Source organism: Atractosteus spatula, chromosome 7 (assembly GCF_055471065.1).
Source record: "Atractosteus spatula isolate fAtrSpa1 chromosome 7, fAtrSpa1.hap1, whole genome shotgun sequence".
Taxonomy (NCBI): domain Eukaryota; kingdom Metazoa; phylum Chordata; class Actinopteri; order Semionotiformes; family Lepisosteidae; genus Atractosteus; species Atractosteus spatula.
In genome coordinates, this window is record NC_142712.1 from 51,071,025 (window position 1) to 51,215,203 (window position 144,179).

Here is a 144,179-nt window from a genome sequence, read left to right on the forward strand (position 1 = left end):
AGTGTATCTGCTCTCCCATAATTAGACATGTAGGCACCAAGGATTCTGAATTCCGTTTTTTTTTTTACTTTGCCATTTTTTCATTATGATCGCTCTGATAGCATTACAGGAATTTGTGGGGCAGGAAAGACTCTGGCATCAGACACTGCAGCAGACTGGAGAGCTGATCTATAGACTTGTGTGATCTGATTACCTCCTGCGTGTGCTCTACACCATTGAACTGGACTCTTCTTGTGAAAAGACTGCAGGAACATGGGCGAAGAATCAATACAGCGGCCTCTTTTCCCAGGATGTCAGGATGTAAGAAATGGTACAAAGGTGAGAAGGCCGATCAGCCCCCCTTGCTTTAGTTGCCAAGGCCTTATTGATCCCTGTATCATTCAGCTGCTTCTGGAAGGATCGCGGGGGATCGGGTTCGGCAACATAGCAGCACAGTTTGTCGTAAATCAACACGTGAGACACCAGGGTTTTAAGAAAACAGCCCAAGACCTCGCTCATTTTAGAAGTGAACACCAAAAAACCCATCAGCTGCACACAAAACGCAAGTGTATCTGTGGAAAAGAGTTTCAAAATGAATAAATGATCAAATAGAAGCGGCTTTATTTGAAGCCATTTGTGTAAAACAGCTCCTCTCTAGTCATCTGTCAGCAGGAGGTCTGGGTTTATGGAAGCAGCCCAGTTACATTCTCTGTCCATCATTACAGCACCCCCGCCGCCTGCCCTTATACAGACCAGACGCTGGCCTTGCACCTTTAATTTCTCTGCCTACATCAGGGAGGAATGTTTGCTCTGACACTATTGTCTTTTCTGTGTATGCCTCTTACTTACTTTCTTCATGGTTGTGGTAAGTGTAAATAATCCACATACTGCTGGCACACTGTTTGCGGGGAAGATGACACCATTCATAAAACCAGAGGAGAAAGGTGTTTTTTTTCCCCCCTTCAAAGACTGTCTTCCATGGTTTGCTCAGATCTGTTTCAAGAGAGCCGCCTGGGTGAGGAAAGCACAGCAAACCAGATGCACCCGCACTGGTCAACGTGCCTGTGAATGAACCTGGCAAAGACGTGCAGTTGACAAGCTATGCGTCGGGGGGAAGGATTTCCTCCAGAGACGCCCCAGTCAGGCACAGGTGGGAGCTGCAGGCTGTTTGCACAGCTCAGTTGTGCCAGGCTTTATGTCAAAGAGAGGCAAGAGCCTCACTGTATGGCATAATACTTGGATTTATCCTTACCTCAATCTCTCCTCACTGCATAGTCCTTCATTGCAATTTCAGAAAATGTTTTCCTATAAGTCAGTCCGAGTTGCCATGTTTGGTGTTGTCACATGCATATGATCCCTGTGTGTGACAGAGCAGACTCCCATGTACAGTCGCCACTCATGCCTGGGCAGGGCAGCTTAAGAGTCTGTCCGGCAGGTGCTGAACCTGTGCTTTGTAGTTGTTGCTTCCTCTGATCAGAGCCGCTGGGAGGGCTACATTTAGTATTGCGGTTCATCCTGTGACAATTATTAACAATTTATGTTTTGTCGCGAGGGGATGAGGCTGAAAACTGTGCCAGTTCCAGTCAACACGATTAAAATTTGATGACTGTTGGCCGTGTTTACAGCCGCTGGATCTGAGCGAGTGCTGTGACAGGGTTCCCAGTGGCAGACAGGCGTTTTCCAGCTGCCAGGGGTGTGACCTGTGCCCACCCCGAGCAGGCGTGAGCTGCCGAAATGCCCGGTAACAACGGGTCAGAGTGCGTTCGCTCAAGCGCTGTGTAGCCCGTGCCAGTCTTTCACACACCAAGATCCTGCCACACCCTGCAAAGCAAAACAAAGCCAACGAGGCCATGAGAATTTGATCTGATTTGTACTACAGCCTGTTCATCCTCCTCAATTATCCATCTATCCATTTCCTAACCCCTTCTGTCTATCCAGGGTCGGATCGGTTTCAGCAGGAAAGTTAGAGTCTATCCCAGCAAGCAACAAAGAAAAGGTACAGTACACCATGGGCAGCATGCCAGTCCATCACAGGGCACACAGCACACAGACACCAATTAACCTACCACTTTGTGTTTGTATTTTAGAACTGTGGGAGGATACAGGAGCACCTGGAGGAAACCCATGCAAACACAGGGAGAACAAACAAACTCCATGTAGATGGCACCCCAGGTCTGAGGCTGAACCCAGGGCCTCACCTCTGCATGATGCCTACTCTTGATCATTGTGAAAGCAGATATACAGTATAACGATGTGCATCAACCAGGTCTTCAACCTTCCCATTTTCTGGTCCCTGTAGAAAGATGGAGAAAAAGAATTCTGTCAGTATGTGAAACTTAATTAGCCTATGACCCTACAACTAGCCTCAGTAATGGCGCTGAGATACAGTGTATGTACAGTATAAGGTTTTATTCATCACTCAGGAAGTTATGGCCATACTGTCCTTGTGTAGCAATGGCAAAACCCAAGGAATTGTGAAAAGTCTGGAGGACAGTGCAGAGAAAGACTAGTGATTTGTAGCAGAAAGTCTCACCTGTGTGAGGTCAGAATATCCCCAAGGCTGCAGAAAGCTACACTGAGCTCAGCACAGAGCTGTCAAAGTCACCTGAAGGACAAATCCCTTTTTAAAATCTGATTCATACATTACTGAGAGAAGAGCACTAGAAGCCCTAATGAGCAATAGATTTTAAAGTTACCTTCCAGTTAAAAACAAAAATTAATACATTTTAATGTTTTGCATCTCAATCAAAAAACTACATATGAGATCACAGAAAGGGAATTTTGAGGAATTCTGCTTAGTTTATGCCACATGTGTGTAAATCTGCAGTTATTAATAAGACATACATTAATTTTAAGCTTTCTTTTTTAACTTTCAGAACATGAGATATGTTAACTTTCTCAGTTTCAGGTGTGCTGTTTTTAAACCGTCTCTGTAATACCTCTCTCTCCATTATCTGCGAGTTGATAGCAGATAGGCTTTTAAAGAATATACAGCCTTACTGTGTAGATATGTCCTAGAACAGCTGGAAGATCAGGATGACACCTATCCCTAATGCCCTTGCTCCCCTGCCGTCTCATTATTCTCTTGGGAAAACTGGAGTGGTCTATGTCAATGAGTACTGTGGTCTCTTACATGACACTGCCATCTAGTGGCTGTCACTTGCAATGATATCTTTGTGTCTTTCTACTCAGATGAAGCATGATTTCTTGTTTGAATCACCCTGAGACAAACTCCCTGACACTCCTTCTACATGATGCGTGGCACCTCCAGCCTGTTGCTCTAGTACAATCATAGCCCCCTCTGTGCGTTGTGTCAATGCTGCTCGTTTCATTGCTTGTATTACTAGCAGGGGACAGATGATTGCCATAGCAGGACAGTGTCTGTGCTCTTCTTGCAAGGATGTCTCAAGGGACATCGGCCCAATGTGCATTGTTGCTGCAGAGGGACGGGACCGGATCAGGATTTGAAATGGGTTGTCTCAGCTAGTCCCTGAGATGTTCAATTGAAGCGTGCCATTTCTTACCATGTGTTCCATGTTTCTAACAGTTCTGTCTTTTCTCTAGTGCACCCACTGGATGTACACTAACTCAGCTTTGCCTTCCCACCTACAGACTCAGCCAATGGGCTGTGAGTGATCCTTCTTCTACATGCAGGTAAAGGAAGTATAATCCCCCAGAAGACGATGGTCCGAAATACCATTTTCATCCTCAAAGCGTCTTTGTGCTATAGAAAAACACTACTTCCCCAGCAAACACCACATGCAGCCTCCCCTCTCTTCAGACAAGCATGGACTGCTGTCTCTGCAGTTCGATTCTGGAAGTTCCTGTCATCTTCTGTGGTTTTTAAAATAATTCATGGTCGCAGTTCAGTGATGCAGTGTCACAGCTGTTTCATCATCAGGTAGTCAACATAAACTAGACCAAATTGCAGTACTCCCTGAAATGTCAAGGTGCTCTTACTGGGTCCAAAGGCTCAGGCTGCGGATCCAGCCAGCCCGTGACAATTTACTTGATACTCTTTGCACTGACTTTGAATTTAACTATAAAAAACTTGGATACATCCTGGTGAGCTGTAACAATTACTCATTTCATGGTCAGACAATTTCTGTTGAACCTCTTATGTGCAGGTCCTTGGAAAATTCTTCACCCCAATACTGTCCCATTCTGTTGAATTACAAACGCATACACACATTTGTCTTTCAAACTCAATATGATTGAAAACTTATTGCTGTGGCAGAGGCCTGGCGTTCGCGGCTGCTGTCCGTGAGGTGATGTGATGTGATTCGGCTCGGCTCACAGAGAGGGCTGGCGACCTGAGGGCAGTAATGCGTGCGGTTCAGGCAGCCGGCCAGGAGTGCCTCCAGACGGTTTCGACACCAAAGGCCCCGCAGAAGGCAGCGCGGTGGCCGAGCCCCTCCCTTCCGAACGATTACTATGGTGACTCTGTGAGGAGAGGCTGCCCCCGGGCACAGACGTTTAGATAAATGTTATTGCTCTTCTCTGTTGTCCTGAGGAGCAGTACCTGTGGAACCGCCTCCTCTCCTTGCAGCATGCCCAGCTCATTGTTCCGTTCAGACTGTATGAGGAACCTGCCCAGTGTGTGCCGTCTGGACGTGTCTCCATTCCCTATTAGCTGAGAGAATGTGTGTGGAAGCTGACTTGAAGACTCTTGCATTGTTCCCTGGTATGCAGCGTTAGGAGGGCAGGTGCTTTGTGCGGGTGTGTTTCTCAGCGTACATCAGGGCTGCGGAGGGCAGGGAGTGGCCGATGAGAGGCGAGGAATTATCTTAGCAACATATTACACAACTCAGGGCTGATAAAATTACAAAACCTGTTTTTTCTGTACAGTTCGTATTCAGCTTTGTTCTGCAGTTGCAGATGAAGAGATATGAAGGTTTTATTTATGTCAAAGCATTAGCTGCCAGCCCATTTATCCTGCCTTTTTGCAAATTTTATAAGGCTGTGCAAGAGTCACAGGTGAAATTAGAATCGTTATTTTTCTGACACAACGAAATGCAAATCTTTTCAAGTCCTTAATTAAAGGTTGCTCTAGTTAAAACGTGTTAAACTGGTTAACTGTAACAACCCAACAGTAATACATGTCAAATGCATAATTTAATATTAACGTTTGTTCTGAAATGAGAATTTGTTTTCTGTTTTCTGAGAGAATGTGCAAAACACCTACAACCAGCTTCGTGCGAACTTGGGAAGAGACGAGGACAAAGACTATGAACCTGAAGCTTGTAGTCTTTTTAAAACCGCTTGTGCAATTGTGCTGGTAAGGAGGTTTCCAATGATTTTATCCCCTCAAAGCTATACATTGAAACTGCACCTACCCCGGGGGCACTCCGCCCCCTCCCCCATGTAAGAGCATATGGGCCTGTTGTCGGGGACACTGTCACAAACACAAACAAGGTCGCCTCACGTTCCTCTGTTACCCTTGCACGTCCACTTCTCCGAGATTCGGACTTGGCACAAAATGTATTACTGGCATACAGGCAATATCGTGGCTAAAGTAACATCCATCGTTAGGTACAGGGGCAAAGTCCATGTGGAAAAGAGAGATTTTCATTCTTCGTGTACAGAACAATTCAGACACGCTCACTCAACCGCTTTTTAAGTAGATCAATAACTTGAGGCTTAACTTTCAAGTAAACTAAACGACATCAGGCTTGATTTCTGGTCCGCCAGCCCGCTGCTGTCTGGTTTCGAGTAGGCGGAGAGCTGCTGGCACAATTGCCAAAGGGTACTGACCGCCTCCGTCCGGCACAGGCCGTTTCTAGAGGGTGCAGTACCGAGTCTGCTGTAGCGCGGACACTTGTCTGTCTATACATCGCTGTCTCTCAAGAACATAGCATACACAGAGGCACAGGGACGGTTCTACACCGAAAAATAGGACCTTTCCCGTGCTGAGCACAACAGTAAATGCTCAACAGCGGACATAGTAGGTGATTTTCACAACTTTGTGCTCCAGAATCAAATGTTCTCTCGGCTTCGTGGAAGTTTCCCCCCATTTATTAGCAAGCATTAAAATATATGTTTTATGTCTGTCTTACTCGGAGGAATAAATAGGTTTTACCGGTAAAATGCTGCACCATACAGTATGTCACCTAAAAAAGCTTTATCTGGGGGCGGCAAGCGTTCCTTCCACCTGAGCTCGAGACAAGGTGTGCGATGCCCAGACACACCCCCCGGCTTCAAGTTGACACTTCGCGTCTCCAGGTAACCGGCGCCGCGTTCTTGTCCAATCGCAGCGTCGCTAGAGCCCGCAGGTAAACAAGGGCTGGCCCGTGCCGACTGTCAATCACCCGGCAGCGCAGGGCACAGGGATCCCAGTACAAATACGGCTACACCGCCGGGACACGCGTGATTAATACGACGGGGCTCGGACACTGATAAAGGCTGCTTTGCCCGTTACGGCGCGGAGCTCAGGCGGGTGAGCAGACTGCTTGTTTCTTTCTCTTTCATCTTCTGCTCTCCGAAACTAAATTTAACAGCGAAGGAAATGAGGTGGATTAGACATATAAATATCTTTACTTATAATTCCAGTTAAGCCCTAGCTTCTGCGCGGCGTGGAGCGCGGAGCGAAGTAGTCATCTAAACTGTTCACACACACAGTTATGTAATCTTAGGTTCGTACAGGTATGAGGTACAGCGCGTACTTGAGTTTTAATGTTTCGTTTTAATTAAGCTTATATAGAAGTTAACCAAATTAAAGATGCAAATAAATATTTTTTTTTCTCGAAGCTGCCCGTGCGCTGGAAGGTGTCTCATCCAGCCTACAGCAGGGGTATCTACATCTCAACTCCAGAGAACCTCGATCGAGCAGGGCTTATACCATTAAATCGCCTATTTCTATAGGCTCAGAAGAATGTAATTAAGATCTATTAAGCAGGTGATTTATTAATTAATTCAACGGTCATTTAAGGTTCAAGTCTAAGCATCTTTGAGCTGTTAATCACCAGGGCTCTATCAATTTAATAAATCACTTGATTGATATTTTAAAAGTATTTCCAAATTTCAGAAATAGATTTCTATAAAACTAACAGGTTTGGAGACCCCCTGATTAACATCCTCTAATTAACACACTTAAACACTTAATTAACCTCTATGCACAGGACGGCCTGAAGATCACTGTGACATTCTCAAATGTAAACTAACAACGTTTTTGATCTCATTTGATTTATGTATGGATTTAATCTTTTAATTTGTATTGCCAACATAAAATACAAATCCTTCAATAAATATAACAGTTTTAAACGTTTTGGAAAACTTTAAGAAACAAAGGTTGCCAGGCTTTGAAATATTAAGAACATTTCAGACTTCGTAAGAATCCACAGAACCCTGAGACAAACTCTTCAGGAAGACATTGAAGCTTGTTGGCCAGAAGAGAAGGCTTTAATACTGTGCTGAAAGAGAGTCATACAGAGGGGAGTGCAATGGTAAAACTGAAGTCATGCAGAGATCCTACAGACAGGTGTCACCCACACCGGCAGGATTTCGTGTTTAAACTGTGCGGGCAGGCTTGCGCTCTAACACAGAGGCGAAGGAAATAGTGGGACAGGTGAAGTTGAACACTCAGTCAAGCTTCACGGTGCTGAAACAGGGAAGAGAAGATACAGGACACTGTGGCTGCACAGTTTGGAAGCCAGAGCCTTTTAAACGATATGGGTTTATAGAATTAGGACTTCTCAGGCTTGTAGATTTCAAGTTTGGACGGGCTGTGAGCTGTTTTGTTTTGTTTATTTTGTGCGTTAAGACATACTCTAGAACTTCGTACAGGAATGCCCAGTTTTTCAGATCTCTACTTTGTAAAAGACAATCGACACCTTTGCTTTCTTGTCTGATCCAGTCCCAGAGGTGACACTGACTTATTAGTGCAGTCGCTTCAGAAATCATGATTAAAAAAAAAAATTCTGTGATGTCTAATTTCTCTTTTTGACCGGGGTGCTGTTGGTGACCAAGGACTAAAAAAGGGGGGGAAAAATCGAAACCTCGACGAGTATTGACACTTCAAACATTGGGTGCATGGAAAAACACTCCGCTCTGCTTCCAGTAACGCGAGCCCATTTGCATTTCTCAAGAACAGCGCGTTTGGGAATTTCAGAAGGAGGGTGGGCTGGCGGTTCTCTAGCTGTAACACACCAGGGCTGCCTGGAGCCCGGCTCCTTTGCTACAGCTGGAAAAAGAACGTGTTAGTGAGGGCGGAAGCGCCGGGAATTCCAGTGTTCCGAGCAAGAGCTGCAAACGGAGGAAGAGCTGGCTGTGTGGATCACAGGGTGTGTGGTTCTAGAAACCCCCCACACCCTGCTGGCTCTGGCTCAGTTCCTGCCTGCACTTCCAGGAGAATTGTGCCGCGCCAGGTGCTCCTGGTGGGGCGGTGAGCGGGCGGATGGAGGGGTTGAGCCTGATTTTGTCATTCCCGTTCTTCTGGTTGCGCAGCACGGGTCACATGTTGAAGCGCCTGCTTCAGACTTCACACAGTGGGAGAAACTGGACTGGCCAGGTCAGCAGGTCAGGTGCCTTGGCGTGACAGAACACACAGCGGAATTGTGGGACAGGGACATCAGAACCCCCACCAGCTCAATAGCACGGGTTCTGCTCCTGGGGCAGGGGCAGGAGTCAGGGCGGGGTGAGTGGCTGTCGAGCACAGTCTCTGATCTTAATGCCTTCTGTGGCTGATGACACTGCACTTCCAGCTGCAGTAGGGAATTCCTCAGACTGAGGAACCCTCTGTGGACAGCCAGTACATGCAGATATAACATCCAGGCTTTATTCCTCATGTAGATTTATTATTATAGCATGTGGTGCTTCCATATAAATAACTCACTGAGCTGTGTTTAGAGCTCACCAGCCACTATTCTATGCGTTATCTCCTAATAGTAAGAAAACATCAAAGCTGCAAAATGTCATTAAATCGTGTTAGGATGGACTTTAAATACTTGTGTTTGGGAAAAGATATGCCTGTTGTCAAAAAACAGTTTTTATCCTTTTTCAAACTTATTCTGTAAATGTTCGGGTTACGAGAGTTTTTTAATTAAAATGATATTTTTGTTATCTCTCCGAGTGGTGGTTCGGAGACATTGAGGTTTAGGGCATTGATGTTTGCTGTCATTTTATAGTAGATGATCCAGAATTCTAAAAGCTGAATATTTTCACTCACTCAGGTAGAAACTGAAAGTGCCCCAAAACTTAACACAGGTTAAATTGAGCTGCCCTTAAACATAGGCCAGGCTCCTCTTAAAACCTCTGCCCGGATAAATGTCATCCTTGTGTTTGTTGAGCTTCTGTGTCAAGCTTTGTGTGATGTACAAAGTCAAGATCTTCAGGAAAATTTCAGAATTCATGGTTTTGGTTTGTGCTAAATAAAATAGCATTTGGTTCATGCTAGAATATTTGATAATATTCTAGGTAGGAGTGGGTTAAATCTCAGAGCTACGTTTTGAATACATTTTACGAGTCCAGTGACTTTCCACAACATTACTGTTTGTACATTTGACTGTCTTACGTAACTGTGATTTTTTTTCCTGTCAGTCATTCAGGTTGAACTGGTGTCAACAGGTGAAATTAAAGAAAGCTGTGTGTTCTAGGTGGATGGAAAAGATTTTGAAAGGCAGATTCTTTTTGCTGTGTGAGGTTTTTGTGTCTTAGACAGAGGAGAAAACGTGTACTTTCAAAGCCTTAGTACTGGGGCAGCCTTAAAGCCTAAATGTCTCATAGTGCGAGACACAATCTTAATTTTCTTCTCCTAGAGCAGCACCTGAGATACAGTGCTGATAATGTTGAGTTATTCAAGCTGTAATAAAAGAAAACTCTGATATCCCTGGTTCAGTGGGGGGTGTCTGGGGCTGACCTGCCTGATTCATTTAATTTCCAGGCAATAGCTAATGTAGCTCAAACACGTGCTTTCAGAATTTAAATAAAGCAGAAATAATCTGGAGCTCACGGTAAGATATGTGCACATGCTTCTGTTCAAGGTGGAATATTAATGTGGTTATTTACACATCCACAAACTATTAAGACTTAACTTGGCATTTATATGTATATTAAGGGTGAAAGCTGTTGATCTGAAAGTGGTTTTGTCTTGGCCCGCTCTGGTTTATATTACCTGGTTAATATTAGAACTATATTCCTCTTGTTTTCCTGCACTCGCCTGCATCCAAAGACAGCTGTACAGTAGCTCCCACCCTAACACCTTACATACATAAAATTCTTTCAGGCTGGGGGTGTTGTAGTAAGGAAACAAAGTGAAAAAAACAAAACATAATTTTAATAAATCAAACCTGTGCATTTATAGACTCTTTGAGGATTAAGGCATTGCAGTGGAAAAGACTAGAAGCCCAGGTAAAGTTCTAGACACTGCATGGTTGTGTCAAGGGTTAAAGGTCTCAGGAGTCTACAATTGCAATTGGAGTCTACAATTGCACAATCCTCTATTCACTTTTTGATTTCTGAGCATGCAAATGTGATCATATGAACACATTAACTGGTATATAAAACGACCCAACATTTAGTAGTAGTAGATTAGTAGTGAAGGTAGTTAGTAGTAGAGGAGTTAATTGCTATGTACACATACATTGGAATTCTTATTCTCTCAGGACATACACAGTACAACAGATAACACAACACATTGTAACACCACACGATTTCACAAGAGTCTTGTATTTTCTATTTATTAATGTTGATTAGCTTTATTTCGACTACTGTTTCTGGTCGTCCACAGCAGAATGTCTTCTGAGCTGTACAGTATGTCTTTCCTGCCTCTTCCTTCTGAGGGTCAAGGTGTCAGGGTGCAGGCTGTTGTTAGACTGGATCTCCTGGAGACAGGGACAGAGTCAGTGCAGTTCTGATACATGCAGAAGCTGGTCAGCATGTAGCCTGAAGATGATGTAAATAAGGCTCTCTGATTCTGGAAGTGCCTGGAAAACTGCTGTAAATGCCTAGTGTGAACATTTTGAAAATTCTTGTGATTTTTCACTCATTAAAGAACAAAAACATTTCTATTTTTAAATACTTTAAAAAATCAAAAAGAGAAAAATGCTTTATATTCTCTAACTTACAGTACTTAGTTGCTTTTCAAGGTTTTCTTTGTAATGTCTATAAATCTCCAACCTGGCTACTCTTTAATACCTGCTTGAAGGTGTAGTTAATTATACACTGAGTTAAGTGGAAGCAGACTGGCCCAGTGTTAAAGACAAGATTCAGAAATAACATGTTGGATTATTAACATACTAACACGGTGAGATGAGAGCCAGCCATTCGCAAGAAGGTGACATTGCTGCTCTAAACAGCAGAGTTATGCCAGGCCTTTAGGTCTGTGCCCAGGACAAAACCCAGCAAATTTCCTGAATACACTCCAACCATTCGGGCACTTTGCTATACAAGCACTCAGTGAGAGCGAGTGCGCAGGATACTGGACCATTGTTAGATCAGGTTCAATACCAGTGAAGGGGCAAGGAGAGCTGGGAAAATCGAAAGAGATACTGAGTTCTGTCTTCCCCGATTCAGCCTGTGTCAAAGCTGCAGCTACTGCTCCACATTGCAAACAGCTCAGGTTTAAAAGCATTGTGTGCAGGCTGTCCTCTTAATTTCATCAGCCTGCCTCATTATTGATCACAAGCCATGGTACCAAGGCTGTTTGTGTCTGCTCTGTTTTATGCTTGGTGTTATCTCTGTAGAAGGAGCTGCCCCGTTTTTCAGAACTGGGCTCTGTGTGTTGTTTCTAGTCATGTGCTGTGTTTAGTGGCTGCTCGAGCAGCACTTGTACTAGTTCTTCCCACAGTTGCTCTCAGAGCTGGGGCACGTTGATATTCAGGAGGAAGTTTGCTCTGTCCAAACAGTGTTTAATAAAAGCCATTTCAGGGAGTGGTGAAAAAATAGATTAGGTCCTCTATGAAGGATTGTCCAGAAATCTAGGTCTAGGTTGGTATCAAAAACAGTGCATAATTTAAAATAGCTATAATGTTTCAGTTACATTAAAACCTCACATATTTAAACCACATATGTTTAAGACATATGTCCTCTTATCTGCATTTATTTGGAATCTCACGAGATCTGTGACCTCTCTTCTCTCTCAGGCATCCAGTGAGGCTGTTGGGTATAGTCACAGAGTGCTCTCGGCTAACGGGGTGTGCAGTAGTAGACAATATGTAATGTTGTGTAGTTCTAAGCTTATAAAATGCACCCAGCTCTGCTCTCCAAGATTCCTGTCCTCTTCAAGTGCTCACGTCAGTCTGCCTGTTTCTCTAGGGGTCACTGTAGTTACAGTGCTGCTTTACAAAGGGTTCTTTTTTCCCTCCACCTAAACATTTTCCAGACTCCACACAAACTCCCAGCTTTTTTTTCCCCCAAAACTGTCTCATTTTGTTTCATTTTGCCATTAACCCACTTATTTTGGTAAAAAACAAAAAAAACTTACAACTCGCATTTTCCAAGCTTATCGGCTGCTTCCTCTGTCTTAGCAGCGCCCCTGAGTGAGTGAGCCGTGTGGGTGTTTGCCTTCACTGCCCCCCCCCCCATTCGAAACCATGACACACAGAGTTTACTCGGCCACTGGGAAACAGATTTATCACTCCGCGATAAGACTCCTGGGTGCCCAGCGACACGCTAAGTGTTGGCCTTGCTCTGGGTAAACTCTGCCTCTGTGATTACGTGCAGAGTGAGCGATAAGAACTCACGCCCTGCCTTTGCCTTTCCGTGTGTCCAAAGCGAGCGACAGCCACAGCAAAGTCGCCGATATCTCCAGAAAGGTCACACCCTGCCGGCTTAATCTCTCGGCTGCCCAACGCCTCTCCTTTTCATTACCCCCGGTCTGTGGCCGTGAGCTGTAGATGCTGCTGCCAGGCCACGTTCTTTCGAGAAGAAAGAACAGTGACAGTGCAAAATGAACTTTCATAGTGGCAGTATAAAGCCCTCATGGAGGAAGTTGCCTCTGCTCTCTTGTACATTTAAACCCAATTAAACCCTTGTCTGATGTTTCGGCCTGCATTGAGGCCTTTGTTGGATATGTTTTCCTGAAGGCTTTGGTTTGGGCAAGATTTTTCTGTGGAACGATAGCAGATTGTAATTTTTTCTAAATCAGAGAGACATCTCCTGTTTCTGTTGGTTCTTAGGCTGGACCCTTGTTCTATGAATCTTCTTCGAAGATCACTACTGTGTTTTAGAAAACAAACAGTATCGAAGATTAAAACAAGCATCTCCGGTGCTCCCTGACCCTCCACACCTCTGGCATGGAAGCCAGCCTTTCGTCCCGACCGTCTGTGTCAGACCCTGCATGGCGCACACAGCCAGACTGCCAGATTTAGCTGTCCTTGTGTCTGCTCTGTCTCGTGTCATGTACATATTGTCTCCGTGTCAAGACTGCTCATTTTGATAAGGCCTGACTGCACACTCAGTCCTCCCTAATAGAGAAAACACAGATTACAAAATGAGTTTTCCCTGCACTGCCGACAGGCAGACCAGCTTATTCAATTGTCCCATTAGCTATTTTTTCCCCCCTCGACAGGAGGTGAGAGGTCGAGGCCCACTGGTTGCCAAGGAAGTGGCGAGTTCTAAAAATACAGCAGCTCCCTGAGTGAACAGAGAATGGCCCAGAGAAAGGTGCCCCCACAGCTGGGGAGGGCTCCAGTGTGCGCGGCATCGCTCCATTAACCTGCTTGTGCAGCCTGCCAGCGAGGCCTCCATTTCTACTCCTCTGCTATCCTGCGCTGAGGGATCTGGAGCAATGGAAAAGGTGTCTGACAAAGTGATGGTGGCAAGCTGTAACGATCAGAAAACAGTGTCGTGTCGCAACTACTGTTTTGCAAGTGAACTCACAACTGGCAGCCCACTGAAGCTCAGCAGGTGTGAGCCTGGCCAATACCTGGATGAGAGACCTCCTGGGAGCTGAGGCTGCTAAGGAAGAGGTGTTAGTGGGGCCAGTAGGGGGCGCTCACCCTGCGGTCTGTGTGGGTCCTAATGCCCCAGTATAGTGACGGGGACACTATACTGTAAAAAAGATGCTGTCATTCAGATGAAAAACCAAGGTCCCAACTCTCTGTGGTCTTTAGAAATCCCAGGGAGTTTCTCGAAAAGAGTAGAGGTGTAACCCTGGTATCCTGGTTAAATTTCTCTACCTCACCTTTACCAATCATGCCCTCTTAATAATCCCCATCTCTGAACTGGCTTCATCACTCTGCTCTCCTCCCCACTGAGAGCTGGTGTGTGGGGAGCGTTCTGGCGCACTATGGCTGCCGTCGCATCATGCAGGTGGGGCTTCACATTGGTGGTGTTGGAGGAGAGTCCCCATTACCTGTAAAGCGCTTTGAGCGGAGTGTCCAGAAAAGGGCTATAGAAGTGTAAGGAATTGTTTCTTATTTTTATTTGTTTGAATGTGGCCTGTCATTCATCCATCCGTTATGGAAACGCTACACAGGCAACACAGAGGCCATCCTGGAAGCACAGAGAGCGAGGTGGGATGACAGCCTGGAAGGGATGCCAGTCTACTGCCACTGCAGGGCACACAAGGACAATTTAAAGATGCCAATTAAACCCAGACACAGTCTTTGGGAGGTGGTAGGAAACCAGGTTCCACAACAATCACACAATAGCAATTTAGATTAGAAGACGTAATTATCATTACGCAGTAGATACCTGGCTGTTGTTATTGCCATTAGAGAAGGTATCAAGTCTGTGAAATTCAAAACAGTAATATGTACACAATATTTTTCACCTATATGCAAAGCAACACCACACTAGCACAGCCTGAGTTTTGAAAAGCCGATTGAATTAAGTTCAGCAATTGTTCAAAAGTCATTTTCCCCCCTTTGGTGAAGAGCAATAATTTTCCATTAGTCAATCATGATTGAGTTTATTTCTGTTTATGCATACTCCTGACAACATGCACTGTTTCTATGGGCTGTGTGGTTGCAGTCTGAAGGCTATATCTCTCCACAGTGGAGCTTATTAACTCTGCTTCCTGTCTATTCCTGCAGTGGCTCTGAGATCCTTTTGGAGACTGGGACAGACTGGGAGCAACACTGGAGCGTGGGGAGGTCCTGGGAGTGGGATCGGAGTGTGATAACAGATCAGCTTCAAGGCTACAGTGTGAAGAGAGATTGGGAGCAGAATCTGGCAGTGGAGAGAGACCGGGACCAGGATCTGGCAGTGGAGAGAGACCGGGACCAGGATACAGCTGTGAAGAGAGACTGGGACCAGGATTTGGCAGTGGAGAGAGACTGGAAGCAGGATCCAGCTGTGGAGAGAGACTGGGAGCAGGATCCAGCTGCGCAGAGAGACTAGGAGTGGGATCCTGGAGTGCAGGGAGACAGGGAGCAGGATAACACTTTGTAAAGGGGCTGCTAGGAGGATTGCAGTGTGGAAGTGGGGCTGTGTTTGGGACACTGGTGGATAACGTTCACAGTGGACAGCAGAGCAGAAACCAGAGATTCCTTTTTTGCACAGTGCTGTCTTTCTTTTTCTGCGACTGGCTGTCCTGTCCACCATGTTGAGCTTGAAGCTGCCCCGTGTCTTCAGCATCAACCAGGTGCCCAAGGTAAGTCCATAGGCCCTAGGCTCACTGAGGGGATTTCCTTGTAACATACAGTAACTGTCCTTATAATTGAGTCACGGGCCATTCAGAATGGTGGAGAATCCCATCACCTTCTACTACACAATTATACTGTATATTCAAAATGTAACACAAAAGAGATTATTAAATAGTTCACGTTAACAGTGGTTAAATTATCATTGTTGACAGTTTTTTCCATACCATGACAGATTAAATTGTTTATGTTGATTTAAAAATGTATCAAAGGTATGTAGCACGGGCACATAGGAAACTGAGCGGCTAGTGGACATGCATTTACCTGTGAGTAAACTGTGAGTCTGATTAATGGGTAATATCGAATAGGGAGATTTTGATTATTTCAGGATTTTCTGTAGAAGCTGTCGATATCTTGGCAGTCCTGTTTTGAAAGGTATGTTGAAGCGACACAGTGAAGTCCCCAAGTCCATTTGTCCTTTCTGTGCAGGTGTTTCACGAGGACAGCATCATCTCGGGATACCGGCAGCCCTGCAGCTCCGCCACCGACTGTGTCCTGAGTGTCTTCCAGCTGACCAATGAAACGCTCAACATCTGGACGCATTTCCTGCCCACCTGGTACAGCTCATTCATTCGCTCCTCAGACAGGGTTGATTCTGTAGGCACTGCATGAACAAACATTCACCTGCAGTTCAGTATGGAAAACAAGGTCAAGCCTAGCCTCCCTAACTCTGAAGGATAGGTTTAGTTTAATAACGAGAGCAATGCATTCTTATTTTTATAGAACTTTTGTGTCTGGGATCTGTTTTGCTTTTCATGATAATATTACAATTGATGTTTTTGAACGCAACAGGAAGCTCCTTTGTCTAACTTGCATTCTTTCATTATCTATGCCATGGGGAAAAGTCCTTGTGATTTCCCTTTTGCATATTAATAGTCAGTTTCATTTCTTTTATTGCTTGAAACCTGCTTTCTAGCCAGTTTGTGCCTCACCAGGTGCAGGTTAAATGAGGCTTCAAAAAAATTGGCAGAAACAAAAGAATAAAAAAAAATTAACCTGGTTTTGAATTGCAAAACTGACCGATCTTGGCTCAGTTTGACTCCTTCAGTCTTTTTTTCCCACTATGTTTTATTTAAACATTCACTAAAACACTTTGTTTCCAATGCTTTAGTGCAGCTTAATGGGGGTTATTAATTATTCACTAGAACACATTCCAGATGGTCAGAAGATAATATTTTACTACCTTTTTGGCTGTGATGTTGTTTGGCAATGAACCCAGTTTAAGGGCAGAGTCTTCAGGTGTCTTTCAGGTGATTAGCTCCATCAGAAAGTGTTGTGTTGTTATGTGCTGTAGCAGATGCCTTATCCAGGGTGTTTTCCCCCCATGTCTGAAGAGCTCGTTAATCTAAACCCTGACTGTGCAGCTGTGCAGCCTTAAGGCCACTCTGTTAGAATTCTAATGGTCTAATTAGAAATAACTTTAATGAGTGATTGCACACATACTGCAGACCTAGCAGGTTTGATACAATTTTGCAGGCTTTACAGAATTTATACCAGGGAAGGAGAGAAACGAATAGTTAATAGTTTGATCTTCAAGCCATCAAACTGCGGTCACAAATTCGCACAAAAAATATAACAGTTAGTACTTTGAAAACCGTACCAAGCGTCCTGTGTCACAATCCAGGTTCTGCTCCTGCACAACATTTCGGAACCAGTAAAAAACTTTGGAAACATTCAAACTGTTGTGCGATGGGAGCCTTACTTCAACCCTTGCTCAGTCTGCAACTGTTGCTTTAAATCCCCATTGTCTGGATCCTTCTGTCCCTGAGGAAACACAGATACTGAAAAACACACAACCTGATGTTCGTTTGTTTATTAATTCAAAGAATAAACAATACTAACACATTTCATTTATATGGCACCTGTCATTAAAGTTAATCTCAATGTACTTCACATAAAAAAGGTAATGGAGAAGTCCAGGATCTTAAAAATGTCTCAGGCAGAAGTTGATGGGTTTCCTGGCAGAGAAGGGTTTTAAGATGTTTTAAAGGTCTCAGTCGAAGCTGGCTGTCTGAGATGATCAGGGAGACTATTCCACAAGCAAGGAGCACAGACAGGGAAGGCACAGTTGCCCATAGTGCATACTTTGGTTCTGGGGATCTGCAACAGTTTAAATCGACTTGATTTTAGAGATGGGGGTGAAATTTAAAAAAGGTCAGTGAGGTAATTCAGACACAGGGTCTCGGCAGATCTGCTCCATGCATATCCCCGTGAATCTGTGATTCATTTGAAAGGGTTCTATTTTTTTTGGCACCTCACAAAATTGCTGTCTCCTGGGGCATGCTGTCAGGTGTGCTCTTTCACGCTGACCGTCAGGAGATTATACCTGCACACAGCTCTCAGGGGTTAAGGTTTTTTAGAATTGTTGAAATTTGCAGATGGTACTGTTTGATGAGATGAGCTTTCTGAAGCCAGACATCTAGTAAAAATCAAACATAGGTTTCAGCTAAAATATACCTTATTACAAGTATACTGTACCAAACCATACATACCCCCCTCCCCCACAAATCCAGCCTCATAAAAGTATGAAGCAAAAGGAGTTTTCTTGTGAAATGGCTGAATAAAAATTCCTGAAAGCCATGAAGTCAAAACCCTGAGCTCCATGACGAACTCTGCCTTGACATTTCTGTACGCAGACGATACTGTAGGCCTTTTACTGCTGCTGTTCTCCGAGTGTTTACCACCACAGCGGTGGATAACGGTTTTTTGCCCTGGGGTACATCACCTCCCGGGAGAGACTGTTGGCCTGCCTGCGAGGGACTCAGCAGAGAAGAAAAGCTGTGTCTCTCGTCACTGGTAATGAGGAGAACTCGGCAGTGAGGATCGCTAATGAGTTCGCTCACCGAGTAAACATTTAATTGCAGTGGCAGGCAAATCCTTCCTTACCAGCTTTTCGATTTGCGATTTTCATTTTTCACGAAATGCTCCCACTTGTAAGGAAGTGGCTTCCTCTAGCTCAGCACTGTGCCTGCAGAAGTCCAGACTGCTTGAATTGTTGTCAGTCTGTGCTTTTTTCTTAAAGAGGCCCTTGCCCCAAAGCTCTCAGCACTTTCCTTGTCAGACTGCTGGAAGATGAGTGTGCTTGACTGGGACAAGAACTGACGCCTTCAGCAACTGACAAGAGCTGGACCTGAATCCAGGACTTTGATGCAGAAAGAATGGGGGAAAAATGCACTTCTATAAACACACTGAGGCAAGAGCAAACGGGTTCATTCAGGATCCACCCGGCATCCACTGCAGGATCAAGATCAATCTGTTCTTGATTTTACTATCAAGAATTTAGATAAACAGTAAAACATTTCACAACAACGGTATTTTGACATCAGTAGCATATCTCCTTTGATAGCAGCAAAGTCATTCTTCTCTTTTTGTGGTCACTGTACGTGTTAAACAAGCTATCTCAGCATGTTTTTAGTACAGGCCACCGCTTAATGTACAGTAATTGCATGTTTCACTCTGACGTGATTTCTGCTTCCCTGAGTTGAAATTTCTGTCTTGGCTCTCCTTGTTTTTCTGTGATGCCCATGAAATCCCATTAACTCAACTCATATCTGTGAAATCTGTCGCCTCGCAGATTTGAGTTTTCTCTGTTTTTTATAAGATGTTCAAATTCTTCATCTACTTGCTCACTCTTTTGATAATTAACAAGTCAGTTTCAAGGCCAACTATGTATTGTACCTACTATGTATGTTGCTTTTACAAAGTCCCTTTATACTAAAAAGGAAACTCTCAAACCTAGTGGAATTATCTCTGTGCTTTGTAATATAAGTGTAAGTATAAAATATGATATAGATCTCTTAGGTACCCCCAGGTCTCCACCAGACAGCAGTGACACGTGTTCCTCCCATACGCTGACCTCCTATTGTGGTAGAGTTCAATACTATTGAATTTCTAAGACCGCTGCTTCATCGCAGCAGGACTTGGAGCCGAATGATCCCTGTTACGTAAACGCCAGCCTTCTGGTCAAGCTTCTGCATCCAATCCTGCGTGAAGCACAGGGAGAAGATCCCACGTTGGTCACGTGTCCGCTGTGCTCTGCCCCGGCAGGTATTTCCTGTGGAAGCTGCTGACAGTGGTGTTTATGCAGGACGTGTGGCACGATGCTTTCGCGTGGCCATTGGTGGTGTTCCTGGCCTCCTGCTGCTTGTATCCACTGGCGTCCAGCTGTGCCCACACCTTCAGCACCATGTCGACTCGCGCACGCCACATCTGCTTCTTCTTCGACTACGGTGCCCTCAGCTTCTACAGCCTGGGTGAGTGACACTGAAGCACTGCCTCGTTTTCCAGAAAAAAAAACAAAAGAACAAACGATATGTCCTTGTAGACTCTTTGACGCCAGTAAAGATTTGCAGTTACTTTTCTGGAAATCAGCCTTTAAGTTGCGCTCTAGAGCGAAGAAGCTTGTGTCCATCTCTCTCCCACTCTCTGCCGGGAGCAGCGTTCGGATCCCGGGACAGTGAAGTGCTGGGATCGGGATGGCAGCTTGCCCTCTTGTCTCGCTGCTGATAAGAAGTGTGTGTGTGTCCCGCAGGCTCGGCCATCACTTACTCTGCGTACGTGATCCCAGACAGATGGATAGGCAGCACCTTCCACCGTTATTATGTGCCCATTGCTGTGTTCAACACGGTGCTGTGCACTTCTCTGGCCTGCTACTCACGGTAGGTTGATTTCCCATGGTTCCCAGCTCCGGTGATGCCTTCAGACAATTCTAGAGCGGCAGATGTAATTCTTGGCAGACTACACGCTAGTTCATTCACTAGAAACTCTTAATGACTACTCTCTGGGATGAACGCGTGATCAATAAATCCGGGAAGAAGAATCAAACAGTATTAGAGACCCTAATAAATCACTGATTAGCTTTATTTGTAATACACAGTATCCATATTTATTTCTGCAGCAAAACAGATGCATAAGCAAATACATCGCCAAAGTGTGTGTGTGTTGGCAGGGATAGATTCTTCTAAATTAAATATGGAAAGAATAAACCTTTCAAATTCCAAATTAACTATACCCATTTCAGCTCCTCTCTTGATCTAAGTTGCTTTTTCCTGAAAGCAAAGGAGTTTCCACCTCCTCTTACTGAATTCTATGACTTACTGAATGACTTTCCACTGAATTTAACTGAATTCCTCTACTTATCCCCCCCCCTCTGGAAATGCCAGAATTTCCTTTAAGAACAGTAACTGGCTGAACTGAACACATTTTTGGTCCTCTGTTATGGCTTCAAGCACTGGGTGAACGTCCCTTAGAATGACACACATTCTTACATTAGCGGTATGTTCAGAGAAACTGTCGAATGCAGGGGCTGTTCCTTGCTTGCTCCTAATTTCCACAGGCAAATAAAAAGGAGCTGCAAGCTCTCAGAGGGCTTTACATTGACTCCCAAGAGGGAAGAGAGGAGTCAGTCATCACCAGTCATTGTCACTTGCTGAGAGCTCTGTGCTCTTCCACGTCTAGTCCTTAAAACACGTCCTTGCAGGAAAATACTTATGTTTTCATATTGTGATGATTGATTGAGGAAGTGTTTCATTTTTTAGTATCATGCATAGATCATTGTTTAAACCTCAAATGGTAGTGTGGTGCCTCACAGCTCATGGGTCCTGGGTTTGATTCTGGTCTGAGGTACATTCTGTGTGGAGTTTGCATGTTCTCCCCAAGGATATGTGGATTTTCTCCAGGTGCTTGGCTTTTCTCCCGCAGCCAAAAAAGACATTTCATCTGGATTAACTGGTATGTGTATAATGGCACCCAAATGCATCTGTGTGTGCATACCCTGAGATGCACTGGGGTGTTGTCCAGGGTGACTCCTGCCTCGCGCCCACTGTTTGTCAGATTAATCTCTGACTCATTGTGACCCTGTATTGGATTCAGTACTTACTGAAAATGGATGGATGTTACAAGTCTTTGAAAGAGACATGCAGAGGTGAAGAAAGTTTGATGAACACAATACCTCATATCTTTTAAAGCTTTTACTGCCGGGCTTGACTGGACTTCTTTCTTAACTTTTTTTTTCCGTAGGAATTGCATAATTATTACAACATGCCAGTTTTTTTTTTAATGTGGCATTTATCCTCAGGAATATGACTTTGTACTCTGAGCTATGTTTCTGACAGTCCTGTCACTGAACTGTTTCATTATTAACTTCAGTCGTGACACTTAACACTGCTGGCTGTGTTTTTTTTTCTCGGTTTCTTTGTCTGTGTTTTGTGGGGGCTGTAATAATCTCCCAGCTTGACTGCAGTCTAACCATGCCTCTCCCACTCTCCTTATTGCCCACTAAGGCTTGGCTCACCGTTTCTCCATTATAACCATGACGTCACCAAGAGGTAACAGCTGTGCGCTCAGTATCTGCAATCTGTACCGCTGCTGGCTGAGGTTTTGGGGTTTTTCACTTTGTGCTTGGGTATGAGAGGCAACAGATATATCTTTAAAAAACAGTATATGAAATATAAACCTGCTTTATTAACATTTTCCAAAAAAACAATCTATGTAATTTTGAATTTCGTAGCAGTAAAGTGTAGTGGAGACTAGCTGTGTGTAAAAATACACTTGATCAGCTTTCCATTTTTAAGTTCATTATCAGGATCTGCCCCCCATCATATCATTCAATGATTTTTTTTCTTTGAGACCCTGTAAGCTTTGCCAGTCAGAAAAGAAACTGTTTCCAAAACTAAAGTGAGTGGTACAGTACCTGCAATGGGACAGACAGTCACCTGCATGTGCATTTCCAAATTACTACACTGTTCTGCAGAAATACAGTAAGAAGTAGACTGTTCCTTGAGTTACAAAATTATGCCAGGGCAGAGCATGCAGAGAGTTTTTTTTTTTAATGTTGGCCTGCATATCTTTTGTATTCCTCGAAAGAAATCATGAAGAACTCTGTGAAGCTATTTCTGCTATCTCTCATGGCCACACAACTGTTACAGCCTGTGATCGTGTCAAATGTGACTTCCTCTGTCTTTTATCTTCTTGATTTCTCTCCTTTATCTGTGAATGAGGCAGCAGGAGGTCTGTATAAGCCACAGTGAAACCCAGTGTGATACGAGCGGTGAATATCATTACAGGGCCCTTTCGCACGCGACGCTAGAGATTTAAAGAGAAAGACTGAGGTGACAGTTTATTTTGGTCATTTTCAACTGGTTTGCATCCCCCTGGCTGTTGTGTATAACTCTGATTTCAGAGTCTGTCACTACAACTCCTGCAGCTGTGAACAGCGAACTGGTTACTTAAGAAAAAAGAAAGCCCTTCCCAAAACCAGCAGATCATTTCAGACATGTGTTTTAATTTCCCCCTCTGCTGTGCTTTACCCAGGGGTGGTTCAAGGATACTGAAAGGGTGACCACTTCAGAAACTCCTGATCACTTTCAACTCCAAGATCCTGTCAGAAAGAGTTTTGAATAAGAGTCCATTTCATTCATGCATCTTAAAATGCTTTATGGCTTGTTGGTGAAGCAACAGCAATTACTTCAGACACAGGAATACACAGAGACAGAATGCACACCTGAACATGTTCATTTGGAAAGGCAGCAGTGAATACAGTGTGTTTTGTGATAAAGGCAGTAGTGGAGAAAGTATTGAAATACATGGGAAAAATTGAGTTGGATTGTAAATATTTAACTGTTTAAAGGCCGTTACTTAAACAGACTCTATTTGCAAAGTGCTATTGGATGTATTGTGTAGGATATCTAGGCAGAGCCACAGGGCTTGTTGCTAATTGCCTGACTTATGGGATTCAAAGAAACAAAGAAATTCTTGCAAAAAAACGAATGCAAGTGATCCTACTAATCTACTGTTGCTGCCTCTTGCTTTGCAAAGCAGATTCCCTGATGAAAAGAGAGATTATTTCAGGTCAGTTACTTCACTCATTGATTATTATAATCGCTGGCTATGTGATCCATAGCCTTAACACAAACAAATTGATTTATCGTCAGGCTGAATGCCTTCCTTCAAAGCCGACTTGTGCGGTGCCATGCTCCGACCATGATACAAAAGGCAATTTCATTTTCATTTCAGCTGTGCAAAGGCAATTTCATTCTCAATTCAATTTGCCGTGTGCACCCAAAGAAGCTGGTAAATGGCCATATGAAATTGAGAAGTCTCACAAGGCATATAGTAATTAATTTTCGCTCTGTTACAATGTACCTTTCAGCTCCAACGTCCTTTATCGAATCCAATCGTTCTGCTTCCAAACAATCCTCTCTTCCATTGCCATCGTGGTGACACGGTTCTTCTTTGATCCGGTGTCTCCTCGGTAGGAGAGCTTCCTTCCACCACAGATAAAGCAAGATGATTTCAGCTGTGCTTGTTTCCTGTTGCCCTCCTGCTTGGGCAAGCCCAGCCTTTTGTTTTTCACATGTCCGTTTTTCTCTTGACTCCAATTTCATTGAGTTGCATTCCTCCTCTGCTCTAGACTTCCAGAGTGTGAGCGACCAAAGCTGAGCAAAGCCCTTCGCATTGTGGCCTTTGCTTATCCCTACCTGTTTGACAACATCCCCGTCTTCTACAGGGTGAGTACGCTGAGCCTCCAAGGAAACCCTCTGCTCCCTGTGTGGACTTGTGCTTCCGGAGTCCAAGCGCGGTTCGGACAGCATCCCCGACTTTGAAGTTTCAAGTTTATTGTCATATGTACCTGAGTACAAGGAAATGCTTGTGTGTGTCCTCATATAACCAATACCATCACAAGTGACACCCCAAATTGTTTTAGACAGAAACAAAAAACAATAGCATGTGTGCCAACAACATAGTGGGAAGCAGCAGTATACCATACTGTATTAGCAAGAAGCAGCAGTACAGTATGGTATAACCATGAACTTATGGTTAGCAGCAGTATACATGAATTTAATGGGTTAATTAATCCCATTAACCTTTGCAACGTTTGGTGGATTTTAATGTCATCAGTTATCACTGCAGTTTCTAAAGCACATCCTTTAAGTTAGTTAAATGTGCTATCGTCATCCTCACAGCCCTAGGTCATTTCCAGAACTCAGCTGTTTTGGAATGAGAGTTTTAATATCATTGGAAAGAAAACCGAGACCTCTTGAATTCCCCGTTGGCGTCCTGCCCCTGTGATCGGGCCTGCCGCTAAACCGGTCTTGTCTCTGCTCTCAGATCTTCTTCTGTGTGGGAGAAGGCTGCACGGACAACGAGACCAATCTCCTGCACTACCGCCACATGGCGCTGGCCTTCTTAACTGGCTTCCTGTTCGCTACACACCTCCCCGAGCGACTGGCGCCCGGCTGCTTCGACTACATTGGTAGGTTGTACCGCTGTGGGGTCACAGTTCAGCTGGTCCACATAACTGCCCAACTAACACTGAAGCTCAGGCCATGGCTGAGCCCTAGCATGCCACCCTTCAGACTTATTGTCTGATCTACTGCTGCAAATTCCAGTCTGTCAACAAGACTGCACATTTCTAGATGTGGAATAGCATCTGTAATTATTATCGACTGTTTCCCACAGTACGTCCTGTTCTGTGTTTTGCTTCATTGTGTAATATATCACATTAAGTACATGCGGCATTCTGCAGTATAAGCTCTGCTCAGAAGTGCTTTCGTTTTCAGTCAGTGTACGATTCACTTATTACCTTAAAGTGAACTTCAGTAAAAGTGGCAAATTATTAAACAGTAGCGAGACACTAGCGTTCTCACCCTAGATCCTGATCTTGTCAGATCTCAGGAGCTGGGCGAGGCTGGAGCTGATCAGTACCGGGGTGGGGGAGCTCCAAGGAAATCTAGACTGGTACTCTTCCCCCTGCACTGAATTTCCAAAGCCAATGCTTCAATATAGGGAAAGGAGACACTATAGGAAGTAGAAGATCCCATTGCACTTTACGGAGAAAAGTAGGGGTGTTTCCCTTGGATTTTTAAATTCCTGTGCATTCTGGCATCTCTGGAGTTGCCCCTAATTTCATTTGTTAGTGCAGTTTCCCAGTTCTCTAGCTAATTCGGTGTGTAGGTGTGTTGCTGCCGCACATCACCCAGATAGGTGCTTTGCTTCCTTCAGTGGTGGGTGAAGTGGTGGAAAGCACTTTGGGCTTCATTGAGATTGAAAGGCGCCGTAACTGGTGCAAAGAACCGTGGCCAGTAACAGGAGTAACAGCCGAGCACACTTCTCCCTTGGCCGCCTCCCACAGGTCACAGCCACCAGCTGTTCCACGTCTGCGGAGTTCTCGGGACGCACTACCAGGTGGAGTCCATCGTCATGGACATGGCGCAGAGGCGGCAGTGGCTGCTGGCACACGCCCCCCCCGTCACCTTCGCCAGCAGCTTTGGGGCGGGGCTGCTGTGCGTGGTGCTCAGCCTCGGCATCATCTGCGCCTTCAGCCTGCCCCTGTTCTGGGCCCCCGCTGCCCCCAGGAAACAGAAGAGGAGCAGGAGGCCGAGGGCGGCTCCAAAGGTGTCGTCCGACTGACAGCAGCTCTCGGTGGCTGGGAGTCTGGTGCAGAGCGCGGGTCGGGGAGGAGCTGTTACAGGGGACACCGACTCTGTGAACACTAGTTTTAGGCCAAAGAAAATGGGTAAGATGTTTTTAGGGAGTGGAAGGTTGGGGTAAAAGACTTACTCTTGCACTGTTTTGAAAGATGGATCACTGTCTGTCTGCCAATTTGTCCATAATAGCCCAACCATCTGGAGAAAGGAGCCTCTGCCTGCTGCCCTCCGATTGGATAAATGGGATACATTTTTCTTCACACCGTCCAGTACAGAGAGCAACTTGTGATCCACAACAGCCTTCATTTCTAATGTTACGTTAGGTCCTGTCTATTAGTTTAAAACACACATGCTGTTTTGTTTGAAAGAAGGACCTCACCTTCTCAGGTAATATCTTGTGAATGTTATTTGCACACCTTGTGTGGTATTTGCACTTTTTTGCAAGAGGGAATGATCGATGTCTTCCCCTTTTCTGCACTATACATTTTATTTGTTTCGGTCAAGAATTTCTTGACGGAGTCAAGAGGTCACAAAACACTAGAAAGAAGTCTGATTGGCTTTTGTCAATGAGTTCCACGGTGGCTGGTGACCAGTGACCAGTGTGTATAGTTCAGCGCACAGAGATGTGGGCAGAGTTTTCTGCAGCTCTGTGTCTGCCGTGTGCACTGTCCTGTGGCCTACTGGCATGTCACTGGACCCTCTGTCATTGTCAGTGTCAGAGTGCCCCTTTCTGTTGTCTCCACACAGGTCACTGTGTGGCCTAGCCAAGAGCTCCCCCTCCTGGGGGAGCCGGAGGACCTTTCTTGCCAGATCCAAGATTGTGTTATGGCAGGGGCAGGGGTCATGGAAGCAACGTGCTTCAAACAGGGGACAAAACAGATGTCAACAGATTGTTTTGTTGTTGAATTTGAAGACAATTCTGGCTCAGTTGTTGTAGTAGGCCTTAGTTTCAGTGCTCTAGCCCTACAGAGCAGAGACAATCCCTGACACAGCTGGTAGCTCGGCCTTGTGCGCCTGCGCAGACACTCATGGAAAAGCTTGGTAATACGCTGTCTGTGGGATCTGTGGGAGTGGAAGTGCAGGAGCTGAGATGGACAGGTCTGCCATGCTTTAGGAAAGGAATATGGCTGGAACTCGCTTCTAAACCTGCAATACTCCCAAACAACCTGTGTCTAGACAGGTACCCTTTGTTTAAAGGGGACAAGAGAGTTTAGCAGACTCTCTTTATGGAGTTATGGCTAACAGGTTTTAGAAAATACAGCATTACTGCACGCGTTCAATTTACAGTAAATCCATTCTGTAATATCGAACAGTCTTCATTCTCAGCAGCCCCTTTTGTTTGTTTTAGACCATGGACAAAAGGTTTAAAGATTTCTGTTAAAAAATAACAAGTTAATCTTCAACTCACTTTAAAACGGTTAAGTTTAATGTAAGCATGCATATTTTTTTATAGAACATTTTTTGTCAGTGTCGGCATACAGTTCGGTGTCAGGCTGTCACCAGATGAATATGAAAATGTTGTCATATGTAAGACTGCTTTAGGGAAGTAAGTATTGCTTCCCAGTGGCACTATGAAGGATTTAGAACTCTAAAATAGTCAGGTAAGTCTTCTGTGGCCTTTAAGGGAGTCATAATGTTGACAGCAAGCATATTCAAAGCCTCAACTTGGGAGATAAAAAATGAACTATGTACTTTCTAGATACTGTACATGTTAAGGATGAAAAGGTATGGAAAACAGAGTTCAGAACCATGCTGGGTCATGGTTATCAGAGCTCAAACAGCTGAAACTGCTCTTGCTCTCCACTGTAAATACAAAATCACCTCTCTATCACAAACACTGGACTTCAAAGCCTTTATCTGAGATGGATTTAAAAAAAACTACAAATTAGGCTAATTTGACTTTGGTCATAAAAAGTGCCAATATCAGCCATTTCTTGTCATGGTTGCTTCAGTACAAGTTATTTATTCTGTGACTGAGATTAATCTCAATGGCGGAACTTCTCACTGGGTGCTGGGTTTATTGGTGAAAGGATCATGGTGAAAATCGGGCATCATTACAAGATCCTGTATGATCTAAGTATGTTACAAAACTTCTAATGTTGTGGGGAAGTACTAGTTTTAAGTCAAGCACTAATTCACAAGAATCAAGTTTGATGTCTGCATTTGCAGTTTTTGATCATAGGTTCCTGTTGATTATTATCTTGGTAAATCTTGTTGTGCTTCCAATCTAGTCTGTTACGTTTCCTGACTTTCTGGGACTGGGTACATAGTGCTCATGTTGGTCACTCAGAGGTCTGCCTGCTTACTGAAACTTATATGACCGTATTTACAGTAATTAGCTCATTTGCTGGGTTGCACTGAGTTCCCTAAATGGGAATTAATTATGCAGCATGTGAGCTCTTTTTTGTTAGTTGTTAAAATCACCAGACGTCTTGGATTGTAACTAGTTCATTACATCATTCAGATCTTTCACTTCTAATGGTGTCTTGGGGTTCAGTGTGGCTAAATCTGGAGCTTACATTCCAGGGGTCTTTTGCTTTGTCTTTTACTCCTTTTGGCTGTTTCTTTCCTGACGCCATGCCTGAGCCTCCTTTCTCTCTTCCTGTAATTATTCTGCTGTGCTGCAGGAGTCACTTACAGGGGGCTTCACTAATGATGTCTGCTCTGCATGCAGCACCCGGTGTCCCTATCCACAAACCGCAACAAGGAACGGCGTAGTTCCAGGTTTGCTCAGCTGCCTCCGAGCAGGGTGTCAGGCGTGACGAGAAGCACGCAGCTCGGTGACAATGTGGTGGCATCCACTCAGGAGATTGTCACAGTGTTGTGCACTGGGGTGGGACTGCTCTCGCAGTCATGCGACAGTTGCCAAAACAGCCACCTGCATCTTGCCATTAAAACCACGATCTCTGTGCCATTCGTTTTCAATGTACACAGCTCCGATCCTGAAAACAAGGTGTTCCTGTGCCTTATTAAGATCAAAGTGGGGACTAAAACTTTTGTTCTTCTCTTCCTGTGACTTTTCTTCGAAAGATCAATGTTTTGACTGTTAAACATGTTTTTATATATTTTAAACCTTGCGAACTGTACTACAGTATGTGCTCTATTTTTAACATAAATTATTTCTATATGAAAGAGTTGTTATGGGTTTGAACCTTTGTTGTCTGGTTTCGCTCCACATGCATCCTGGGAGGAAAAGCATGACTCCATGACACCACACACCAGAAACCTTCTCCTCACAGGTGGGATGTGGACAAGGCAGCACACAGTATGCATCGTGTACTCACTGTAAAACAGGTCATTGTGTGGCAGGCCCTGGTGCTAACCTTGATCTGAACACACCAACACCTAGCCCTCACAGAGCCAGCAGGGGGCACTACTGCAACCCTTTTCCACAGTTCAGGGTAGAGGCCAGGGGCAGGTAAAAGCGAAACAGAGCAGGGGGGGCGCAGCAGCAAAGTTCAGCTGCTTGAGAATGTGGGAGGGAGATGAAGACCAAACTGCTGGAGCTGCTGCTTCAGGTTCTGCTTGTAAGAGAAGGCATGTGCCTCAACAGCGAGGAGCAGGACGGTGATGCTAACAAGACATGACACTCCCAAGAGCTGGCGGGAAGCTCACTGTCACTACCTGTCAGCTGACAAGTCAATTGTGAGAGGAGTGTTTCTAATTAAGACAGCATAGCAACTGTAGGAACAATGTTACATTAATGTTGCAATGCTTATGTTGCATATTTTTTCAGTTTAAAAAATGTGTATTTGAATGGGATATGAAAATGCATGCAAATAGTTATTTTATTGATTACCAGAAAAAAGCCAAATATACAGTATAATTTTCTTAGATTGCTGTGTGTTCAGAAAGAGAACTTCCATAAGAAATTGTATACTGTCATTGGCAATATTTATTTTCCTATTTTGGTGTCTGCAAATATTTTTCTACTTTGTACCCTTATGATTTTGGAATTGCCGTATTTTAATCGACCTGACTGTCCGCTGATCCCTCCCCACGAAGTAACACCAGGTAACTCCACACCAGGGTCAGGGCAGACTGTGTAACAGCACACTCCTTTGACCTTTCGGCTGTTGAGCTGTTCATCTGACCTGCTGTGACCTGCACAGTGCCTACAGGACAGTGAGCATCAGCTGGAAAAAAAATGCATCTCTCCTCTGCATTAACTACTGTACACCTGCCCCCTTGCTCCCAGCTTTGGCTATATTTGCCCAGTCAAAGCTGACTAATGATTCCAGTCTAACAGTGAGCTCTCAGCCAGCCTGCCCACTACATAGATGATAATTATAATAATTCCTTACGCTTATATAGCACTTTTCTGGACACTCCACTCCATCACCACCAATGGTATAGCAACAGCAGCCATACTGCACACAATATGCTCACCACACAAAGCAGAACAGAGTGATGAAGCCGATTCATAGATGAGGATTATTAGGAGGTGGAGATTATTATGTGGCCAGTACACTGGGGTAACACCCCTCCTGTTTTCAAGAAATAACCTGGGATATTTTATGATCACAGAGAGTGAGGACCCTTGGTTTTATGTCTCATCCAAAGAACGGCACCTCTTCACAGTATAGTGTCCCCATCACTATACTGTGACCATAGGGTGAGTGCCCCCTACTGGCCCCACTCACACCTCTTCCAGCAGCAGCCTTAGTTTTTCCCAGGAGGTCTCCCATCCACATTCTGACCAAGCTCACACTTGCTGAGCTTCAGTGGGGTGTCAGTTGTGAATTGCAGGATGTTATGGCTCCTGGCATCCCAAGATGTCTGATGGGAAGGGAGTGTGTGCTCACACTGCCTGCAGCATGCAGACCAGAATTCATGTGAGTTGTAAAACGTGTCAATATACTGCTGTGAAAACAGTCGGGAATATGTTTTACTGTCAGTAGCCCCATAATCTCTTTATTAACCATAAAAAAATTGAACACCACAACAGTTACCTGCCCCACCAGGAATGATAACATAGATTAAAAAATCATCACGGCAGTCCAGCTCTCCCTCTGTAGCAGTAAGTGGAGCTCTGAGAGCAATTAATCCCTCCAAGAAAACATAGCAAGATTAATAAAATTGGCTAATAGCTGCACTGCCTTTGTTTTACTTTCTGGGTACTTCAGAAAGTAAGAGGAACTGAACAGGCAATCCACAGTTTAGGATGGCATCCTTCAATTAAAATCTGTGGGGCTGTTTTCTAGGACGGTGCAGGACATGTTCTTTTAAATATTTGCCTGGTGGCTGTGATGGGGACTGCTGGCGCCCCAGCTGGCTTCTCATTTCATCCCGGGAAGATAAAACACACCAGCGGTCTGGGGAGCCCTGGGCAAGGTGCAGAGACGAGAGCGCCCAGGGGCGCAGGGACCAGAGACAGGGGGTTGAGGGGTGGCTCAGGGGGAGCTCGGGCTCCGTCTTGGATATCCGTGTCACATCAGCATTTTCTCACAGTCCGGTCGTTTGTATTCATTGGTATTCTTTCATAACGGACTTGTTCTGTCTCGGCTTACAGAAGATCCGATTGAGACAGGATTCATCATGCAATGTTTTAAAATGGCATTTATGGTTAAATATTTACAATTAAATGTTTTATTTATTTTTACATTTTTCGTCCCCCTTATGAGTTTTAGGGTTATTGTATTATGTTTGTGGAAGTCGTATTGTGGTGAGGCTTAAGGCATGCATCAGGGTTTGAAAATGGGGTTTGGATCTTGGCTGAGGTTTAGGGCTAGACTCACCAACAGGTTTACAGCTCTCACTTTCCACCTGTTTAGTAGTAAAGGGAAGAGGCAGCTTCAAGTCTGATTTCTTCTCAACCGTGAGCAACACTTCATCAAAAACTATTTTCTTCTCGAAAAGAGTAGGGGTGTAACACCAGTGTCCTGGCCAAATTTCCCATTGGCCCTTACTAATCATGGCCTCCTTATAATCCCCATCTCTGAACTGGCTTCTATTACTCTGCTCTCCTCCCCACTGAGAGCTGGTGTGTGGTGAGTGTACTGGCGCACTATGGGTGCTGTCACATCATCCAGGTGGGGCTGCACATTGGTGGTGGTGGAGGGGAGTCCCCATTACCTGTAAAGTGCTTTGAGTGGAGTGTCCAGAAAAGCGCTATATAAGTGTAAGCAATCATTATTATTATCTTCAACGGTCTCGAACTTTATGATCTTTGTTGCCACCAAGTGGCGAATTTAAGCATTGCACAACCCCACTTGAGCGCCGTAGCGGGAACAGGGCATCATAGGATATTGCTCCCGCGCGCTGATCTGTGAACTCTTGTGTAGGTATAATTAGAAGAGAAAACGAGTAGATTAGGGTATAAATATTTTAGTCTTCCTCGTGAAAAAAGAAATTCATCAGTGTTGCTCCATTATCCTTAAAATTAAGAAATGCATTTCCTACACTTCTTTCCTTAAATAAAAATTGCCTACACTAATAAAGGGATTTAAAGGCAACGGGGACTCCCCTCCACCACCACCAGTGTCTCGCCCCACCTGGATGATGCGACGGCAGCTACAGTGCGCCAGAACGCTCCCCACACACCAGCTCTCAGTGGGGAGGAGAACAGAGAGATGAAGCCAGTGCAGAGAGAGGGATTATTACGACGCCATGATTGGTAAAGACCAGGGGGAAAACTGGCCAGGACACTGGGGTAACACCCCTACTCTTTTTGAGAAACGCCCTGGGATTTTTAAAGACCACAGAGAGTAAAAACTCAGTTTTACATCTCATCTGAAGGATGGCAGCTTTTATCAGTATAGTCTCCCCGTCACTATACTGGGGCAGTGGGAACCCACACAGGCTGCAGGGTGAGCACCTCTTCTGGCCCCAATAGCACCTCTTCCAGCAGCAACCTTAGTTTTTCCCAGGGGGTCTCCCATCCAGGTACTGGCCAAGCTCACACCTGCTGAGTTCCAGTGGGCTGGCAGTTGTGAGTTGTGAGTTGTAGGATGATACCTACATGCCGCTAGGCAGTTATTTGTCCTCCATTTTGTTTTTTATCCACTTGTGTCACTCGGAAGGAATGGCCTGGAATCTGAAATACGATGCACTCCGATGCGGTTAGAAATTGATTTTCAGTGTTGTGTGGCCCTTTCCTTCCACCCCTGAAACTGGCTGTCAAGTACAATGCATCAGGGCCGTAGCCAGGAATTGATTTTTGGGTGGGCCTGTGCAAAAGTGGGTGGCCCGGGCTCTAACTGACCGTGTTGCCAGCATAGGGGCACCCCTCCAATTTACAATGCAATCCTCGAGCAGTATAATCAAACAGCAGAATTACCGGAACCTTATATATACTATCTCTCTTTCTCTCTCTCTCATACACACAGGTTACGCAACAATCACCTAGCCTGCCGAACGCTACTGTGCCACGGCGGACACACACAAAAAAACAATCAGTGCCAACCTCTGTTGTGAGGTTTTGGCCTTCTAGACCAGACGTAGGCGTCAGGGCTGGGAATTGAATATGGCGATAATCTCGTCACTGTCTAGAGAGTCGGCAAATTCCCGTTCAAATGACAGCTAGTTTGCTGTCTTTCATATGAGGACTTTGTCTTTAGCTAAAGAAAAGCTGCAAGAGCTCATTTTCACTTGTTGCTTGTAACAGTTCTAAGTATTTCGCATGCCTGCTTTTAGATTTCGGTAAGTTTACAAGTTACTCTGGAGTTAATCTTTTATTGCAAAACACAATGAACACAACGCAAAACGCAAGATTCAGAATCCGTCCAAAATATTGTATTTAAAATACCATGGAGGGTTTACCCGGAGCTCCGTGAAGTTGCCCCCCTACCGACAGCACAAACGATTCGTTAGTGCTATGTTTGTGCCGTTGAAAGTAACTTCCCAGCTGCTTTCTTTAACGAGATATAGCGCCTTTTTTTTGGGAGGGGGGTTACGTCACTCAGCCCCCCTACAACATTGTAGGGGAACCGGACCGGTCTCATTCGTTTGTGCTGCTTTCGTTCCCGAGATATAGCGCCTTGTTGGTCCGGTGATCACGTGACCATGCACGGTGCCTTTGACCTCCAGTGACCCCGTCTGCCGAGTTCAAGCGTCTGTTACCGCTGCGAGAGTAACAGTTCTGCAATTTTGCATTTACTATCAGTGTCTTCTGTTTGTTTGTGTGAGCGGGAAAATTACATTTGTCACGAATATCACAAACCCTAATCAGAAGATTTGCGGGTGTAGTTTCAAAACGCGAATACCCAACAGCAAACAATTGCATGTTCTTACCGAGAGGTTTTAACGAGCACGTTTTAATACTTCATAGTGGTGGGCTTTTTTAAAAATTTGAAGAAGTGATCAGTATCTCACTGTCTCCTTCTTAAATAAACACGCGCACCAAGGGACGTGTAAAGATTCGATCCACGAGCCACGTGTTCAAAAAGGCTTGAATCTGCAACTTTACGAATAACAAGACCACTGTTGCACTTTTTATGCAAGGCACATTCGTTAACGTGAAAAAGAACCAGGGTGTTTTTAAGGGGCACTACGTACAAGGTTGTTGCGGGTAGTAAATAACACATCCGAGAAGTGTTAATAACCCGTCATTATCCGTGAGTTTGTATTTACAGGGGTCTTATGCGCAAACATGAAGCGATGAGCTCACAGTCCTTTTATCTTTGTGTTTCTGGCCAGTTCTTGGTGTAGAATACAGCGTGAGGGCACAACTGCCCTCTGAAGACACAGGTATGGGTGCCTGTGTTAGACCCTCAGGTGAAGTCGAGTCTTCTGCAGTCTAATGAAATAATAATAATAATATCACTTTATTAACCCTTTACAATTTCTTGCATTAGGAATGATCTTTTCGCATACCCCAGCTCGCTCTCCATGAGACACACAGACAGGGAGAGAGCCTGGGGTCAGAGAGCTACCGCTCCGCCACAAATGACCCAGACATGTTTGCTTGTCCTGTTCCATGAAGTTGCCAACCCGCCCGTCGAACAGCACAAACAACGAAACTCACCGCAATCGTTAGTGCTGCGTTTGTGCCGGTTTGTGTCGCTGTAAGTAGCGTTTGTGCTGCTTTCGTTTCCGAGATATAGCGCCTTGGGTTTTCGGGTAATCACGTGACTACAAGGAAGTTTACAGGTACCAACAAATTCGGTACTTGAACTCCTGATTGTGATTAAAACAATGGGGGCAATTTGCTTTCCGAGTCTGATCGGTTGGGGTGGATGTTTCAATATATTTCAATATAGCGCTTTCTTTTCCTGGCTGTGACGTCACTCGGTGACGTACAAAACAGCAAAGTCACGACCACCAGATCTTTCAATCGTGATCTTTTGATCAGTTGACCCCAGACTTTGCAGCCTTTACACGAATAAACATTTGGGGAGCAGGTACTATGTTAGTGCATAGGGTTAGTTTTAATTTTTAACCACGTTCTCGAAAATGTATTGCTTGTGTACTCCTTTAATTGGTGAAGGGACACCAGTTTCCAAATTACCTCTATTACAACACGAGAGATACTAGTTTCACGATCGATATAATTTAACAATAAAAAACAACATTGGAAGCACAAGCATAATAATATAAGGATCATAGACTTTACATTTATATTCATTTTGGAAGTACGAAGCAGGTCTTTCCCCTACCTTAAATATACGATTAAAATTGTTCAAATACCATGTATTCATTACAGAAAGCAGCGGAGACAGTTATATTGCAAATAAAAAATGTATTTATTTCGAAGAGTACGGGCAATTGTGAATCAATAAAGACGGTAAAAAAAAATTGCCGATGTAGTTATTTTGCAAATAAGTAAAGCAATTTAAAAATAGATTCTCATTGACAGTAAACAAGCCGATCCACCTGGCGCTGCTAGCTTGAACCGCTCTCAGACCCGTGATTGGCTAAAGCCCCGAACAGTTCGGACCGCGATTGGGTGAAAAGTGAGAATCGACACTCTGATTGGGTAAAGTCCCACAGCGGAAGTTCCGAGAACATGTAGATACACAGGTGATACGCATGTTCTTCTTGGTCCAAATACTGTAGCCCCGGTTAACCGTGTGTGCTGTATGAGCACGCTGGATATACAGTAACACATCCAATGGTTTCCAATTACTAATCAATCTAAGAGAAGTCGCACTGAGGTCAAAACTGAATAGCAGACAAAGAATGTCATGGCATCCACAGCACGTTCACGACTCCGATAGCATATCACGATAGGAGTGCGCTCATCACGATCACATCGCAATACCCATTGCGACTGGCGCATCACTGTCATGGTGCCACTGTTGCGACATTAAGTCCGTATATCGCGATATGACACACCCCGACAAAAACGCCCCGCCACATGTCGCGACATGGAGCCCGCATATTGCGATACAGGGACAAAACGCCCACCCCATGTCGCGACATGGAGTCCATATATCGCGATATGACATACCCCGGCAAAAAATGCCCCGCCCCATGTCGCGACATGGAGTCCATATATCGCGATATGACATACCCCGGTAAAAATGCCCCGCCCCATGTCGCGACATGGAATCTCTATATTGCGATAGGACATACCCTGTTAGGATATGCTGACCCTATGTCTCGACACAAAGTCCATATATCGTGACACATCCTATTTAGGTATATCGTTCTGATATGAGACCTTTGTTGCGACAACGGTGCCAGGGTGGCATGGAAGCAGGGCGCCAGTCGTGATGTACACTGCCGCGGTATACATGCGATATACATCATCATGACATGCTGCGGAGGTCTTGTCGCGATGGTATCATAGATCTTACAATCACGCTGATTTTATGTTCATTACAACCACAGGTTTATGTCAGATGGTTAACGTGTTGGCAGGCGTCATGTCTTAGTATTATTCACATCTAAGGAGGCTGATATGTTTATGGATATTGATTGTCTTTAAAAGGTTAAGGGTACGAGCTAAACTGTAACAGAGCGCTTGAACTCGACAGACGGGGTCACTGGAGGTCAAAGTCACCGTGTATGGTGACGTGATCACCGGAAAAACAAGGCGCTATATCTCGGGAACGAAAGCAGCACAAACGCTACTTTCAACGGCACAAAGCGACACAAACGTAGCACTAACGAATGAGGTTTAATCGTTTGTGCTGTCTGTAGGGGGGGCAACTTCACGGAGCTTTTACCTTGCCTAAATATTAAATACTCAGCGGACTTGAGCATAACATACCAGGGGAACGTGCACGCACGTATGGGTTTCAGGGGCTGGCGTAAATGCATCACCCCAAGGGTAATATCGAGTGAGGCTTTATGAGAATAAAAACTGCGAAGGTATTAAAATATTAAGTTCTGAAGATGTTGTTTGAATCTTCGTGATGCTTTTAAACTTGTATGAAACCCACGAAATTAGTATTCTATTTTCGATGCCAAGACACCTAATTTGGAAATTCTTGACTTCCCACAAGACTACAGTTCTAACCAATTCATCGTACCTTTACCTGCAAGAATGGTCTGCTAATAAAAGCGTCAAGTACATTGGACGTAAAAACAGAAACCTGTTGTGGAACTTGCTTAGATAGTCTACCTCTACCTACAGTATATTTAAGGCAGTCGCCAGTTCACCCAAGCGATTGGTAACTGCAATAGCCAATTACAATACAGTGTGGGCGGGACTTCCTCTGCTCGCGATACCCCAGCCGCTCTGGGATTGGTTCCTGGGGGCTCTAGCTCTCCGAGCTTTCTGTTTTCTGATTGGTGAGATTTAAAAAACCTGAGGCGGAGGGAAAGTTCAAATTGAGACAACGGGAAACGGTGAGAGAGACGGGGGCTGGAGCTGTTGAATCAAATAAAAACAAAAAAAAATAAACATGTTCAGCAGGCCAGTGTGAGTATAAAACCGAAATATATATATTATTTGAGCACAGAGGTATAAAGAAAGGTCTTTTGTCTTAGTAGTTTAACAGTCGGGCGGGTTTGTCGACGAGTCGTTTTTAAATAAAAACACTTGACGCTGGAGTTATGGAGCTGAGTTATGTGTGGGCCTCGCATTGTCTTAATGTTACATTTAGCTGAACAGACTGTTACTAAAGACAGTTCGTTTCTTGCGATTACGGAAATAAAGCTGTGCATATACCGAGAAGAAGCATATAATATTTGATTGTTTTGGTTACCGAGTAAAAGTCTGACCTCTTATGTGAACTATTTCGTACTTTTTTTTTCTACCGGGAGATAACTGCTCTAGAGGTTCTGTAAATGCTTTATACAGCTGCAAAGCAAATAGGTGCTTTTTATAGCTCGATGCTTCCTCTCCTGCAAGGAATAAAGATAATAAAAGGCTTGTGCTGCGTAAGTCAGATTGGAGAAGTACATTTTAAGAAGGCCGTATAATCCTAAGCATCGTGTTCTTATTTTTCCATTGAGTAAATATTGCGATGTCCAATATGTCCGTGACTCGGTATCCTGCCTAGAGAGGCGTTTAAAAACTGCATTATAGATGGGGCCAACTAAGCTCAAAAGATGAACTATATAAATCCGTTATTCCGCATTTCCCCTGGCTTCTACTACACCGAAGACTGCCCTGTGTTAGTTGTACTAGTCTCTTCTAAATGCCTGATTCCGTGCTTAATGTTTTATTGACATTGCATGTTCATGATTGGGCGTCTCGCATAGTAAATGTCAAATGCGGAGTGGGTAAATTATCACGACGTGACAGAATCAATACCTTTACTTGAAGTAGAGTGACATTCATTTCTTGTATGCAATGGGGGGGGGAATACGTTTCAATTGCGCAGGCGGTGCGGTGCTCTGTGAGTTACAATTCATTGGCAGAATGCTAAAACGAAGTGAAACCCGTTTTCTGCGGGGAGTAGAAGAGCGGTTTGCTTTATCGAGCACTGTCTGGTGTCTGGAATGGCTGTAGTTCTGTCATGAAAAATCCGAATATAACCCTGGGGTTGCACAAGGTTTCTGGACTTCCTCCCACCTCAGCCCTTCATTGCCTAATTGAGCTCAGTTTGCTTAATGAGAACCTGGGGGTGTGCAGAGACCTATAAAACCTGGGGGACAGCAGCCCATGAGGACCAGAGTTGGGTTCCCATGGACTAAGGCATTAGTGGCTTTGTTAGATATTCTTTTAACTTCTGTGTGATCTATCAAAATGTAACGGTAACAAATGTAGCCAATTGATCCAAGGATTTCAGCCAGCTGTTTCCTGAAGGCTGCCAGGGTCGTGTTTTCAACCACGCTGTTGGCCGGCTTGTTTCAGACTCCCACAGCTCTTTAGTACGACTTCAGCGAAACGGCTGGCGTGTCCTTGCGGTGGAAGCTGTATTTCGGTGGCGCTCATACTCATAGTTGCAGTATTTCGGTGTCTCTCTACGGTTGTGGCTTTCTGTGGGCCTTCGTGTGCTGGCGTGGTTCTCGTCCCTCAGTCTGACCACTTTCGTTTCCCCCCCCCTTCCCACAGCAAGGGCAAGACCCCCAGGAGGCCTGCCCCCAAGAAACCATCCAACAACACCCTGAAAGACCCAGTCGGTGTAAGTAAATCTCTTCTTCCTGCTGCTGAGGTACAGGAGCCTCTAATCCTCTCGGGGGTCAGAGGGATTAGGCTTGGTATGAAAGCTGCGATCGAGACTCGTGTTGTGATAACTGTTAGTACTTTACCGCCACACTCAAAGCACGTATAGAGGTGTTTTGAAGCGAAGGGGTTGCCTGCTCTCTGGCGCCAATCCCTCTGGTCTGGGCGAGCTGGTCCGACTGCGGCTCCTCTTGCCTCTCCGCAGGTGTACTGCCGCGTGCGCCCGCTGAGCTTGGATGACCAGGAGTGCTGCGTCGAGGTGATCAGCAGCACCACCATCCAGCTGCACCTGCCTGATGGCATCAAGGTCAACAGGAATGGAGAGTACAAAGAGGTAACGCAGAGCCGCAGGACTAGCGAGCGTCTGATGGGTGGCTCCAGTGACTCTTCCGAGCAGCAGTCTGCTGTGCATGTTCGCTGGCTCGTATAATCCAAAGCTCTTATTTAAGCAAACAAATTCTTGCTTTTCATTTCTGTTTAGACCCAGTATTCCTTCAAGAAGGTGTTTGGCATTAAGACATCCCAGATGGAGCTGTTTGAGGATGTGGCCAAACCGCTTGTAGATGATCTGATTCATGGCAAAAATGGTAAGTTGAGCTACCATTTAATTTAGTTTGTCACCTGGTTTATCCTAGTTATTGTCTGTGATTGTGGTATAAGGAATCTTTTTAAGTTTATCTGGGTTTAATCCCTGGTGCCCTTAAATGTGTTGATCCAGAGACATCAGATGGGTTGGAGAACGGTGTATTGCTGATGTTTCAAAGATAAATGACAGCCTTTCTTTGCGCTAGAGTTAAATGAGCTTTCCTTCTGTCCCCATAGGTTTGCTTTTCACCTACGGTGTCACAGGAAGTGGGAAAACGTTCACCATGACTGGCTCTCCTGGCCAGGGAGGACTCCTGCCTCGTTCTCTGGATATGATCTTCAATAGTATAGGCCCTTACCAGGCCAAGAGATATGTAAGAGTTGCCCCCCCCCCCTTCTGTCCTCGTTGCCTGAATTGGTCCTTCATTTAGTGTTGATGTTCTAAGCTTTTTTTTTTCCCCCTGCAACATCCATCTCCAGGTGTTCAAGACGGATGACAAGAATGGGATGGAGATACAGAATCAAGTAGATGCCCTGCTGGAAAGGCAAAAGAGAGAGACGCAGCAGTCTCTCAAGACGCCTTCCTCTAAGTAAGTCTGGTAGAAGGTGGCCGCAGTGGGCAGGGCCCTCTGACCATGTCGGCTGTATTTCAAACACCACTGGGGAAAAAATTTGCAGTGAACCCCCCTTCCCCAGAAAACCCCAAGAACAACTGCTGTAGAAATAATCCTCATTGATTGCTAAAATTGCCTTTCTCTGTTAAATATTTTCTGGAGCAGCCAGGGATTTGAACTTTTCATTATGCACTTGCTTGCCTGTTTAATCAAATTGATCTGTATTCCAGGCAAAAGCTGGACCCCGAGTTTGCAGATATGATCGCTCCCGAAGACGCCTGCAAGGCGGAGGCCGTCGACGACGACAGTAGCTACAGTGTTTTTGTTTCTTACATCGAAATCTATAACAACTACATCTACGACCTCTTGGAAGAAGCTCCATTTGATCCAATTAAGCCAAAGTAAGTTCAAAAGTGTACAGTACTTTAATGTAGCTGGCAGTTCTGGATTTTAAAAGAGGGGAAACGTAGTGCCACCCAAGAAATATGAAAGTGTTGTCTTCTGTGTGAGCAGATGTTCTATTTCTGTGAACTTCAGGATTCTTTCTGTGGCTGCCATTATGAGTTCCATCATTAACACAGATGAGTGAGCCAGTTTCACCGTCAGTCATGCCTGCCCAGGCCATGACATTACCTCCACCACACTTGCATCTGTAGCAAAGCAGTAGAAAGGTCTGGTCTCATCTGGCCATAAATCTGTTCTGGGTCATCTTTCCGCTGGCTTAAGAATGTCCTTAGTCTTGTCAAGGCCTGGTCATGCACGATTCACCTCTGGTGCCGACTCCTTCATCTTTAACGAAGGCAGCAGCACAAGGCATTTTGACATTCACAGACACATTGTCTGCTTGCGTTGGAGAAACTGCTTCCGTAGTGAGAGCAGTGTTTCCTAATGCATCAAGACCGTGACCTAAATCTTCCAAACAAGTCCATTTCCAGATTTAAATCTAAATGAGTATTGATTTTACATACTGAAAAGCAAAGTGTAGTCGCAGGCAAGAACGCTGGTGGTTTGCTGCAGCCAAAATGATTATATGTTTGGTGAGCTCAATAGGTTGCAGAATAGATGTAGTTAGTGGCCAAAGCATATTTGATTTATCCAAATTTTACACTCTGAAATGTTACTTGGAAATACTGTCCCAAGACTAATGTGTCCAATCACTGAGTTGATCACTGTTCTAATGTGTATGAGTGCATGGAATTAACTAAATAAAACCTCTACTGTAGCTTTCATCCAAGTTAATCTCATGATCTCAAATACACAATTTCATGAATGTAAAACAAATAAGTAATGAGTTTGTTGTCCAAATTACTTTGGATGGCACTGCATAGAGCCCAGTACACTGCAATATGAAAGTCCCTTTTATTGAAGAAAGAATAGAAATAGAAGTAGTCAGAGTACTCAAACTCTTTATGTATACCCCACTAATGTTACAAACTAACTGCTAATTAGTATTCTTTAAAATTATTTTTAATTGGTCACTTCAGCAATTGTAGCAATAAAAGTGCTTAATTTTCTACACCTGCACAGATTGTTCATAATGTAAAGTTTTTTTCCCAATGTTTATTTTTGTAATAGGAGGTTGATCTGATATTTTCATTGCTAAATGACTGATTAAATGAATTGTAGCCAATATATGTTTTGAGAATACCAATTAGAAGATAACGAGTACTGCATTTTAGTGGGGTTCAGTGTGCAGTTTGACCAGAATGTCAGATTTTTATTCTTGAAAGTATGCTGGATTTTTGTCTTTGACCAGTTTTCTGTCAGGTTCTCTACACTCCTAGAAAGAAACTTACTGATGCTTTTACTTTTTTAGAAAGAGGTGCTTTTGTCGTTTGTTGCGTTTTGTTTTGTATGCTTGAACCAGACGTGACCATTAAACAGTCCTGGTGGGTGTGGCACTGTGCAGTTCCTTGAAGTCCTCCTCCATCTGCATTGTTGAATTTAAACATTCAATTTCAAGAACCTGCTGAACAATCAAGCCCCCGAGTTCTGAACTGATTCCAGCCGGGGATAATGTTTGCCCTGTTCCTTTAATAGGTGGAATGGTGGAGGCACGCCTCTGCGGAGCACTGAGTTCATGTACGTGGCCAGTGTGAGCGTCTCTTGTGGCTGTAGATGGCAAGAGCTGTTTCTCCAATCTGTTAGTTTGTGCGCTCTGTGCTGTAATAATCTCCGCTGTGTGCTTCTGATTCTAGGTGCTTGAGCTTGGAAAGCTTAGAAAGACTTGAGCTTGCAAAGCTGACTTAGCTTTGTATAGTTGTGTAGTTGGAAGATGTCTGACAGTGACCCCCTCCCATGCGCTAATAAAATAACACTTCAGGCTGGAAATGAGTGCATGTTTGCTTGTGATCCATATAACTTGTAATATTGAAGGCTCATCTGTGCCCTTTCTTCACTTTTTAGTGTAAACTTTATTCCTAGTTAAGGATGACCCCAAATGTTAGCACAGACCTAATTTATGCTTTTTTTGCCTTTCATCAGACCACCGCAATCTAAAATCCTACGTGAAGATCAAAACCACAATATGTATGTGGCTGGGTGCACTGAATTGGAAGTTAAATCAACGGAGGAAGCGTTCGAGGTGTTCTGGCGAGGTGAGCCGATAGCTTATCCGCTTTGGAATTCTTTGTCCGCCTTTGCGACGTGTCCAGCGTGACGGAATTCCGCCCTTCCCTCTGCGCAGGTCAGAAGAAGCGGCGCATCGCCAACACGCAGCTGAACCGCGAGTCCAGCCGCTCGCACAGCGTGTTCATCATCAAGCTGGCCCAGGCGCCCCTGGATGCTGACGGCGACAACGTCCTGCAGGTAAACTCCTGGCCCGAGGCCACCTGTGCACAGATCTGCAGCTCCATTGCTTCCTCTTTTGCGGATGTGTAGGGGCGATCTCACTTTGATTTGAGTCGGTTAAATAATTTATTTTTGTGATGAAGTTGCTCATTGAAAGACAAATCCTTCAGGGCTGTAGCACAGCCAGGGTAATGAGCTCCAACTGCAGGCAGTGCTCAGTCTCTCCTGGTGAAGTCCCCCCAGTCTGCTGGCCCTGACCGTGTTCTCTTGTCCCAGGACAAGAGCCAGGTGTCGGTGAGCCAGCTCTGCCTGGTGGACCTTGCTGGGAGCGAGAGGACCAGCCGCACCAGGGCCGAGGGAAGCCGTCTGCGCGAAGCAGGTGAGCATGGGCTTCTGGGCCGGCCCTGGCAGAAGGGTGGGGTGAGGGGGATTGTCATCGCATTTCTGACAGCCCGGCTTTTCCCATTCGCAGCGTCCGATTCCTTCTTTTCAGGATAGCTAGGATGATCCTTTTTCTTGGTTACAGGGAACATCAACCAGTCCTTGATGACCCTTAGGACGTGCATAGAGGTTTTAAGAGAAAATCAGATGTGTGGAACAAATAAGGTTGGTGATCATTTTGTATTGGATTGTGGTCTCTTAAGTCTCCATTATAACTTCCTATAACCAGTGTTAACATGTTGGTAATTAATGAGGGTATAAATGGTTAACGTGCATGTGGTTTAGGCTCCACATAGCCCTACATGATCCTTATTGTCCAACAGACTGACTTGATGTTTTCCAAAACTCACTCATGGGCTCTTCTTTTGTCTGAACATCAAAAGAATCGTAGCATTATACAATTATCAGGCCAGTGACCATCTTTTGTTCTATCTTGTACAGTGACTTTGAATAGACACTATCTAGGTAGATTTCTTCTTGATTAAGGGTCTGGTGTGAAAGTTGCAGACGAGCAGAGTATGTGGTTAAATCGCCTCATCACCTGTGCCCAATCATCTCGCTAACATGTTTATCTGATGTAACAAAAATTTGAATGACTATCATAATCACGAATGATCGATTAAACATTTATTCAAACCACGAATGCTTAATATTTGAATGTCTTCAAAAGCCGTTAATGTCAGTACTGTACCAACATTTTATCTAATGAATGTACAGTAGAAGCTGGTTTTTGCATTTGTTTATCCTAACTCTTTATGAAGTACTTACAAATGCCAGCAGCAGGATTTTAACCAGAGAAAATCCATCTTTTTTTTTTCCTTAGATGGTGCCATACAGAGATTCCAAAGTAACTCATCTGTTTAAAAACTACTTTGATGGTGAAGGCAAAGTGAGAATGATTGTTTGCATCAATCCTAAAGCTGATGATTATGAAGAAACTATGGTAAGGTGCTTTATTTGTGTAGAAAATGTACTTTGATTTACAACATTTTCTAATTTTCCCCTTTCTCTGTACTGCTTGAGTGGATCAGTCTACACAACATGTTGGTATATTTCTTGAAGTGAAAGTATCCTGTATTATTTATATGAATATAGAGAAGGTCTGTGCTCAATTTGTAGGAGTGGGAATTTCAGTGCAGCTGCTTAATGTACAACTTAAAGCTGCAGATGAATCTGCGCTTGGGCACGGGCAGACCATGATCCACGATGGCTGCATCTCTTACAATCCATTCCCTCCTGGCTCCTCCCTCTGCGCAGCTGGTGATGCGGTTTGCGGAGATGACGCAGGAAGTGGAGGTGGCACGGCCAGTGGACCGGCCCATCTGCGGCTTCACCGCGGGGCGCCGGCAGAGGAACCAGGCCTTCAAGGAGGAGCTGACCCGCCGGCTGGAGGAGCGGGGTGGGCCGGTCAACGGAGGTAAACCGCCAACGAGCAGGGAGAGGGCAGCCGCAGCGCGTGCAGAATTCCTGCTGTGCCCACGCCGACGCTGGGGAACTGTCTGGTTTTAAAGGACGTTCCAGACTCTGCATGCAAGTGTGCAATCTGAGTGTAGGCAACTATTGTAAATGTGTTTTGTTCTTGCTGCAGATAACCCATCTGTCATAGAGCTGCTTCTGCAGAGCTTCCCTCCTCTGCCACCCAGCGAGCTTACTGATCCCAGCGATGACCAGACCCTGCCCAGGCTCATTGCGGTTCTGGAGAAGAGGCACCGGATAAGACAGATGATAACCGAGGAGTACAATAAAGCTGGTATGAATTATCCCCTTCACCCCTCATCTTGCGCATTTGTGTTCATGCATTTTTTTTTTTTTACGGAAAGGTTCATTTGCATTTTGCAGCCGACAGCCTCAAAGCCATGCTCCAAGAGTTTGACAGCACCCTTACGGCAAAGGAGAACTTCATCCACGAGCAGAGGGGGAAGCTGGGAGAGAAAGACAGGCTTCTCGTGACCCACAAGACGGAGATCGATCGTTTGGAGAAGAAATGCAAAACCCTGGAGTATAAGGTATCGTTTTTTGTTTATCCCTGAACTGGGAGAGCAGCTGGATTTCCCCTCTGTGCTCCATTCGCTGTCGTCTTGTGTGACTCGGCGGCATTATCCCTCATCCTGTGACTCCGCTAGTCCCCACTAGAGGGCCCACAAAGACAGGGAATGCGTCTCTCTCACTCTCTGCAGTTATTAGCTAAATTTGACCTGCTTTCCTAATTTAATGCCCTATATTAGATACTCACGCAGCTGCTATGTTGCTCAAAACTGAACCCACCAACAGCTCCTCAGCCCAGATGAGTTTTATTTTTCTCTTGATCTAGAGAAGGATTACTTTTTTCCGAGCCTCATCACTCACAATTACCAACTGGGAGGTTCCTCACCGGCAGTCTGCCTCTCCCAGGTGTATTCGATACAGAGCCGGTGGACAGCACACAAGACAATCCCCACATTATCCCACTGGTCACAAGGACCCTAAACACTGACTGCTTTGTTCGTGTGTGAAGATTGACATTTTGCAGAAAACTACCAATATCTACGAGGAAGACAAGCGTACCTTGCAGCAGGAGTTGGAAAACCGGGATCAGAAGCTACAGAGGGAGCTGTCGGATAAACGCCGCATGGAGGCTCGCATGCATGGCGTGGTGTCGGAGACGAAGATGAAGTGGGAGAAGGAGTGTGTAAGTGTCCCGTGGGCCGCAGGGCTCGGCGCTCGAGCGCCTACGCGGACCGCATGGCCGATCCTGCCTGACGTGAGTCAGTCGCACGGTGCTCTGAACAAAAGCAATACCGCTTCTGCTCCAGGCTGTCATTTCAAGAAAGATGTGTAATTTATGAGATGAGCCTTATTAATCTTTGAGATTGCAGTATACTTTATCTGGTTGAAATGTTTTTCTGGGGGGGGGGACCCGGTCACATTGATAGCTGTCACCCAGGGGCTCGTGGGGACATGACTGCCACTTACTGTCCATTGCCCTTGCTGTCCGTCTGTCCCAGGAACGACGCGTTGCTGCGAAACAGATGGAGATGCAGAACAAGCTGTGGGTGAAGGATGAGAAGCTGAAACAGCTGAAAGCCATCGTGACGGAGGGCAAGGGTGAGCGGCCAGAGAAGCCCGAGAGGCCGGAGAAGCCCGAGCGGCCGTCCCGCGAGAAGGACCGGGTGCCCCAGAGATCGGTGTCGCCCTCGCCTGTGCCTGTAGGTTACACCGACTTACTGTGCTCGAGCGCGGCCTTCGCCCAGAAGGGCCACTAATGGTTCTTGCATTGACTGACTCATGTTGTTAGTTGCAAAAGCTGTCACTTAGAGACTTATAACCAGTCATAGTAAGAGGCAGAAAGCGTTCTACTTGACTATAGTTTGTGGCACTTTCTTTAATATGCTGTATAACTATATGCATTTTTCCCCGTGGTGTAATTGTGTACTGTAAATGCAAGTGCAAGTTGTGATCTTTTTATTCAAACTTTTGCTCTCGGCGCTTAGTCTTCCTCTTTGTCCCGGCCTCGATACTGACAGCCTCGTGGAGGCCGTGTGCAGGTTTTCACGTTGCCTTGTGTACTAACTTGGTGTTTTCTGCAGTCTTCTCATTGCATTCCTCAGCTTCCCCTGTACAGCCAGGCGCCTGGGTCGTACGCTGACCTCATCAGGCAGGGCCCGTCGTCCTCCTCCTCCTCCTCCCCGTTCAGCAGTGTTTCTGTAGCCTCCTGCGTCTCCGAGTGGGAGCAGAGGGTTCCAGAGAGGTCCAGGCAGGATAGTCCCGCTCCAGCTACATATAGCGCTATACCGCAAAGACCGGAAGAGCGAAAGACCCCCCTCAGACAGGACAGGAGGCGAGGCAGATGCTGGACTGGAGACTGTGAGGTCCCTAACCAGCCAGCTGATCTAGACCTAGAGGAGTTTGGCCAAAGGGTTAGTGGTGTACTTCACTGTAGCTGCAGGTAGATCTTGCTGTTTTAGTAAAGTCCAAAATCGCCCTGCCACGTCTTTCCTGCTGCTAGGTAATTGGTCGGGCAGTACCTGGGTTCCCAGACCAAGCATCTAGCACAGCACCTCCTTTGCAGGGCCCAGTGCCCATGACATGAACGTTTGTAAAAGGGGGAAGGACTGAAACGTGACTCTCCAGGTGTTGTAGTTCTGCTGTCTGTTGAATAGAGAATTAAATGAATTAAACTGATCCGTTTCTCTCACGTGAGATTCTTTCTGGTTTAGCTGCTTCTAGTTGTCAGTGAGATGTGTTCTGTAAAGTTTAAACATCTAGTTTAAGTTCATGTCGTAACATTTCTCTTTTTTAAACCATCTTGGATAAACTGCCAAATTCAATTTCACTGTCAAAATTGATGAATGAATGGAAACGGTTTTAGCGATTGCAATTTTAAGACCCTTTCTTTGGTGTATCCAAGATTTTCTATTGGCCGATAACATTTTTGCGAGAGGAAGCGTGTACTAACGTGCTGTGTTAAGGCATTTAGTTGAGGTAGGAGTGGTGACTTGGGGCTAGCATTGAATACACTTACTTTTGGCTACAATATGTCCTTAGGCAATACTAATTCAACACAAATCTGTAGGGAAGGCTGTTAGGCTGTATTGATCTTTTGATTCCTAGAGGACTTTAAGAATTCAGACAAGTACTGAGTGTGACACTTGTGGTGGTTTGGCTATTTTAGTGAGCTCTTTCCCACGAAGAACAACCTGGAATGCTTACATCTAAGCAGTTACAAATGGTTTTGCAAAGTTTTCTAAAACTTACAAAGCTCACAAATGTATATGCAAAATAGTGAAAGGTGATTTAAATAGTAAATGTCTAATTCTTAAGGAAGGCTGCATTGGGAAACAAACTCATGATATACAAGCAGTAGGTTCTTGAAAAACAGATATAAAAAAACAGATAGGTTTCAGCTAGCCACAAGTCAGAGGATGTCCATATAGTACATAGTTCCTGAAAGATGTTTTTGTTACAACTTCCCATTTTTAACATTGTATCAGTGTTCTTTAAATAGTACTTCTGAATTAAGATTTTTAATCTTCCTTTGATATGCACGTGAAAACGAAGAATTAAGCATAAGTATTTTATTTCTAGATTATGTACTCAAATTAAAACCTTCAGTTTGAAAACTGGTGAATCCCGTTTTAAATAAAAAATTAACATGCGTCGCTTTGCTCAGTTTGATTTCTGCTGATTTGCAACTCTTGATTGTTTCTTTTGCATTGCAGAAATGCCTTGCTTTGCTTCTGCTTTTCCTTTTTACTGTAAAATAACCTTGAGAATGGAATCAGGGTTATTTTAATGCAGTCTGGGCAGGGTTTTGGACTTGGTCAATCGATAATTACATGCCATTTTCTAGGCCTTTACACGGTTGATGGAACAAACTGGGTGTTCAGAACTGTTTTTTCTTTTCAAACGTCTTGAATGCATCACGGGGAAACTAGTAGCTGGTTGTGGTTACCTTGTCCTCATCCAGGAAATTCTCAATTTTGCTTGGCCAAATGAGTCTGCTGTGAATGCTAAGATTTTTCAGGCTTTTACACTGAGGATTTGTGAAGCTAGATGAACCAGCTGGGACTTCTCTAAAGGAAACAGGGAGGAAGTGGTTGGCATTTTCTCCAGATTGAAACGTTCTGCAGGCTGAAACTGAGATGCCTGTGATGCCAACCCTTCCAAAAAGCTTAATCACCCAGGTCATTCCCTGCAGGCACTTGACCTCCAATTTGAGCCATGCAAAAATTCATCCAGGCCTAGAAAATGCTTCTTTTGGTTTGCGGCTCTTGTCATTGACTGATCTCTCTTGCTTTGCTGTTTTAATTGAAATAGACTGCGCCGCCGGTTCGGCCCCGGCACAGACGCTCGCGTTCAGCGGGTGGGGAGAGATGGGTAGATCACAAACCAGCCTCTAATTTGGAGCTGGATACAGTCATGCAGCCAAACATACCCAATGCAATCAAGGTGTCGGCTCCCAGCGAGAAAGCTTTGTCAAAGTGTGAAAAATACGTGCTGACGCACCAGGAGATTGCATCTGACGGGGAGATAGAAACCAAACTCATTAAGGTAAAGAGATCTCTTAAAACTCTCATAGTTTTGTGAATAATTCACATTCAAACTTTTCATTTTAGGTTGTGTTTCTTAATCTCCCGTGCAAAGTCTTTACATATTTTTCAAATGAAATGCTATTTCTTAAACACAGTTGACTAATGGCAGAATCATTTGTGCTGCAAATATCTGAGATCTGTTTGGGATTTTTCTTTGCAATCAAGGGGACTTTGCATTTATTTTTCTCTTTGTTCCTAGAAGTGCAGTTGAATCATGAATGTATTATAAGATGCATGTTAACCTTGTAGTCTGGTGGATTTTTTTGGGCAGGGTGAAGTGTTTAAAACGAGAGGTGGAGGCCAAGCTGTCCAGTTCACAGACATTGAAACGCTGAAACAGGAGTCCCCTACAGCTCAAAGGTTGGTGTCCTGAGTTTAATCCGACTAAATTCACCTAGCCCAAACAACGCCCTCACAGTGCAGAGGAACTTCCACCCTGTAAAAACGTGGCCTGGGAATGATTTTTCTGCTCCCATTGATGTTCCAGAGTCCAATGGTCTGTAAGTCAAAGGGCTGGGATAAGGCTTTCTCTATTCAAGAGCTCACTCGCCAACTGTGGGGTTTCACATGGATGGACAGGACCTGTGTAGTGTACTGTTTCGAGTCTTATGAACTTTATTTCCGACTACAAGATTAACTTTTAAAAGCACTGCAGTCTGGTGCAAATGTTTGCTCCTAATACGTCTGTGAAACTAGCTGGTGCTTTAAGCATAAGGAAAAAAATTCAAACCCACATCTCTAGGGTAGAAAGGGCACCATGCCCTTCACGCTTTCAGAAATGGGAAATCAATACTGGCAAAGAGCTTCTTATTAATAAGCAGTCACGCCGTTTTGTTGTAATAAGAGAAACGTGCTGAAGGAGACTGTTCTTGTTCCTCTCTCCGGGAAGCCGTAAAAGAAGGTCATCTGGCAATGGCCCGTCGCCGCAGGGAGAGCCCATGGAGGGAGACTGGACAGACGTGGAGACCAGGGTGAGTCCTGGGCTTGCACCCATCACCCTGACGGGAATGAACAAAGCCGGTTCATTCCATAAGCAGAATTGCTATAAATAAGGACACAAAAGCATACGTTTAAAATTTCGTACCTCTCCACTGAAGCCGTTTTGTTTTTGCAGTGTTCTGTGGCAGTTGAGATGAGGGCAGGCTCGAACCTGGGTCCCGGATACCAGCATCATGGGCTACAGAAGTAGGTTGCTTTGTGGACTTTTTTTTACTTCATTTTTAAAATATGTTTGAATACACTGAATCCTTACTATTGCAGTTACAATACTGCCAAGATGATAACTGAGATAATACTTTAAAAATGATGTGCAATGTAAATTGCTACAGCACCACATAATGTCTTTGAAAAGTAGTTAGCAATGATCTTTAATGAAATAGACGGATCGTTCAAAGAAACCTGCAATATTCTAAAGTGGTTAATTGCCATATTGTGCCTGAAAGATTGGATGAATTGATTTTTAGCTAAGCAGTTAGCTGACATCTTATGTCTATTTTCCTTTGGTTTGAAAGGCAAATGAATGACTATTCTGTTGCGTGTTATGTAATCCTTCAGCAGTGCCAGTGGTGCTTACCTTATGCTTTTTTTTTCTGCAGGCGCAGAAAGCCCTGATCTCAAACGGCCTCCTGCAGCCTCCAAAGGGACACAACTAAACCGAGTGACCTAACCCTGAGTAGGCTGTTGTGCAACAGCTCAAACCCAACAACCCCCCCTTCCACCTTAAAATGTAAACTACTTTATATCCAACTACTTTTTATATATCAGGATTTATATATTCAATATTTTTATTTAATTTTATGTAAAACTTTAGCATGGGTGATTTTTTTTTAACTGCTTAAAACAAGGCTGGAGATTTAACGCGAGAAATCATGAGTCCTGTGAAAGCAGATCACGCTGTATAGTTCTCAGCCTGCATGACATCTGTAGAAAAGGTGAAGCTCGTCTCTGTATATTTGTCTGATGTCAGATTAAATCCCTCCAATACCTTGTTGGAAAACTGTTACTTTGTTTTACTGCAGGCATAATTGCAAAAAAAAAATCGCTGTACTATATAGCGCTGGAAACGATTCATACTGGTTTGGGATTATTCAGGACCTCAGTTTTGGGGGACTTGAGTGATATCCAGTGTTCTTCATTTTCTGGTTGTTTTTCTTTTTTCTCTTTTTAGTCTAACTGTTTTCAGTACAGTATTTATCCTTTTTAACGATGCTGCTATTTATTATGCTTTTTGAAAAAGCACTTTAGGTTTGTCTGCATCAACACGTGTTTGATTTTCTTTGCCCTGCTCATCAATCATTAGTGGTGTGGAAATGAAGACGGTTTAGAATCTGACTAGCTGTGAACCCCAGATCTGTGCTCATTTTGACACTACAATGATTAAATATGTATTCCTTCCCCCAGTTTTCAAGCCCACCAATTGCTGCAAATAAACATCTTTTGAGCAAAAAAAAAAGCTGTGGTTATTAAATTCTTTTGGGGGGGGGGGTAACCATGTGGAGCAATACTAACCTTTGGCTGTACATTTTTGCAAATCTTTTTTTCAACCAGAGACTATTTGAATCAATATAAAAAAAACACGTACAACCTCTTTAATTCACTTTTTGTGGGAGTTTAAATCCTGTTATATTTAGCAATTTTATTGCTTAAGATGGCACTTTTGAAGGCCGGAGCATTTGTTCACAGGAAATGAGCTGCTTTATGTAAAAAGGCTTTGGCATTTTCCACTGTGTTAATATACCACTGTTAATTGCACTGCACTTGCCAGGGACTTGTTCTGCCAGAACAAGTAAATTAATTCTTTGCTGCGGAGTCTTTCCCGGCTCCTGGCACTGCGACAGACACGATCCACTTTCCTTCTCTTGTTTCCTGCAGTTCTTGACAGCTCCTGGTTTAGCTGTCACTCCAGTGGGATGTGGGGTCATGTCTGTCAATTCTTCTTCCCCTTATTTATTCAGCTACAGTAAGCCAGCGCTGTTTATGCTGGAAAGATTTCCTTTAAGACTTGCTAAAGCACACAGTTTGCTCAGCTAACAAACTGGCATTTTATGTGGGCCCTTGTGTTTGCTCTGCATTCTTTGGTCTCTGTTGACAGTCTGAGAAATGTGAACTCAAACTAAGCAGTCAAACAGAAGCGAGCACTAACAAAATTGTATGTTTTGTCACCCTGCTGAGGAAAACCTGTGAACTGAAGCTTTCTGCTTGCTCTTTGGTTTTGGTTAAATTCCACTGATGTGTTGTAAATGTGCATTAAAGATCTTTGAAAGTGAGAGACGCCTGAATGGTCACCTAGGCAGTGGTGCATCTCGATGTTCTGGGAAAACTCTGAAGAGTGTTTTTTTTTTCCAGAGCAGGAGTTCTTCTCTCCCTTCCCTAAATGTTGACCTTGAAAAATCAAGCCAGCTTGCTGAATTTCATTTATTTTTTTCCTGAAGAAATGTGTTAAAAGCAAGTTACTGTTTACCCTGTTGATGGGTGCCCAGGAGTTAGCGTGCTTTTAAGAAAGTTATTTACCATATTCCTGGCTTGGGAATCTATTGCACTTTGGCTTCACATTCAGTGCTGATGTTTGTCCCTTGGCCTTGAACTAAATATGCCAACTATCTTAATGAGCTGACTTTTTTTGATTCACACGAGAGCTTTTTCCTCGCCATGAGAGATGCATAACCACAACTAACAATTTGAATTTATGATCTTAGCTGCAGGTGTTGGAAAAAGCACTCAGAATGTAGCAGGGATGAGAACAGTGATTTTTGTAGAGACTAATACATAAACCAAACGTATTCTGAGTAGTAGGTTATTTGCAAATGAGTTTATAAAATTAAATGCCCCTGTTCAACTACACGTAGGTTAAATGAAGGGAAATGATTTGTAATTCCTACCCTTATTAGTAAATACATACCTTCTGCTTATAATGTGACTTTCAGGACTGTCAGGTCGTAGCCCTGAAAACAGCTTGCAGACCCTTCTGCTCTGAACCTGGTCAGGCCTCTGAGTTTGTGACTGGAATCTGTGGGTACAAATCGCAGGATGAACACTGACTGCAATGTGCTGTTGTACCCTTGAGCTTCTCTGAGTGCTGTAAAATGCTTAGCTGTATAGGTGTAAGGCTGTGTATCTAAATTGCTTTGGGTGAAAGTGTCAGCCGAATGAATAGAAATGTCTCCTTCGTGCAGAATATTGTAAAATACAATACAAAAAATGCAATTCTGCCAACTGAATAGAGTGCATTTTCTAATGAAGTAAATTATGGTGTCATGCCATATTTACTATCTTTAGTACTGTAGGTCCAGACGTAAATCTGTCACAAAGCATAGAGGTATTGAAATTGCGATTCTGTGGGTGACAGAGAAGTGAGGTCTATAAAACCGACGTCAAACTCAAGGCCCGCAAACGAATATATCCTCCATTGACTTTAATCCAACCTCCTGGGCATCATTTATAATAAATCGGTCCGCGGCAACAGGAAATTACGTATTAAGACTAAAAATCCCATCAGCCTGGTCGAACATAACGGAAAGAACCGCGAAGTATCACGGTCTTTTCGTCAAAAGTATGTTTCAGAAACTGAGAAGTGGTATTTATTTTTTCTGGGCAGAGAAAATGGCCTACATGCAACGTTTGTATTAAGTTCAGCAGTGATTAAATTACGAGACTACACACGAGTATAAATAAAGAAGAATAGGGCGCAAAACGTGGGGTTATTTAAAAATAGCCGAATTACAGCAAAACGTGTCAAAGGTGTAAAACTCGATAGAGATGCTACAGTAAGTTTAATTACACTGTGATTGAAGTGACTGCAAAACGTCAAGGCCTTTCTCCGAGGACGACGTTTGAAAAAGAACCGTTCGCTTTATTAAAGTAACGTGTCCAGACAAAACGCTAATGTGACCAAATGTGGTAGCCTTCCCGGGAAATAATGCGGCTGAGACAGTGGATCTCACAGACTGTCATTAATGCGTCAATAAAATGTGTTGTGACCAACAACGGACGTTTTCTTCGGGACCAGAATACGGCGGTTTGTCTTTAGTACTCGGGTTCGCTGGCCGCTGGGGGCGGTAGCAGTCGAAGCGCGTTACTTTAGCGAAGAGAAGGAACAGATCTCTTTAAATACAGACTTTTATTTGAAAGACATAAGCACCGGAGCCCTCTGGTGACAGCTGTGTGGGTTTGAAATTCTCCAGTTATAACTGAGTATCTCAACCCGTAAACGGGAAACTGCAAGGCCACTCACAAGTCCTAAGGGATGTATGACGAAGCGAAAGCGTTTCAACCTAAATTGTGTTTGTGGAAGAAGCTGTTCGATTTTCTCTGAATGCCAAACCATCCTCACCTCGCTCACACATAACCTTCCCACGTACAGGATTACCCGCAAACTGAAAGCGCTGCGTAAAATGCCTGCTTTTAAAAACAGCCACTGAGTTTCGGGGGGGAAATTCAAACTGACTTGATCGAGTTGCAGAGTAATAGCAACTAGGTACAATTGGTGGGTGCCGCCGAATTTTACCGCCTCCTACCAGTCGTGTTTCCACGGCTCTTACCTGTGCAAATCGCTCTTCTTATTGGTGAAAATCGATAACTGCCCCTCAGAGACCAGAACTACATAGACACCTGCCCGCCATACTGCCCAGATAGCAGATATCATACCTCCGGAAATGGACGTTTTGAGTTATTAAAGTACATATACAATGCATCTAGATTTATTGCATTAAAAAACAACTCTAATAGTACCATGACTTTTATTCACAGATTGGTGAAATACATATAAAGAAAAACGCTCAATTTAAATAATGAAAAGTGTGGCCCGCGAATGACGCGATACGTCTCCTCTCAATGTACTTACGACATACGGACAGCAGGTGGCGACAGTGCACTACATAAAAGGATGAAAGGTCAACACTGAACGGAAATCACGCTCACGAAACAAAGGGGCTGTTTTTTTTTCGTACAAATGTGCTCTACAGCTATTGGTAAGACAATCCTATTGATATAAACCTGTTTTAGCAGAAGTTACTGATTCGTGGTTTCACACAGAGGTAGTTGGTTTGGTTACCTTAAACTCGATCGTGTTAGACAAAAATAGGAATACTTTTATTTTTTCCCATTCCAAAGGCCACACGTACTTTTAAACATTAGTATGTGAATTGGCTTCATTACTCTGCTCTCCTCCCCACTGATAGCTGGTGTGTGGTGAGCGTTCTGGTGCACTATGGCTGCCGTCGCATCATCCAGGTGGGGCTGCACATTGGTGGTGGTGGAGGGGAGTCCCCATTACCTGTAAAGCGCTTTGAGTGGAGTGTCCAGAAAAGCGCTATTTAAGTGTAAGCAATTATTATTATTATTATTATTATGTGAAAATACTGTTTATTATACGAAGACCTGAGCTCTTATTCAGCTAATTCAGCTTATCCTTGCTGAATGCCTTGACTTTTTCTGCAGGACACTTACTATTATAACTGGAAGAGGACAGATGGATTGTGCCCAGCCTCAATTCTTTCAGTGAGAGGTTTTAGAAAGGGCCCCCGGCTTCAGTGAATATTCCTCACCAAACTCCCATGAGTAAACAGTCCATCAGCTCTCTCTCCACCTGTTCAGGACAGACTCAAGAAGATCATGATAATAAGACTGAAAGAGTAGCCGATTCGGGTGAAACCCGACTGCTCCTCAGTGGAAGCCCCTATTGTTAAGATGTGGGCGGCAGGCGTCCCGTATACTGTCTGAACCAGCCTTCCTGGGTAAATAGACATTTAGTGACTGTTCTTCTGTAAATAGCAGCATAGCTGAATCACCGGAACTGTGGCCATCGCTCCTGATCTTCTGTGGTTGGGAATATTGCTGCGTATCAATGTAGTCGGCCACGCTGAGCGATTTAGGAGAAAACACTTGAATGAGATCGTAATATTTTGTGAAAATGGCTCTTCCACTTGGATAAGGAAAGGCTGCCTTTTTAACCAGGGCATTATCAGTGTGTCGTAAATGGAGCACGAGTAAATAAGTTAATAGGCGATGTGCGCTTACCAGTTCAGTCTCCTGTGAAAATGACTTCCAGTTGGATCAGTAATTAATTTTTATCACGTTGACTTTATAGTTTGTGACAAAGTGTCAACATTAGCTCTGTAAATAATTGGGGAGTTGCTGTTTGCTCCGTCAACAGACACACCGACAGAAGGAAAATAAGTCTGTAACACAGAAATGGAGCCAGTGGAGGTTGAGCGTGGGCCTGGGTTCAGCTTGCTTTTCCTGTTCAATATGAAGGAGCATTACTGTAGAACTGGAGATGTGTGTGAAGTACTGGAGGGATCTGTGAAATTCATACGTTTTTTTTAAAATTGTTTTGTTCTCTGTATTATAGAAATTGAATTATACACATTCTCTGTATTAAATATTATTGTATTTTACTTATCTGATCATTCTGTCCTGCTTAGTACTGAGGGCCCAGAGACCCAGCTGTCCTGCTGGGCAAGACTGCAGCCGTTCAAAGAAAGGAGGTGCCTTGCACAGGGGTACAACAGTGTCCCACCTTGGACCTACACAGCCTGAACCATGACTCTGAGCTGCCCTTTTTACAGCATTTCACCGTTGCATATTGACAGTTAAACATTAAAAGACAATGCATACTACCAAGCTTTCTCCAGCCTGAGCATGTGGAAATGGGCTGTCTTTAATTAGTATGTGAGCTGCTCTTCCCAACACAAGCTTGATGGAGATTAATTAGTTATATTAATTTGTTAGTCTCATGTACAGGCAGTGAAAAGAGTTTTAAAGCAGCTGTAGCCAGATTTTTGTCTTTGTCTCTTTTGTTTATATGGTATTCTGAAATCTGGATGATTGCAGGAACAGATTTGTTAGAACGTAAATGTCAGGCTTAGAGCGTTAACCAGGAAAGAGCCTGCTGTAGGGAAAGCAGGTCACATATTTGTCTTCTATGTGGCTACAAGATCTTCAAAGCGGCACTCTTGCTCGGACATCCCAGGTCTTAGTCAAACACTTGGCCTTAGATATAGAGACTAAACGACATACCATGGTTCCTGTTCAATGATTTGAAAAAGCACTTGATTATTTTATTTTTCTTCAGTTAAAGAGCTGGACAGACACAGTCATCTAACTAATCCATCCATCCATATTGTCACTGCTTTATCCAATACAGGAGAGCAAGCATGTATCCTGGCAAGCAGTGGACATAAGGCAGGATACACCCTGGTCAGGACACTAGTCCATCACAGGGCAGACAGACACAAACAAACACATTTGCACCAGGCACAATTTTTCCCAGAAGCTAATCAGCCTTCCAGTACATCTTTGGACTGTGGCAGGAAAGCATAGCACCAGAGGAAACTCATGCAAACTCAGGGAGAATATACAGGCTCTACACAGTCAGCAGCCCAGGTCCGGCATTGAACCCTGGGCCCCAGCGCTGTGCAGCAGCAGTGCTAACCACTGCACTACTGCACCACCCTGTCATCTAGATAATGCTTGAGAAAATGACAAATTGTGTAATAATTGAGATAGTTTGTCCTGTACCTTTTACACATTTTTTTTGCAAAAGAACACACAGGAAAACAGCTGTCTGTTAACCCTGCAGGCCCCTAGTCCCCTAGTACAGTGTTTCCAGGCTGCCTGTGAAAATATTGACCTTCCCCTCCAACTCTTTGTTCTCAAGCTAACAAGGCAGCCGTTAAGCTCTGTAGGAACAAACATCACATGGTGCTGCAGCTTTCTACAGCTCTTTTAATCAAACACAGCTAATGGCTGCTTAAATACCTTCTTATCAGTTTGTCCTCTTTGTTTGCTTTAGGACATAGTATTTTATTGGTCCCTTTTCATTTACCAACCCTTAATGATAAATGTAGTAACAAATTACACAATGTACATAGTTTTTTCCCTCCTCCTTTCTTTCATTGCCAGGGCTTGTTCTTGTAGGGCAAACAAAAAACACAAGGGACAATTATATCCTAAAACACACTCACAGCTATTCACATTGCTTAGTCAGCTTTTATTTTAACCTGCTTGTCTTGTTTGCTTATGCCTCTTACCTGCGGGTGAGATGAATAAGTATTTTTTTTGAAGAAAAAAGGAGAACATGTGTGAACGAGCCCTGTGTCTGTCAGCAGGAAATCAAGGGGAGGTCAGCAGCCTTTTTTTTGAGAAATTGCCCCTGGCAGTCCTTGGCTGGGTGACAGAGCTGATCAACAGATTCTCCCTCCAAACACAGCACAAACAAGAGCCAGACTCCAGCATGGGTGTGGGCAGGAGCGTACTGCAGGTATCCGGTGATCAGGATGTTGGTGTCGGCGTTGACTGCAGGCCGTCACAGATGGGATTAGGGTTCTTTGTGTTGCAGAGCTCTCCATTATATACACATCTTCTAGAAATGAGAAGTACCTGCAGGAACCTAGCCTGCCTGGAGGAGGAGGTGATATAAGAAAATGAGAACAGTTAGAAACAAGAGGAGGCTATTTTCCTCAACTCGCCTATTTCGTAGTTAGCCTCTAATTGACCCTAGAAACTCTTCCAGCCTTTTACTGAAAGAAGCCTGGTATAAGCTTCAGCCAGATGACTGGGTTGCATGTTCCAGATTTCCATAGTTCTTTGCATAAAGAAGTGCCTCCCTTTTTTAGTTTCAAATCACATCAGTGTAACTACAGGTTTCTGTGGGAAAACCTATTGACTTGTTAGGATTTTATTCCCATCAAACTATCTAAACATAGATAGACCAATGTAGGTGCCCAGGGTTCAATCTTAGGCCTGGGCTGCTGACTGTGTAGAGCCTGTATATTCTCCCTGTGTTTGCATGAGTTTCCTCTGGTGCTATGCTTTCCTGCCACAGTCCAAAGATGTACTGGAAGGCTGATTGGTTTCGGGGAAAAATTGTCCCTGGTGTAAGTGTGTTTGTTTGTGTCTGTCTGCCCTGTGATGGACTCGTGTCCTGTCCAGGGTGTATCCTGCCTTATGTCCATTGCTTTCCAGGATACATTCTGGCTCCCCTGTATTGGATAAAGCAGGTGACAATATGGATGGATGGATTAATTAAATAAATGTGTCTGTCCAGCTCCTTAACTAAAGAAAAATAAAATAATCAAGTGCTTTTTCAAACATTGTGCATGTTTGTAGGCTTTGATCCAGTGTTCTAATTTACATAAGAAGGTTACAAATGATTAGAGAACATTCAGCCCACATGGATATAGTTGCTGGTAACTAATTGTCTAGTTATCTGCAATTTGTACAAAGTGGGTGAAAAAAGTGGACACAGATATTTTCATCATTTTGCACTTTAGGTTACCTGTCTCTCTCACACCTTATCTGTCTCTGTTGTTACTGTAACCCTCTGCTTTGCTCATTGTGTGATTGTGTTTTCACACCTCCTTGTCTAGAGCACCTGGGCTGTGGGCTGAGGTCAGAGTTCAGGAAAGGTGCAGGGGGCGAGAGGGTGTAGCAGATGAGCACACAATGCCCCCCCTCATATAGACACACAGTAAAACATCTCTTTGCCACTGTCACTCAGCACCTGTATCACACAGACCCTCCCAGCACTGAGAAAGTAGGGCTAGCAGTTAAGAGGCTCGCTAGCGCATACAATGTTTTCAGTCTAGGTTGAAGAACGGTGCTTGTCCAAGCATTCTCTTAGGAGTGGTGTCCTATTTCCTTTGCTCCAGGGTTTGGGTTTGTAGAAGGACTTGGGAGCAAGTAAACACATTCATTTGAATGACCCTTACTGTCTTCCAGAGCTCCATGAAGCTCCATAAAGAGCACCGCTAGTGTGTGGAGCTCAAGCTGTCAGCGTGGCTCCCTGCACAGGTGCACAGGAAGGCTGCTGCACATGCACAGGCCAGCGCTGTTATTTCAGCGCTGTGTCACTTTCCTGTTAGCCACAGGCGGCGCTCCCGGCGGGCCTGTGACAGACCTGCGTTCTGCCCTTCGCTCTGTCCTGTTACCTCGTGTTCCACCATCAAAAGCCATTTACAGAAAACGTGTTTGCTTTGAACTGACTTACCAACAGGCTTGCCAGGCTGCTTTGTACAAGTTGTTAATTACAGTTTTGCCCTTTGTGCTACACTTAAAAAAATCTCCCTGCGTACAAGAGATGGGCTTTGTAGATAGGTAAGATGTGAGAGTCAGGAGTTACAGACTGTGTACATAACACTAGCACTGTACTTGACAGGCATTCTATTGCACCATTGTGGTAGAAAATAAACGGGCAACTCCTTTTTTTTTTCTGTTTCCCTCTTCTCACCCCCTGCCTTAATTAAACAGAGAGTGTTTGCTCAGCCTTCAGCGTTTAAGTACACAGTGAGGTTTCAGTGCAATGTAAAGTCGGCTGGCTTCCCGTTTCCTAGAGTGAGCTTGTGTAGCTTGAAGTTGCACTAAACTGTTAAAATACCCCCCACACCAGAGGCCTCTGTAGTGCTTTTTGTAGTTGAAAGACGAATACATCATCTTTTCCCACCCTTCTCGGATTCACGAACTCCCCCCAACCCTCTGATCCCAGGAGGGAGGACTTTTTTTTGCTAAAGGGACACTCAATTTGCTAAAAAAGCAGGGTTTTATAAATATAAAGCTTAGAGAGGAAAATCCAGTAGGATTATGATACAGTATTTACTGATGTAGGTAAATAATACAGCAAATCCAGCTTAATGTCACTCAAGAGCAGACGGAGGCCAGGCTCTGAAAAGCAACGGGCAAATAATTCTCAAATGTAATTGAGTGAGAATGTGTGTATGACCGCAGGAGGGTTGTACGTTATGTGGTTTGCGGATTTCACTGGAGCCGTTTTCTCAGCCTTTTGGAGGTTTTGTTCAAAGAAATATCCCTGACCTGTTTCTGCCTGGTTCTACCTTAGATACAGAATCTTGAGAACTGAACTTGAGAACTGTTGTGAAGTTTTGAAAATGAAAGCAGAAGACTTTTTCACTTTATAAGAGGAGCGTTCTGTTGGAATCTCAGAATTCTTGTGCTTGCCTTCCTCGCTTTATTATGCCAAGGTCCACTTTGCCTCCACAGGCTTTATATGTTTGCACTTGTTGATTCAAACCCTGTGTTCCTGCCTGGTTGTCTCAGCCACTCTGCTTGCTTTCAGTCTCTTATTGCTCTTACCCCCCAGACTGGGACCCCCATGCGGCACCTGCTCAGGACTCGGTCTGTTTGGACAGCGTCTGTGACCTCTTCGCTCTCAACTACATCCCTCAGTATCTCTGACATAGCGTTGCCCTAATGTTTTTTATTCTCAGACTGGTAATGGAACATGCTGATTGCTCTTTCTGTAAACACGGAATACATACCGAAACGGTGTTTATATTACTGCTCCGTATCTATGCAATCTGTTTTAGTACTTTGTTTCATTTCGAGTGGCACTTGTGTTGCTCTTCCAGTTTGTGCTTGCCTTTTTATCCCGTTATTAGTCTCTAACTTCCTCGACCTAGAGGATTAATCCTCATGCGTAATGTACATTTTCAATATTGCACGGGCATATTGTAATAATAAACAACTGAGCTGTATATCATTGTTTGTGTTAAAATCAAAGCAATGTCAGTGTGGCCTGTCAGTGTGGAGACTGAGACAAGGTGCCATACAGGAGGTCTTGGCACTCTCTTTTGAAAGTTCAGGAGGTCATGATCAACAGTACCGGAGCAGAGTGCTCCCTGAAAGCACTTGATTGTTTTAGTATCACAGAATATTCCTTTGCAGCCAAAAGCAAATACTGGGCAGCTATTGACAGGACTTAATGTCCTAGAGAGAACATTAACAGTGTCACAGTTGTTTACCTGTGCAGGTGGGCTGTTTGAACAGTTAAAAGTATTGGTTTAGCCCCCCCCCCAGTAAAAGAGCTCCGTCCACACTGAGCAAACATTAATTCATCAGAAGAGTGTAGAGTAGTTTTCCAGGGCTACATCGATCGGGCTGTTTAACCTTCATATAAAGTACTCTTTAGCATTTGCAGAACACATTGTTGTGGTCTGGAGCTCAAGGTTTCTCTTTGCCATTCTACCAACACATCCACTCCCCACCTTTCTGCTCTCAAGGAACAAATCTTGTCAGATTTTCAATATCGGGCAAGGGGATCACTTTCAGAGTCAAGACCTTAGCGTGGGGGTACTGTTTCACTGGGGTGCATTCCTCTTCCCAGGTGGCAGAGGGCTGAGCGTGTTTGTGAGGTCCCTGAAGGAAGTGGAGAAATTATTATACCCCATGTGCAATGTTGTTATGAGGAATAATTGAGACACCCAGTGGAAAACCCCTGAAATCCATGCAAAGAACATGCAAACTCCACAGGCATCTGGGCCAGAATCTTGGGATTTTAATAACGTGCATAACTTGAAAGACAAAACAGAGAAAAGGAAAGGGAGCTTTTTGGTAAGAAATGTTTTGCCTCCCGATTGCTTAGAATGGAGGATAGGTGGATGCTGCACATTGGTGGTGTTGGAGGGGAGTCCCCATTACCTGTAAAGCGCTTTGAGTGGAGTGTCCAAAAAAACGCTATATAAGTGTAAGCAATTATTATTATTATTATTATTATTATTATTATTTTATTATTATTAGAATGCTGTTACACTTCAGTCTGGGTGTGGGACAGAATCATGAATGGCAAAGGTCCTATTAGTTGTTCATCACAAGCATAAGCTGTTCTTTTTTGATGGAACCTTTTATATCCATTATCATTGTAAAACATTGTTTTTGCATTTGCACACTACACTACCAGGAATTGCTGTAAAGGGATCTAAAGCTATCCATGTGGGATGCCAATAATCAGATCAATGGACATTAAAATCCAATTTTTTTCCAGTCCTGAGCATTGTTTTGCACTCCACGGCAACAGGAAAAATGTGGCTTGCCAAATTTGCTTAACACAATCACATATCATCGGGAAAATATGGGGGGAATAATCCTGCCACAATAATGACTTGGCAGTGGAATAATAGATATGATCCAAATCGTTCTGAGAACAAGGCTTCTACCAACACTAGACATGCACAATTACAGTCAAGACAGCGCCAAGTAGGAAATATTACACAATTTGCATTTGCTTTAATGTCATATTTAGGGAAGTTATGAGACAATCTGTAAAAAAGGATTGTGCTAGGAATATGGTTATATTTCTTACTAAGTCTTTACTAACTGTGGTGCAGCATACATGGGCAAAATTCCTCTGTTATCTCACACCCAAAGCTTGTCTTTTTAAAGAGGAAAACGGAATAAAATAATAGTATTTCTATGACATTGCAAGCAGTATATTTGCATATGGTAATACTGTTACCTTTAATGCCCATTAGTTAATAATTTAGTTTGATGAATTGAACTGCTGTCTCAGAAGACGTTCCACACCAATTACACAGAGCTAGCTTAAACAGTAAAATCTGTTTTAGCAATCTTGATAACTATTATTGTACAGTATATTTGGGGAAACGTGGAGTCGGGAGTCAGTGGTCTTCGTGGTTCTGTGCAGGAAAACTGGTCTTGCATCAGTAAGCTCAAACAGAATTGAAAAACATATATTACATTGAAATCAATTTAAATAGCTCCATGGCATTTTCATTTTCAAAATTTAAATTTAAAGATACACACAGAACACAAGTAAATAAGATGTCACAAAACACATTTGTTCATTGCCTGATCCCAACTCTACAGTACCTGCAGTGGTACCATCCTTCAAGCAAGACCAAGATCTTGATATGAGCCAAAATGGTGCTTTTGGTTATTTTTCACTAACCAAAATGGAGGTGATCTTGGGTGCTCAGACAATCCTCTGCCCCAGGTTGTTGTTTTTTTTTCCTGCCAATTTCACTTTTAAGTGATTTTGTTCTGGTGTTTCTTTAGTTTTTTCACAAGCCACTTATCACTAAGTGTCATTATCCACTACAGAAATACTATTTTTTCTGTTCAATAGCATGCTAATCCACAACAGGCCTTCATTCCTTGAGGTCATTAGGGCATACAGGAGGTAGTATTGTATAATGCTATAGACCCATGAGCCAGAGGGGGTGTTGACTATTGGAGACACCGTTCTTGAGCAAAGCCCTGTGTTTTGCTCCAATTGCCCAATAGCAGCTATATTCACTAGAGGGTATAACCGGAAATGGCCTATTGCCTTCCGTCCAGATGGACTCTATTTGCTTAACAGGGGGACTGCGATAAGCTGAAGCATTATGCTTATGAAGCTTGTGCACATGAAAGAAAGCAGTGATGCATGTCCTTTGGGCAGAAAAAGGAATGAAATAGTTTGAGACAGAAAGATCCTTGCTGTACTAAAGCCCCCTCTGTGTCTTTATCTGGAAGCTGAGGCTGCCCTCCATCACCCGTCTTACCATGTGCCAGGGAGTGAGAGGGCACAGCGGGCACCCCAGGGGCTGTCAGGGGAAAGGGGCGTGTGCTTCGACGCTGCCCGTGACGCGGCATGCCCTCCTCGCCCATGCTGTGTGCGAAGGGCAGGACAGGAAGTCGTTCTCCACACAATCACAAGTTCCCGGGCTCACAGACAGGCTCAGGTTGCTGTAGATAGTTTTACTCTATGTGGCTGCTTTGCAGATGTTTCACATAAATTTCTTTTTGGGGTTTTTTTTTCCCTTCCCACTTCCCTGCCAAAAGCTCCATTGTGTCTCAGGGCAACTGTTTCAACTTTGTCCCCCCCCCCCCCTTTTGATATTTCAATATAGGAAATGCCGTGCACTTTAAAAGAAATGAAAACGAAAAAAGAAAACTCCAGAACAGGTGGCTCTTTCCATCAGAGATTACTCTGCCTAAAGTAAATAGCTCTAGTGAAAAAAATAGTTCCGTCCCATAGAAAAACAATCTTAGAAAAGTTTTCCTGTCCAGTTGCTCCAAAGCCATTCTGGCCTGCTCTCCTCCCTCCATATCCAGAACCTTTCCAAACTGGCAGTTAAAAACCCAGACTACCAGCTGCATGGTCAGGAAACAGCCCCGTACCGCACACAGTTACGGTTTTTGTTTTGTACTTAGTATTTTCATCTTTTGTTGCTCAAATGACATATAATCACAGAGCAGTTCTTAGTTCTTAGGAAAAGCCCAGAATTCTGTTCTAAGCTCATGCTGATACTCCAGTTCGTGAGCACTCAGACATCTGTGGTCATATTGGTAGTGTGGTCACCCTTCATGCAGAGATTAGAGTGCTTTCCTCTTTCCTAGTGGAGCCTAGGGAGTCTGTTCTATGGAGTCAGGTTCTTCCCAGCTTGGAGCAGTGCGATTTTAATCTCCAGCCATGAGGTGTCAGTGTGGCACAATGATTATAGCATTACTAAAACTGTTGACTTTAGACCTAATATAAAACAGATGGGAACTTTGCTGTGGGCAACCACCAAATGTAGCAAATTCTCATTACATAGTCTACAGTTGAGTCTGTTTATTTTCATAAACCTGACCAAAGCTGGCTGGCTGCAGTCTTACCACCGGTTCATAATAATGTACATTTGATGTTTGTTGTCATGCGTAATTCTGTTTGCTGATTGCTAGATGTTCAGCGTCTTTCAAAGTAATGAAAAACAGACGTCATTTTGTTTTGCTTCTTTGAATGATCTGTCTTGCTGAGCAAACCCACAAGCCTGTTATTTAAGCTGCTATTGCAAGACTGAGCACAGTGGATGGTATAAACGTAGGATGTAACCGTCAAAACTTTGGGGTTTTCAGGCTAACGGAATTGAAATGGGCAGGACTGGGGCGTGGGGGGAGGGAGGGGGTTCGGGACGTGAAGGTAAACGCAGTGCAAAGCAGGGTCAGTCTAGCGAGAAGTCCGGATTGAAAAAGAGGAGGCCGTGGATTGGCAGGGGACACAGGAGATCAGATTGTGCTGCTGCTAACTGCATCTGATCTAGATGTCTGCTCGCACCTGTTTGCTTGTAGTTGCCATGAGCTGGAAAGCACTGCCTCTGCTTCCATTTCCAACCCCTTGATCCCCAGGCTCAAGCATGGAGGCTCGTTAAAGTTCTTGGGTTACTCTTCAAACACATGACATATCAACATCGCTCATGTCAAGTCCCTGCTTCCTGGTTTTCATTATAATGTTGTGCTGTTTTTTCACTTTACCCTCTTCCTATTCAGAAGCTCCATGATATAAAAAATTCCATCTTCAAAACCTCCACTCTGAAAGGCTGTACTTGTTGCCCCGAAGCGGTCTCATAGTCTCATAGTGCTGCTCCCATATAACATCTGTAACAGGAAATTGAAAAGCAATAAACATCTCATTTTATATAGTTATATCATACAGGTGATATTTTTCAGAACTCTCCCTAGCATTACCAAAATGAATGTGTTGTTTTTGGCATGGTTTGGCAATATGTTGAAGAGTCTTGCATGGCCTGTGGCCCATGGTTTGCCCTCTGTTAGCTGCCTGTGATCTTGATTCCTTGCTATTAATATGACATTGGAAATAATGCCACGTGCTGGTCTGTCAGTCTGCTCCCTAAGCACCCAGAAGAGTGCTGCTGTAGTTTGAGAGAGTACCTCCCTGTGCACTCCAATTAAGAACTGTCAAGTTCCATGTGCTCTGGTGCAGCCATTGCAGCTGCCTTTGTACCACAGGCTGCCTCCATCACAGGGGCTGACAGCTCAGCACGATGATGAGGGACAAAATGGGAACACAAATTAAAGCCTCCAGGCCAGATCATCTGTTTCGAAATATAGGCTTTCTTTTCGGCAGAATGCACCACAGCGCAGCTATGATCAGATGATTTAATACTGGATACTGGTACTCAGCAGAAATAGCACAGCATTGAGTGCTGTACATGTGTCACTAAAGTGAGCTACTTCATCTGGCTTAACCTTATTTGCTTAATAAGCTAAAAACTCTTGGAAGTTTACATTTGCACTGATGTTTGGAGAATTTGAATATCCGGGGTGCCTTTAGTTTGTCCTGGGTGTATTGATTAGGATAAAGACAGGAGTTAGCATGTCTGGTGTCAAGTCAGGGTTGATGTTGTACTACAGAGCTGGAGACACCTGACAGCATCCACTGGCTTAGAAAACACTGCTGCATGTGGCGGTCTCTGACAGGAACAATTTTATTGCCAGTGGATGAAATTTGAAAGATAACATTGTATAATTTTCAATATTTTTGTACTCATATTGTATTATTTATTTTAAAAAGCAATGTCATTGCCTTTTTCTTTTTTAAGAGAATATGAAACAGTTATTGGACTAATCTCTGCTCAGCCGTGCGTGTTATTGAGGAGGACAGATTGGTGCTGAATGAAGCTGTTAGCTGCAGTTAAGCGGATTTATTTATGGGTGCTGGGAATCACAAAATAAACACGATAACCACTTCTATTTCACAGAAATAAAGTGAATATCCGGTGCCGACAGACACCTCTTTAATACTTTTTTGTTAAGATCAATTTGTTAGGGTTGTGCTCTTTCTCTAAGAACTGAATCTTGAAACTATGGAAATTGATCATAAAAGAGAATGAAAGTAAAAAGGGAGAGACAAGCTGTAAATGTATTAATGCCTCCACTTCAACTTTGAGTTTGAGTAACTGTGCCTTGTGATCACTTTGGCTTTGAAATTGCCATGCTGTATGTGCAGGGATGATTTTGTAATTGATTGTAGCTATTAAATGGTTTAACTTTAGCACCATGTCATTGTCACAAATGAAAGTACTCCAGAAATATTTACTGTGTGATTGTAGTGTGGTACATGGTGCTCTGCAACTGTGGCCGACATTTTATCATTGTCTGAAACTAAAGATGGATGTAGAATGACTTGGGTCAGCTGTAGCACAGCTTTCTGTAATGTCTGTGCTTTATAGTGTCCTGTTGCAGAATCAAAACAAAAATGTCACGATCACTAGTGAAACCCAATTCTCAGTGCTCTGTTAATTGCACCTTGCTTGTTTCGGGTTATCCTCAGGTATCTAATGGAGATGCCTTCAGGGGGCTCACTCTGAGCGGGTATCATGTGTGATTGGTCACTTTGCTCTGCTTTCACAATGAGAATGGAGGGCCTAGGCTTCACCTCGGCACACGTGCACATCTGACAGGAGGTCTGCAAGGGTCAGTGTTATCTGGCACAGTGGGGGAAGAAAGATTTTCACCTAGTTTCTGACATTTTATGTCGTTGGAACACATTTCATACAGCATGAGATTGTTCAGGACCCCTCTGGGTCAACAGTTTAGCTAATTTTTTTCGGGTTATAAACAAAGTCTGCTTTCAATTACTTCTGTGAAATTGCTTTACAGGATCCTATGCATGATTAAATATTCATTATGTTAAACTAGGCAGCATTTCTTTGTATATAAATCCAGATTAAATTTAACTGGCACCCTGCCGGAAGCCACATCAGATGGATTCCTGGTGTAGAAAGAAAAAAGCTGGAAATTTCCTCTGCAGCTTCTTTCTCTCAGCTGTGTTTGTTTTTCTTCTCTTGTAAATGACAGCTTGCTGGGGATATTTCTCCCACCTTTTTTTATTTGGTCGCTGTGCTCTGGCACATATGGGACCTTCCACTGAAAGGGGGGAGATGCCGGAGTCTTGTGGCGGTCATGGGAAAAACAAACGTGTGCCGGTCTGTCCGACCGCGAAGGGCAACGCGGGCTGATCCGAAACTCCAGCTCTCCAGAGGCAGCCAGAACAGCCCCCCCCGCTGTGGTCAGAGGGAGGAAAACTGAGGACAGAGATTCCTGTTTAAACAAAGCCAGGCCCTGAAAAATATTTACCCAATGTTTAATTCCAAGCAAAATTTTACTTTGTGATTGAAAAGATTACCTTAAAGACCTCATGGAAAATTAAATTCAAAAGTAATTGAAATTCCTTCTTGGATTCACTAAAGCCATGTTCGCGTGAGCCTGTGTTTATTTATTTAGTAAGCATACAAGGGATTAGGTCATGTTGACACAGAAGTTATTCGCTGTATCTTTTGTTCGGGCTCCTGCTGCAGATGGGCAAGGGGGAAGAAATTCAAAGCAGCTGTGTTGTTTCTCTGGGAAAAAAAAAACAATAGAAACACCAGAAAGCAACAAAAAAAGGCACACAAAAAAAAAGCACTCCTTCATTTTTTGATGCTGTCAAACAGCCAAGCAATATGTTGAATAATTTGCTACCATGTTTGGTTTTCATAAAGCTGGGCAAGGGTTTGTGCGGTAGCTGTAGCAGGAAGCTCATTCATCACTGCTACATTCTGGCATTGAGAGCTCCAGCCTGTAACCTTGCACTAATCTCAGAGTGTGCAGGGCAGCACTCGGAGAGATACGGCCCGTGACCTTCGCTGACTGATCCAAGAAAGGCTGTTTGAAGAAAGGGAGAGGTCTACTGCAGCCAAATAATTCTCAAGTGCTCCGATATACAGTTCGTTGTGAAACTGAGCCGAGGCCATACCGTCTCAACTTGATCAAATAATAATTCATCTAAAGTTAGAGATAATGATGAAAGACGGTTTTATACTTATAAATCTAGACAGTTCCCTATTATTTAATCTGATGGGTGTTTCCTAATATTTTGGCCAGTGCATACATAACACACCTATCCCTGTCTTCACTCTGCTGCCACACAGGCCTGACCTGAGAGGCTGGAGTAGGATAATCAAGATCACAGACCTGAGACCTGCCAGGGCCTGCCTGAGGTCAGCAGAAACAACTGGGGGAGAGTACTCTGTTCAACTTGGGCTGCACGGAAAGTCTGTGCCAGTTGGCCATTGTAGTGCTTTTCAGAAGATGTTTATTCTTTAAGGCTTTTTCTTATTCAAGTCTAGCACAGACTAGACTTAGTGGGTACTCCACAAACGAAAATAACAATAGTAGTACTTAATTTCATTTGAAACAGTCGGTCTCTGTAGTTGAAACTCACAGCTAGTTGTAATCAGCTTTACTTCAGCTTCCTGTGTGTTAAGATAGAACAACATTGAGGGACAACAATGACCTGAAAGGCCAACATACATGCAAATAAATGTGTGATGTTAAGAGATGTAATTATTTTTTTAATTATAAGTCATATTTTATTTGCAAATAAGGATTTTTTTTAATAAAGGGACCAGGATAAGGCAGAATGGATATGATCGAGGCTTACTATGTGATCGTTCAAGAATTATTGGATCAGTAAGGTATTAATGAGCAACATGGTCACAGTGACCTCTGTGTTGTAATCTTCCCCCTTATAAAATTCATCTGAGGGAAAAGAAGATGGGCACTACATGTAGGTTTTCTGATACATGAAGCCAAGTTTTCAGTAGCCTTGGTTCACAAGAAATATGAAAAAGTTTTACTTTACTGCTTCCATTAAAATGTCGGAAGCACATAAAGCACTCTGGAACAGCCCCTGATCCCAGACCCTTGCCATTACTCCATCTTTCATTCAATCATTCAGAAAGGCCTTTCTCCACAGTGCGCAGTTATGCTGTGTGTGAGTGTGTAATAATTAGTATGGCAACACGAGGAACCACATTGCAGCGAGAGCATACCTAATCAATATACCTTTTATGCTGAACACAATTTTGTCTTTTTTTGGTCTTATGGAGAAGGTGCAGGGTTATAAGATATGCACAAGAAGCATTACATGCATACATATGTATCTTACAAGGAAAAGCTTTCAGGGTTATAATGTGTTTTAAGAGCAAGTAGTTGCTGTGGATTATGGGAATGTGAATATTAATTAGCTCTGGATTTTCACAACAGCAAAACGCAGAACGATCTTAATTGACTTTATATATACAAAGCAGACTTAGATGTTTATATCAGCAGCCACAGACAGCTGTTTCGCTCTTGTTAAGGCTCATCAGCGAGGCATAGCTAACTTTAACCAGTGAGACATACACATACTGTACATACAGTGTTGGCCTAGCATGAAGCAATTTCTTTCAGGAAGTGGAAAAGTCATATGTAATCCTACAGCATGCTGAGAATATTTGTGGTCCGTTTGATGAACACATTTCCTGCCTTCATCCTACCGTATGAAATTAAATGAAAAAAATGTGGCTGACATTTTATGTTGTGAGCAGGCACTTACCCTTCAGCATGAACACAAACATACCGTTGTGTCCTGCAGTCACCTGCTGTGTCTGTCCCTCACAGTAATCCCCCTCTGACTGTACCTGTACCTCTCAACCAGCATGGCTACCACACCAAGGGTTAAAGCGCCTGCTCGATGGCTGTTCACATTGGATATTAAGAACAATGACAGTACAAGGGGTTTTCCATTATCTGAATTAATCTAATTACACCGGAGAGTTGGGTTACCTTAATGGTGCTTGTACAGTCAATTATCTAAATTGCTCCATTTACAGAACCTGAAAATGTTCAGATGCTGTGAGTGGAACTCATGAGAGGAGCTCAATAAATCCTGATAATTGTCAATGTTAATATACTTGCTAATGAGGGGGGTCTAGGAGAGTAATTGGAGGTTATCATCTGTGGAGATATGAAGGATATACAGACGGGGAGATGACTGGTACACACAAAGTGGAGGTTGATCAACCCCATGCAAACACACACATCGCACACCATAGAGCCCTAGAGTAGGATATCAGAGAGGTGTCTGCACTCTGGGGATACAGTGGACAAAAACAACACTGAGTGATTGGATTTAGGGTGTAGTTTAACCCACCGATATGGGCTTTGTCTAACTTTGCTTACTCTGTGTGACTGTGTGCTCATATTAGTCTGTTGGTTAGAATCATGATGGGTGTATTGTATTCATCTCATGCAGGAGCAGAGTATTTAAAGTATAATGTTTTTAATCTCATCGTGTGGCATTGATTCTCCTTGGTACCCAGCTACAGTTAGACAGCACTTCAGCAACTCAAATAGATTTAGATCCATGTATTATTCTTACAAATCCATCTATGTGTTTTTACTAAAGATTGTATTGTAATGTTTAATTTTGTTTTTACTCCTGGTTTAATTTGATGAATATGCTGTTTTTTTACTTGTTATGCACGAGTTGAGTTTATTTATTACTGTTTAATGCTTTGAGTTTTTTTAAAAAGATCTTGTGAATGGGAGTAGGGTTTAGGGCCTGGACCTGTACCTGGACGGTTGTGGGTTCGATTCTCAGGTGCTTTTCTGCTGCTGTACCCCGGAGAAAGGAACTGCACTCAGACTGCTGCAGTGTGTAAAACACATGGCTGTGCAAATTGGTGTGCATTTACGTTATTTAGGATAAAAGCAGTGGCCACATAAATTAATCTGTTTATAGTCCTTATAGAAACACAAGCATGACCCCTGTGCATACAGCATGCGTGAGGGAGGCATTAGGTATCTCACTCCGAAAGGTCTCTGCTTTTCACTGAGAAAGAATTTCCTTGACCAGCGAATGGTCCGGTGAAATATGGTGTGAAAAAATGCTTTCTCCCTCAGTGGCTTCACATCCAGCACATCCAGAAAAAAAATCTCCTACTACTGTGGTTCAGTTTCAATTTGAAACTGCTGGAGAGTGACTAACATCGAGGCCCTGAGAGAAGGTCAAGGACTGACAGCAGCGAGCAGCCATTAAACTCACTTGTGTAACATATTGAGTGCTCTGCTTTTTGACCATCTAGTGCTCGATGAGCCACACTACAATATAATCACTTGCTCTCAGAGCCTCTCAGTCCTCGTCAAGGGTGTGTGAATATCAGAGGTGTTACGAAACTCCAGGTTCAGAATTCCTGCCGAAAGAGGACACAGGACTCTCATTTGGACGAGAGGAGAATGATAGTGAAAGAGACTGAGAAATTGTATCTCAACTGACAAAGATGGAGCTGCACTCTGGGCAGGCTGTTAAAGGAGCGCATTTCTGGCAAGGCCATAGACACTTGAACACTTCCATTTCGCAAAGATCAAAGTAACACTTTGCCAAGATGTTGTGTTTTGAGCACATTACATGAGCACATCAGACACTGAGGTAAAACATCAGCCTCTCGTGGCCAGGTTTTTAGAAGGATGTCTACCTTACGAAATCAGCCGTGGCACTGAGACACAGGATGAAAGTGCTTCCGATAGCCGGAGATTCTTTGTCCAATTTACGATGGTACTGACATTAGTATACAAATATATGACCAAAGACATTTATTAAGAAATTCTTACTGATGCAAAGGAAAAGTAGTAATTTGTCAAGATATGTAAATGATGTAATATATATTTGTGTTTGTTAATTGCAAATATAATATTGGTCAGCATGCGGGTTGTAAAGGAACAAACAGGTTAATTCCATGCTGAAAAACAGAAAAAGCTCAAAGTTTTGTCTTTTCTACTTTTCAGTGTGGAAGTAACCTTTGCTTGTCCTCAAGTTATATGCCGCCCAGTGATATCAATATCACCTGGCAAAAATAAACCCGTTGCTTTTAAATTGCGCCCCATTCATATTTTGATTCTAGTCATGAAGCAGCCTGCAGTTGTTAGGAAACAGAAAGGGATGAACTTTGAGCTCTGTTGCTGAGAATGGAGCACAATTCTGACTGCTGGTGCTTTTGGCAGCTTCAACAGGGTGGATAGCCTGGAGCTCTCGCCCCCCTGCTACACACTAAATGCTTCAGAAAATGACACTAGGTGTTTGTATTTATAAAGAATTTCTGGCCTGAGAGCCACCGTGGAAAAATGAGAGTTCTTAACATGTTGTTTGTCTTCTGTAACAGAACTGTCCTGTTTCTCATGAAGCCTCCTGCACTCAATATTGAATCCCTGGCCCGAGTTTGTTCTACTCTGTGGTTCCCAGCCGGCAAGGGCAGACTGCCTGTGTGCACTGAGCACAGGAACGATGCTTAGCCCAGTGTGAAAGCGAGGAGCCAGGATTTCATGTGTCGCCCAGCTCATCAGGTGGCGGCTCACTGTGTCTCATAGGGACGAAAATAAATACTCCACATTTAAAGTCATGGAAACATCGGCTTCTTTTCTTTGTTTAATAATCTACGTGCCTTTTCTTCCAACACCCAGCGTTGAAGAACCAATTCCTCGTTGTTCTAGTTTGACATTTTCCTTTCAGGTGGAATTTGACAGCTCGTTGTTCGTTCTTACATGGCCTTAACCATTAACCACCAGCCTGTCTGCCGGTGATTGGAAGGGCCTTAAGTGCAGGTGTGGAGTTAAAAGGCTCAGAAACGGATCATTAGAGCTTTGAAAAAAATAATTTCTCTCTTTTACAAAGGTTCTTTTTTTGGTTTCAGATATTTTGTGTCTTGTACAGTTTGACAGGGAAATTGACTTCACTGCTTTAAAATGTATATTAGGTGCTTGCACAAGGAATATTCATACTGAGGTTAAAGTTTTTTGCTTTCATTAGTATTCGCTAACAATTATAATTGCCATTACTTGCTTCAAAAAAGATTGTCTTTTTAACTTGTTTCTCCAAATAAGCGAGCAAGACTTCAGAAAATTTAATTCTGCTCAACATAATTAACCTGGGGAAGAAAACTAATATAAGTCTATTATATAATTAAATGTGCTGAGATAAAACTAAACTTGATTATGCTTGGGAAAAAAAGATCAGTTCAGCTGAATCTTGGATGAGTACAGAACACCGATTCTTATTGGAGCAAAAGTAATTCACTATTTGAGCTATGAACCTGCACAGCTCACATCAATGCAATTAAACTTGTCGGAGGAACACTGACTTTCTGCTTGAATACACAATGTTAATTAGGGAGTCTGGATTTTTAAAATAAATTATTGCTTTGCTTTATCTGCTGTTTGGGTGAGCAACTCCCATGAAGGCTTGGGATTTTTTTGCTTCCTCTATCGAATGCTAAGGGTAGGGTGTATTTGGGCAATAATGCCGAGCAAACGTACAACTAATGAGCTCCGCCGAGCAACAGCACACAATATCTAGGCATTTAAAATGCAAATTGTAGCATGTTTATACTGGGCATATTAAAACTGGAGCGCCCTGCTACGTGTTCCCTTCAGTAATTTTTATTTACATTTGCAATTATTTTCCACTATCTTACCCTTTCCCTTTCCCTTTCCTGTGTGCTGGGGCTTTCACTGACATGTTAGAATTGAGAGCCTGCACTTTTCAGGCAGGCTTGGTGACATTTGTTTCATATTTAATCTGACATAAACCCCACAGACTTTTCTCTTGACTCCGTCTACAGCAGAACTCAGGAACGCGGCTTCTAGGAGGGCTGGTTCGAGCATCTCCCTTAACCGCCATCGTCACAAATTCACCTGGTGTAAGACACCTTCTGGACAGCTTTCAAGAAACCTAGGTATTGTTTACCATAGGAAAGAGCAGAATGAAGCACAGACGGGCAACTGGCAAAATAAAGGAAACGCCAACATAAAGTGTCTCAACAGGGCATTGAGCCACCTCGAGCCGCCAGACCAGTTTCAATGTGTCTTGGCATAGATTCTACAAGTGTCTGGAACTCTACTGGAGGGATGTGACACCATTCTTCCACTCGAAATGTCATCATTTGGTGTTTTGTTGTGTTCTGTTTCATGCTTTGCTGTCCCCCTCTGTTCTTGACCCTGCTATTATTTTGGTGAGCAGTAGTTTTGCTTGTTTAAGGCGTTTCCTGAAGGTCTCTGTATTACAAGATGAATTTTCTGTCCCCTGACGTGAGTGATGAGAAAGAGTTCTCGGACCGATACAGTCAAGTCGATCCTCACTTAACATGATTTTCCAGCAGGCCTGTATTCGCTAATGTACATGTAGTTGTACTTCACACAAAATATCAAAGTATGCATGGTCCAAACTATCTAAACAGCTTTTACATGAAATTTGGATTTGTAAAATAAAACTTTGGATTTTGTCTGATTTGTATTTGGAAATGGCGGAGGACCACATGACTGATTCTGACACTTCTGTAGCTGTTCTCTGCTGCTTGAATACCAGACCTTGAAAAGATGAAGTTTCTCGCCCCCGCGTCTTCGAAAGTATTCCCGAATGCTTTGGGCTTCTTCTTCAGCTATTTAAAAACACTTGTGTTTCGATTTTCAGTATTGCAAAACAACATTGGAAATTTGACTTGAGTTAAACGGGGCTTTGTTGTCCTTGACAGTATGATCTGGCTCCTTCTTTTCACAATACAGAGATGTACTGTATAATACCATAGGCATCCATCGATTTTTACCCACTAGAATAAACAGAATTTCAGGCAAGCATTTTTTTCTTCCTGTTAATATGTGACCAAGTACAAAAACAGTGAAAAGAAATAACCAGCATTATGGCAGATCTTTTAATCTAGTTGCAAAAAGGAAAAGTATGCATCTACATGCTGTACAGGCTGTGTCCTGTGTGACAGTAAGTGTAAACAAGAGGGAAGGCTGCATAGTTGCAGCGCACGCTGTCCCTCGGTTTTATGTTCATGCATCCATCAGAGTGTTAAGCTTGTTTTTTTGCAAAGTTCAAAATCAACTTCACAACAGTTTTATGAGTATGCAAAACACATGAAAGATGCACTTTATCTTTAGAAAAAAATGCAACAGTTGAGTACAGGAACAATGGTGTTAAAATAATGGGTAGTAGTTCAGGTGGGGAGCTGCGTCAGCATGCGTAGGCTGCAAAGGAACAAGTAATAGGTTTATTCCATGCTGAAAAAAAGAAGAAAGAGAACACAACGTTTCGGCCGTGGAGCCTTCTTCAGGTGTCAAGAAGGCTCCACGGCCGAAACGTTGTGTTCTCTTTCTTCTTTTTTTCAGCATGGAATAAACCTATTACTTGTTAAAATAATGGGTGTATTTATCCTAACAAAGTGATGGTTAAAAAAGGATCATTAGGATATTTGTCTGTCAACACCCCAGGTATTGTGAACACAATACCCATGTTTGTTTGTTTTTAATGATATGCACCTGAGCTACAGGAGAGGTTTGGAGTCTTTTAACTCGTACTTTGTAAAACACTTCAAAGAATGTGTCAGTCAGACAGTTCTTTATTACGCCGCATTACAAGGTGGTATGCTTTTGGAGAGATAAAGCACTGTAATTGCTACTGCAAAAAAAAAAAACAGGTACAAGAAATAATTAGATCTGTTTAATTGTATCTATTGAGACTTGTCTAAAAATAATCGGCATTAGCCTTTAATAAAATCCAGAACTGAGCCCTTTTGATGTGCGAGTCCAAGTGCACAAGGCTCTCAACTTCTTTCGGAGAATTTTAATTAAATTACCTTTTTTTCTCCCTCATTAGTTAAGGTACTGTGTTAACACCTTTTAATATCTCCTTAAAAACAGGTTTAATCTCCCTTCTTTCATCTTCTCTTTTTCAGAGTTTTGCATCACTTTGATCCCCATCGCCTATCTTCCTCTGATTGCACCTTTGTGCTTTAAATTTGTCTTTGAATTAAAATGCAAATTTCTTGATTAGCAACTTCGTAATTCCGCCTGATGCACTGCAGCCTAATCCTATAGGGAGCATTATTATCATATCTTTATTTTCCGGATGAATCGTGCACTCCCAGCACGAGGGGAGAGTCTTTTGTATCTGCACTTCTGAGGCTGTGTGTTTGGTACATTTTGGCAGTGTCTTTGCGTAAAACAACCGGCGACGCTGTTTTTGTAAATCGTTCGTATGTCACACGTTAAACAGAGTGACTCCCTGTAGATGTCTGCTTTAATCACTCATACACAGAGCGCGTTTGTTACATTACCTCCTGTACAATAATACGGCACACAGGGAGCTGCTTTGACCTGCATACTGGGCCCAGGACGTTTTAATACTGTTGTAAATAAGGTCTGTATTTTGTGCTTTGCATAATCAGCACATAAAGAGACAAGTTACCCCTAAGACACCTGAAGAAGGCTCCACGGCCAAAACGTTGTGTTTTCTTTCTTCTTTTTTTCAGCATGGAATAAACCTATTACTTTTTCCTAAGTTACCCCTAAGACCACCTGACCTTTCCCGTTCCTCTACCTAAAGAAAAGCTCTTTTTGTGCCGCTCTTTATGGTTCAGCAGCTTATAAACGATCCTGCCAAAACAAACCAGGCACACCCATTTCAGTAACACTACAATGGTCTTTCACAGAGAAAGAAAGTCTTGTATCTTTCTTAACCCCCACCCCCACCTCAGGAAGGAATTTGGAAGAAACTCAGAGGTCATAGTTACACTAATCGGAAGGTTTAACATTCCTAGTTGTTTGCATCATGAATATAAAAGGTGTTGATGTAAGCATTCGGGATTAAGATTTTTTTTTTTAGTTTTGTAAACCCTTGTTTTATTTACATTTTTGTGGATTATCAGACGTGTACTCAAATATTGATATTTTGAATGTTTTATCATTTGTGTTTTGGTGTACAAGCCAGACTGTGATACATGAAAGTGTTGCAGTGAGTAGTAATGTACAAAAGACACCTGATCAGCCTCTGGACAGACTGCTGTGGGATGTTCCACCACTTTTCCCTGTGCAGCTGCAGCCACCTGCCGAAGGCTGGCTGGCAGCAGATGTCTCCCGTTGATAGCTTTGGTAACAAGATGCTTTAATGAACTTGTCAGGAGTTCAGGGTCAGCAGAAAGATTTTGACCACAGCAAGGCCTCAACATTGTTTTCCGGAAGTCTCTCCGCTGTATACCTAGCCTAGCGCTGCGTGACCGTGCATTGTCTGTGTGGAAAGTTGACACTCCCGAATCTGTTTCCCTGCAGGAATGAAACAACAGTTGGCTCAAAGCCTCGTATTTCTGAGAACTCAGGTTGCCCTTGATCTGAATGAGACGCGTTCTTGTATTAAAGTAGATTTCCTCCCCATCAAGTATTTTGAGGGCAGAACAACATTCATTGATGAATAAAGCACTATGCCACTATCTATGTTTTCTGAATATTATGATTTTTTTCTGTCATCCTATCATGCAGTCATTTTCATGCAGATGTAAAACTATTGCCATTCTGCCGATGTGTAGATAGTTTCTTGCTGAAATTTCTCATGCTGTAGCTGCTGCTGTCAGAAAACAATTTAGCTCGGATGGATGTGACAGTCCTGGTCCAGTTTGGGGACACTCGCTGTTCTAGGATGTGGCCTGACCCCACAGAGCTAGTTTCCTGATTTCTGTGGACTAGTTTTATGAGTTTTGAAACAGAACATTTCATTCTCTGGGCAACTTCAGGCAGCCTTCTATCAATACTGATAGCAATCAAGTGATCTTTACTTAAGTTGGGCTTGGCAGTGTCTGTCTTTATGGCTCAGCAGCTTGTAAATGATCTTGTGAAAACACACCTGGGCATGCCCAGAGCAGTAACATTACAGTGGTCCTCTACAGAGAGAGAGCCTACTGTATCAAAATGAATCAAAATTCCTTTTGAATTGCTTGTTGTACAGGTTTTTAAGCGACTTGTTCTTTAAATGTGAATTAAACTCAACTGCCAAGGAGACGGTGCTTATATTAAATCATATGACTTGATACCATTGTTTTTGTTATCCCAAGGAACCCCACAGTTCAAACAATCAACAAACATATCTGCTCCCTATTTGAAATGTAAATAACATTATGTATGTGCCCAAAGAGGTGTTGACGCAAATGTTGACAGTTCCATTTTCATTTTGCAAAGTACTTTTTTAATAATTGCTATAATAATAATTCTAATTGCTTACACTTATATAATGCTTTTCAGGACACTCCACTCAAAGCGCTTTACAGGTAATGGGGACTCCCCTCCAACACCACCAATATGCAGCCCCACCTGGATGATGCGACGGCAGCCATAGTGCACCAGAACGCTCACCACACACCAGCTCTCAGTGGGGAGGAGAGTAATGAAGCCAATTCATAGATGGGGATTATTAGGAGGCACTAATAATCACAGCACAGCACTACAGGGCCTGAAGAATAAGGTTGAAGTGTTTGATGTCAGACTTCATGGGGTCATTCCTCTCCTCGTGTTTTGCTGGGCAGGCACAGTCTTTAGGAATCATGTGGTCCTTGCCATATCAATTACAGTTGGCCATGGTGTAACTTACTCTAAGCAACGTTTTGTCAATGATCTCCAGATCTTCTGGGATTCAGATTGTTAAGGCGCTGATTGTGCAGTCTAACTGCCTTCTCATTATTACACTATGGAAAATCAGGAACGCTAACTGAGTTAATTATTATTTTATACTAAAATCATTACCTGCTTAAAAATGGTTGCCCTGCTTCTCTAGGCCCTCAGGATTTTCCAAGGCCATTGTGATTACCCATTTGTAACTAACCGAGCCATTGTGCAACTCTGACAATTATCTGCTCCCGCTCTTCTGCTGTCTAATTAACACTCGAGATGGTTGTGGATCTTTCTAAAGCTCTGTTAATAATTTTCAAAATCTCCCATTCAATATTACTATTTGAAAGTAAACCTCATTCAGACGAAATGTGCTTGCTGTCTCCTGGTTGTTAATTCAGCTGAGGGCCAGGAGCTTGTCTCTGTGTTAAGTGGTAGCAGAGCCTGGAGATGTGAATGTAAACTTTCCCTTGACACCTCTGATGTGCTCTAAACTTCTGATTCACTTGCAGCCTGCGTGGTGGTTTTCAGGCATTTCCAAAACATAACACACATACCAGACATTACTTAGGAAATTAACGTGTGTGTTTTTGGTAGCTGTATTTTTTTATTTTCATTAAAATAGCTTTTATTTCTCATTTTATGACCATATTTGAACTAAAGTTCTTTGGCTTTGAGACAGAGGATATTTTAGATTTTTCACATGGTCACCACAGTAAGTCAGAGTATACTTACTTACAAACAATATTTGATTTGCCTGCCACCAATGCTCTGTCATTGAAGTTGCAACTGCATGAGCAGAGAGGCTTCCTTTAGAGCACTGTAGGCTTCTCCTTATTGGACTGTTTGTCCAAGTAACAACATGTAATTCCTCTGTGAGCATTCCTGCTAAAGGCTTTTTTTTCTCTACTGTGGCCTTGTTCTACCAATGCTACGTATTTCAGGAGCTTCATACCATCATAAGCCTTACAGAGAACTGAACTCTATCCATTTCCTGGATATTTATGCTTCTTGCTGTAATTTGTAATACATCTGTGCATGTCAATATGTACAAGAACAGCTGCTTTTATGACAGATTGGTTTGATGTCTGCCTGCAACTTCTAAGCTACCTGCTGGACAAGGGATTATCTGTCATAGAAGTGTTTCAGCCTTTTTGTGCACTGACCTTGAGGGACCATTATTTCAACACTGTACGGGCTCTGAGAGGCATGTGCCTGGCTGGGATTGCTGTGCTGAAGTGCCTAGTAAAACTGCAGGGGGCAGTCTTGTACTACACTTAATGTTCTGCTGCAGCAAGGGGGAAAGCAACCGACAGAACACATCGCTGCATCTGTAAAATCCCATCAACAATGCACGGCTGGAGACATGAGGACCGATTCTGTCTGCCCTGCACAGACTGCTCCAGGCCTGCAAACTGGCAATTTCCTGCCATGTCTCCGAGAAAGATTACCAGAGCTGAGGCTGTTACCAGCTCTCTTTGTCTGTCGTGCTTCCAGTAACGGGGGGGGGGGTTGTTTTTTTATGGTTGGTGTAAATTATATACCCAGAAAACCACAACCTCACAGAGTCTGGGTGGAGTGTTGTTCTTCAACACCAACAACAGGAGGTTTCAGCCCTGTAAAAGGGCTGAAAGCAACCACACAAGGGGGAATTGTATTTACATTAGTTTAGTTATTTTTCATCTAGAGTAATGTCCCCGGACAGGATATTTAGATCTTGTTCAGATCAGCCTAAGATATGGTGTGCTTTAAGATCAATGCTTGATCATGCTTGCACATGGTCCACATATTGAGAGGGTATCTCTTTAGTTTCCCGTGCTGTTTGAAGGGTCCCTGAAGTGAGACTCATGTCAAGGAGTAAGGAAAAATGCAATCACACCACAAAACCATGATGTGGTTTCTCACAAGGAATCCAACATAATATGCCATCTTACCATTTGGGCGTTTTTGGTGATTGGCGCAGTTAGAATTGGCGCTGTATTATTTGAATGGACCTAGGCGATGCAGTGAGCAGGAGATAGATATTGGAAGCAGAGACTGAGTGTGAGTCATTTTAAGGTCAGAAAAGCAACATAAGAAACCCAAGCAGCACTTTAAAGAACAAGAGAGAGCAGAAAGAGTGGTAGTTCTTAGCATTCCAAATAAACAGGGCTGTCCATATTCCTTCCCTGCTTCCCTCAGCTGTCAATCGCCCCAGTCTTGACCTCCTGCCAGTAATCTGGGAGGAAGTGGTTTGGGAGAAACGATGACAAGCGCTGAGGCTGATCTGAAATGTGGCTTAAAACTTGAGGTTTCTTCTTTGGAAAGGCTGACTAATTTCTACCAACTGCAGGCCACAAAAAATCCCAGAGGAGGAACGATTTTTGCAGTAACCTTTTGACACAGAGGCATTTCAAGATCAGGCTGCTCTGCTCTGCCACTCAAGAGAGTGTGTATGTTGGTGAGGGGGGGGGGGGGGGGTGGTGGGCATAACCTTTTTTGCCTTTTCACATCCGTACTGTGCCTCAGTGCAGTTATGGGGGGGGGGGGTGGCAGTAAGTGATCATTTGACAGGTGGCAGCCAAGTAGGTTGTTTCTTTTGGAAAGTGGCGCAATGAAAGAGTGTGCCTTTGTTCAGATGGCAGGTGGCGCAGCTCTAGGAGAATTGAGTCATCACTTCATCACAGGTGAACTACAATCTTTAACACTGAGCTCCTGGGTTCTGTTGTCAACATGGGGCCTTGCAACGAACATTTCTATCCTGTCCCTGTTTGCAGCAACTTTGAGCAGCTCAAAAGGAGAATGCCTTTTTCCCCTGTTGGAAAGAGAATATAACTTGTCCAACAGTAAGACTGGAAGGAAAGTGCAGGAACTCCTGAAAATGCTGCTGCTGCTGCTGAGTGATAAAGATGTTAACAAAAACTCTAGGATTCATAAAGAGGTTTGCCTAAGACTCTAGCAGGTGCTGTGTGCGTCACAGGAGATCCGACAAATATTTGACTAATTTTGATTACTGGCGTAAGGGTTTCGTCGGCCAACAAGTGACAGCAGACAGTATAGTACTGAGTTGTTGTCTGACGTCTCCCCAGACCCCTCCAAGAGCAAGCAAAGATATTGTTCAGTAATACTTTAACGAATATTTACTCAGCACCCTCCCTGCAACATCTGCTTAAATTGTGGTGTAAATCCTCTACATTAAGCGGAGATTGAACCATCCAGATGTCACCAATAATGGAAGTAAACATCCCTCTATAATGTGTTGAAGCTCGGTGGATGTGCCCTTGGGAGGCACAGCCGAGCTCTCTCTCTCACAGTCTGAATCCCAGAATGTGGAACGTTATGTATAACCTACCACTCACTCCCAGCAAGTTCAGATCGGCGGGATTAAGTTCTGGGCTTTAAATTCAAGCCTCATTATGGTGCTAAAAACCAAGGGCAGCTAGCTACTGCTTCATATTCTCCACAACAGGGGCATGGAAGAGTTTCCTCTTTCATTTTTTTTGTTTTTGATTAAACAGTAATTGGGTAAAGTATATTAATGATTTATGCACCGTCTGTTAGTAAAGATGTTGTGAATACTAATACACCAGTCCCTGGCACATTTGCTAAACAGATACTTTTACGTCAGAACACAAAGAGGTGAAAAGTATTTTTTCTATTAATGTTTGTGCTTGTCTAACTGACAGTTCGCTAGAGCCATACAGTGTGTTTGGACACAGTTTATCTGTAAACTGTAGATATGTCTTAAGATAGAGTAGCATAGTTTGTCTGTGAGCATAACCTTAATGTGGAAAGGATGAACACTTACATTTTTTAGCTTCCATGTTAAACAGTGATGTCATAGTGGGATTTTAAAGAGCATGACATCTGAGGGTCAACATAAAGGAGATTCCACAGCATCTGACTTCTTCCTGGACCTCTGTCTGCAAGTCGATCAAGGACAGGAGTCAGGGGTCATGAAATACTCCAGGGATTGTGCAATCATGATCAGCAGGTTGCCTTTCATGTGTCCCAGGAGCTGCATTGTATAAGTGCAATTCCTGCCTGGTTCATTATCGTAACGGAAACCATTTTTCACACCAATTTTCAACTAGCATCTTTACCATGCTCCACAAATAACGAGCTCATTTCCCAGTTAAGTATTTTGTATAAAACAATTTTTACATTATTGCTAAATTTTTGCACTTGGAAAACTGGAGACTTTGCACTGTAGAAGCTCCTCTTGTTGATACTTTTACATATCTCCATCAGTAGCTCTGGACAAAACAGAAATGATATTTGAGAAAGAAACTGCTATTTGTATAATGGATTATTTCAAGAATTATGTACCACATTGTTCACGCTGACTTTTAGCTGGGCTATTTGTATAGTATTGATTTTATAGTGCTTTACAAATACATACTGTGCTGTGCTCTGCTGTATGAAGATCAGTAGCATCTGATAGCATTCCCATTGGCCCTTACCAATCATGGCCTCCTAATAATCCCCCTCTATGAATTGGCTTCATTACTCTGCTCTCCTCCCCACTGATAGCCAATGTGTGGTGAGCGTTCTGGCGCACTATGGCTGCTGTCACATCATCCAGGTGGGGGCTGCACATTGGTGGTGGTGGAGGGGAGTCCCAATTACCTGTAAAGCGCTTTGAGTGGAGTGTATAGAAAAGCCAAACTAAGTGTAAGCAATTATTATTATTATTATTATTATTATTATTATTATTATTATTATTATTATCTGTGTGGCTGCCAGTGTTAGGCAACAGAAGGCTTCATCACTTGGACAGCGGCAGGAACACTGCACAGACAGGTACCACACTGCAGAGGCTTCAGCCCCTCCTCGTAGAACTTGGCACAAAGTTTTCAAAAGGGATTTGGTGCCCCTTTGCTGGAAGAGCAGCATAAATTATTAGGGCTGGCAGATGTTCATAGGCCTAAATATTCATGAATTAGTGGAATTGGCAGCTTTTTCCCTACTTATTAGTTTTCATGATGCGTGCAGGAACAGTTGTTATCCTGGCTGTTTTACAAAGACCATTAATCTAGGCTGTCATCACCTCAACCACTTTGGTGGAAATTATTTCACTCTAATAATAAAGGAACTCTGGTGCAACATTACAGATGCCAGAAAGGTTAACAGTCTTGGCAGCTATATATTCTTGCAGCTACTTCTGGACTTAAGAAGCTCTGTACATCGAGTGCCTGCACTGAATCACAATGTCAATTGAAAAGAACATAAGGAAGGCCTAATCTCCTCTGCCTTAGATCTCTGTGCTGCCCCCTGAAATGAATATTTCAGTGGGAAAAGGTTTCTTTAAATAGCATTATTGTAATAGTACAAAAGATACAAGTAAAAAACAGACGTGCATTCCATCCGATAATTGTGTTTCCACAAAGGCTTTGATGATTTTTCAATACTGTGAAATGATTGCTTTTGCTTCCCTTCAACACAATTAGGCTACGTCATGGCAGAAGTGTCTCAACCAGCTAATAAGATTATATAGTATATAGAAAGATTCTCGATACAGACTGTATTTAATTTCCTAATATGAATTGATATAGGACAGCCTTGGGTTTTACACAGGATTCTGCTGTTTTTAAAAATGACATTAAAATAAGATTTTTGTTGACTGCTTCCCTTACATTGAGCTGTGCTTTGGGACAGGGTGAATCAGCTATCAAGCTATGGTGTGATCATTGAGGACAAGCTGCATTCAGACCACAGACTCTTCTTATTGGGTAACTCTTCATTCTTACCCAACAGCCCTCCATACCCAACTAGCTCCTTCCACACAGTCAGCTTTTATATTGCCCTGTCATACAGCTGACCTGTTGCTGGTTTGCAGCGTCAGTCCGTGGAAGTTTCTGATCCCTAGAGTTAAGAAGAAGCTGCCCAGTTCTCTTCTTGAAAGCAGAAAAGGTCAGGTGCTATATCCTTTTCAGCTGATAGACATCACTTCATAAATTTCCATACCCTTTGCACATATCCTGTTTCTAAATCACAGAAGCTCTTCTTGTCATTCTGGGTGTCAAAAGCAAAACATGTTGAAAAACTTTATATTGTATTGTAAAAAGTTATTTTAGTTAAGTGTTAATTTGTATTATTTTTATTTGAAGAGAATACCTGTCATGAAGCGTTCTTTCAGGACCCTATGCAGACAGCACAATCCGGGGAGGAGGGAGGTAAACACAGGGAAAAGCATGCAGAGGGGCTGGAAGAAAAAACAGGGGGCGTGGTCAAGGTGCGCTGGTGTCCAGGGGAGGTGTGTCCGAGGCAAACAGTCCAGGGGAGTCTGAGGCAAATCCATGAATGTTCCAATGTTCCAATGGTCCAAAACCGGGTAATCCATCCTGACAGACAAACAGAGTTAAAAGCTGGAGCGGGATCTGGCGGAGGGTCGGGGGAATAAAAGGGGGGTCACGGGACCAGACGCTCCCTAATCCTGGACTCAGAAGGTCAGGATGCTGTGATGAAGCCTGTGCCGTTGAGTTGCTCCTGCACTCGCGGATAGGCGGGCTTCCAGGCGTCCATCTTCCAAAGCTGAGCCCAGATTGGCAGGAACACCTGGCTTTTATAGGATGGGGGGCAGGAACCGGAGGCAGGTGCAGGGGTAGAAAACTATGAAGGGCTGGAGCGTCCTTAAGAGGAGGGGTTTACAAGCGTGACAGTACCTTTAAGGGTGAAAATCCACAGATGCCCTAAAAGCCCAGTGACTATAAAGTAAACTTCTTGCACTGCTTTCTTTCCCTGGAACCAGTAGTCAGTGTGTGACAGAGCTCTTCTGCCTTTCTGCCACGTAGACTTTGTCCACTTGTAGTGATGGAATCAGAGTTCTTGATTGTGGTAAGTACTGGGGTGGAATTTTGAGACCGAAAAAAGTGCAATAAGTCATCATTAAACTTTTTTATATGAAAACAAAAGCATTTAAGCCCAAACAAACTGCTTACAGATATAGCATGGTTTCACAATTCCAACAGGCCTGAATTTAAACCTGTTCTCTTGTCTCGCCCTGGCAGACTTCCATGAACGCCTGCATTCCCCTGAGGACTGTTACAGTACAGATGAATCACACAGAATCAGAGGAGCAGATATTTAGCTAAACATGTGTAATTGCCGCAAGGATAGGAGGTGGAAGACTTATGTCCCCTGCAGTTCAAAGTAAGCTGACTTTCTCAGACAACATCTTTGAAGGGCTAACCACTGACTACAGACGTCCGACTGTAGGAGACCACCTCATGTGTTGATGGATGACTTTCTTTATAAGATGGTTTTTAATTTCCTTCATTTTTACATATTTATTTGGCTGGTGCTTTTATCCAGAGTGACTCACTTTTGCACCCATTTACACAGCTGGGAATTTTCCTGGAGCAATTCTGGTGAAGCGCCTTGCTCAAGGATACAATAGCAATGTGTCACCTGGGATCCATGCCCACAAATCTAAAACCCTAACCAGTGCTTCACACTGCTGTCCAATGTGTGTCTGTTTAAGAAATGTAATGTACAGTATACATGAATTCTTACCATAGCATTGTGTCATAAGGCGTACTAATCTTAGAACAGTTTAATCTGAATACCTGGCCCTACCTGACATTCCTTTAGGGAGAGTAACCATGAGAATTTGGGGAATTTCCTGTTGCTCCCTGAGTTCCAAAGCCATGGGTGAATACTGTGGGAAACGATGAAAGTCAACTAGTTTTATTGAGAAGAGGAAAAAGCCGGTACAATAAGGCATATCCCTTGGATGTTTGGTTTGGAAGCTGCTTTTAAAGGTCATGGCAAAGGACCTTGTTCTTATTTATTTGACTCGCATTCTCTGGCGTATAGCGTAGGTCTTTAACAAGGAGCGTCTTGTTTGTTTATCTGGCCAGTGGAGTCCACACAGCCTGCAACTCATGAGTTGTGGTTAGCAGTAAGCAGGCCAGCTAACTGTATTGTTGTAGCAAACTGGAAGTGAGCAGCTGTATGGCTGTGCTTCCCTTTATTTCCTCCCCTTCATTCTCTTTCTGTCTTCCTCTCCCAGAGCGTTTAACTGTAGCTGATTCTGAATATTTTTTAGAAAAAGCGGAAGACCACCAGGCATCCTGTAAATGGCTCTGCACCATAAGCCACAGTCTACAGATAAGATGCCTGGATCTCCTCCAGATAAGTTAGTGGTGCATTGAGCTGCTGACAGAAAACAGCACTCAGGGGAAACCACAGGCATCCATAAATATTCAGCCAGAGGAAAGCTATCCAGCAACATCAGAGTCTTCAGGTCCTATTTAACACACAGCAGAGGTGGAGAGAAGCCCCCCTCCAGCATGAGATTGAGTTATACTCATGAACCAGATATGCACTAAAAGCACACAAGAGACGTTCAGAAGCACCAGGTTTGCCCTGCTTTTAGATTAATTCACCACCAAAATATGATTCCAACAGGTGTGCTACAACAATGTGGTTTTTATGGGCTGCAGGCATAGAAATAAAGACAAGAATGTTTGTACAAAGCTTGAATTGTTTAAGGAAAGTTACTGCATTATGCCAACTGTACAAATCCTGCTGCTTACCTTTTGTGTCTTTGTATCCGTCTATGAGACATAATGCCTTGTGCACTCTGCAGTCTGTTGCTCAGGTTGTTCAGTTAACATGAAAAAAATAGGAAGTTGCTAAACTGTCCATTTGATGTTTGCATGGACATGCATCCTAAAATTGGTGCGACCAGTCTTTCTGTTAGTAATGCAAAAGATTAAGAGGCAGAAGCAGGAGAAGAACATGGCAAAGGTTGTATGTCCTTTTAATGCACCATTTACAATAGAGGTGATTGAGTTACATTCCTGAGTGAGATAAAAAAAAATCCAAGAGATTAACACAGTAGATAATATCCATGATTCACCTTAAGAAGCCCAATTCAGGCAGAATTAGACAGTTCTCCTGTCTCCTGGTGAGAAATTAAGGCTACTGTCGTGGGCACAAAGCTGGAAATAAAAAGAGGCTGGGAGAGTAAAAACCTTTCTTTTTTCCCATTCCAAACATTATCTTATTCATACAATGCTGCTCAACTGCAGCTCAAGGATGACATAAATGACAGTCATTGTACACTGTTCAGCCTATTGCCACTTAACTTGATTCCTTATCCCTTAAATGAAAAGCACTTGAACAATATGCACACTTTACAAGGCAAGGTCCTAGTATCTATCAGCTAGTACTACCACTTACATACTACAGATACATGAAGATCATGAGGTTATGGAAAGGAGTGAAGAAATATTGTTCTCCTGGTGATGGGGTTTTCGTGGCAAGATTGTTGATGTTCCTGTGTTGAAGGGCCTCAGCTTGGTGGCCTGCACCTCTGCTCTTCATGGCCTAATTGTGATAATCCTAAACTTAACTGGACCAATTGATTATTTTTCACTGGACTGCAGCTGTTGATGACTTAACAAGACCTAGCAAACCTGCTTGATTTTGGCCCTTTGAGGACACAAGTTAGGCACCTGTGCTATAATGGATGTGAATTCACTGCGGGGCTGCAGTGTGCTTAGGGTATGTGTGAAGATTAATCGAGGCTGTGAATGCCTACTACAAGAAACAGGGGTGGACATCTGGTCTTAATTACATAGTTCAGCTGCAGCCACAACTGCCTGTCTTTCAAAATGATGCCACAACTTGTTGCATGATCACCCCCTCACTCCAGAACTGCGGAAACCGCAGAGGGAACCGCATTAGACACGACACTTCTGCTTGGAGCATGCTGTGTCACACAGCCCCTTTCTCAGGACTGCTGTTCTTAGAAACTGCTGTGAGAGTAAATACAGCAGCCCTAACCTCACCCTCACACAAGCTGCAAGCTCTCGCCGCGGCCTAGGCTGTTGCAATAGCAGTTCCTCTTTGAAAACCAGCATGTTATTTTCAAATGACTTGTTGAAGCAATCTAGCAGAATTATTCAATAAAGTCCATATCTGCAATGTGTTACAGATTGGAGAATAGCAATAAAATAGGATTGTCTGAACCAAATACCGTCACTCGCATGCGGATAATCTTTAGGTATTTAGCTGTCTGATTTAAACAGAAAACGGATCAGTCTGACTGGGTAGACTACCGTATGCCATAGATGTGACAACAATTCAGTTGACGATAGTGTACTCTGTAGGGTTTCATTGGCAAATTGTTGCAAATAGCAGTATTAGTATTTAAGGCTCAACGAGTGTGAATGATCCATCCATCCGCTTTGCTCAGAGCTACATGTCGCACGTTCATTGCTAACTGCCATGTCACTGTCTCCATGCTGTCCAAATGTGAATGAGTCTAAGAAATACCAACCATCCCGGCCACAAACTGTTCTCCCCCCTGCGGTCTGGCAAGCGGCACCACGCTATTCAAGCACGGACCACTAAGCTTCAGAACAGCTCCTGCCCTACTGCAGTGTGCATCCTTAACAGCTAACTGAAATGCCTCAGAGTCAATGTACATCTGCACTATCCACTGTTTGCATGGTCTACCATGTGTTTTTTTTCAGTACTACATATTTATTGTTCTCCACATCGTATTTATTGTTCTGGTTGTTCATTACAGGTGGGTAGGTGCGTCAGCATGCGTAGGCTGCAAAGGAACAAATAATAGGTTTATTCCATGCTGAAAAAAGAAGAAGAAGACACCTGAAGAAGGCTCCACGGCCGAAACGTTGTGTTTTCTTTCTTCCTTGTTCAGCATGGAATAAACCTATTACTTATTATTTATTACATCTGTAATGTACTTTCTACAACGTGTGGTGTTGTGTCGTCTGCTGTACCGTGGATGTCCTGAGAGATTGGCGTGACTAAGAACTCCAAGCACATGTACATACAGTATGGCAATAACCTCCTCAGCTCCTCCTCTACTCCTCGTTGCATTGCTCCTCTTTTTTTGGTAAAGTTCTTGATATAGCACAGGTAGGTAAGGAATGTTACCTCTCTACATCTGAAGCAGTCTTCTTTTTAACTTTGAATGTTAAAAAGGCTGTTGTGTATGGAAAGTGGTGCTGCAGCTCTGTACTTGATGTAGGAAGTGGCCCCCCGGGGCTGCAGTCCATCAGGCGGCTGGCTCGAGTTACACTTTCCCAGGACCAGCGGGCCGCACCCTGGGACATTTCCCAGTCTTGCTGCTTGATGGGAGGGGGCATTTCCACAGTGATGTTGTGTGCACAAGACCCAGAGGGAACCCAAGATGCGGTTTCTGTGCAAGAATCCCCTTCGACCCCGTGTCTGCCCTCTTCTCCGCAGTCTCTCCAGTCACATGGCCCAGCGGAGTGACTTCAAAACGGGAAGCCTTGCTTTAGCTGGTCTTGTTTTCATCTGCTGAGTTTCCTGCCCCACCGAACAGACGCTTCTTTGTTCCTCTTTTTCTGTTAAAGTTCACACACATAAAATTAAAAAGGAGGTAAACTGACAATAGAATAAAACATCAGCTTTTGAGTGGTATGCAGTGACGGAATAGTGCATTATGTAGAGAAAGAGGGTTGTTGTGCGGTGGAAAACAGGCCTAGGGAGTAATAAATTGTGAGCTTTGTGCAATGCTATCCTTTAGATGTCAGGTCTCTGTCAGTGAAGCCGAATTAACGCTCACAAATAACAGAGCTATGAGTGATGTTGAAGATGTGGGCCACATCACGGTGCCATCAGCTCAAGAAGGAATTAAGCTTAACTGATTTTTCATTTTAAAATGCTCCTGGTAGTCTAACAGTAAACAGAGGCAGTAGGAATGGTTTACAGCAAACCCCCCAGGGAGGATGGTGGCTGTAGCTAAGAATCTGCAGATACAGTACCTGTTGCTGTCAGTCCTACACTGTTATACTTACGAACACTAATTATTATGTGTTAATGTGTCTTTTACAAACACACTCCTCCTACCTCTCAGGATGTGTTGTCTTCACGTTAGATGTACAGTATGCTACTTTCAGATCAGTAGGAGACTCAGGCTGCTTTTTCTAGTGTTACACCACCTTTTTAACTGAAATGTTTCAAACATAAGGGAAATCTGACAAATTGAAATAAAAGTACAGACGCTTTATAAAGGACTGCTGGCCCACTTAAGCCTGTGAATTAATAAGCAAAACCATTGAGTCTTATCTGAAAGCAGGACTTCCATTATTAGTTGCATTAGTTCCTCTTTAGCGAAGCTCTGGGGTCTGTGGCCTGTGATGTGTGCGTTGGAAGCGGTATTTGAGTTTTGACTGTTTTGTATTTTTCTGAGGATCAGAGCGGTTAAGAACAGGGAAGTCAGACAATGTGGTTTTTATACTCGAATCCAGCCACCAAAGCAGAATCACTGCATGGATCAGAACTAATGCTAACACATTACCTATGATGCATGCAAAACAAGCACATACCTCCAGACACACACCCTGACAATGTGACCATGCATTGGCCTTGCTAATACATTTCAGATTTACCATCTTTCATCTATCATCCCAACTGGGTCATAAAAAAACCCATGCATTTTACACTACTAAACAGACAATCGCTTTGTTATTTTTTGGTCTTTGGTTCTAGCCCATTTGGGACCTCCATTTTTAAACAAATGTAGTTCTGTGGACGATAACAGCATCTGTGTAAGAGAGGCAGCTCAAACAAAACAGCAGAGCTATTTTTCTTTTATCCCCTCTTAAAACCCGTCGTGATACAGCAGCATTCCTACAAGGTCTGAGCTGTGATTTAAAGGATTTTGCAGGTTTTAACATTTGTAATAAAACTGAATGCTACGGGCTAGTCCCCCCTCTCACCAGGAACTTGTGCTGTACTGCCATGCTGAGGACACAAGGTCTTCAGTCTGAGAAGCAGACTGCTGTTTATGCAAGAGAGTGGCGGGAGTACTGGTGCACTGTGAGGGTCTTAGGGGGTTTCCAGCAGGTCATAGCCTCTCTGTTTAAGGCAAACCTAAACCCATGTGGGATCACACATCCTGGGATCACACAAGTGGCCATTAACATCTCTGCCAGGTACTGACTGGGCTCTGTGAGAACAGAGGAGCTGCTGCTCCATCACAGGCAGGCTGATGGGCCATGACAGCTCAAGGCCAGAGTGAGCTGGAGGCGATTCGCCAAGGTCTCTCATTCCTGCTGCGTGCTGAATCGTCACGGCAATTAACTCAAGATGACCTCTCGGTACTGCTTCCCAGCTTTCCCTGTTATTATGACATAATGAAGCTGTTTCTCTGTGAGCTAATTGGCAGGTTGCACCAGTCTCATTATACTCAAGGAACACCTTACATGTTTACCCAACCAGAGTGTACTTAAAGTGTACTTGAACTTGTAACATGACTACATAAAGTATACGTCATTACACCAACATGGCGTATTACAGTATTTTTGTGATTTCCAAATTATACAGAACAAACTGAGTTTTTTTCCCCCCAGAAAATAGGATATATGTGTATGACTAGAAAATAAATTCATATACAGTGATAACTATATAGTGATGACAAAAGATGTACTACTACGCTGGTATCACCAGAAAGAGAGGAATGTGAGAAAGTATTGTCACAGACCAGGCATCAGGGATACTAAGAGATACGGAGAGTGTTGTCTGAACCCTTAGTTCACCAGACAGATGCAATATCTCACGACATGTGGTATGGAGCAGAAACCCATAGCACCTGTGGTGAGAGACAAACAGAAGCAGCGAGGCAGCACTGCTGAGGGCAGGACAGCTCCAGAGATAGAACCGATAGAAAGGGCTGGTTCACTCATTTAAGCCATTGCAGGGATTTCACTGAACACAGCAGGGGACACAAGAAGAGAGCTATCTGGTGTGAGTTGGTATGTAATCACAAAATGTGTATAAATGAAGAAAAAGGACAGACCTATGACCTTATCACCCCTGGTGCTGTCCGATACTTCAGCCTTGGAACGAGTGTGAAGTGACTCCAGGAGATGTAGGTGCAACCTTGCTTTATATATTTGTTTGCATGTTCTGAAGCGGAGACTAACGTCCTAGGATGATGCATTGTTCCATTAGGATGGTTCTGGCTAGACAGTGCATTAATGCATGCCATCTATAACTCACTGGTACCCTGATAAAAGAGGAATGGGGATGCATTTAAACCAATAATCCTGCACCCAGGGCCCTGCATTTCAATTAGAAACTGGGTCACCAATGACTGAGCTGCTCACAATCAAAACTCCCAGAGAAACACCCCCTTTCAGGCTTAAAGTCAATGGGCAATTAGTGATCAATAAATGATGGGGGTAGGCCTCATTAGGCCAGCCTGATGGAGGCTGTGTCTAATAAAGTCAGGCTGCTCTTCCTTGCTTAGTGTTTGGTGGGGGAAGGGCACCTCCTAACCTCGAGTGTGGAGTCAAAACCATCCATCAGCTCCCAGGCCCATCCCCAGAGCTCCATCCACTTACCAGCACCCTGTCTGTCTCTGACGGGGGTCAAAGAGCCACTGAGTCGTGGATTGCTGTAAGCCACGAAAAAGAAGACGAAGAAAAAACATGGCCGAGAAATCTCATTATCCCGTTAACTGTACATTTATCTGACAAGACAAAAGGGAGCGAGTGACCCAGCCATCATTAAAGATTAATAGAAAGCATAAAAAAAATCAGCCTTAACCAGCATTTCTCTTTAATGTGCGTGATAGGCCTGACAGGATTATTAATCAGGAACCAAAGAAATCCAGACCCTTGCTCTCAGCTCCCTCACTTTAAGTCTTTAGTTACCTCCATCACATAGCAACCGAAGGTCGCGAGGTCAGCAGCTAATTGGTTCTACAGGGCTTTGAATAACAATGAGTTGGGCCCAATTATAAAATCACTAAGAGGCAGAGGTGAGGATGGTGTGAAGGAACCTGCTAGACCGGGGTCTACAGAGAGGAGAAGAGGCTGTTTTTCATCACTGCCTCCTCTCTCCCTCAGTGTGAAGCTATTAATAATATTTTATAAATCAACGCTGGCATAAATTTTAATAGAAGGCTGTGAAAAACAGTCGTGCGGTCCCTGAAGATAACTACTCCTCATTTGGTATTCCATCTGCATAAAAGATTCACGTAACACAGGAAGATTGGAGGGGATTATTTCTTTCAGATTTTTTTTAAACTTGTGTTCATTTATTAGTAATGATTTTTTTCCCCTTTTAAATCTGACATTAGTGGTTCAGAACCTCAATCAGTGTTTCTCCGTAACGAGCACGTTTTTTTTTTACTCTGGTTTATTCTCTTTCTTGTACAAAACTGCAGCCGCCCTGGTCTGTAATGAAGAGCTCTTGCGCTGCAGTGAGCAGAGCTGGGGGGGGGGCACAGGCACGTTCGTGTGCCGTTCGTGCTGGGGGGGGGGTCAGCATTTCCTCCAGCCACTTGATGGCTCAGTCTGTCAGAAGATAAGTGCCCGAGTTACTGAATCAGCACTATTGTGCAACAGGGCAGTAGCTGGGAGTAAAAGGAGAACGCCTGGGTTTCACTGTTAGCACACCCAGATCTAACCTGCTTGCCCAACCCTGAGCTCAGTAATTTCATGCATTTCACTACAAAGTTTGAACAGCATTGCCAGATGATAAGATCACTTTATTAGCCATATACAATTTCTTGCATTAGGAATTTGTCTTTTTGCATACCCCATGAGACACACAGGCAGGGAGAGAGAAGTTTGGGGTCAGAGCACAGGGTCAGCCATTTATACGGCATCCCTGGAGCAGCTGGGGCCTTGCTCAGGGGCCTAATGGAGTAGGATTCCTCTGCAGCTGTGGGATTTGAACCAGCAACTTTCCTGCCACAGGCGCAGATCCTTAGTCACAGTGCCACCACTCTGCCCTGATGCAGGACTGGTAACAGTATCTCTATCCCACATGCATGACTTGCCTTCTAGTTTTCATGGGTCTGCTCTTAATTCCTCTAGCTAAACACTGTTTCATAGATAATGGAGATGATGTTTATGGAATGGCCTCTGAAGCTGATTTAAAAAATTGTAATGTCTTTGGCCATTTTGCCGCAAGAGTTATCACTGGCTCGCCCCATTGCACCTATCATTCTGCAGTTTTCTTTCTTCACTCTACGACTCAACCCCGTCTGGATACTTGTGCATGATTTAATTTACATATGGTTAAGAACACATCTTTAGTCTCTTTTGCTAGAATTAGAACTCGGAAAAATACATCTTAACGGCAAATACAGACCTAAAAAAACCTTCAGATAGGGTATCCAAAAGAGTTTGTATGTGGAAACACTGTGATGTTCCGAATCTGTCAGGCTGCTCTGCATATCTTATCTATGACGTTTACAATCCTCCTACTACTGTGAAGTACGCTTTTCCTGTGTAACCTTTAAAAGATGGAAAATTCTGTTTTTGAAAGGTCATCTTCCACACAGGTTTTGTCGGATTGTTTTTTTATTACTTCTGTCACTGATGCTGCCAGCTGTGGCTGTCCGGTGTGATTTGTCTCAGTGCTAAACGTTTGTGATGACAGTGTTTGTAACAATGTTTAAAGATGCTCGCACAAAAACGCTTATCTGTCTAGAAATTCGTGTGATGTAAAGTACCAACCTCACTCACCTCCAGCCTGGATAATCTCAGCACGTGTTTTATGACCAGCTCCAGATCTCGTTGAGAACGAACAAACCCCAGAAAGGTTACTTGAATGACCCTGCCATGTGCACTCTGCTTGAGAATCGTGACCAGGGATCTGCAGGAATATTACAGGCATGTCACCCATGACTGGTAGAGTGGCTGAAGATTGAGGGTTATCATATCGGTTCTCAGCTCGTTCTTCTCTGGATGTCAATTTCAGACAACATAAGAAGTTCAAATGTTGTTCTTCATAGTCATTGTGAATCAATGTAGAAGCCCAGGGACCTTTTTAATCTCTGAATTTGAAATGCTATATATTCCAACTATTCAGCCCAATAAGCTCACATAATTATGTATGCTAAACTTTTGAACATGTGTACAGTAGCAGAAATTGCAGCTGCAGTTTCCTAAGTGTTTGTCATTATTTCACATTTATTTTGTCTCCTTAATTACCTAATTAATTCTGTTGTTTTGATTGTCATGTTTACCGTTTGCGTTTTGCAGATGCATAATCCTGTATACCATTTGTCTGTTTGAAGAAGAAGCTGTCTCACTGAATAATTCATGCCTTGTTTCCACCGACAGACAGCGTTGCCGCTTAAATTATGAACACGTTCATGAAATTCTCACCACCTCTTTCTGCCTGAAGCTAATGAAAGGTAGAAAAATGGGTTTTAAAATGCATGCAGGTTCACCTTTAATGAAAGGGAAAACCCACATCAGTGTCTAAGGGCTCTGATGTGACTCATTAAACTTCAAAACAGGAGCTGAATGCCACATTGGCCCTGTGATCAAACTTAAAAACTAAAACTTGATTCCTCAAAGTGTAACAATTGTTACTCGACAGAGGGAAAAACTGAGTTCTAATTAGCTTACAACCCTTTCCCACAACATATCTTCACTTCTTTGTATAAAAGGCTTATAGCTGTCTGTCTGCAGTGTACAATTGGACACATCCACACTGTTATAACAAGTGAGCTGAGTAAAACACCATTTGAAAGCTTTGGTGGACCTGTTCACATCCTCAATATGAACTGAATGGAGAGCGATTGCCATGCACCATGCAGGTGTGTGATATTTCTTTCCCTTCAAGCTCCGTGTTCAAAAATTCATTTATACTTTGATCAAACACTGGGTAGTGTTATAGATTTTGGTCATGTCTCTCGACTGCTCCCCAGATGGCAAGTGAGGAGGATTTTTCTGGACTTTGACAGTCGACACTTTTTTTTACCTGTCTCAGCAAAAGTACAATGGTGGGGAAGAGCATGAAAGCTGGGTGAAGATTTTCTGTTCTGCATAAGGCAGTTTTGTACCTTCACTTTCTGCATTAAAAGGAGAGGATGTAGAAACCGCTGTCCACTCTCTGCACTGCAGCACCTATAGTATCTGTGTGAAATCCACTGTAATAAACCCCAGAGCAAAGCAGGAGCAGAGGCAACATGAACTGAGGGAGAGGAGTAAAAAGGTTTGACAACCTGTAACATCTACAGTAGCTCATTGTAATACCCTTGGAGACAATCGTGTATTTCATTCTAGAGAAGCATTTCAAGGCTTCACTTAACCCTGAGATGTGCAAGCCGTCAGTAAAACATTGATGCGATAAGAAACTAGATGAAGTACAACAAAAGCGAATGCCGACAATTGATTTGGAAATATTTTGCTTTAGAAACTCTTAAGGAATGGTGTGGATCTCTTGTTGGTGATGGATCTCCTGTCTTCTCCCCAGGTCTTCCTTTGTACAGCTACACAGAGTATTGCCCGGAGCAACCTGGCTTCTTTATTTGTTCCTTGGGTTATGGATTTTACATTTTATTTGATATGCCTTAAACTGATGTCTTTAATACTTGCTGCAGGCAGTGTCTGTGAGCAGCGTGGCTCCCTGGAGTCCCTTGCCAAGTCTAGTGTGATCTGTGTGTCTAGGCTCCCAGCAGAGGGTACAAACACCGAAAGCATGATGAAAGGGATGTGCTCGAGGTGGAACCCCTCCAGGTGGCGTAGTCGATGACAGGAAACAACACCAAAGGGCTTTCAGCTCTGTTATTACCTGTCTGTATAACTTCTAGACAAGAGAACAGAGATGTAAAACATAACAGTATTTTTAATATCATCATTAGCAGAAAAAAATAAGCTTTGAGGGTATACTCCTGTTTGTAATGACACAGAACATGAGTTATGCTAATAAGATATTGTTTGCATAATTAGAAAAAGAAGCTTATTATTAAGAAAAGAAAATCCATACTGGAGGTTATTTTAACGCTCTCAGCGGGAAACAGTTTCAATGAGAGAAAAGGATCCCATTTTCCAGGTTATTCCTGGAATAACCTGAATGGGCTTGTTCATCTAATTTAATTAATATGTATTTTAATGCTGTTTTAATAAATGATAGTCTTAATTTGTTTTGAAAGGCAGCTTTCTTGAAAGAATTCGGCAGCAGGGATGTTTTTGACACTGGATCGTTAGTGTTGAAAATATAGAGTGGATATTTACATGCAGGCTCAATTGTGATGTTTGGCATGCTATTAAATAAATCCCCCGAGGACTGTTGTTAAAACAGCCTTGATTGCTTTCAGTATATCAACAGATGCCGGAGCTGAATTCGGTGGTGCTTTGCACAGCGCAGTCTTTGCACTTTGTCAGCAGAAACAGATAGAATCTGCTCATGCACTTCTCCTCTCATAAAGTAGAACTGCCTGCTACAGATCTTGGCATCAATGTATTTTTAATCCTGCAAGAGTCACAAGTCTCTTAATGTAAGATAAGGTGTTGTGCGGACTGGCGAGAACATTCTCAAGGGCTCTCACATGGATTTCAAGCCCCACTCTGAGGAGGCATCCCTCTTTGCATAGTGCTTGTGTGGCTTGTATGCTCAGGACACTGGGAGGTGCCCCAGAGACGTCTCATTGAATCCCACAGGCGTCTGTGTGCCTGAATCCAGCAACATGACTGGCTGTCTGTACAGACTTTGCTTTTTCATTCATCATCTGATCCGCAGCTGTCATTACTGCTCAGAAGTTCTTAATGGGATTATGGTCTGGGTCCATTTATTTATGCGAGTGTATTTTGCCCCCCCAAATAAAAATCTTGTCTTATTCTAATCCTTAATAAAAGCTTTCGGATGATGGTGTGCAATTTAGCATTGCTATACAGTGAGGCTACAGTCCAGTGATTCTGATCTCTCATAGCAAGGTCACAGAGAGCTCTAAGGTTTTCATCTCAAACAAACACAGCAGGAGCAGTCATATCACCAGTCAGAATATACAGAAGCCCACGAGGATAGGAATGTTAATGAAATGTCTGACAGTTATCTGACAGTAATATTGTCTTATCGATGGCTTTCCTCTCTCAGCAGCTCCGATGGTGTATGCGAGGCTAGGGGCTTGCTGTGAGGGGGGCTTCGTGGCCAAGGAGGTCACACAGAAAGGTCACAGATGTTGCAGCAAGAGTGTCTCAACAGACCGCGCCTGTCCGGTCTTCTCCCACCACTGACCTGAGCGCACCCTCCCCCGGGACAAGCCCAGGCCTCTCCAGTCACTCTCGGAGAGGCCGCCTGACAGCTGTCTGCTGCAGGGATCCTTAACCAGTCTGGGGCTTGCTTGCTTTCACAAATATTTTTATTTATTTTAGGCAACACACATGTCCAATCCGCTTTCTGTAGATCCTACAATGTAGTTTCCATTTCACTCTACACTTGCAGAATTTCCTATTGTTTTTTCTAAAACTTTGTGTATTCTTTCATGATGCTAGTACTATACAGGTAACTAGTACTCTTTTTTCATTTGCCTTATTATACCACTATGTACAGTATACTGCGTTGTCTTCTGACACTTACGGGTCAAGCCCTTATTTTACTGCAGGAAGAACTCGTTTCTTTCTGTGGAAATGATGATACTGAAGGGCTCTTGACGGTTTTGTGCTCAAAACACCCCCCCCGACGAACAGCTAAACTAAGGCGCGTTAATAAAACGGGCTGTCTTGACGCCACGGCGCGAATGACGGTGGATTGTTCTGCTGTCGATGGCTGTGGGCTTCAGTACTGCGTCTCCTCCGGGATTTTATCCCGTACTTCAAAACACAGGTGAATATAACCCTTTACAAACAGCAATCAGCTGAGATACCTGGGGCTGAGGAGCCCCATGGAGACAGCTCTCGGTTCTGCCTTTAAGAAATGCCACGAAAACATTTGAGAGATTTCATTGCAGGTCGTCTTTATCTGAGGAGTGTTAATACAGGGGCGCCTCCCAATTTCATCTTCAAAATGGTTTAGAAATCCAGCCCATCTTCGAAGAGAAGAGAACACAAAGCGGAGAATAATTCCTCCTTCCTTAAAACATTTGTTGTTTTTTTCCCCCCCTGCCAGTCCGAGGCCGAAGGCCGAGATTAATATTAAAAACATGTCCTTTCTCTACCCTGCTCTCTCTCCTTCTCGCACATCCGCACTCCCTGCTCGCCACTTATCGGTCTCCTCTCTCCACAGCTTGGCGGAGAGAGCCGTGCGCTCCTGCCCCTCTCTCTCTCTCTCGCGTTTTGCCGCTCCAGCGCTCGTCAGACTCAATCAACTTGCGCGTTGTGTTTTATGAATTAATAAAAATGTTCGTCGACGGGGCTAGTGAGGCGGGAGGCGAAAGAAATGGAGGGTGGGTGGGTGTGTGTGTGGGGGGAGGGGGGGATACAGGGGTGGGAACACTGCAAAGTAGAATTTTAATGAGCACCGGGGGGAATTTCAGATCTGCTTTCCGGTTTTTCCCCCCCCCAATTCTCGATATTCTCGCGCGGCGCCGCTGTAAATCACTGTCAGGCAAATGAGGTGTTTCCCGTCGTGCCTTTTTGTTTGGCCCGTAACTGTGTCATCATGTGCCACAGCCTCTGCGGCGGCACACCTGCTCCGCTGCCCTAATTGAGCAGATGATCTGCCAATTTGTCATGTTTATCTTTGAGTGTCTTTCTGGCGCCCGCGCGCACCGCTCCGCACAGCCCCCTAGCACACAGTGCAGATGTAAGCAGTGTTTTTTATGACAGATCTTGTAGTCATTACTGAATAATTCATCATTGCGTTAATGTCTTCAGATACCATCTTCTAACTTCCCTCTCCCTCTCTCTCGTTCGGCCCACTTGGGAAAACTTTATTATGCTCTGCTCTGACGGCAAAGTATACAGATAAAAGATAATTGCCTGGCTTGACTCCTCCATTGATATGAAAATAGGATTTAAATTATTCACTTCAGTTTAAAGGTTAGTTGAAGGTTATTACTGGGAGAATAAAAAAAAAATCACAATGCGCAGCATTTCTGCGGCTGAGAGACGAGACAGGTCTGAAAAGGCCTAATTTGCAGTGCACGCAGCAGCGTCTTGTTATGAATAAACTGAAAGCCTCTCCAGAGATTTTAATCTGGGGAGAAGTCAATTATTTATAAGCAAATTATAGCTGGCTTTTCCTGCAAAAAAAAAAAACATTGCCTGTTGTAAATAAGACAGGGCCTGCGCCTTGCACCTTTATTCAGCTGCTTTTATCATGATAATCATTACATGACATTTCCCATTCAGTCTCCTCCACCCAAGCATGGTAATGAGGCACAGTGTGTATTCGGGAGGGGAGAGCCTTCTTTGAGTTGAGCGCTCATAAAAATCAAATGTGTTGAAATGTGTTCCCTTTTAGTCGGGGGGAAAAAAAAGTGGAATTATTCACATTTCTGGTGTGAATAAGTTACCTTCTCAGGAGCTTTTCTGGGGGTTAAATGTTTCCTGGTGGCTACAGTGCCTCTCGCTCTCTGTCCTGCCCCCGGTCAACTGGCGTGCCATTGCTGCAGTTCACTGTGGAGTTTGGGATGGAGTTGTTCCTGCGCTCAGTGGGATGTGCTGTGAATTGCCATCATCTTCTGCCTGCACTGTGTGGGACTGAGCACTTTCATTTCTTTGGCTTTCTGTGCAGTTTCGCTGCATCGGTTTCTTTTCCCTTGCAGACTCGTGGTGAAATGAGCTTTTGTTTTCGGTCTCCAATCGAGTGAGCGAACGGCGTCGTGGAACAGCTTGGAGGAAGCCTTTCGCTTCATTTAATAAAGCTCCTTTCCTCTCCATGCTCATGTCTGTTAGCTCTGACTCTATATACGCCAGCAGAATTCTGTGTCTGTTCAGATGGCTCTGCTTCTAGCTTTGTAAAAAGGCCAGAGACAATTTGTATCCACCTTCCCATGACCCATAGAATAGAAGCTGTACATGCCGATTATAATATACTCCACTCAATTAGGAATCACCAGTTGTGCTTTAAGATGTGGAGCCCTGGTAGTGACTCCTACACCTGCTGCGAGAGAGAATGTGATCTTTGCCAGAAAGCTATGAAAGTGATGGATTAATCCCCACGCTGCCCACAGGGCTCTGTCAATTGTGCTCCATCACTGGGTGAATCCAGCTCCCTGTCAGCTTGTGACATGTACCAGGCTCAAACTAGCAGTGTCTGGATCATCGATCACTAACGGTGTCCTAGTTCCATTGGTGGCTGGACCACTCCAGAGCCCCTGTAAATGAATTTTTTTGAAAAAGTTGTAGGTCTCAGGTCATTTCTGAAACAAAAGTCTATCTTTGATCAAAGACTGTGTCCCGGCCGACAGGTTGTACAGAATGTACAGAACTCTACCCGCCCTCTGCTTCACGTCCTTCCAGAAAAGGACTGATCAATGATAATCACTAATTGTGCCAAAGTTCCTCTTTTTCTTTACTCCCTAGACCTCTCTGTTCCCAAAACAGTATATTAGAAGTATTGATCCACATCAGCGCTGCACAACACCGGGAGCTCAGAAATCTTAGTGCTTTCTGCATTTCAAGTAGCTATACATTATACATGACCCCCTCCTCCTCCCTGGCAGCATCTATTCCGAACACGAGTAAAGATGTTGGAGAGGTTGAAAAGGTGTCAGCTGGATTGTAAGCTGATTTATTTTCCAGCCACTCATCTCAATGCAGCTTGACATTGGTGTGTCAGATATTACTTCTTTTTCTTACTTTCCTTTATTTGCAGCAGAGAAAAAGGCCTTTTATGCTTTCATTTCTGGCTATCAGAAAGTTCAATAATTTATATAGTGCTCAACTAAGGGCATTTATTTTTATTTAAAATGCAGAGGAGGTTGATTCGTATTCTCCTGTGCCCACCTGTGATGGGAGCTATTGATCACCTCTAGCTAATAATTCCACGCATGGTCCTAGGAGAGAAAAGCTAGGACTGTTTTCCTTCTTCTTTCTTAATTAGTTGTACAAGCCCATGGGCGCTAATCTATGTATCCCTCTCTGATATTCTTTAGATGTACAGAGCTTTGATTTCTCTGACCCTACAAGGAATATTGCAATTTGATGGGATTGCTAGCGGAATGCTAATGTGGCCAAGCAGGAGCATAGGTACACTTGAGGAAGTTTTGCAGGGAGATAGTGTTCCCACATGTTTTCTGAAATGCCTCTGTCCTTGTGGGATATCATAGGAGGCCACTGCCCAGTCCCTTAACCCTGCTCTGCCTAGACCTATCCTTTGAAGCAGAAATGTTATTATTAGGAAAATGTGCATATAATTGCAATGTGTACTTCTTTTATGTGGCATCCTCTTATTGCATGTGAGTTACATAATGCTGTTATTCCATAATTAATCTCATCATTAATATGCACATTCACAAATAGCACAACACTTTTGTGCTAAGTATCTGGCATTGAAAGTGGGTGATATATACATATTTTAATTAGTGGAGCAAGCATGTATATGTGTCTGTTGTTGGTGGTGGGGGTGGAGTGTCTGAGAATTATTATTAATAAGTACTGTCTATATTTCAGTCGACACCTGTAGTTCTGCTATTTAACATACTTCAGCAAAGCACTGTGTAAAGCTAATTAAAATAACTGCACAGTTGCTGATCCATTCATGAGACAAAAATTGACTTATTTTAATTACCCTGATGAAGCTGACAGATGCTTGATTCTTTTTCACAATGGAGATGTAACAGCTTCTCTCAGATCTGCTCAGAAGATGAGGTGAGTGCTTAACAAATAGAGCACTTAGCTTGCTCTGGAGGCCAGTGTGTGCTAACACGGGGGATGTGGGGCACTGCAAATTCAAAGTGCACAGCACAGCATGGCCTTGAAAGGACTGCAGGTTGTGTTGATATCATCAAGATTTGTTAATGAGCATCAGTACGGTTAACACTTCTCGGACAACGTCTTTAGAGACTTCCTGAGACATTAGTTCAGGTGGGTAGCTGCGTCAGCATGCGTAGGCTGCAAAGGAACAAGTAATAGGTTTATTCCATGCTGAAAAAAAGAAGAAAGAGAACACAACGTTTCGGCCGTGGAGCCTTCTTCAGGTGTAAAAGAGACAGGGCAGTAGGCAAAGGTAAAGTAGCAGGAGAACAAAGGTTGGGAGGGAGGAGGAGTGAGAGGTGGGAGCAGGGGACAGAAAGAGAGGCCAATCAAGAGGTGTGAAGTCAGAATGGGTGCAGAGAGGTGTGAAATGAAACTTCCAATGAATGGAGAAAATTTAAAAGAACAGTAGTCTGTCGTTAAGGGAAGGGAGAAGGTGTGATCCTAGCTGCAGAATAATTTTAGTTTCGGTGGTCTTTCTGATGTATGATGTATGAGTTCGGAAAACCGTCTTTGAGAACCGTCTTTGAGAACACAGATGGAGAGATTAGAGTGGTCGTGGCCGTCGGAGGTGAAATGAGAAACAATGGGCTTGGAGAGATCTTTAATCTTTACAGCCCTGACGTGTTCTCTGACGTGTTCTCCTTCCTGTTTCTCCAATGTAGATGGCTGGGCATTTACTGCAAGAGATACAGTAAATAAGGTTCTCCGTCTGTGTTCTCAAAGACGGTTTTCCGAACTCATACATCAGAAAGACCACCGAAACTAAAATTATTCTGCAGCTAGGATCACACCTTCTCCCTTCCCTTAACGACAGACTACTGTTCTTTTAAATTTTCTCCATTCATTGGAAGTTTCATTTCACACCTCTCTGCACCCATTCTGACTTCACACCTCTTGATTGGCCTCTCTTTCTGTCCCCTGCTCCCGCCTCTCACTCCTCCTCCCTCCCAACCTTTGTTCTCCTGCTACTTTACCTCTGCCTACTGCCCTGTCTCTCTCACACCTGAAGAAGGCTCCACGGCCGAAACGTTGTGTTCTCTTTCTTCTTTTTTTCAGCATGGAATAAACCTATTACTTGTTCCTTTCCTGAGACATTGCCAGGCTCATTTTGGCTTGCGTGCTGGTTCATGACCAAGAACCTTTGAAGGCATCACCCAGCGGGCGCCAAACGCTAGCAGTTGATGCGCCGCAGTTCGGTTCAGCGACTTGACAGTTTTGAGAAGGTTTAGCTGTGATGAGCAGCAAAATATGTTCTGAAATGAAAGTTAACAGACCTTGTAGTAAAAGGGCTATTCCTTTTCATTGTATTATAGGTACCAAGGCAGTCATTGGCAATGAAAGAGCAGCAGGCAGAAATAGCAATGAAAGGGTTAATAATGTGACGAGTACTGGTATGGGACATTCTCCTTATGGTCAGAACAAGATGTGACACAATATCTTCAAACAGGCATTTGATTTTGCATTCAAAAAGAGGCAGTTACCTAAGTTTAAAAAAAAAAAAAGATAATACTCAGAGTCAATGTCAACATCTATTTTTTTCAGTCATATTGCAAAACAAAAACCTTTCACAATTTTTATACAGTTATTGTCAATAAGTCAATATGTCACTGCATAACAGTGCCTCCTAAAGTGAACCTAAGTCAGCATTCAGGCAAAGCAAATCTCGTCCCTGTCTTATCCTGGACCCTGAAGGCTAACGTCCTGCTGGTTTTTGAAAGTCTCTTTTTAAAACAGCGGCGCGTTCAGAGCCGGCAGAAGCTGGTAAATTCGCCCAGTTGTGCCAGAGACAAGGTGACTTTGGTTGTCACGAAGTGAGTTGGAAAGAAAACTGCAGACACCCCAACATTCCAGGACATCAAAGTTCACGCTGAGCTAGCATACCCTTCTAATGAAATAATAAGTATAAGGAATGAATAATCATTTTCTCTCTCCAGTACATTTATGTAATTCAGCATTATTTTTAAAATAAGCTTGCTTCTTTTTGATTATATAGAGACCATAGAACGGTAGAGATCTCGTGAGAAACCGCAGTGGCACGCAGCTTGAGTTTCTCAGGGGCCAGTCAGTGTTTTTACAGATGTGAGGCTCAAAACAATGAAAGACGACTTCAAAGTGAGAGGAAGCAGGAGACAGGAGGAGTGGTTCAGTGTCGAGGGCCTTCCAGGAGAAGGGTACTCAGGGAAGAAAATTTCCATTTTAATCATTTGTCCTCACAGAGAAGACTCCTCTTCTATCAGAAACCCCACAACACGCAGAATGTGAAGCTCAGATTGGTGTATTCACTCAAGGGTATCCTAGAAAGGAGGATAACAAACACATGTTATCAATGGCTCTTGATTCATTTTATTCAAAGGACCAGAATGAAAATAAGATTCTCATTGCATAGAAAGTTAAGCTGTTTCAGGATTTTACAAGCCTCAGGCTTTTGCATGTAAGACAGCACCTGATGCTGTTTAGTGCCATTTGCCGTATTTTCAGCAAATTTGCACATAAGAATGTGGAGTCAAATCATTTTTAAACTTATTTGCTTTTCTGACATTATTCACAGAAGTCTTACAGGTGCTTACAGCTTGAAAACCATGCTATGCAAATGTAGTGATACATCTTAGATGCAAAAAAATGCCTGTCTATCAGTTTACCTGTTTGTAGGTCTGACTATGTATGTATTCAGCTGTGCATGTCTTTATATTTAAGTCAAATGCAGCAGTCTGGTGCAGCTCAAATGCTGCAAAGTGCTGTATGTGTCAGTGAGCATGAAGATGACTAACAGATGAGACACTAACTCATTAAAATGTCTTCCTCAATTTGTTCATATTCTGTAACAGTTCCACTTTAAAATGAGTTTCTGCTCATGATGAGTTCATGTTTATTTGTAGGGTTTAATATGATTAAGTGTGGAGTGTCAGGAGCACATTTTACTTGCGTATGAATTTAATGCCACTCCTGCTTCAGCTGAATTAGAAGCTCTTACGAGAGATCGCAATCTGTTATATCTCTGCAATGAACTGATTGCATATTTGTGAAAAGAGGAGGGAAGTACAAATGCTCTGAGTGATAGACAGTGCTAGCCCACTATAATTAAAAACACGGGGAAATTATAAGGTGAGATGAAGGTACTTCACTGACTTGAGTGGTTCATGAAGCAGGGTCCTGTCATTGTTTCTGAAGAGGTAGGGAAGCTAAAAGGACACATCTCTCTGCACAGATTATAATGCATTGCTAGAAATGTTTGTATGCATTAATACATACTGAGCTGATTCACACAATAAGGGTGACAGTACCTTGCTCATAGTAGCAGTTTCTACTTTGAAGACAACACATGGATTTCTGGCCATGGGTCTGGGGTTTTACCCACACCAGTAAATGTAGGGCACAGCTTTGGCAGGTAAGATCATAAGTGTTTGATCCAGATTAAAGGTAGGATCAGGCAAATCTACGTGAAGACAAAGTCGTCTCTTAGAAGGACTGAAATGTCTTGCGGCCTAGCCAGGAGAGAACATCCCTCAGTCCTCCTCTCTTCCTTCCTGCTCATTTACGTATCTCTGTAAAAAAGAGACCACAATTTAAAAAAAAGTCCTGAAAGTCCATGGGGAAGCAAGAGGATTGGATAAACACTGTACAATGTGGTGTACAATGGGACACGACTGTACAAGGGCGGCGGCTCCATATGGGGGAGCAGGTGAGGAGGCGGTGAGTGGTCTGTACCCGGGAGTGTGGCGTTGAGATCATTACAGATGAGGAGCAGAAACACCTGACCCTTTAACTGGCCCAGTGTGGGACGTCACTTATGCACAACTTGCATTTGCACAGCCAGCTCCTGCACTTAGTCAGAGTATTTATTTTTTTGTGTTCCCACGATTAATTGGAAACACTTGCGGAATGTTCCAGCGAGAGAAAGCACAATATTTTCTCAGCAGATGACTCATTAAGATGAAAGTGCAGTAGTGTTGATGTGCTGGCTCCTCTGCTGCCAGACTACGCCGCGCTCCGCCACAGCAGCAAGAGGAGCGAGTGTCTCCGCTGACGGCCGAACCTCTGCGCTGTCCAGCGTTGAGCGGGCAGCCGGTCCTTTTGAATCCCCTTTTGGTGTTGCCATTCAGAAACGAAAAGCCTGAAAATCAATGGTGTCCTCCTGAAGACAAGTCTGCACTTCTTTGTTTCGTGTGAAGTATTTCTAATGATGGATTATCATCTAATTATCTACAGGTCGATAGCGGGTCAGAGTGCCAAGTTGATACAGACTCCTGGAACTATCCCTGCCACAGAGAAAGAAAGCAATACACAAAACGAAGAGGATACGACCATTTTTAAGTTCTGCACCCCAGGGAGGCAAGCTTTCAGTAGTATCCTTCCCATTTATAGTACCGCTACATAGGACATATCGTTAGAAATCTAATTGGATGAAACAAGCAGCAAGGAAACACAGAAATAATGCATTTTGCTGTACGTGTCTAGCAGGGATAAAGCCCCTTGAGCTTGAATGTTTCAGCAGGAAGAGTCAAGAAATTACCCTCCCTGCTGGTTCAATGAAACGGACACAGAACCAGTAACACCATCTATCAACGTCTGGTCCCAGACACGCCACCAACACCTCACTGCTGACACCTGGGCCCTAGATAGTCCTTCCTCTCCTTACCTGGTCTCATCACTCCTCTCTGTCCCCCATGGGTACTGCTGGCCTCATTACTTGTAGCTGACTCAGCGTCTCAGTGGCTCAGACACTTGTATTGAGCGTTTTATCGTCCCTGCAGTTTCCTTGTTTGAAACAATACAGCCTGACTGTTGCTATTGATTTTAGTGGATTGTGCTCTAGTAAGCGCTCCTTTGAGCCTGGCGCTATATTAAGCAATCATTTCTATAGCAGATGACACGAGTCCCTAGGCATTGGCTGCCTCTAATAGGCCTGGTATTACTCACATGTTAATTGATTGGGCAGAAAAAGGGAGGGGAATAAATACAGCTAGTCTACAGGAAACACAGGCCAGGCTGGGCTCAGAGCTCAGAAGGAACATTAGCATGACAATCCAGCCTCTTCTCTGTACTGGCTGGGCAACATCAATGTAAACCAGGTAAACCTTTAGCAAGGAACATTCTCCACAGTATCTGTATATGTCTTTTCCAGTAGCAGTCTTTTTTAGAAAACCATCCTATTTTTAAAACAATGGCTGTTGTTTAAAGCTCTATTTAAAGACTATTGTTCTCGGGAAAGTATTTTCTCTTAAACATCAGGGCACTGGTTATTGTATTATCAACACCCTCTTTTTTGTCTTTTGCCAGCACAAACAGTCCCGACACAATCCAGGACTTCATTTAATTCCTGCCAAGCCCTCTGTGCGAAGCCCAGTCCACCTCCTCCTCCTGGCGGTGAGGCCGGGGCCTGTGGCTTTATGAGACATCCACCCTCCAGCTGTTTCCCTGCTGACGGAATCAGTCCTAGGCCAAAGGGTTCGGCATCTCTTTAGCGCTGAAAAGAAGAGATCCAAGTGTTTTATCCAAGTGCTTGCCCTGCGGTCCATGTGGGTCCTAATGCCCCAGTATAGTGACGGGAACACTATACTGTAAACAGGCGCCGTCCTTCGGATGAGACGTAAAACCGAGATCCTGACTCTCTGTGGTCATTAAAAATCCCAGGGTGTTTCTCGAAAAGAGTAGGGGTGTTACCCCGGCGTCCTGGCCAAATTTCCCATTGGCCTTTACCAATCATGGCCTCCTAATAATCTCCATCTATAAATTGGCTTCATTACTCTGCTCTCCTCCCCACTGATTGCTGATGTGTGGGGAGCGTTCTGGCGCACTATGGCTGCCGTCGCATCATCCAGGTGGGTCTGCACATTGGTAGTGGTGGAGGGGAGTCCCTATTACCTGTAAAGCGCTTTGAGTGGAGTGTCCAGAAAAGCGCTATATAAGTGTAAGCAATTATTATTAACTATTATAATTATTAATTATTAATTATTATTTTATATTGGCAAAGCTAACCTGCTTCAGGTTATACATCAAAACAGTTTTCAGAACCGGAAAAAAAAGGAGATGTGCCTTTGCATAAACAAAAAAAAAAGCTAATTTCTGGCATCCTTCAGGTAGTCCCTGGACCAGTAATTGACTACACTGATATTCACTCCTGGTCCAGCTGAGCTGTCATGTCTCCTGGGTTTCATTCCCCCAAGAACTATTAACTAGCTTTGAATCAGTTGTTCTCTTAATTGGTCTATATTATAACTGTCCCCGGGTCTTTACTCGCTGATGAGCACTTGTTACTTGTTAAAGCTGTGTAATTCTCGCCATCTAGGAGCAGGAATATCACTGATCAACTACCAAGCAACTAGGATGGGCTGAAGGCCTCTTCTCACTTAAACTGTCCCAGGATCTTGTGAGTAAACACAGAAACGAAAATAATTTTCAGGCCTGGCAGGTCTTCAGATCTGACATGTGCTGACTTCTAGTTATCAGCCGTGTTAAAGATCCCCCCCAGGGTAACCTAAGAAGAGCTGGAACCCTACCGATGATTTTATAGACGTCTTAGGGTCAAAGGAACCCCAGCCGGCAGTCATGTATATTTTAACATACGAGTCTTTGAAAAAAATCAGTGTTTATCGTGCTACACAGCCAGCCTATTCAGGCCGCAGTCATTTAGGACATTTTCTTGTGAAAAACATCTGGCATGTGAGGGTGCAGCACAATCCAATTGGCTGACCTGCCCAGCAGGACAGTTGTGTGGTGGGTTCCCCAGCCGCAAATGGTTTGCACTTGTGTCTGCCTATGATCTGCAGCCAAGCTCTGTCAGCAGTGCACAGGCAAAGGCATGGAGGATCTGAAAGTTTCCTAGGGCTTTTAGTATACAGGATGCACACGCACAGTAAATAATGACGTCTCCCATGGTAAGTGTCCCACTCAATACATGCAATTTGTAATTTTACAGTGTGTGTTGCTCTCACAGCTCTCTTTAGCATGACAGCCCTCTCAGTCTTTCAGAAAACACGTGGCCTAATTTCTACGACTGCTATGACAGCAAGCAAGAGAAATGTTTTCTGAAAGTCTGAAAGTCTGTATTGTAATAAACACCTCCAATATTTGTTTGCTCTTTCCGTTTCACGAATTTCAGATCCTCATAAAGAGCCCCATCAGAAAAAACGTGCGTCTGAAGCCTGCACTGCTTAGATTTCCGCTACGAACCAGAGGGACCATTAACAATCGGCGAAGCTTTCTGAAAGCCGTGATGAATTCTTGTTCTGCGCAATTAGTAATGTAACTTCACATGATTTAGCTCAGTGGTCAGATCCCATGATGAATACTGCTAGGGAACTGGCCCTCCTGGTTCATCTGTGCTATCCCGATGGCCGCCTGTGGCGTTTCTGCAAGGAACTAATCTCATGATGGAAGGGAGTACATTCTGTATTCATTACTGGCAGGTGCACATTTTGTATTGAACCCTAGAGGTATTAACGAGCATGACAACCGAAGCCCAGAGATGTGTTTTGTGTTAGAACTAATAGAGGATTATTTTACTTTTACACAAATTAGCCAGTACACCTCTGTACTTCCGTGCAAACCACCATAAAGCCTCACAGAGACGGGGAAGTGTGAGGAGGTGGCAGCCATTGTTCTTCCTGTTTATTAATGATCTGCAAACTGACGGCCACCAATTTAATCTCTGTAACAGCCTGAGAAATATTGCAGCATCCCTACCTACCCCTGTTCAGGGCGAATTTGTAACGCTGCTATGCAATTAACAGCATAGATCATTTACATAGTCGCGGAGCTAATTTTCATAATGTTTTCTTTATTATCAGAGGAAGAAATTAACCCAGGAATTTATTTACATACCAGCCTCGAACGGTAACAGCTTGCTAATTGCCTGTTAGATGATTAATAAGCTTACAGCAGATGCTAATGAATCGTGCACTCACTGTTTCAAAGGTGCTCTTGCAGTGTGCTTGTGTTGTGGCAGCTTAATTAGTGTGATAATTATGTACTTGTTGCTTCTGCTTTCAAGCAAATACCATCAAACATTAAAAAAGATTAAAGTGAATTATATCGCCAAGAACTAATCAGGCTTAAGTGTTGGCACTTTTACTGTTTAAAATAAATGGATTGAAGGAGTTTCGGCATTTTTTGTGGTGGTGGGGGGGAGAAATTTGGGAAGAAATCTGGCCCAGCATTCATGTTGACTAAATAATAGGTGCATCTATATAGCAAAGTTTTCCTCTTTTAAACGCTGGTACTGCATTTCCAGTTTAAATGAGAATTAAATGCTGATGGAAAATAGTATGGCCGAAACAATATAAAGCTACCTGACCTCCTACTGCCCCTCCATGGTCCTGCCTGTCTGTACAAGAAGCAGAACAGACACAGAACACCAAGCAACACACCTTCTTGCTGAAGACCTACTACGGATAACACTGCATGTTCTTCCTGAACACATGCACTTTGAATGAGTGAAATGAAATGGCCAGGTGTCTTCTTTCATTTGTCAATTGAGTTTTAAGAACTGACTATATCTAAAGTTAGTTTGAAGGATTCATACTGGCTGCTACATTCCTCTATTACAGTCAACACTTTGTTTGTCGTTAGTTACGACCAGCAGTGACAAGATATAATTAATTCAATCAAGTTTTGAATGAAAAGAACAAAAATAATGTCTCATTTTCATAACTGTAAATTGGCACTATTACCCCTTATTTACAGCATTGTAATAAATATTGGATCCTGCTTCCAAATGGTTGTGGTTTGTAACAGGAAAACGGGATAGTCATCAGCATTTTGGTCATATAAAAGTCATGAAGCCACCACAACAGTTGAAAACTGCTCTTGTTCTTGTTGTAGTTCCGATTGTCTTGCCCACAGCTGCTTGGCCATGTGGCTCTTGTGCACTCACGTCTTCGCAGGAGTGACAGTGCCACAGAAGAGCACGGGACAGGGGCCCTTCCTGGAGATGTACAGCGGTGTGGGCTGGTGACACCAGCTGTGAACCAGGAGCTCTGCTGCTAACAAGGGGATGCAGCCTAATCTATACACTCCCTCCTGCTGGTATGGATACAGCTGCGATCACTTAGTCTGAAGATGATGGTTTTAAAAGTTACAGCTGCAATATCTGTGGGGTTTTTTACAGGCAGTGGAGATCCGCCCCCTTGTGAAGAAGAACGTCAATGTGCCTTTTGTCAGGGTGTTCCGAGCAGCTTCATTTTGTTTGCAGTGGTGGTTTTGCTTGCCATTGATATGCTGATTTCCATGTCATTTTTTTGTACAGGAGCCAGGTTCACTTTATGCTTTTTTATTTTCTTTAAAATTCTAATTTTTGCAAATCCACTTCAGTGTCACCCAAGGCTGTAAACGATTGCGTTTTCTAAGCACTTCCTCATGCGGTTTTCTTCAATCTTCGTTCCTCTCTAAATATGGAAAGACTGTCATTTTCTCATTGATTTTTCAGTCTTGCATCCCTAAGAAATGGCATCCATTTGATTTTCTGGACAGTAACAGTGAATAGAGAGCAAGGGTTTCATTCTCTGGCCAGATGCGTGGTGACCCACTTGATCCTGATCAGAAATCACCTGGAAACATGGACTGACAGCTGTCAATCCTCCTCTGTCTGGTCAGCTGGGCTGGCTGGACCAAATGTCCTCCTGTTGTTTGTTCCTGTTCTTATGGGCATTGTGTGCGCACCAGAACCTGGGGCAGGTTGACACACACAGTCGTAGCCTCCTGGTGCAGCCAGGAGCTTCTTCAAGTCATTTTTTAAAAGGATTGCAGGGAATCAGCAGCCTCAATGTGGCTGGGTCATTTCTTCCAGACACCCATGAATTGAAATAAAATGGAGTTAAATTCATTTAAAGTGAAACTGTCATTAACACTACAGAAATGACACCATTACTGTATTCCCCCGGCCAAGTAGTCTCTGCCCTTGTGCCTTGTTAATGGGTATTACTGTGCCAATTGCATTAAAGCAACGACCACCTATTTGCAAGGATGCCTAACATACAAAAAGCAGTCATGTTTCTAGCATAGAAAGGATTCTGAATTGGGGGGTATATTTTTATTCAAATTATAACTCTGAAAACTGTTCTCCATCGTAAACCTCCCTCTCCCTCTCTCCTCTTTTTTATTCTGTTTATCTGTATAAATTCACCATGACTTGCAATGTTTCACCTCTGTAGCCCAGACTTCACCCCGTGTCTGATGAGATATCGCCCTGTGTGCCCGGTCGCAACAAGAGCTTGTCGCATTAAACATTCCTGAGGGAGCCTCCCAGTCATCGGTGTTGTCTGGTAAATTTAGTTTTTTTTTCTGTGTTCATGCTTAAGTCTTCTGAGTTTATTTTCAACAATTCTGTCACATCCTTGATATCAACCCCAGCCTTACAGACAAATAAACTGGTGCTTAGGGAATGAAAAAGGCACTGGGGTTTGAATGCAGGGCGAAATGAGCCTCTTTGATTTGGATGTTATATGTCGCTTGTGATCTTTCATACTCTTTCATGCTTCTAAAGTACTAATTTGAAATGTTTGCTCTTGCCTTTTTGTATTGCCATAACATCACAATTAGATGATGTGGTTCTATGTTTTTGTGAATGTAGAAAATAACCCCATACTATGTCCAGACAATATACAGTATATATATATTGAATACAGGGTATCCATTTTGTTTCGATGAGTAGGCCTTGTATGTACAATGAATAGGCAATACAATTTTCACATTTCTTTCCATACAGCTGACATGGGAATTATTACGATTCATCACATTTTTACGAATGTTTTGGTTTGTTTTATAGTTGTTTTCGTTTTTATAGTTCCTCGGTTTATACTAGCAGAAACTACATATGAAAACGTCCCAGTACAGCTTCACCTTTGATTAATACAGTATGGTTTCCTCAGAGCTGTAATAAATCTCTGCGTGGAATGTGTACAGATGTGAGCTGTGTGGTGACAGAAATCACGAACAGAAGAACTCTCCTGTCAAAAGCAACGCGTAGTTGTTTATTTAATTGTGCCTGTGATTTGGAGAAAATCTTATATTTCTTTTGCTTTGCTGAGAAAAGCCTGAATTTACTTCTTAGTGGAAGTTCATGCAATATTGAGCAGGCCAGAAGCCCAGAGTACTCGTGACAGAGTCCCAAGACACGAAACAAAGCCTGCAGAGCCAAACAAAGAGATGTACCGTATCCAGGCAGGAGGGATCCTGAGCACTTGTTTGTGCACAGATTCCTGGGAGCTGCACAGCCCTGCACTTCTGAATAATTTCCACTGTTCGCTGTGTTTTTTCTGCAGTTATTTTTCGTACCAGTTCTCATGCAATTCTGCCGACCCCTTCCTTCTCCCAGTTCCGTCTGATTTATTTTCTAATGGCCTCATTATGTACACTGCCCCCTGGGGTGAGGCCCACAATTCTCCTTCTACATATCATGCCCTTGCATAGCATCTATTCATTATGCTGCCTTTGCCTTCTGCTGTGCCTTTTTGCTATGCGAAACTGATGCTACTGCATTTTCTTTCTGACTGTGTCATGCTTTGCCCTTCTTCTGTCTGGAGGGTGTAGCTGTACTTTGAAGAGCGGAGAGCATTCCTTTGTCTACACACGAGTTCATTTTGACATTCAGATTAGAAGCCCATTTGTGGGGCAGTCAACCTATCTTCTTATCTTAATTTTTTTTTCCCCTACATATCCTGGCATTTCCCAAATCCATCTGAAAACACTAAATTCCAATCCTGTATAAAGTCACGCCAATAACCAGACACAGAGCGAAACTCACAGACTAATGCTTCTAAATATTTCATGCTAATCCTTTTTATCGCTGGAGTGACTTGCAAGGGAATCTCATTGATCTCAAATCGTAATCACATATTAAAAGAGCTTTCTGCAAACAATTCAGTGATTAAAGTGTTGTCATAAACAGTGCTCTGTCTACCAAGCACAGTTTGTCTCCTACATTCAGTAACCCCCTCCATGGCCAGCTGATACCGTTAACACAGATTTAGAATTTCTCTAATGTGGGTTCCCAGTTGCTGGTAGCTATGAGTCTTTGGATTTTTGTCTCATCTCATTAATTTCCAAAATTGGCCAGAATGTGCAAAATGTCGCTTTTAAAATATTAACGCTGACAAATCTTCAAGGAATAGTACAAAAAAATAATAGAGAGACCAATTAAGGAATCTGCCTGCAGTTACATTTTATAGCTTACTCTATTCAGTGTAAATTTATGCAGCACATTTCTTTGCATGTCGGGTATGAAAGCAAAAAAGACAAAGTCTAATATAAAACAACACTTATTTAATAAGAAGTATTTCCTATCTGCAGTGTAAATGCCTCATTAAATTTCAACATGCCATCCGAACCCACAAACCCTTAGACATGTGCCAAACCAGCTCATACTTTTGTCTGTACAACTGTCTTAATTCTTAAGCGATTGTTACATCTATGTATAGTCTAGCTATTGCTTTCTTTACCAATGGAATGTGTGACTTCAAGCAACAATAGACTGCACTTTTAAAATGTGTTCATACATTTCCTCTGAGCTGATAATAGTACGCTTTCTAATATCACTTTTTTTGGTTTTCAGCATTGATGAAGTTATACCTGCAAGGTCAAAAGTGAAAATAAGCAACACATCTCTTTGTAATGTTGTGACCTGACTGTCGACTGTTTCCCACCCTCACCTGATGTGTCTGCAACATGGACTGCAAGAACCTGGAACAGCAGCTCCCTAAGGAGTACAGTACACCGGAACATACAGTAAGATAGGTTACAAATTAGAGGAGGACATGTGGCTGGTTCTGCTCAATTGATATTATCTCATTAATCCAGTGATCTATGTCAGTCATTTATTGAAGGATCCCGGGGATACTGAACCATGGACCACTGAATCCCATTGACCCCTGCTCTGTCCATTTCCAGTGCTACAAGAGATCACCTTGGAAAACCTGCAGGGGCTTTCCAGCTGTGATCCCGGGGAGCAGAGAAGTGACCATCTGCTAAGAGCTCGGTGTCTGCTAGCTAAACCAGCTGGGAGAAAAAGCAAGGAAGCGACAACAATGGCCTGGGTCTAGATCTCGCCAGTCCTTGCTCTGTTTCCCACTGGATAAAAATCTGATTGTGGAAGGAAAGTGTTAATGACCCCGCTTTTCAAAACTGTTGGCTGAATCTTAGAAACTGTCCTATTTCCAGTGTCTGTCCTCTGTGGATGTAGAGAGTAGGTGGTGCGACACTGAGGCACTACAGCAAATGGATATTTACTGAACAGGAGGCCTTGGTCGTACACTGTGTGCTTTTTATGTGCCTAGTATTTCACAAACACAACAGCTCTGCTCCCTCTGTTTTTTTAACTCCCCGTGAGGTGCCTAACAGGTACTGTGTATTGCATTTAAAACCAGATTATCGGTTAAGCAACCTAAATGTGATTCATCCCAGAAAGCAGGAGCTTAAGAGAAAGTATAATGTGAATCACAGCTCATTAATTAATAAATCTTGTGGTAACTTGACATGAAGCATGAATTTGCTAAAATACATAAGCGTTATCGTGACCCATAAAATTCAATGACTCCACACTTGTTTACTCATGGCTGGCTTTAATGTTTGCATAATGTAATTTAACGTGTCAATTTTCTCCCTAATCAAAAACATCTGGCCGTTCAATGTGCGAGAGAACCTAGATGGATAAATTTGTGAAATAAGCTAAAAGCCCGATGCAGTATTTAGCTGAAACAGTAAAAGGTTCTTAAATGAAAGCCAATAACATTTGGATCAGTTCTTGGCCTTCTGTCAAACCTCCATTTGTAAGCCTGAACGATTGGTAAATTTTATCTTAATTACTGAGAAGATGAGCCAAGCCGAGAGTTCATTCTCATCTGGCACCGTGCACTAATTATAGGTCTAGCTGGCAGTATCTGTGATTTATTTTGCTACTTATTTCTGAACCAATATTGTCTCTCTCCAAAATTAATAAGATGGACCATTATAAACCCTTAGCAGCTTGTAGTCACAAGCTGATAGGATTTCTGTTTGCTGGGTAGCTTGATGTGGAGAGCAATTACCCTTAATGTGAACCGTCACAATGATTCGACAGTATAAAGGCATTGTGCTTGGTTAGAGAAATTACAGGTGAAAGTCTGTTTCGAACTGATATATTCAGGGTTAGGGCTGGCCTACGAATTGAGCTCAGCCTTCTTTGCTGTTGAGTGGTTCCAGCTTGATGCATGAGCTGAGCTGGAACTCTTTCGAGCCTGGAAAGAAGCAGCCTCGTCAATGGGACTGCCGTGATGATCCAGGAGTTTGTGCTGGTGTCTGTTCATCATTCGGACCTCTCTCTGACAGCTGAGGAGAAATGCGGGGAAAGACGCTGTCTGTCTGTGGCTTGAGGTACTCAAAGCTGTGGTTAATAAGAGCTCAGAAAAGCTGTTTCCACAGATCTGGGTAGCTTCTCCTGTTGTCAGCTTTGATTTGGAACACTTGTATTGGAATAAATATATGTCCCCGTATTCTCTCCATTGGGAGAGTTTATAATCTGGTACTTAAAATATAATGCCAACAATGCGATAACAGCAGGCAGCTTCCTACTCCTGATTAGTGCTCTTTTCAAACGTTTCAACTTCTTACCGAATTAATCAACTGTAATCTATTCTCTGCCATCCTCTCCCAAATGGCGCAAGCTGTCTAGACCAACGACTCCGCCGGAGGTTTTTGTGTTTCTAAATCCAGGCAGTTTATCAGCATTAGAGATTAACAGAGCTGGAGGGAGTAAGATTATCTGTAGAAATACCCATCTTCAGTAAGAATTTGTGGGTGTTTGTACATGTATCAGCGTTTGTGTGTGTGTGTGTGTGTGTGTGTGGGGCTGTGCGTCTTTACCAGAAGAATGTGATTCTGGTAAATATGGGCCAGTCGATAAAGTTAACACAAGTCAAAATAAGATGGCTGTTGAACAGGTTGGTATGGGATGGGGCAGGTCTGAATATATTCCCTTGTGCACCGGTGAAACAGGACTGTTTTTTTATTATTGAGATTGAAAGAGTGAGAGAAATTAAACTTTACAGTCCAAATCAGGGCCAGCACTTTAAATCTAGTCCTTGCCAAGGGGGAGGAGGATAAGCTGGGGTAGAAAACACTTACTGACCTTGTAAGCATCCTCCTTCAAGAGCACGACCAAGCTACACCTGATGGTTATCAGAATTATAGTGGCGTGTACTGGAGACAGCCTCTAATTTCTGGCTGTTCACAAAGGAGGGCTTGTCTTTCTGTGTTTAGCCTGCGGCTGGCATTGCTGTCCTTGTCCTGTTGGTAATGGAGCGAGAGCTGCGAGAGGTATCAGCTTTCATTACCTGCCTATTCATCCGAAATCCCTGTTTTAATGAGCAAGGGCTATTTGGATCCTAGTGAAATTCAGCGACCCCTGAAACTGTTTCAGCGGGGCATGAGTGATTAAAAAGGGCAGACAACAGGTAAGAGCGCAGAGTGCACCTGCACAAATTAAGACGGACTCTTTCTGGAGCTCAGCCATGTCCTGGGAGGCACACCGGAAGTCAGCACCACATCTCACCCTAAAGCTCAGCAGATCTCATAAGTAGATGATGGCAGCTCTATAAGTAGGGCTCAGAGGAATTTTAAAAAACATAACTTTAGTACCAAGGCTGTACAGTACATGTGACTGTGAAATCCCTCTTTGCCTCATAAAAAGGTTTCAGTAACGCACTTCAGTAAAAACCTATAAAGCTTTTGCAGCAGTTCATTGGCGTTGACATTTGGGTGATGAAGTGACTCTGGAGTGCGGGGCACTTCTAATGCCTGCGTAATGCACTTTAATAGCAGTGGGGTGTCGATGACAGGGGTCAAAACCTAATTCTTCCTGGAATGTCTTTAATGTGCAGCTTCTATGGTGGCAATTACCTTTTTTTAAAGTTTTTGCTTTTGATCTTTGTTTTTGACATTTTATGGAGTATGGTCTACTTAATGTCAGAGCCTATCTCTCGAATGGGGAGATCTGTGAATTAATAAACACAGGATCATTCCTGCAACTCCGGAAGTAAGGCCTGCAGTGAAACAGAGTTTCACACAGTGCCTGGTCTTGCAGTGGTGGCCTTGCGATTTTCCCTCACAAGTAACAGAACGATTAGCTCTCTATTGCTTGAAACATGTATCTTTTTATCTCTCAGTGTTATTTGAATTAGTATTATGGAACAACGTCACGCCATTTTAGTGTAAATACCTCCTGCACAGCAGAAAAGCCTGAGGACAGGACAAGATCATTTCAGAATAAAGTACTGATGTGGGGCAGGGTAGGAGACGATGATCGCTCTGCCCTGTCAAAAGGCCAGTTTGCACTCCGTGGCACATTTGGCTGTTGCTTCAGCAGTGCTGAGGTCTCAGTGGTTAGGGATCCATTGTGATCCAGCTGGGGGGGATTCAATGAAATGAAATGAAGGTTCTTATCTGATGGTCAGAAGAGACGACAACCAAGCATCGCGCTTCCCAGCTGTTCTAAAGCACAATCATTCCTGAGGTTGTTTTCTGAAGACTTTTACACACACACACATCCCTCTCTTCTCTCATTTCGTTTCCACCCCATCTCCACCTGGCCACTCCTCATTCTGCATGGGGGCCCCGCCTCCCTGCCCTCTGGCCAAGTCTGCCTCAATACTCCACAAACATCCTCAAGAGCACCTCATTCATAAGGAACAGCGCATGCTTCCGCAGTGGTTAATCAGTATATAGAAGGAGGGCTGAGCCCTGGAACCGTGATGTCAGTGGTGTGTTCAAGTGGCTTTCAAGTGGTTTGCTTGTGTTTTTTTACAAAGTTACTCATCATTGTGCAGGCCGGTCACATTGACTCAAAGAGCAATCGGCTGCAGGTGTCTGAAACAGGAAATAACTTGGGGTGGGGGGGTGGGGGGGTGCTCTTTTAATTTAGCCATTTCAGGTTCCAGCTTCAGGGCAGGTAAAGAAAGCTGGATGGCTTCAGACACAGTGACTAGAATAAATACCCCCTGAAAAAAAAAAACGTGGAGCCAGCTATAAATAAACAAGCTGCAATATCCTGTGTTATGAATATATAATTTCCATCTTTAATAACAGGGTAGGCCCAGGGGATTGTCTGCAAATGGCTTGGCTCTAGCCCCAATATGCGTGCATAAAATACCTATTGAATTATTAACCCACCTGTAGACAGAAATGTGCTTTCAATGAGAGCAGAAGCACGTAGCTTCTGAAACTTCTTACCAAGAGTAAGTCATTCACTTTTGTCTTTCTAAACACTGGGAATTATTTCTGAAGGAAAGGAAAAAACCAATATATATTGAATTACTTGCTTCTACACACCTGCCAGAGAGCTGTGTGGATGTCAACAGCTTGAGGAAGAAATCTTCTAGAAGCTGTCCTTTGTGCAGGTCAGTGTGGCTTCGCTCTAAGACTCCTGTCTTGATTAAAAGGCCAGTCAGGAGCTTGTGAAGAAGACCTCTACTTTCCGACCGCGGGAAAATGGTCTTTTTGTATTTTTGGAAACGTGTTGATTAAAGGACAGTTTGTGTCTGTGTCGCTTCAGCGCAACCGTTGGCGGCCGGCTCTGAAGTTAAGCAGGGCTTCACACGGCACTCTTCTTCTGACAGAGGGGTTAATGCTGTGGTTGCAGAGTTTCGGGCTGTGAAAGTTCTTTCTACTGTCTGCTCCTCTCCTCCTTCTTTTGGCAACGCCTACAGTGTTCTCATGATGGCTAAATGCCACAAGGCCGCCTGCCACAGAGGGAAGTGCAACCAATGGTTGTGCAAGTTCTGAAAGTAATCACTGTCATTTAAGTACTTCGTACTTGCTCATTTTGTGGGCTAGGTTTCATTAGCTGACGTTCTGCCTCCTTCACTGCCTCAGCCACACCGCACCTCTTGTCTGGGAGCCCTCAGCCGGGGCCTGCGAAATAACACTCCCTTCTCCCTTCCCCTTGTTCAGATCTTAACCAGAAACTCTCCTTTCCCTTCCTCTTCACTCCTCCGACACAACCACAGTGACACTTGCTCTCATGGTCGCAGATCGGACTGATATTCCGACTTGCAGGCCGCTCTTTCGTCGTTGACTTTGGTCTGATGACCTTGCATTGTGGGCTTCTCGAAACCTGAACAGTTTTCTGTAAATGTGAGGTATTCAGAGAACTCTGAGATCGGTCCCGCAGTGAAGGTCTGGTAACCTCACCATTCTGGGACGGCACTCAATCATTGACAGTAACCAAGACGGAGTAGAGGAAACAATCAGCATCTTCCTGCCACCTCTCAGAAGAAAAACTGATGGCACATTTCTCAGGACAGACGCATCTGAGTAATTATCAAGACGACCGTAAGAACATCATGTTGACGAAAGCTGGCGTGGGACAGGAAATAGGTTGTTTGTCATAACGTAGTGGTTAAAGGGTGTCTGGTTCTACTTTTGGGTGGGACTGCCTGTTGGGATGTACTGTAAGGTGGCAAACAAAGCCTTACCGATAGTGGAAGTAAACAACAGGGAATGCAGCTCCCTGATGCCGTCCATCAATTCTGAACACACAACAGCAGGAGTCCGCCGGCTCCCCTGGGGGCTGAAATGATCCCAGTCTGCGCTGCATCTCCTGGAGAAAGCACTTGAGCGTCCCGTGCTGTATAACGCAGGCATGCCAGCCAAAAAACACACACACTTAAGAAATGTATTAGCCTACAAAAGCCAACCATCATCAATCTATTAGACTTGCTTTTAAAAGACTAAAACACCTCTTACTGGAGCTCCACGGGGACAGCTACTCGCAAGCCTCTTTGTGTGAAGAGGGGTTAACCCTGTGCAAGCCAGTGTCAGCCCACATCACGTGCTGGGATGATTCTTTATCTGCTGATGACCTCACTGGGCAAATCGCTGGTCCTGTATTGGTCCTGATCCAAAAACGACCACCGGCTGCACTGACTGGCTCCAACTGCTAGGGGGAGCCAGGGAATAAGCACAGCAAACTCTCGGTTTAACGGACTAATGGGGGGAAGGGGGGTTCATTAGCTGAGGACGCCGTTTACATCACAGATGACGTTTTTTCAGCCCCAAATCACACTGCGGTATGACATATACAGTATAATATTTCTGGATCTTTTGACATGTTTTTTTAAAGAATTGCAATCAGCACAGTCAATGAAAATTGTTCCTGTGCCTTTTCTATCATAAATATACAAGTCATTTTTTTATCATAAATATACTCTTTATTCCATGAGTTGTACATATACTGTATACAAGCAACTGCCCTCCCCTTAAAGGCACCATTGATATTCCTGAATTTTAGACTTATGTAACATTTATTTTTTCCTTGTTTTATTACTTGTGCATTTAACACAGTGTGACCATTTTAGTAGCATTTTTAATTGTTTTTTAAAAATTCACACAAGCATACGAAATAGCTAAGATAAGCCATTTTCCTACCCCTATATGGTATTAGACCTGCTTAAAGGTATGCTGTACAAAAGACATTATTTGTTTCATTTTGCATTACATTTTCACTCATTTCAATATACGTTACTGTACTGTGATTGTTTTTTGGAAGTGCATAAAGTATTGAGTCATGTTTATCAGACATTCTTTTATATAAATAGTGCCAAAATTATTTAGGATCAGTTTTCAGTACTTATTTTACAGCATATTTTTCATTAATTTTATTTGACAACTCATTTATACTTCTATTTCTTCTTTTTTATCCTATTTTTGAGAATAAACATGAGCCTATTTTGCTGGACAAGCTACCTCTTTACTGGACTATGTCCGTTATCGCAGGGAAAGTCGTATTTTTGCTTTACCAGACAAAATTCCCCTTTACCAGATTTTGTCTGTTAATTCTGAAGTCTGTGTCACCAACTTTGCATGAAATAAACGGACTGTGGCCTTTTGCCTTTGCTGCCTCCCGATCTTCTTTCTAAAGAAAGGCAGCATGGTCCTGTACATGAGGCTGGTTGCTGGCTGTCAGAGCCCTGATAAGGAATGGAATTTTTCAAGCAAAAGTAGACAGGCTGGCGAATCTGAAAATTGCCGAAAACCACATATTTCTGTTTTCTAGAAGACACCTGTGGACATGAATGATAAAAAAGACAACAGAAAGATCCAATATAACAGTAAGGATTAGGAGCAGCAGAAAAATTGATATTAAGGAAGAAATCATTTTAAACTGATCTTCAGCAAATGTGTTATGGACAGTGCAATATGTTAGTACAAGTAAACATCTTAGGGGAACCAAAATCGGAAGCTTTTAAATTGAGGCTAATTATGTATTAGAGTAATTACAAGTGGATAATTGGATTAATGTACCAGGGAAAAAAGTTTGAATTTCCAACCAGTTATCTTTTTTCCATCATGGTCTTTGTTATGGGCAAGGTTAATACAGTATGAAAAGCAAGGTTAAGGCAACAAAGCTAGTTTCCTGCTACTGTTTGTCATTGCATTAGAAATTAGTGTTTAATTGAACTGGTGATCACGCGGACTATCATGTGAAAACATCCTAGAATAAAGATGTTTAATTTGGGTCATGCAATGTCCCACAATAGAAGCATTACTGTTCAACTTTTCTTAAAAACATAAAACTTTTAAAAGGCTTTTGATTTTTGTTAGTCTCTTGTCTGAATGTAACGGTGCATCTTATGGAAGTAAACCTGTAGCAAATCCCTAGGGTTTTATAGCTATAAATCGTTAAAATTAGTTTTTGTTCAAAATCAAACTGTTGCAGAAAATCAATACATTTGAACCTTTTTTAATGAATCACTGATAAAGGTTAATATGCTTAATCAGCATTTATTTAGTAAAGTAATTCTAAAGATAAATAGACATTATTAGACATTATTAGCAACATCCCCTGGATTTAACGAAGGTTATTTTATCAATATTTTACATGCATTTTATATGCTTGAACAGTGCACATATATAGGTTGTAAACTGCGTTCTGTATAAACCTGTTAAAATTTCATTATAACTGTACAGCAGTACGTTTTGTCCCAGTAAATCTCTGATTTACGTTTAATTCTGAGTAACCTTTCCGGGATCAGTGAGGTATAAAAGAATTTAATGAAACAGAGCTACATTTATGAAGAGAACATTCATATTCATTAGCAGCCCACATTAACACATCACACCGCTGACAGCTTGGTAATGCATGTTTTATGATGGCAGTTAATGGTACACTAACAACACTGGGTAGCTATAAAACTGCGATATCATGCAGCAGAATGGAAGCCACAAAAGCACAGTGCTGGTTATTGATTCCCCCCTGTGTCCTATTGATCTCTGATGTTTTCATCTCACAAAGGGCTGCTAATCTCGCTTGTATCTGTGAGACTCTGACAATGCAGCTCAATTCCTCTGGCATCAATAGCGGTGGAGCTGTATAACATTAAATTTCGATCATTTTATTTCACCCACCATGAATAAGCTAAGTGCTTTCTGGCCCTGAAAGAAACAGTTGCCTTCCTGTTAATTCTGGTTTTTTTTTCAGTCTGCATGCATGCATGATATTTCCGAAGGAAGCACACTTTTGCGACTGAGCAGCAACATGCTTGTATGGAAACAGCCAGGTTTCTTCAGAGCTTTGTGGGGGGACAGCAGTGCTGCCTTTGTGGGTGAGGGAGGAGTTTTGGATATGGTCAGGTTGGCTTCTTTATGCTGAGAGAATACAGCTCAGGAACGCACTCGGATGTGGAGCTGGGGCCCAACTGGGACTTTCCTAGGTAAGCCTGAGCAGTACATGGGGACCCCTTCACTATCGGCCTGCATAGTCCCAGCTGGAGGTGCTCAGGGTCTGCCTTTAACAGGACCTTTTTAATACAGGTGGCTAGTGAATAAGAACAACTAGGAAAAAGAATGCAGTATTACATGCCCTGAAGCTAACAGCGTTGAGTTTCGAGCCTGATAATTGAGCATTTTTACCGTAAACAATGATAGACTGGCTTGGGAATTGCCTAACAATGCCTCATTACTAGTGTACAGTTTTTTTTTTGTGATAACGCATTTCATCAAGGAAAAGAAAAAAAAACACAAAAGAAAGAAAGAAAACACTTATTAATTTGCGAGAAATGGAATTAGCGGAAGCGTCGCGTTGGGAATTCTAATTTTACACTGCACCCATGTGCCTCCTGCTCTGATTGTAAATGGAGATTTGTCACACTCCACTTGGCCTGCTCCCCGGAAAGCTGCCGCTGATGAGCTGCCGGGTCCCACAGGAGGCCCTTACCGCCGTTTTGATGTGAAAGACAAAAAGAGTCATCAGTGGCGGCCGTGAGCGAGAGCGATATTTCACGGCTGACACCGGGGAACGCGGAGAGTTTGGCGCGGGGGGGCAGGGGCAGATTGCCAGGCTGAATGATATTCCTCTCCAGGATGCCTCCAGGGTACGTTGACCATCAGCACCGCGGACAGTGTCGCTTGGCCGGGGGGGGGGGGTGGCGACGTCCCCAGCGCCAGCGCGGTCTTGTCCTTCGAGGCGGAGTGGAAACACTGTATCGGCTCCTCGGACGTGTGTGCTTTTTCACCAGCGACAGCCGGACGTTTACCCTCGGTGAGATTTTGGAAAAAAAAACAAGGAAGAGGTGTCGGTGGAAAGCAAAAAAAAAAACACAGGAAAGTGCTAGTAAGCAAAGAAAAAAAAATAGGCTCGGCAAAAGAAAATGATAAAATAAAGCCACATAATAAATGGTTCTCTTTAGACTTGGGTTGTTAATATGTATTTTGTCTGTATACAACATGGTAGGCCATAATTAGGCCTGTGCTTCCTTTTAGAGACAGGATTCAGAAGTGCAGTGTGTGATGTCAGCACAGGACTGGTGTTTCCTGTGGGTGTTGTGACAGGTCTTCAGCACCCCGAGAGGCTCCCTGTCTCCACCCTGACCTCCTTGGAAGAACCCTGCCCACACGCACGCCAACAGAGAAAACGCAAACTGCCCCTCTTCAAAACATCCTGCCTGGTAAGCGCGCCGCGACGGGCTCCGATTGATCTGTTATCGGAAACGATGCTGTCAGCCAGGCAGCCCACTCGCTGCTAAATCAAGAAGCCCTGCTAGAGCGTGGGCGCGCAGAACGCCAGGGCCCGTGACCCCACAGCTGGCTCTGAGAGTCGTGGCGGTGTCCGGGGAGGACGGGGTGCAAACACATGGACCCCGGCCCACCAAGAGGTCAGATGCCCAGTCTTGAATTTGCCTTTTGCTGAAAGAAAAACCTGAATGTTTCCCACAGTCAGCAGGGAGATGGAAAATGGAATTTCCTCACCCGACCGAGGTCACTTACCGAAATTACGTGCATACATTTTTTTCTTGTAAAAGGCTGACATGAGCGTTTTTAACACGTAGTACTCTACATGCTGTTTAATATGGGAGTTTCTCAAATTCATATCACAGTGCCTGGTGTCAGCATTGTTTTAAGGTATGAGAGCAGGGGAGAGCACTTTATTGTGAATAAAGACGTGGGTTTCACTTTCAGCAACGTATTGACGATGTGATTGAATGGCTGCAGCCATAGACGGCTGTGCAATGTTAGAGTGTAAATGGCTTGTTACCGTGGCAACACCAGCTGTATATCATATTGATCACGGTTCATTTCAGCTCTGATTGACTACGCTTTACTGTTCTTTTACTGCAGTATTCCATGGCAAATGGTTACTCACTTTTTTTGCTTAAGATGCTTTCTGCATTTCAGCACGACTGATGTGTAAATAACTGTCGATGAACTCAATTCCATTTAAAACCAACATGATACTGTGTTTAATCCTGTTTTGTTCAGATTATAATGTTGTTACTGGTGACTGGAAGCAGGAGGCTGTTCTGGAGGCCATCCTGCTCCATGTCTGCATCTTACAAACCTTAATTGATCACAGGCTACAGGCTCATCTTCCTCTTTTGTTTTCTTATTGAGAGAGTGATACAAGTTTAATTCACTCAGTCTTGGCGATAGGGATCCTGATCTTTCTCACAGCGGGCTGACAGCAGTACTTCAAGGAATTAAAAGGATTAACGGGTTACAGAGCACAGTGATAGCCTCAGGGATGATGAGGGATTACAGAGTAACAGAGATTATCCTGGAACTGGAGCTGAAGCAGACAGATGTGGCATCCGAAGCAAAAAACAGAGTGGAGACCCCTGGAGATACCCTCCAGGCCCCGGCCCCCACTACAGCCATCTTCCTGCAATAATCCACCCCCATCCAAACAAACAAATCTGTTCCCTGACTCTAATTTGCAACGATTTCATTGTAGTGCAGGCAAACTGCTGAAAGCTATGATGCTACCTTAACATCCCTCTCATTTGTTTGAAAGCATGTTTGGAGATGCAATCAAAGCATGGCGTAATCATGTATGATTTCACCCGTAGTCCCCAGAATCATATAAATAAAACTTTGGAGTCCCCAGGTTTTTCAGATGGAGAGATCCTTAGATCTCAGGTCTGACAAACAAGGTCAACAACCATGTCTTCTTAGTTCTGTCATTGCAATATTCAAACCTGCCTGTGTACACAACTGGTACACCAGCTGATGCCCCCTGCAAGAGAGGTTCTTCATTTGATGAGTGAGAGAGGACAGGTGTGTTCTGCAGCATCTGCAGGTCAGAACCCAACAAGGCCAATCAGCCATTGAGAGTGAGGCGTGCACCAAGCCAGAACATGAAAGCTACCAAAACCGAATGATGAGCAATGTCAAGCAATGCTGTCAGATTCTGTCATGTTTAGTTGTTACATTGCTGAGATGGAGATCTGCAATCAATTCACAATCAGCGTTGTTTTCTCTGGGCTGTATCTAAAGTTGTACAACCATAACAAAGCTCTACCCTTAATGTGAAAGAAAAAATAAAGAGTTCGAGGAATTAGAGGCCCGCTGGAGCTTGTCGATCCTCCTCTGCCCAGTGACACTCGACGTGGCCCCTGTTCTTGTCTGGGTGTAGCTCTTCCCTTGGGTGGCCCTGACGTTCCCGGGTCTGGGTGTATGTGTGTGGGATTGAAGGAGGGCATCGGCATTTGCTGCTGGATCTGGCTGCTGCATGATGACCCAACCATACCCTCTGATCCACAGCCAGCTTCACGTTGGCAGGCACAGATCCCTTCTGGTGCTGACAAGATGACCCAGCTTTCGTGTTCCTGAGCTTTAGCCTTTCAGTGACAGTACTTTGAATCACAGGCTGGCAAGCTCAGCTATGAAGGGTGTGCCACATGACCCTTTGATGTCATTGGTCAGTTTCCTCCATCCAATAAGACCCTCTGAATTTAAGGCAGCTGCTTTAAATGCAGGTTGAATGCATGACTGGGCAGTACTTTGAATTTTTTATCTAATTGGTAGTTATAGAGCTTCAACATGAAACAGTTCTCTGTGTTTTTTCTTCTTTCTTTAGACTTTAAAAGTTAATAACCAACAAATACATATCTGTAGTAAATGCTAATTGTCTACTCTTAACAAAATAATGGCGATTTTAAATATACAGTATATTAATTTAATAGTGTGTGTATGTTCTCTTTTCTATACATTGAGCAAGCTTGGAAAACGGAACAAAACAACAAAAGTGCCATAGTGCAAGCCCTTCTTCAAAGTCGTTAGTAGCACAGCAGGTTTCTAAGCAGCTGACCGAACTTCTTCATCCCTGACAGTTGGAGGAGGTGAGACACAAAGGTACAAAATGCACATTCTGTACTGCACACTGCTAAGTGACTAAAAAAGGAACCAGAAAAACAAACAGGAGATAAATTCCTGTTATCACTCACAGTTGAGACAGAGCCACGTGACTTGTTTCAATGCCTTTTTTAAGCGTGCCAGTGTTATCTCACAATTACAGTTGTGGGCTGAACAGTAGGAATATATGCTGACTCGGAAAGTGAGCTGCCGCATCTCGAGAAACCCCACAAACCAAAACCACAAGCAGCTCCTGCAGCAGCTCAGCCTCCGCGCCTCAAACTGCTTAAAGATGTTTTTTTTTTTACTTCAAACACTAACAAGCTGGAATAACATTTCCCTCGGTGTCTTTTCTTGACATCTCGCAACTGCTTGCAAGCTGATGCAAATCAGGAAGCCAAGATTTCGAAATGATAGCACTTTAATAGATCCTGGCTGCCTTGTCTGGAAACGGAGTGGTGGTGTCGCTTGTGACTGTGGCTTTTTTACATGTGCAGGATGTAAATAGCTCACCTAGCTGTTTTTGAAGAGCATGTGTTGTCAGTTTATACAAATGTGTGAGACTGCACTACATAAGGGCTGCTATTTTTTTTCTTTTTTTCCTGCCTGTAAAGACGGCTTAATGCTAGGTAATAAAACTTCCTCCTGCCCCCCCTTCCCCCCACCACCTCTGAACCCCCTCGCAAACTTTCACACACATTACCCGATGGGGCTGGATGTTGTCATAGCGACTCGGCAAATATCATCGCAACGGAATATTCTGTCTCCTTCTCCTCCTTCCTCGCAAATATCCGCCATTCAGAACTGTATCATCTGACAACGCCATGCGAAAGCGTGTGTTCACAGAATATATATTTTTTTCCCCTGTTAAAGTGGTGGAATTGTGCACAGAGCTGACAAAATCTGCTTCCAATGTGCAAGAGCACAAAATGCAAATGAAAAAAGCCTGAAAACCATCTGGAATCTAAATTACCAGTACACACTCACTAGGTGAACAGAGGAAAAATTCCTCGTACCATGTCCGAAGTGCACGCCGGTTCTCTTCTGACATACATCTGAGAAGAAATCGCAACCGAAGGATTCTCGGACCTCTGCCACATTAAAATGAGCAGCCTCTGTAGCTGGGATTGCTCTTATTCCTGTTTGTACTATTTGCCACTGGTGCAAATATCAGCCGTCCTCATGACTGTCTGTAACAGCCACTCAACAATACACTATAAACTTCAATGAACTATATAGACGTTTCAAGACTTTATATTTTCTTTGTTTCTTTACTCTGTCTTGTAGACCCAGGAAAATGGTGTCTGAGGTGAGCAGGAGAGGAAAGTCCAGGCTCCCTTCCACAGGGCCTCTCGCTGCTCACTGGTGTGTGCTAGTGTCCTTATCTGTCATGCCTCAGGCCTGCTATCTGCTGCGTGGCTCTTCAAGTGTCAAGGTATTTGCTAAACAGGAAGCTTGAGTTGCTGTACAAGTAGTGAGTTCCTTATCTTGCTATCTGAAGTGTGTGGAACCATATGTGTGTCTGTAGGACTTTTGTACTTATTTATAGAAGCCATCTTTTACAGAGAGAGGAGTTAGCACCCAGCACACCGCACTTACGTTATAATCGGAGTGTGTGGTGCGTGCATGTTGACAGCAAAGTGTTGAACCAGCAGTCTGCAGCCACGGTAGCCCTCTCTCTCTTTCTGTCGGGCCGGGAACATGAGAACCTCTTCAGCGCTCTGCACAATGTGGTGAGGAGCTGCGAACCGCATGGAAGGTCACATGGCCACAGCCAGCCCGGTATCTCTGAATGGAACTGGCGCTTCCTGCCTGAGACGGGCTGTGGGTGGCTCGCTCGCTGTCACCACAGCTTCACCCCGGGAGGCGTGGGGACTGGGGGGGGAGGGCACAGCGCCCTGCGCGGCCAGGAGCCGTGTTCACACGCGACTGAAGGCGGCCTGCGCCACGCAGCCCTGCGAGAAAGAGAGACGGGGCCCAGGCTACCGAGCAGAACTGCGCGACCGCTATGCAAATGGAGTGGAAACAGTGAGTGAAGATTCACACAATGGGGCGAGGTGTCGTGTTGGCTTGTCATTACTCAAGCGGTGCAAGAAAGGTTAAGCACTGAGGCGCGTCTTCCGTTCGCTCTGCTACAGAAAGGTCTCGAGGAGATTGAGCGACACAGGTGACCCGAAACAGAAGACAAAGCGAAACTTTTTTACTTCTTTTTTTTTGCTTGAAATCCATCTCCGAAGGAATACTTAAAAATACAGATTTAGCAAAACACTCATCTGGGGGAGAAAAACAGACAATACTTCTGCAATGTGGTTGATTCTCTAAATTACAATTTTGATTTATTTCAGTGTTAGTTCTGCACTTTGAGGATAACTATTGAGGCTGTGTATTGCCACAAACATGTAAGGGCGTGATTGGTAGGTCAACAGCAATAGTTTTTTTCAACAGACTTCAGAGGCAGAACCACTGTAATTGTCAGGGCTGCAAAGGACCTCCCTCCCATAACCAGTAGGGGTCAGTGTTCTCTGTCACAGCAGTAGCCCACACTGTACGCTGCAGATATGGTTTAAGCTCTAATAGGCCTCAAGCAAGACAAAAGTGAGAGATCAAAAGATCTCGTTGCTGCACATCTTAACATCTGACCTTTCTTTTTCCATCTCTAGGCATAATTGAAACCTGCAGTCTCATAAGAAACTATCGGTTCATTGTTGCAGTTAAACTGTGGCTTTGAGCTTTCCACACTCTGCAGCTGTTGTCTTGTTTGTATTGTTTATATATAAAAAAATTACAAATAAATGTGAACAGAAGTCACTTGGAACATTGTGCCTTTCCACTTGGAAGTGACTTAAAGAACCGAGAAGCTCTTCACTACTGAGGCAGGAGAGAGCAGAAGGATGGGGTTTTCAATGGGCTCACAGCAGAACAGGCTACAGGAGTGGCCCTTTCCCGAGATCATTAGCCTGTATGACTTTTATCAAATACAGAAGAACAGGATAGGGCAGTAGTGACTAGCATCGATCCAACAGATACCAATTAGGCAGAGCAGCATGCAGGGCTCAGTAATTACAAAAGCCAGTTGTTAAATATTGATCAAGTGTAACTACACATTTGCACTACTGCCCTCTCGGTGCCCTTTGTGATACCAAGTACCTGGTGCTGGCCTCACCAGCATGTATGGTACAAAATGAGACCTCTGCATTTCCATGCACTTAACAAAAAGTCTCCTTGAGTATCCCCTGCTTCTCACATGGCCCTAAGCAAACACTAACTCTTATCAAAATCCTAACTGTAACCCCAAACCTAAACAGATAATAACCCTAACCCTGACCCAAACCTTAACACAGGATCTAAAAATGTGTGGGTTTGTACAGACATTAGAAGCTCTAGATTACACGTCCACCAGCCCTGGTCTTGGAGAGCCCCAATCCATTTAGTCCTGTGTGACCTGTTTCTAAAGATTAGAAATGGCAGTAAATTACAGATCAGTTAATCAAGCACTCCGGTCAGGTGAGCACTGAATTTCTCAATGTGACAGATGTGGCGTTATTGACAATTTTTCTAGGTCTTTAGAAAATGATACTTGAATGATGACCCCAGCAACAGATGTTCAGATACTCCTGGAGATTTTTTAAGTGGTCTTCTGGTTGACTGAGCTGTGGATGTTTCCTGGAATATCTGGGGAACATTTCAGCTCCAAGTACTTTTTAGTACAGGAGAGTCAGTATAAAGTGTGCACACCAAAATCCCCTACTGGACAGTTCAGTTATGGCATCTTGACCATTAAAATGGCAACCCCAGCTTTACCATTGCAATGCATCTCTTTCAACCATGTAAAATTGACCAGCTTGACAACAAGCTGAGACCAATAGGCATAAAGTTTGAAGCGGTTTCAATTAAAACAATCTGACAGTTGCCCCTGATTGTGTAACATCCTTTACAGAAAGTGTATCTCTCTTATCTACATCTGTTCTCTTAAAACATATTGCTATTCATAACACTTTGGACCACAAAAAAGATTTGACCACAATCAGTCATAGTGTTTCATTAGCACACAGAAAAGAAAGTGATATCGGAATGTGTTGGGTTGGGGACAGTTCAGTTTATGTTTTGATCCCTGGTTTAGTATTGTAGCATTCTTCAAAATTTGAATATGGTCATCTGTTAAGGAACAGTAAATCTGATTTCAGTCTTAGATAATTTTTATGCAAAGAAAAAAGCATAGCATATTTTTAAACTCATTATGCCTCTCTTTAGAACGAGCTCAAACCAAATCAGACCACCCACTTTGATACCGGTTGATCAGACAAGAATACTGTGGTCTAAGTTAAATGAGGCTTCTAACCAGATTCAGTCTTTGCTTTTATTAACCACATAAGAACGATTTTGCATCTGAAGAATATTGAAGGCTCCACGTGTTTACTCTATAAAAAATCTTGTTTTAAAATATTGAATAAGTGTGTCAAACATGAAATTATTGCAACTGATGGAAAAAAAACCACAAAAAAGGACCCAGGGATTTCTTCACAGATGGAGAAGGAATGGTTACTTTTTTTTTAAGCTGTATGACTGCATGCAACTTGCTTATTTATTTATGTATTTATTTACTTATTGATGTTCCTGTACAATCAGTTGGTTAACCAATGCAGAACTTCAAAAGACTGCCAAGCTCTCTGGTAGGCTGTGCTTCTGCGCCACTTAGCACCCCATCAGCAGCTCAGGCCTCTGTGAGCACATCAGTCTTGACACTCCTCCTGGGCGCTTCACAGTTCACTGCTAGTTTAGGGTTAAAAGTGGATTTCTATTGAAGGTGAGAGGCAGAGAGCTCTGCATGCACCAGTGTACCTATCTCAGATGTACAGGGCAGATACAAGGTAGCGCAGGAAGAGCAGACTAACCTGACGATATTAGGTGTTGGCAAATCAAACACTTTACTCTGGGTGGTGTAGCCCTGGAAGATATCAAGAGCAAATTCAACCCATAAAGGACTGGGGCTTGATGCACAGTACATTTTACAGAGCGGAGAATTCCAGCTGCGGATGTGAACTGTATCACTGGCGTACATCACGCCTGGAAATAAAACTCCTGCTGTGTTGCAGTTGGAGTCATTCCAGGTTCCCTGAGCAATACAGTCAGCTAATGATACCCGGAATGGATGCAACAGCAGGCTTTTTCCCACGCAGGCAGTGGAGTGTGTCGCAGCATGCCGCGTGGGGCCGGCCTGTGGTTTTGTCCAGAGCCTTCTCTCTCAGTGGCTCGGCCTTTGCAGAAGGCAGTGGCCCTGAAGGAGAACCGGGGCTCGGGTTTACGAGTTCACAAGCCAATAATGAAGACTCTGCACCTCATGGCTTTACATAGGGATGGTAAAAATGGTCCCTGAAACCCCTGTGAATGTTATTTTGAACAGCAGCTCACTTGCGTTGGTCTCGCTGAGCTGAAGAGCTTATTCCCCAACCCACCGCTTCCCCCGGCAAAGGTGCAATGACAAGGACTGGCCACACGGGGCCCAGGAAAACAAACAAAGCAGACGCAGTGATGGAGACGCTGTCTGTCCTCTCCTCTTCGTTTACGACTCCAAGGCAAACGCGTTCACAGCCCAGACTATTAAAAAAAGAAGACCGCCGGAGAAAAGCAAAACAACAACAACCAAAGCAATCGTTTGTTTGACGTTATCGATTTTAATAGGCAGCTCGAGCATTTGTGCTGCTTGGGGTATTTTTACTGTGGGAGCAGTAAAATAATGGTCGAGAGATGGGCTGGAAGTTTTCCATGTATTCCAATCAGAATTTATAAATTGCTCCATTACCTTCATTTCCAGTGGTTACTCTTGGTACATTAGCAATTATTTTCACAGGGGCCTCACTCATAAAACCAATAATCTTTTGATTTAGTGCCTTGCAGCACAGCACACCCAGCCTTGTCTGTGAGTCTCAGTCAGCAATCCATTCATCTTGCCAGCTATTAGCTTTACTTTTGCTGGGCAAATTGATTTTTTTAGTTTGCCGAGGAGATCAAGGAAAAATGGGTCACTAGGTATTTTTAAGTGATTTTTTTTTCCTGCTGATATATAGCGGATTTTGTAGCAGAGCCCTCTCGATTTTATTTGCTCGCTGTCACTGAGCCATCAGTGTTCGTGTGCGGGTGCATCCCGATGTTTTGCATTCTGTTTCGCTGCGGGCTTCCCAGAGGGATGACAGCTAGTGCCTGTGTCCCCCACACTGCCGGTGCCTTGACCGGTCTGCTTCTCCGCTACTTTTGCTGTAGGAGAAGCTGTTTTCCTGAGCGACGTGGGCCGATGTCCATACTGCCAGAGAGTGAAGAGGAGCTAGGAGGATCTCCGCTCTCATGACCTTGGATGACCTGTTCAGCTCCAGCTCCCAGTGGATGCACAGTCCTCTGGTTTCTCAGCTACCAGGGCAGAATAATGATTTGCTGGGCTGAAACCACTGAGCACTTCTAAGGTGTTATCACACTGATGAAGAGTGATATATAAAGAGTCCTGTACCACACTCTGGGGTGTGTGCCCACTCCCCCTTGAAGGACCATACTTGGAGTAGTCCAGACCTCGCTCCCTAGCCATGGCCCTGTTATTAAGTGAGGGTAAGATAAAGGTTTATTCCACGCTGAAAGGAAAAGAAAAGAGAACATTTGGGCTGTGGAGCCTTCTGTACGTTCTAAGGCTACACCTGAAGACAGCTCCACAGCCGAAATGTTGTGTCTCTTCCTTTTCCTTGCCTTTGCTTTCGACACGGCCTAAACCTCTTGCTGTTTCCTCACAGCCTATCCACTCCAATTAATTGAGTTAAATTTAGAAATAAATTGAAAACTGAAAAAAAGGTTTTGGGAATCCACTCCTCTTTCTCCTGAACTCTGAGGTTCTGTGAGGAGATGCTGCCCACAAATATGTGAGGATGTGAGTGCTGGGGCACTCAAATACTAAAGCCTAAAGCCTCACAATGTGATCAATAAGAATGCCTCATGCCTGCTCCCCATTTTGTTCCAATGTCCTGTCATGCTTGTAATATTTGAACAGTTTACTGGATTTATCCCTGACATCTCTCAGAAGGTCTTGCAAACGCCTGGTCACTTTCCTGTCTGACCCGTCACGTTGTATGCAGGCAGGGGGACCTGTCTCTTCTGCAAGACATGTTCAAAAGGGCACACACAAAGAGCCAGATGTGTGTGTGCCTTCACAGAGCTTTTTAAAACTGGACTATGAGACTTTGAAAGTGCATAAGCAATAAGGGTATGTGCAAACAAAGGGGGAAACTGAGAGATACAGGTATTAAATTATTACTTATGGTGGTGGGCAGGGGTAGAGCTAACTGTGGGAAGGAAGATGAGTCTGTGAGAAGTGTGAGACTTTGGGAAGGGGATATTTTGTCTTTCAGGCTGATCTTTGATTACAATAAATAAATAGCAGTGGGAGATGGATGGGTTGTGGGGCAGCAGACTGAGCTGGAGCGCCTTCCCAGCATCTGCGTATCTCAGCTCCATCATCCTATTAGCGAGGGGCTGTTGGAGTGCTGGCCTGGGGAATAGATACAGATTACCTCATAAATCATGGCTCCAGGGACAGTCACAGCTCCCCTCCAGAGCACACGATTACAGTGAATTGGTTACCGCACCGATAGCTAGAGGAGGCGTCCCCTGTGCCCTGTGTGTGTCAGCAGACTGTCACCTTCTGGAAGAACTGACCCCACTGCCTATCAGTGCAGTTCAATACGAGTATGGAGTCCAGTGTGCAGTCATGGCAGTCTGGGGAAGGATAAGGCCTGCTCTCTCTTTCCACCCTAGCTCTGCGCTTGAGGCCTGAAAGTCGATAAGAGCTGCTGATGGGAGTCAGTCCACCCCTGAACAGAATCAGCCTCTGGGCTGTGTGACAGACGAAAAAAAAAAAAACGTTCTGCCAGGACTCATTTCAAAATGGTGTTTGTTGTAGAATAGAAAATGTAAAACATGTTGGACTTTTCCTCGGCTGTTACACGTGCATTTAATGATGACACGGTAAAGAAAGTCATAAGAGAGCAGGAATTAACTTGATGAGGAAAAACAGAGGGCTTTACTAACCCTTTAAAGAGTATTCTCGAGCACTCACTCACACACACAGTGCTGCAGGAACACAGGCCTGGCTGTGGTCAGAGACTAACCACACTGTAACTACAGAGCTGCGCATGTTTTCCGTGGGTGGGATAAAATAAATACCCCCAGCCAGCTGTCTGTCTTTCTCCAGATGTTTGTCATCTTGTGCCCAGCTGACAGAAAGGGTGGAAAAGTGCTCTTTGTCATTGTAAAATATATTTAGGGTTCTTTGTTTAATTTTTGCTGGTTTATGATCCTCTAAAGCAAACATCTTTAAGCCATCTATTTTTTTAATGTCTTGAGGTCTGCTAACAGGGAAACACACTGTGACAGAATTTAAACAAGCTCTGTTGTTCTCATTCTGTGCAGCACCTCTTGGACAAAACATTAAAACATGAAGAACAGATTAAAGAAATGACCAAAATAAAAGAGCAATTTAAAAAAATGGTCAAACTCTGGGAAATACGCAAAAAGGTTTGCTGTAAGGCTAGAAGACCTGCCTTTCTTAAAACTGCTATTAGTCTTTTTGTCCTCAGCACCTCCACACAAGTTCATTAAAATAACCAGGGAAAAACCCAACTTTGATGAATAACATTATCACACATTTCATCGTAGGGATCATATCACTTACAAAAGAGCAAAGTAAGGTGTAAGTTAAAGTACGTAAAAGTACGTTAAAGTAAGTTAAATTCATAACGAAGCTACAGTATGATGGCCTGTAGCCAGTTGGTTTCATTGGTTCGAACTTGTCCTTTCTTCAAATGTGTGAATCCTTTGTCCTGTCCAGAATATGAAATCACTGTGAAGAAAAGCTAAATCGATTGTGTCCTGATTGAGTGAGCGATTCCTTCTTTCCTTTTTATTTTAATTTGTCAATGGTTAATGGTTATTTCTGATTCCGAAATCTGAATTTGTCCTGGTCGGGGCAGGCGAGAGGCAGAGTTGTATGAAGAAAGCCTGCCTTCTGCATTAGGTAAGCCGAAACAAAGCATCAGAGAGAAGATAATATACAGAATAGCAAATGTATTGAATTAGAACTGATGTAGCTATTTTCACTGTTTTGATCTGTAAAACAGATGCTCATAATTCCAATAGGAGATGATGTGTCACTGACACCCTAAGTGAACCCTTCTGTGTGTGGGGGTTTAGAACATAAGAAAAACTACGAGCAGGGGGAGGGGAATTTTGCCTTTATTCTCCGTTTTTATTTTTTCAGTAGCTAATTAATCCAAGAAGACCATGCAGATGTTTCTTGAAGGCTCCCTTGGGAATGGGCTTTCACAACATGGCTGTGTCGCTGGTTTCGGTCTCCCATGAGCCTCTGCGCAGAGAGCAGGCAGCTGCTGCCCTGTGACGGAGCACCCCAGGCTGGAAAATGAGAGGGTGGGTTGTCAGGAGGGGTATGGGTTTCGATAGAGGGCAAGAGGCCAGTTGTGTAAGACTGGCTGAGAACACCCTGTAATGAAAGTGGCTGGAGATGCCTATCGGGGAACATAGCACAACCACTTCTGCTGACTCTGTGGTTCCTGAACGGAGGCTTGTGAAATGAGCACAGTTGTTTTTCACACTTTAACCTCCTCCTGTTGCCCTAGTCACATCATCTCAAATACATGCAGATATAGGTTTGGAGTGAACGTTTTTCTGAAACACTCAAATCGCAATGTTTATGCTCTTTTTTTTTTTAGAAGGACGTTACTTCAAATTGCACTTAAACTTTGTAGCTTGTTTCCACTGATTAAGCATAAGAAGCCCCTGTGTCTGAATTCATGCTTCGGGCAGCCTAAATGTACAAGGTTATTTCTTTTTATGTGAAATTGAAAAAAAAACATCAAAATTTAGGCAAAAAATTCAATAAACAGAGCTTGGAGTGGTGTTTGGTGAAACCACTCGGTCACCATGAAACGCTGTGGCTGTGCTTGACCTCGCGGCTCCCTTCAGCAAGGCTGCTCGTTTAAAACGGCACAAATCCATGTTGTCTCAGAGCCGCCGTTCCAGCTGTGTATCGTGTGTCTTTGTGCAAACAATGGGTATCAGGTCGGATGGTTCTGTGATCGCAATTCTGTCAGAGTTCAGTCTGCGGTTGAAGTAGTGTGCAAAAAGCCATATGTCTGCGAGGGAGTGTCACACTTCCTGGAGGGGGTAACAACATCCTGAACCACTAAACCCGTTCGCTGTTCCCTGATTGCGGCAGGGCGACATGATAATCACGCTGGCTGCCCATTTAAAACTAGCCCGGCTGCTTTGCAGAATCGCACGAAAATAAACCTCACGCAAGAGGGGGAAAAAAACCCCAGGTATCTCAGGATGCTTGCTCCTGCTCCGTTGTTCATCGTGCTTTCAGTTTCATCTTTCGAAAACGAACGGGTTTGGCAGGAAGGTATGGATTGCATCGGGATGAAAAGAGAAAACAAGAGAGCTCAGATGGTGGTCGAATAGGGTCAGATAATCCAGTCCTGTGATGGCCGGTGAGTATGAAGACGCAGGCTGGGGGGAGATCCATTGTTTTATAGTCTTTAGCGCTGAATCTTTGAAGAAAGACGCCAAAATCCACAACTGAAAAGCACTCAAGAAGGCCAGAAGGAGGCATGAGTTTCACTCAGTGAGCCTGCACTGGTCCTGCAGTCCTGATCTCTGCCGTGGAGCAGGTCAGGAGGTGGGGGGGGGGGGGGAGTCGCGGTGAAGATTGTGGCATTGACTTCCACTCTTGGTAGAGTTGTAAAGTGTCCCCGATGGAACACTGTTTCCAGTGGGGCTCGGAGCGCCGCTCCCCTCTCGCCACCCCGAAGCGTCGCTGCATCTCAGTGTGATAATTGCCCAGGCTTAACCTTTAATCTTTGCAAATTACACTGGAGAGTGAGATGAAAAAGCCCTCGGCCGAGCTCAAACATGTCATTTAGGCTTTCCATGAGGAAAATAGGAACCAGGCCAATTTTTCCTTTTTCCCTTTCTTTTTTTAAGTCTGTGTGTGTGTGTGAAGTGGAATGCGCAGGAAGCCGGCTGCTTTGTTCAGCCATAATTGAAGATTTGTATAATGACATCAGACAGAGAGTTAGACTGTCAGCGATGTCCCTGAGGTATCTGCGCTGCCAGCCTAGTTGACGGCAGTCACCAGCTAACCGTGCAGCAAGCTCTCGTCGCCCTCCCCCGCGCCAGTCTGCTAGCGATTAGAGTGGAGTTGGACTGGGTGCTGGTGTGCTGGAATGTCAGAGGCATTCTGCACAAAAAGAAAGAAACATGGAGGAGTAGGGTGACTTCGGCGGGAGACGACTTCTGCTCCTCGCCGTGACCGCAGCCTGCCCCCACGGGGGGACAGGAGGATCCGTGAGGCACCTGGTCCTCTTTTCCCCTCTCTGGAGGGACGTGCTGTTTCTCCCTTCCCTCCTTGGCCATAGAAGGCCATGGCCATCTTGACGTAGGTGGCCCTTCACTTTGGCAAGCCTTGAGCCTTTTTAATTTTCCAGCCCTGTTGTCTTTAATGGCGAGCACCAACTCAAAGCTGCGTTGAATGTAGTTCAGTGTAAAATCATATAAACTCCTAGGTAGACACTGTATTCCTGTAACCAGCCTTGCACATAGCGTGCAACCACAGTCTTTATTCTAAAGCTGTAATCTTAGGTACCACTTACGCCACCACTTTCAAAAATACCATGTTATGAACATTGCCTAATTTCTCCCCTCTATGTGGCTGCAGAAACCCGAACATTTAGCGGCTTCTTAAGTTTATACTTAAGAAGAAAAACCATCACACACAAGGGTTATAATTACAACTCTCTAAACATGAAAAGTGTCTGTTTTTATTTTTTGACACAAATCCCATTTTCTTTTTTTCTTTTTTTCTTAACGGCTGGATCTGTTGTCTGCAGCGTAAACAAACAGAGCAGGCTGGTGTAACCTCGTCTGCAGGCCCCAGCCAGCAAGCTGTGCGGCGGTTTTGGCGGTGAGGTGAGTTACACAGTGAGAAGCTGAGCTGCGGTTTCCTGCAGCGCACAGTGAACTCTGTGCACACTCACTGCTCTCTGGGCTCTGCTCAGTGGGGAGTTTTCTAGTCACTGGAAAGACAAGACCCCTGCAAGACTCAAAACACTAAGGTAGTGCTTGTGTCTGTTCTCGTTTGTGATTGTTCATGTGTTTTGGTCTGTGTCAAGACCAAGCACTGTTAAAAAAGTAGGAGGGGAGGGGGGTGGTTGAATTTAATAGAAAAAATTACTCTTGGAACATTTTCCACGGTCATCCTCTGCCCTTCTGTTTTTTTAAGTAGTCAAATTAAAACCCTGAAACCTTACATCACTGCCATAGATTGCAGACTGCAGCTGAGCTAATGAATATCACAGCTGACGGATGGTGAGCAACCTCTGATAATTCCTTCTGTCTTGGGTATTGCTGTGCAAATGCCTCACATGGCAAACCATTACTGTTTGTTTATTTGTGGGATGATTCAGTGACTCACTGGATTGGCACAGGAATAAATAAACCTCATGCGAGCAATCCGACCACATCAGGTCAAGACAAAGGCTGCAGACAGAAAGGCTCCTAGGTACAATGACGTTGACAAGACAGGACTCCAGAGGGGCTCAGCCAGTGAAGGCACTTGCCTCAAGTCTAGGTAGTACAATAGTGGCGGGTTCGAGTCTGGGACATGTCATTAGATGGCTGTGACCTGCATTCCGCAAGCAATGATGTAGGCTTCTTGGTAGGGTTATGGTTCTGGGCTCTTAACTGGAAGGTTGTGGGTTCAAATCCCAAATGAGACAAGTGGTGTGCCCTCTCACACTTCACCAAATTCCATCCATCTATCCATTTTCTAACCTCTTTATTCGATACAGGGTCGAGGTGCAGCTAGATTCTATCGTGGCAGCATTGGGCACAAGGCAGGATACACCCTGGATGGGATGCCAGCCCATCACAGGGCACACAGACACAGACACGCACACACACACACACACCAGGGCCAATTTTACCAGAAGCCAATGAACCTGCCAGTATGCTTTTGGACGGTGGTAGGAAACCAGAGCTCCTGGAGAAATACCATGCGAAGACAGCAATATAAGACAGCGAAGACAGGGAGAAGATAGAAAGTCCACACAGATGGCATCCCGGGAATTGAACCCAGGGCAGCAGAGC

General features: G+C 43.6%; 2 protein-coding genes and 1 long non-coding RNA gene across 4 annotated transcripts; 2 read left to right on the forward strand and 1 right to left on the reverse strand.

The window, feature by feature from the left end:
• The first annotated feature begins 8,474 nt into the window (after nt 1-8,474).
• Nucleotides 8,475-29,118, forward strand: LOC148831363 (membrane progestin receptor gamma-B-like). 2 transcript variants are annotated; one of them, XM_088919858.1, is made up of 8 exons: nt 8,475-8,611; nt 14,952-15,511; nt 15,990-16,117; nt 19,608-19,813; nt 20,092-20,218; nt 23,971-24,067; nt 24,669-24,813; nt 25,693-29,118. In XM_088919858.1, the coding sequence occupies exons 2-8, from the start codon at nt 15,461-15,463 to the stop codon at nt 25,968-25,970; spliced, it is 1,032 nt and encodes a 343-aa protein (XP_088775984.1). In that variant the 5' UTR covers nt 8,475-8,611; nt 14,952-15,460; the 3' UTR covers nt 25,971-29,118. The 2 variants fall into 2 exon arrangements, with proteins under 2 accessions (XP_088775984.1, XP_088775985.1); XM_088919859.1 differs by lacking the exon at nt 8,475-8,611 and adding an exon at nt 21,842-21,886 and having other exon boundaries at nt 15,377-15,511; nt 25,693-26,962.
• Nucleotides 29,119-37,707: 8,589 nt separating this feature from the next.
• On the forward strand, nt 37,708-52,441 carry kif23 (kinesin family member 23). The gene is made up of 24 exons (XM_088922406.1): nt 37,708-37,796; nt 39,378-39,447; nt 39,694-39,822; nt 39,970-40,075; nt 40,311-40,447; nt 40,554-40,663; nt 40,918-41,088; nt 42,728-42,769; nt 43,172-43,284; nt 43,374-43,495; nt 43,754-43,856; nt 44,004-44,083; nt 44,742-44,861; nt 45,176-45,335; nt 45,507-45,668; nt 45,758-45,924; nt 46,413-46,586; nt 46,903-47,103; nt 47,485-47,814; nt 49,715-49,948; nt 50,261-50,349; nt 50,879-50,960; nt 51,104-51,174; nt 51,585-52,441. The coding sequence occupies exons 1-24, from the start codon at nt 37,780-37,782 to the stop codon at nt 51,598-51,600; spliced, it is 3,006 nt and encodes a 1,001-aa protein (XP_088778532.1). The 5' UTR covers nt 37,708-37,779; the 3' UTR covers nt 51,601-52,441.
• LOC148831365 (uncharacterized) lies at nt 50,900-55,632 on the reverse strand. The gene is made up of 3 exons (XR_016091360.1): nt 55,527-55,632; nt 53,888-53,995; nt 50,900-51,031 (listed from the first exon to the last, which is right to left on the reverse strand). It is a non-coding gene; the product is annotated as an uncharacterized LOC148831365 (long non-coding RNA).
• Between the last annotated feature and the right edge of the window lie 88,547 nt (nt 55,633-144,179).

Coding starts and splice junctions, on each gene's coding strand:
- LOC148831363 (XM_088919859.1), top strand. CDS start 15,461: ATGTTGAGCTTGAAGCTGCCCCGTGTCTTCAGCATCAACCAGGTGCCC. Junction 19,814..20,091: donor CCTCAGCTTCTACAGCCTGG/GTGAGTGACACT, acceptor TGTGTCCCGCAG/GCTCGGCCATCACTTACTCT. Junction 20,219..21,841: donor TCTCTGGCCTGCTACTCACG/GTAGGTTGATTT, acceptor TTGCCCACTAAG/GCTTGGCTCACCGTTTCTCC.
- kif23 (XM_088922406.1), top strand. Junction 41,089..42,727: donor TTTGATCCAATTAAGCCAAA/GTAAGTTCAAAA, acceptor TTCCTTTAATAG/GTGGAATGGTGGAGGCACGC. Junction 49,949..50,260: donor TAGAAACCAAACTCATTAAG/GTAAAGAGATCT, acceptor TTTTTTGGGCAG/GGTGAAGTGTTTAAAACGAG.